Genomic DNA, 133668 nt, shown 5'->3' with positions numbered 1-133668 from the left:
AAACCAAGTATCTAATCCCTTCTAATATAAATAGATATGCTATTACCCCAAAAAAATATTATTTTTTATTAGATTCCGCCTGCAAAGTGTGGCGGATTGAAAATGACGAATTTACTGTTTAAAAGCACTGTTGTCGAATTTACAAACTTCAATTGAATATACTTTTGTTGAATTGCCGCATTTGTACCATTGCAGAAAAGTCGAATTTGTCAAATGTCGAATTTTAAAAAGTCGAATTTTGAAAGGATGCAAGAATAGGCCCCGCCCCCTTCTTCACATCAGCCGTCCCCTTCTACCCCTGTACCTTGCTCTCTCCTGTCTGTGCTCTCTCCCGTCTGTAGGACTAGGCCCCACCCCCTTCTTACCCTCCAGTGACTGCTCTCTCCTGACAAGTGGACCAGGCCTGCCCCCTACACGCTGCTGGTGTCTTCATTGTTACTTGGTCTGGAGCTCCGTTGGGGAGAGAACTCACGTGAGCTCATTAAGAATGAGGAACTGGGATGTTTTAATTTTATTGTGAGTAGTGTAGTGTGGTGATGTAGTATGTTGTATGGGGGGTATAGTGTAACTATGAAGTGCAGCATATGGGAGGGCTATAGCATAGTGATGTAGTGTGGCATATGGGGGGTGGTAGCGCATAGGCGTGCGTACAGGGGGTGCCTGGTGCGCACAGGCACTCCCTAATGTCCATCACCGCTGCACGCCACGCTTGCTGTGGCACAGTGATCGCTGAGTGTGTGATCGGTGGAGCCTAGCCTGTAGCTCATTTCCGTACCTCCCACCACCGCTGCGCCCGCCCCCCCTCTGCCTGCTGCTAATACTATGCTGAGTGCATTCGTCGGCGGCCTCACTGGGGGGACTGGTGTCACCTTGCAATGTGACGTGGTGATGTCCGCCTATGCTCTCCTCCCGCCCACCCGTGCTTTCCTCCCGCTGCGGTCTCTCAGTCCTAGTGTGCCGCGGCTGCCACACCACTAGCAGTGTTCCTCTAGGGGGGACTGGGAGCCACCGGCAGACACATTCTGCTGAGACTTACTTGTCAGTGCGGGTTCCGGATGGCAGGCGGCGGGTGGGAGGGCAGACGGGGAGCAGGTGTCACAAGGAGTGTGTGGGTAACTAATTCACAATACTTCCGCTCAACGTGGCACTGCTGGTCCTTCATCTCCCATGTCTCTTCACCAGGTGGCGGGCGGCCCGGAAATTAAGTGATGTGTTGTGCAGCAGTCCGTGTGAAGTGACTGTGAGTAACACTGATGGTGCTGATGATGCTGCTGCAGAATCGGGAAGCAATTAATTCATAAATATAATGTACTCTATCAGTGTATTATACATACATAAACATGTACATACGTGTATTTGTGTATACATGTATATACATGAGTGTGTGTGCATGCATATATATATATATATATATATATATACAGCCAGTTCCCAGGAACAAAAGTCCTCCCCCGCTTCCGCTAAGTCCACAGCATGACGCTGGGGCTCCACTGGTGGAGCCAGGTGCGGTGGGGGCCCGTCTCAAGTGCTTCAGCAATCAGTGGGCTTGCTCACAGGTGGATCCCTGGATTCTACAAGTAGTGTCTCAGGGATTCAAGCTGGAATTCGAGACGTCTCCCCCTCGCCGTTTCCTAAAATCTGCCTTGCCAACATCTCCCTTGGACAGGGAGGCTGTGATAGAGGCAAATTCACAAGCTGTATTTGCAGCAGGTGATAGTCAAGGTACCCCTCCTTCAACAAGGAAGGGGTTACTATTCCACAATGTTTGTGGTACCGAAACCGGACGGTTCGGTGAGACCCATTTTAAATTTTAAATCTTTGAACACGTATATAAAACGGTTCAAGTTCAAGATGGAATCGCTCAGGGCGGTTATCTCAAGCCTGGAGGAAGGGGATTACATGGTATCACTGGACATCAAGGATGCTTACCTGCATGTCCCCATTTACTCTCCTCACCAGGAGTACCTCAGATTTGTGGTAAAGGACTGTCATTCTGCGGCGGGACTGCCGCATTCTAGATCAGTAAAAGCCCATTCCACGAGGAAGGTGGGCTCTTCTTGGGCGGCTGCCCGAGGGGTCTCTGCTTTACAACTTTGCCGAGCTGCTACTTGGTCGGGGTCAAACACATTTGCAAGATTTTACAAGTTTGACACCCTGGCTGAGGAGGACCTGGAGTTCGCTCATTCGGTGCTGCAGAGTCATCCGCACTCTCCCTCCCATTTGGGAGCTTTGATATAATCCCCATGGTCCTTACGGAGTCCCAGCATCCACTTAGGACGTCCGAGAAAATAAGATTTTACTCACCGGTAAATCTATTTCTCGTAGTCCGTAGTGGATGCTGGGCGCCCATCCCAAGTACTTGTACATAGTTATTGTTAACAAAAGGGTTATTGTTGAGAGCCATCTGTGCAGAGGCTCCGTTGTTGTCATACTGTTAACTGGGTATAATATCACGAGTTGTACGGTGTGATTGGTGTGGCTGGTATGAGTCTTACCCGGGATTCAAAATCCTTCCTTAGTGTCAGCTCTTCCGGGCACAGTATCCTAACTGAGGTCTGGAGGAGGGTCATAGGGGGAGGAGCCAGTGCACACCAGGTAGTCCTAAAGCTCTCTTTAGTTGTGCCAAGTCTCCTGCGGAGCCGCTATTCCCCATGGTCCTTACGGAGTCCCAGCATCCACTACGGACTACGAGAAATAGATTTACCGGTGAGTAAAATCTTATTATATATATATATATATATATATATATATGACTTGGGGTTTGTTTTATTAGATAGAGCATGTCCCTGTGAAGTGCCTTTTGGGGTTGTGGTTTTTCAGAAAGTTACAGGTTTTTTTTAATTAAGAGAAATATGCCCCATTATAGAGATCGGGCATTTCAATTTGTTGCGCCTGCGCAGTGGCCGCCAGCAGGGGGTGTACTAGAGTGCCTTCTCTTGAGAGCCGCAATATGGCCGCCTTCTCCCCGGTTATTCTGTAAATAGGAAAATAACCTCACAGGTTCACATAGAGCAGAGTTGCCACTACTAGTGCAGGGCTGTAACTTACAGTACTAAGGAAAAGCCATATACTAAAGCGGCACGGTGACCTCACCCCTCTCAGAGACACCAGGGCGCAGCACATTGGTACACACACCTGTTAGCTCAGGGCAGCACTATAGGACCCTCCTGTAATGCTGTGCTGGCGGCGTGTAGTGATCAGGGCACTGGGAGACTGGCTGGCTGGTCTCCGTCTCTGCTGCCTATAGAACTTCCACCTCTGTTATATATCAGGGCTGCTCTCCTGTTATGATTCCAATACTCTGGTCTGGGGATATCTTATAGCAAGGACCTGAGTACTGGAACGTAATGCTTGGAAAGGGAGTGGGAACGGGAATAGCCCCTGGCGCCCTATCTCCGTTGTCTCGCCCGTGCTGTCAGAAATCTCTTGCGAGACTATGGTTGCTTGGGCCCATGGCAGCCGCGTTTGAAGGGCGGATTAGGTCTGCCCAACTCTGATGCCCCCTCAGGTCTTAATGGGAGACAAAGAGAAATCCGAGACAGGGTGATAACAAGGGGCCCTCTACTAAACAACAAAGCCAGGGGCTCAAAATAACTTTAAACTAGAGTATGTGCGGAAAACCGCCAGGGAAAAGGACAACCAAAATACCCACTTGTCCACTCTTCTACCCGGCACCGGCGAGTTCCGGAGAGGAGTGTGGGAGCCTAAACCTCCGCAAATGCACCAACACAGAATACAAAATAAATTGTGCTTCCTAGCTGTTTTTATAAAATCACTGAATCAAATCTAACTCTGATTACATCAGAGAAGGCCAGGTACCCTACACCATAACAGGGGGTTTGAAATTTTGACTTGTCTACTTAAAGATCACCAAAATCTGATAACAAGGTCAATTAGGTCCCTGGGTGGGATTGAACCACCAACCTTTTGGTTAATAGCCGTACATACTAACTGATTGCGCCACAGAGACACTTTGCAAAAGTCCATACTGACAAAGGCTAATAAGCATTCATCTAAAACGTTTCCTAGAAAAACTTTAAAAAGTCAATAATCTGGAGAGTTTTTGTAAGATGTTTCTTCCATCAACCAACGAAGAAACACATTAGTACTTTCCCATGATGAGTGAGTGCTTCAGGATCTCTTGCACTTACATGTGCAGCAGAGTACTGCAATGGAAGCATGCTGGGCCCATAACCCAGAGGTAGGCAGATTGAAACTATCCTCTGCTATATGCATTTTTTTTTGTTAATTAAAGTAATCCAAAACTGGGATTGATATTTTGTCTCTTTATTTTTACTTAAAGTACAATAACTTTTACCATTTTAATTTGTTTTAATAGTATATTGACAGTATTGTTTTCTTTCAAAAATCCACTTCATTTTCTTTACCCTATTATTAAAATGGTAATTGACAAAAACAAACTACATTGTCACCAGAAGAGCAATACAAAATGTACAAGTGATATATTAAAATCATCTTTCCAGCTTGAATTTCAATGATGCATTGGGTCAACAAATTTGTGAGAAACATCTTCACCCTTAAATAAAGATTTTCTTAATTCCTTACCTGTGTGCTAATTAGATATCACCTTGTTTTCACATTAAACAGACTTCCACATGAGAAAGCAGCAAGGAAGCAGTGGCGTTAATGTTTCCTGGTGTCAACTTGTATTATTTCAGTAGACATTGAAATGAGGATGCATCTTGCTGCCTTTCCAATGAAGCAAGTTTAATTTAGTAATAGGTGAAAAACCATCCTTACAAAGGTGTTAATCAGAGACTTGGCTTTGTGGACACTTTTCAGAGAACAAATTTGTTAGCATAAAAATAAAGCCAGAAAATGAAGACCTGTTTAATCACTCGATTGGATTTTTCTGCCAGCATATTTTTTTTCTCTGCAACCCACTGCTAAATTGTGCTTCCTAGCTGTTTTTTATAAAATCACTGAATCAAATCTAACTCTGATTACATCAGAGAAGGCCATGTACCCTACACCATAAGAGGGGGTTTGAAATTTTGACTTGTCTACTTAAATATCACCAAAATCTGATCACAAGTTTAATTACGTCCCTGGGTGGGATTGAACCACCAACCTTTTGGTTAATAGCCGAACACACTAACCGATTGCGCCACAGAGACACTTTGCAAAAAGTGCATACTGACAAAGGCTAATAAGCATACATCTAGAACGTTTCCTAGAAAAACATTAAAAAATCAATAATCTGGAGAGTTTTTGTAAGATGTTTCTTCCATCAACCAACGAATAAACACATTGGTACTTTCCCATGATGAGTGAGTGCTTCAGGATCTCTTGCACTTACATGTGCAGCAGAGTACTGCAATGGAAGCATGCTGGACCCATAACCCAGAGGTAGGCAGATTGAAACTATCCTTTGCTATATGCATTTTTTTTGTTAATTTAAGTAATCAAAACTGGGATTGATATTTTTGCTCTTTTATTTTTACTTAAAGTACAATAACTTTTACCATTTTAATTTGTTTTAATAGTATATTGACAGTATAGTTTTCTTTCAAAAATCCACTTAATTTTCTTTACCCTGTTATTAAAATGGTAATTGACAAAAAAAACTACATTGTCACCAGAAGAGCAATACAAAATGTACAAGTGATATATTAAAATCATCTTTCCAGCTTGAATTTCAATGATGCATTGGGGCAACAATTTTGTGAGAAACATCTTCACCCTTAAATAAAGATTTTCGTAATTCCTTACCTGTGTGCTAATTAGATATCACCTTGTTTTCACATTAAACAGACTTCCACATGAGAAAGCAGCAAGGATGCAGTGGCGTTAATGTTTCCTGGTGTCAACCTGTATTATTTCAGTAGACATTGAAATGAGGATGCATCTTGCTGCCTTTCCAATGAAGCAAGTTTAATTTAGTAATAGGTGAAAAACCATCCCTACAAAGGTGTTAATCAGAGACTTGGCTTTGTGGACACTTTTCAGAGAACAAATTTGTTAGCATAAAAATAAAGCAAGAAAATTAAGAGCTGTTAAATCACACAATTCGATTATTTTGCCAGCATATTTCTTTTTCTCTGCAACCCACTGCTAAATTGTGCTTCCTAGATGTTTTTATAAAATCACTGAATCAAATCTAACTCTGATTACAGATGTGTCCACTATTACCTTTCTGAAAAAAGTATCATGGCCTGCCGTTCATGGCCCGAGATAAGCTTTCCTCTTAAGATATACACGGCAAGCCATGTGTATCTCCTCTGAAATATAGTGCAGTACCACTTTTCAGACAGCAGGTGGCATTTTCAGAAACTGAGCAAGCAGAAAGTCTGATAAAGAGATTCTAGAGGGAGTAGTTCAGACCTGATTCTAGCAGCATTTTATTTGCAAATGGGCAAAACCATGGGGGTCATTCCGAAATGATCGCACGCTAGGTTGTTTTGCAGCGGTGCGATCAGGTCGAAACTGCACATGCGTATGCACCTCAATGCGCATGTGCGTCGTACGGGTACAAAGCGGATCATTGCTGAGCAATGGATTTAACGAAGAATCGATTCGCACAGCAGATCGCAAGGAGATTGACAGGAAGAGGGCATTTGTGGGTGGCAACTGAACGCTTTCTGGGAGTGTTTGGAAAAACGCAGGCGTGTCCAAGCGTTTGCTGGGCAGGTGTCTGACATCAATTCCGGACACGAACAGGCTAAAGTGTTTGCCCCGAATTTACATCAGACACCCACCCTGCAAACGCATTGACACACCTGCGTTTTTCCAAACACTCCCAGAAAATGGTCAGTTGACATCCACAAATGTTTTCTTCCAGTCAATCTCCTTGCGATTGTCTGTGTGAATGGATTCTTCATTAAATCCATTGCTCAGCAACGATCCACTTTGTACCTGTGCGACGCGCCTGCGTATTGCGGGGCACACACATGCGCAGTTATGTCCTGATCGCAGCTCAGCAAAACAACCTAGCGTGCAATCAGGCCTGCATGACCCCCATGGTTTTGCCCATCTGCTAACAAAATTGCAGCTATGGGGTGTCATTCCGAGTTGATCGTAACCCTGCAAAATTTTGCAGGGCTACGATCAGGAACAGAGACATGCGGGGGATGCCCAGCACAGGGCTAGTCCACCCCGCAGGTCAGTTACGCCCCCCCCCTGCAGAAGTGCAAAAGTATTGCACAGCGGCGATGCTTTTGTACTTCAGGAGTAGCTCCCGGCCAGCGCAGCTTTAGCGTGCTGGCCGGGAGCTTCTCATTACTACACGACCCGCAGCGGCTGGTCAGCAGCAGCGATCGGGTCAGAATGACCCCCATGAGCCGTGTGTGCAGGGCAATTTATCGATCATGCACATGGGAATATCAGCTGCAGCAGCTAATTGTGAAGTATTAATATTTTTCCAATACATCTCTCATACTAACTTCCAACATGTACCTGGCTCAATGTTGCCTATATGTTTAAAAAAATCTTTTTCCTTGTGATTGATAATGTGCTGATGAAGAGTTCATACAAACTCCACACAGAGATTCGATATAGAAATTATGATACTAACTAAAAGGCACTATTGATACTTGTCATTTTTTGCAATTGTTTGGTGGTTAAGGTGTGAGTAGAGAGAATTTTTGGTATTTCAATACCACATATATTTCACTGGGATCCGGTCTGAAGATCGACAGTGTCTGCCATACAAGTGGGTGCTGCGTCTGTCTGCCACAAATCGGTCCAGCGCTGAGGCTGTGTTGCCATAATAAGTCACTGGGTGCTCTGTGTGCCATACACGTGGGTGCTGCACCTGTCTGCCACAAATCAGTCCAGTGCTGGGGCTGTGCTGCCTTAATAAGTCACTGGGTGCTCTGTCTGCCATACAAGTGGGTGCTGCGCCTGTCTGCCACAAATCAGTCCAGTGCTGGGGCTGGCTGTGCTCCATAATAAGTCATTCAGTGCTCTGTCTGCCATACAAGCGGGTGAAGAAACATGAGACCCGGGGCCTGAGCAGCCATAAGGCTGCAGCCTGGATGGCTGAGTCCTGGGGGGGGGGGGCAGCACCGGTCCAATAGACGCTTAGGCTCTACCTACTACTGGAAGCTGCAGATTCAATGCAGACAGCATGGAAGACGGCCCTTTAAAATGGCAGCTGCCTTCTAGGAGACAGATGCTAGAGGTATTACTAGACCATTACCCAGCGCTACCCAGAATGAGCATGTAACCCCCTGGCACTGAGCATGTAACCCCCTGGCACTAAACATGTAACCCCTATGGCAACAAGCATATGTAACCCCTGGCAGCGAGCATATAACCCCTGGCAACGAGCATGTGACCGGGTCCAACTTCCGGTCAGCAGAATCATGGATGCTGGTGGCTTCTCCTCCCACCTCTAGCCACCAACAGCACCGTGGGCAGCAACATGGACATCTGTATGTGCAGGGCAATTTATCCATCAGGCACACAGGAATATTAGCAGCGGCAGCTAATTGTGTAGTATTAATATATCTCCAATACATCTCTCATATTACAGTAACTTCCATATAGGTACCTGGCTCTCTCATCCCAGCAGCCGGGCAGACTTCACACAGATATTTGATATGGAAATTATGATACTAATTAAAAGGCACTATTGATACTTGTCATTTTTTGCAATTGTTTGGTGGTTAAGGTGTGAGTATAGAGAAGCCAATTCTCTCAAAGTATTGTAACGAGGTAATACACCTCTGAGAGATTTTTGGGTATTTCAATACCGCATACTGCATATTTCACTATAATAATACATTGGATTACTGTATCAAAAAGTTTATGATTACAATTTTTACATGTCGCCATGTCGCTTTGTGAGATGATCTTTTTTAATTGTGAATATTAAAAGTTATATTTTATTAATCATTTTTGACAAGTGTGCCCCAGGACAGACTTAAAGTCTCCTTTTGTCTTTACCTCCTATGTAAAGATTTTCCATTTATACAGTTTATTGTACTATTTTTTCTGGGAGCACCACCAACCAGGTGCCAGGAGTATTTGACCCTTTACAGTGCATGTGCTACTTTGTGAGTAAGAGACTGAACAAAAGTCTCAATACAACATCAATTAGCATTAACATAAGGCAGGGGGGAGGGCAAATGGAAATCTAATTAGTTGTCTGTCTTGGGACAGTGCACTGGGCCTGATGTACTAAGCTTAAAGTTTATTGAACTATTTTTTCTGGGAGCACCACCAACCAAGTGCCAGGAGTAATTGACCCTTTATTGCCTTTATGTTGGTTTTTTGAATTTCTAACTAATCATAGTGTGAACCAAACACAGGTCCTGTGCAGTTTTAAAAACCTCTCTTTTTACCTGTCTAATTAATATGCATGTGACCTGAGCATTGTGTCGCAATAAAGAACACTACAAACACACCATTGTACACTCATTATAATGTGTGGAGTTTGTATATTCTCCCCGTACTTGAGTGGGCTTCCTCCGGGTACTCCAGTTTCCTCCCACAATCCCAAAATATAGTGATAGGTTAATTGGTTCCTAACAAAATTAACCCTTGTGCAAATGTGTGTGTGTACATGTGGTAGGGAATATAGATTGTAAGCTCCACTGGGGTAGGGACTGATGTGAATGGCTGAATATTCTCTGTAAAGCGCTGCGGAATATGTGTGCGCTATATAAATTACTGGTAATAATGTAAGACACATACACCTAGACATCAGGTGAGCGCAGATATCACCACCCCTGAAACTACATAATACTACCATGAGCCTGGACAGCTCATTATATACCGACTGCTCCCAAATTAGGAAACAACTACTCACAGCAGCAAATGGTCGACATGGAAATGGTTAAAACACACATATGGTCAACACAAGGTTTTGGGAATGTTTTCATATTTTTTTTACTTTTTCCATCCTTGTCTATCCATGTCACAAATCATAACCTTTAGTATCCTTGTAGTGAGCAAAGCATTTAATGCAGGTCTGAGCACCAAGCATTGGGGGTCATTCTAAGTTGATCACTCGCTGGCCAATTGTAGCAGCCGTGCAAATGCTATGCCGCCGCCCACTGGGGAGTGTATGTTAGCTTAGCAGAAGTGCGAACGCATGTGCAGCCGAGCTCTGCAAAAACAGTTTGTGCAGTTTCTGAGTAGCTCTAAACCTACTCAGTGCTTGCGATCACTTCAGCCTATTCGTGTCCAGATTTGACATCACACATCCACCCAGCGAATGCCCGGCCACGCCTGCATTTTTTCAGACACGCCTGCGTTTTTCCAAACATTCCCTGAAAACGGTCAGTTGACACTCAGAAACGCCCCCTTCCTGTCAATCTTCTAGCGGGCGCCAGTGTGAAGGAAAACTTTGCTAGAATCTGTGCAAAACCACAAAGGGCTATGTACCCGTACGTCGCGCATGCGCATTGCGGGACATATGCATGCACAGAAATGCAGATTTTAAGCCTGATCGCTGTGCTGCGAACAACGGCAGCTAGCGATCAACTTGGAATGACCCCCTTTATGCAGCTCTGTGTGTTCTCCCCTCCCCCAACAGAATGACAACAATCAGGCACAGTGCACACAGCTCAAGCAAGTCCCATCCCCCACGCTGCCCGATCACAGCAGTGGCAGCTCTGTGTGATAGCAATTACTTTACACAGTCACAGTGCACACAAAATAACTAATATTTTTTAAATGGACGAATGGGAAAGAATTATGCTGCGCTATGTAAGAAACTGTAAATAAATAGTTATGATGCTATATTTCTTAAACTGGAACCAGACTTCAACAGTGATTATGTGGCTGATAGGTACTGTATATCCCAAGTACATAGATGTTCAGTTGTCGCAATGGTGCAGCGATTAAGATCCTGCATGCAGGATAAATCTAGTCAGATCGCCTCTCAGGGCCAGTGTTCACTGGCCCTGACAGATCGCTCAGCACACATCGTTGACACATTGTTGTGCAGCGCTGTGTGCTGAGCAATCTTGCTGAGTGATCTAGCATCGCTCAGATCGCTCAGCACAGTCACCCCATGTGTACTGTGTAGGCCCTTTTATACAGTAGATGCTGTGATGCCCACTCCCTACTCTCCTCTAAGGAATGGCACAGGCTCCCCTCACAGACAAGAGTGCATTTCCTGAGCATTTTACATTATTTGACCAGTTATGAAGGAAGTTGAATCAATTATATTTTTTAATACCATATTTGTTTATTGCAAGGAACAAGAAATGTATAAAAAATCTTTTGATATTGTAGCTGCATAGACTAAAGTTAGAAGCTGAAAACACTTAAATTGGAATTGAATTATTCATTTCAAATCCCAGGCCATCCCCCAGACAGGATATATGCTATCTATACTCTCCAAGGAATCTACTACAAAGGCCTCACACACTGAGATTTTCACACCTACTGTAAACAATTAGGAATTGGACTCTAATGCTATGGCATGATTGCTACTTTCCTGTGTTCAATTGGCCACTCACTGTAGTCTGTAAACAGATCTTTATTAATATGGGGTAATATGCTCTTTATTGTACAGCTCCTTTATGGAGAATGATTTTTAGCTTGTGTTTTGCTGTGTGGCTGCTAACATTACAATAAACTATAGTCAGATGGAGAGAGAAAGTGAGACAGTCATGTGAGAGAGATAAAGTCTAGGAGAAAGAAAATTAGAGGGTGGTAGACAATGAGAGACAGAGTTAGGGGAGTGCAATAGAGTCAGGAGGAGAGAGCGACAAAGTCATGGGACAGAGACACAGAGAGATAGTTTAGGGGAAAGAGATAGAGTCAAGAAGAGAGCAATAGAGTTAGAGGGAGAAAGACAAAGTTTGATAGAGAGACAAAGTGAGAGAGTCATGTGAGATAGATAGTCAGAGGGAGAGAGATAAAGTCTAGGATAAAGAAAATTAGAGGGTGGTAGACACTGAGAGACAGTCAGGGGGTGAGCGATAGAGTCGGGAGGAGTGAGCGACAAATTCAGGGGTCAGAGACACAGAGAGATAGTTAAAGGGAGAGAGATAGAGTCAAGGAGAGAGAGAGTGATGGAGTTAGAGGGAGAGAGACAAAGTTTGACGGAGAGACAAAGTGAGACAGAGTCATTTGAGAGAGATTGTCAGAGGGAGAGAGATAAAGTCTAGGAGAAAGAAAATCAAAGGGTGGGAGACACTGAGAGACAGAGTTAGGGGAAGAGCGAAAGAGTTAGGAGGAGGGAGTGACAAATTCAGGGGACAGAGACATAGAGAGATAGTTAAGGGGAGAGAGATAGAGTCAAGGAGAGAGAGTGATAGAGTAATAGGGAGAGAGACAAAGTTTGATGGAGATAAAGAGTCATATGAGAAATAGTCAGGGAGAGAGAGATAAAGTCTAGAAGAAAGTAAATCAGAGGGTGGGAGACACTGAGAGACAGAGTCTGGGGGAGAGCGATAGAGTCAGGAGGAGATAGCGACAAATTCAGGGGACAGAGACACAGATAGTTAAGGGGAGAGAGATAGAGTAAAGGAGGGAGAGAGATAGAGTAAAGGAGAGAGAGTGATAGAGTTAGAGGGAGAGATATAGTCAGATGGAGAGAGACACTGAGACAGTCATGTGAGAGAGACAGAGTCAGAGGGAAGGCGATAAAGTCTAGGAGAAAGAAAATCAGAGGGTGGGAGACACAGAGACAGAGTTAGGGGGAGAGCGATAGAGTCAGGAGTAGAGAGTGACAAAGTCAGGGGACAGACACAGAGAGAAAATTAAGGGGAGAGAGATAGAGTTAGAGGGAGAGAGAAAGTCAGATGGAGAGAGAAAGTGAAACAGAGTCATGTGAGAGAGATAAAGTCAGGGGAGAGAGATAAAGTCTACTTGAAAGACAAAATCAGAGGTTGGGAGGTACAGAGACAGAGTCAGGGGGAGAGCGATAGAGTCAGGAGGAGAGAGCGACAAAGTAATGGGACAGAGAGACAGTAAAGAGGAGAGAGATAGAGTCAAGGAGAGAGAGAGAGTTAGATGGAGAGAGACAAAGTGAGACAGAGTCATGTGAGAGAGATAAAGTCAGAGGGAGAGAGATAAAGTCTAGGAAAAAGAAAATTAGAAGGTGGTAGACACTGAGAGACAGAGTCAGGGGCAGAGCGATAGAGTCAGGAGGAGAGATCAAAAAAATTCAGGGGACAGAGATAGTTAAAGGGAGAGAGATAGAGTCAAAGAGAGAGAGCGACAGAGTTAGAGGGAGAGAGACAAAGTTTGATGGAGAGACAAAGTGAGATAGTCATGTGAGAGAGATAGTCAGAGGGAGAGAGATAAAGTCTAGGAGAAAGAAAATCAAAGGGTGAGAGACAGAGTCAGGCGGAGAGCGATAAAGTTAGGAGAAGAGAGTGACAAATTCAGGGGACAGAGACATAGAGAGAAAGTTAAGGGGAGAGAGAGAGAGTCAAGGAGAGATAGTGATAGAGTTATAGGGAGAGAGACAAACTTTGATGGAGATAGTCGGGGGGAGAGAGATAAAGTCTAGGAGAAAGAAAATGAGAGGGTGGGAGACACTGAGAGACAGAGTCAGGGGGAGAGCGATAGAGTCAGGAGGAGATAGCAACAAATTCAGGGGACAGAGACACAGAGATAGTGAAGGGGAGAGATAGATTAAAGGAGAGAGAGCGATAGAGTTAGAGGGAGAGAGACAGTCAGATGGCGAGAGACACTGAGACAGTCATGTAAGAGAGAGTCATGGGGAAGGAGATAAAGTCTAGGAGAAAGAAAATCAGAGGGTGGGAGACACAGAGACAGCAGATCGCAAGGAGATTGACAGGAAGAGGGCATTTGTGGGTGGCAACTGAACATTTTCTGGGAGTGTTTGGAAAAACGCAGGCATGTCCAAGCTTTTGCAGGGCAGGTGTCTGACGTCAATTCCGGACACGAACAGCCTAAAGTGATTGCCCCGAATTTACGTCAGACACCCACCCTGCAAATGCATGGACACACCTGCGTTTTACCAAACACTCCCAGAAAACGTTCCGTTGACATCCACAAATGTTTTCTTCCAGTCAATCTCCTTGCAATTGTCTGTGCGAATGGATTCTTCATTAAATCCATTGCTCAGCAACGATCCACTTTGTACCCGTGCAACGCGCCTGCGTATTGCGGTGCACGCGCAGTTATGACCTGATCGCAGCGCAGCGAAAAAACCTAGCGTGCGATCAGGTCTGCATGACCCCCATGGTTTTGCCCATCTGCTAACAAAATTGCGGCTATGGGGGGGGTCATTCTAAGTTGATCGTAGCCCTGCAAAATTTTGCAAGGCTACGATCAGGAACTGAGACATGCATGGGGATGCCCAGCACAGGGCTAGTCCGCCCCGCAGGTCAATTCCGTCCCCCTTTCCCCCGCAGAAGTACAAAAGCATTGCACAGCGGCAATGCTTTTGTACTTCAGGAGTAGCTCCCGGCCAGCGCAGCTTTAGCGTGCTGGCCGGGAGCTAATCATCGCTACACGCCCCGCAGCGGCTGGTCAGCAGCAGCGTTCGGGTCAGAATGACCCCCATGAACCATATGTGCAGGCCAATTTATCCATCATGCACACGGGAATATCAGCTGTAGCAGCTAATTGTGAAGTATTAATATTTTTCCAATACATCTCTCATACTAACTTCCAACATGTACCTGGCTCAATGTTGCCTATATGTTTGAAAAAATCTTTTCCCTTATGATTGATAATGTGCTGATGAAGAGTTCATACAAACTCCACACAGAGATTCGATATGGAAATTATGATACTAACTAAAAGGCACTATTGATACTTGTCATTTTTTGCAATTGTTTGGTGGTTAAGGTGTGAGTAGAGAGAATTTTTGGTATTTCAATACCGCATATATTTCACTGGGATCCGGTCTGAAGATCGGCAGTGTCTGCCATACAAGTGGGTGCTGCATCTGTCTGCCACAAATCGGTCCAGTGCTGAGGCTGTGTTGCCATAATAAGTAACCGGGTGCTCTGTCTGCCATACAAGTGGGTGCTGTGCCTGTCTGCCACAAATCAGTCCAGTGCTTGGGCTGTGCTGCCATAATAAGTAACCGGGTGCTCTGTCTGCCATACAAGTGGGTGCTGTGCCTGTCTGCCACAAATCAGTCCAGTGCTTGGGCTGTGCTCCATAATAAGTCACTGGGTGCTCTGCCTGCCATACAAGTAGGTGAAGAAACATGAGACCCAGGGCCTCATCAGCCATAAGGCTGCAGCCTGGATGGCTGAGTCCTGGGGCTGGGGGGGGGCGCAGCAGCGGCACAATAGATGCTTAGGATCTACCTACTACTGGAAGCTGCAGATTCCATGCAGACAGCATGGAAGACGGCCCTTCTAGGAGACAGATGCCAGGGGTATTACTAGACCAGAGGTTCTCAAACTCGGTCCTCAGGACCCCACACGGTGCATGTTTTGCAGGTAACCCAGCAGGTGCACAGGTGTATTAATTACTCACCGACACATTTTACAAAGTCCACAGGTGGAGCTAATTATTTCACTTGGGATTCTGTGAGGAGACCTGCAAAACATGCACCGTGTGGGGTACTGAGGACCGAGTTTGAGAACCTGTGTACTAGACCATTACCCAGCGCTACCCAGAATGAGCATGTAACCTCCTGGTACTAAGCATGTAACCCCTATGGCAACAAGCATATGTAACCCCTGGCAACGAGCATGTAACCCCTGGCAACGAGCAAGTGACCGGGTCCGACTTCCGGTCATCAGAATCACAGATGCCGGTGGCTTCTCCTCCCACCTCTAGCCACCAACAGCACCGTGGGCAGCAACATGGACATCCATATGTGCAGGGCAATTTATCCATCAGGCACACGGGAGTATCAGCAGCGGCAGCTAATTGTGAAGTATTAATATATCTCCAATACATGTGGGAGTGCCAGTAGTGTCTTCGGTGCAGAGGTGCAGGTGGTGTAATCAGTGCAGGAGTGCTGGCAGTATCCCCAGCGCAGGGGTGCCAGCAGTGTCAGCAGTCAGGGGTGCCGGCAGTGTGGGAGTGCCGGAAGTGTCCTCGGTGCAGAAGTGCTGGCAGTGTCGGCAGTGTAGGAGGTGTCCTCAGTGCAGGAGTGCTGGCAGTATCCCCAGTGCAGTTGTGCCGGCAGTGTCCTCAGTGCAGGAGTGTCGACAGTGTGGGAGTGCCAGAAGTGTCCTCGGTGCAGGGGTGTCGGCAGTGCCGGCAGTATGCTCAGTGCAGGGGTGCCGGTGACTTACTTACCTGCTGCAATGTTTTCAACCTGTTCGGTCCTAGCTCTGACGTCAAACACTCGCCCTGGACACACTTGCGTTTCTCTCACCATGCCTGCGTTTTTCTTACCACTCCCCGAAAACGGCTGCAAACGGTGAGTTGCCCAGGAACGCCCTCCGCCTGTCAATCTTCGTGCGATTGGTGCTGCGATCGCTTTTTTCGGTCCCAGCGTCGTTGCCCTGCGATGGCCATGCGTGCACATAGCAGCCGCCGCACATGCGCAGCACGGACCCGATTGCAGCTGTGCGAACGACGACATGCTGCGATCGAGTCGTAATGACCCCCTAAGTCCAGACCTACTTAGAAAATGCACAACATTTTTTACCATAGCAGGCCTGCACAAGCGATTGCAGCTTTGCTATGGGAAAAAACCAACCCTCATAGGTGGAGATTAGATGATTGCACGGGCTGCAAAAAGCAGCTTCGTGCGATCAACTCGTAATGAGGCCCTTTATTTGGAAATATTTTATCATTGCAAAATCTTATATGTTCTTTTACTCTCTAGCACTAAGGTTTTTCTTAACTTATTATTTAATTTCACTTTAGACTTCATTCACCTCTGTGCTATGAGCAACATATAGTAACATCCCCCAGCCAGGATAAAATCTGTACCCCCCAAGGAGTCTACTTCAAAGGCCTCTCACACTGTGATTTTCACACCTACACAATTAGCAATTACACTCTAAAGTTGGCCATACATCACAACGACCTGATTACAGTGTCTATTTAACAGCAATGTTGGTGGAAAGCTACGTTACGTGATGCACTGGACACCCAGTGGTGAAACTATGAATTGTCATGAATTGTCACAGCACAACATGATGGCCCAACAACAAAAGGAATTCATGTCATGCCAAATTTACTGCCATGGCACTCTTTTCAGAAAGGTAATAGTGGACACATCTGTACATCAGAGAAGGCCAGGTACCCTACACCATAACAGGGGGTATGAAATTTGACTTGTCTACTTAAAGATCACCAAAATCTGATAACAAGGTCAATTACGTCCCTGGGTGGGATTGAACCAACAACCTTTTGGTTAATAGCCGTACACACTAACTGATTGCGCCACAGAGACACTTTGCAAACGTACATACTGACAAAGGCTAATAAGCATTCATCTAAAACGTTTCCTAGAAAAACTTAATAAAGTCAATAATCTGGAGAGTTTTTGTAAGATGTTTCTTCCATCAACCAACGAAGAAACACATTGGTACTTTCCCATGATGAGTGAGTGCTTCAGGATCTCTTGCACTTACATGTGCAGCAGAGTACTGCAATGGAAGCATGCTGGGCCCATAACCCAGAGGTAGGCAGATTGAAACTATCCTCTGCTATATGCATTTTTTTTTTGTTAATTAAAGTAATCCAAAACTGGGATTGATATTTTGTCTCTTTTATTTTTACTTAAAGTACAATAACTTTTACCATTTTAATTTGTTTTAATAGTATATTGACAGTATTGTTTTCTTTCAAAAATCCACTTCATTTTCTTTACCCTATTATTAAAATGGTAATTGACAAAAACAAACTACATTGTCACCAGAAGAGCAATACAAAATGTACAAGTGATATATTAAATTCATCTTTCCAGCTTGAATTTCAATGATGCATTGGGTCAACAATTTTGTGAGAAACATCTTCACCCTTAAATAAAGATTTTCTTAATTCCTTACCTGTGTGCTAATTAGATATCACCTTGTTTTCACATTAAACAGACTTCCACATGAGAAAGCAGCAAGGATGCAGTGGCGTTAATGTTTCCTGGTGTCAACTTGTATTATTTCAGTAGACATTGAAATGAGGATGCATCTTGCTGCCTTTCCAATGAAGCAAGTTTAATTTAGTAATAGGTGAAAAACCATCCTTACAAAGGTGTTAATCAGAGACTTGGCTTTGTGGACACTTTTCAGAGAACAAATTTGTTAGCATAAAAATAAAGCCAGAAAATGAAGAGCTGTTTAATCACTCAATTGGATTTTTCTGCCAGCATATTTTTTTTCTCTGCAACCCACTGCTAAATTGTGCTTCCTAGCTGTTTTTTATAAAATCACTGAATCAAATCTAACTCTGATTACATCAGAGAAGGCCAGGTACCCTACACAATAAGAGGGGGTTTGAAATTTTGACTTGTCTACTTAAATATCACCAAAATCTGATCACAAGGTCAATTACGTCCCTGGGTGGGATTGAACCACCAACCTTTTGGTTAATAGTCGTACACACTAACCGATTGCGCCACAGAGACACTTTGCAAAAAGTACATACTGACAAAGGCTAATAAGCATACATCTAGAACGTTTCCTAGAAAAACATTAAAAAAATCAATAATCTGGAGAGTTTTTGTAAGATGTTTCTTCTATCAACCAACGAAGAAACACATTGGTACTTTTTCATGATGAGTGAGTGCTTCAGGATCTCTTGCACTTACATGTGCAGCAGAGTACAGCAATGGAAGCATGCTGGGCCCATAACCCAGAGGTAGGCAGATTGAAACTATCCTCTGCTATATGCATTTTTTTTTTTGTTAATTAAAGTAATCCAAAACTGGGATTGATATTTTGGCTCTTTTATTTTTACTTAAAGTACAATAACTTTTACCATTTTAATTTGTTTTAATAGTATATTGACAGTATTGTTTTCTTTCAAAAATCCACTTCATTTTCTTTACCCTATTATTAAAATGGTAATTGACAAAAACAAACTACATTGTCACCAGAAGAGCAATACAAAATGTACAAGTGATATATTAAAATCATCTTTCCAGCTTGAATTTCAATGATGCATTGGGGCAACGATTTTGTGAGAAACATCTTCACCCTTAAATAAAGATTTTCTTAATTCCTTACCTGTGTGCTAATTAGATATCACCTTGTTTTCACATTAAACAGACTTCCACATGAGAAAGCAGCAAGGATGCAGTGGCGTTAATGTTTCCTGGTGTCAACTTGTATTATTTCAGTAGACATTGAAATGAGGATGCATCTTGCTGCCTTTCCAATGAAGCAAGTTTAATTTAGTAATAGGTGAAAAACCATCCTTACAAAGGTGTTAATCAGAGACTTTGCTTTGTGGACACTTTTCAGAGAACAAATTTGTTAGCATAAAAATAAAGCCAGAAAATGAAGAGCTGTTTAATCACTCAATTGGATTTTTCTGCCAGCATATTTCTTTTTCTCTGCAACCCACTGCTAAATTGTGCTTCCTAGCTGTTTTTATAAAATCACTGAATCAAATCTAACTCTGATTACATCAGAGAAGGCCAGGTACCCTACACCATAACAGGGGGTTTGAAATTTTAACTTGTCTACTTAAAGATCACCAAAATCTGATAACAAGATCAATTACATCCCTGGGTGGGATTGAACCACCAACCTTTTAATTAATAGCCGTGCACACTAACTGATTACGCCACAGAGACACTTTGCGAAAGGGCATACTGACAAAGGCTAATAAGCATTCATCTAAAACGTTTCCTAGAAAAACTTTAAAAAGTCAATAATCTGGAGAGTTTTTGTAAGATGTTTCTTCCATCAACCAACGAAGAAACACATTGGTACTTTCCCATGATGAGTGAGTGCTACAGGATCTCTTGCACTTACATGTGCAGCAGAGTACAGCAATGGAAGCATGCTGGGCTCATAACCCAGAGGTAGGCAGATTGAAACTATCCTCTGCTGACTGCTTTTTTTTTTTAATTAAAGTAATCCAAAACTGAGATTGATATTTTGGCTCTTTTATTTTTACTTAAAGTACAATAACTTTTACCATTTTAATTTGTTTTAATAGTATATTGACTGTATTGTTTTCTTTCAAAAATCCACTTAATTTTCTTTACCCTATTATTAAAATGGTAATTGACAAAAACAAACTACATTGTCACCAGAAGAGCAATACAAAATGTACAAGTGATATATTAAAATCATCTTTCCAGCTTGAATTTCAATGATGCATTGGGGCAACGATTTTGTGAGAAACATCTTCACCCTTAAATAAAGATTTTCTTAATTCCTTACCTGTGTGCTAATTAGATATCACCTTGTTTTCGCATTAAACAGACTTCCACATGAGAAAGCAGCAAGGATGCAGTGGCGTTAATGTTTCCAGGTGTCAACTTGTATTATTTCAGTAGACATTGAAATGAGGATGCATCTTGCTGCCTTTCCAATGAAGCAAGTTTAATTTAGTAATAGGTGAAAAACCATCCCTACAAAGGTGTTAATCAGAGACTTGGCTTTGTGGACACTTTTCAGAGAACAAATTTGTTAGCATAAAAATAAACCGGAAAATGAAGAGCTGTTTAATCACTCAATTGGATTTTTTTGCCAGCATATTTTTTTTCTCTGTAACCCACTGCTAAATTGTGCTTCCTAGCTGTTTTTTATAAAATCACTGAATCAAATCTAACTCTGATAACATCAGAGAAGGCCAGGTACCCTACACAATAAAAGGGGGTTTGAAATTTTGACTTGTCTACTTAAATATCACCAAAATCTGATCACAAGGTCAATTACGTCCCTGGGTGGGATTGAACCACCAACCTTTTGGTTAATAGCTTTACACACTAACCAATTGCGCCACAGAGACACTTTGCAAAAGTACATACTGACAAAGGCTAATAAGCATTCATCTAGAACGTTTCCTAGAAAAACTTTAAAAAGTCAATAATCTGGAGAGTTTTTGTAAGATGTTTCTTCCATCAACCAATGAAGAAACACATTGGTACTTTCCCATGATGAGTGAGTGCTTCAGGATCTCTTGTACTTACATGTGCAGCAGAGTACTGCAATGGAAGCATGCTGGGCCCATAACCCAGAGGTAGGCAGATTGAAACTATCCTTTGCTATATGCATTTTTTTTTGTTAATTAAAGTAATCCAAAACTGGAATTGATATTTTTGCTCTTTTATTTTTACTTAAAGTACAATAACTTTTACCATTTTAATTTGTTTTGATAGTATATTGACAGTATTGTTTTCTTTCAAAAATCCACTTAATTTTCTTTACCCTATTATTAAAATGGTAATTGACAAAAACAAACTACATTGTCACCAGAAGAGCAATACAAAATGTACAAGTGATATATTAAAATCATCTTTCCAGCTTGAATTTCAATGATGCATTGGGGCAACGATTTTGTGAGAAACATCTTCACCCTTAAATAAAGATTTTCTTAATTCCTTACCTGTGTGCTAATTAGATATCACCTTGTTTTCACATTAAACAGACTTCCACATGAGAAAGCAGCAAGGATGCAGTGGCGTTAATGTTTCCTGGTGTCAACCTGTATTATTTCAGTAGACATTGAAATGAGGATGCATCTTGTTGCCTTTCCAATGAAGCAAGTTTAATTTAGTAATAGGTGAAAAACCATCCCTACAAAGGTGTTAATCAGAGACTTGGCTTTGTGGACACATTTCAGAGAACAAATTTGTTAGCATAAAAATAAAGCCAGAAAATGAAGAGCTGTTTAATCACTCAATTGTATTTTTTTGCCAGCATATTTTTTTTATCTGCAACCCACTGCTAAATTGTGCTTCCTAGCTGTTTTTTATAAAATCACTGAATCAAATCTAACTCTGATTACATCAGAGAAGGCCAGGTACCCTACACAATAAGAGGGGGTTTGAAATTTTGACTTGTCTACTTAAATATCACCAAAATCTTATCACAAGGTCAATTACATTCCTGGGTGGGATTGAACCACCAACCTTTTGGTTAATAGCCTTACACACTAACCAATTGCACCACAGAGACACTTTGCAAAAGTACATACTGACAAAGGCTAATAAGCATTCATCTAGAACGTTTCCTAGAAAAACTTTAAAAAGGTAATAATCTGGAGAGTTTTTGTAAGATGTTTCTTCCATCAACCAACGAAGAAACACATTGGTACTTTCCCATGATGAGTGAGTGCTTCAGGATCTCATGCACTTACATGTGCAGCAGAGTACAGCAATGGAAGCATGCTGAGCCCATAACCCAGAGGTAGGCAGATTGAAACTATCCTCTGCTATATGCATTTTTTTTTGTTAATTAAAGTAATCCAAAACTGGGATTGATATTTTGCCTCTTTTATTTTTACTTAAAGTACAATAACTTTTACCAATTAATTTGTTTTAATAGTATATTGACAGTATTGTTTTCTTTCAAAAATCCACTTAATTTTCTTTACCCTATTATTAAAATGGTAATTGACAAAAACAAACTACATTGTCACCAGAAGAGCAATACAAAATGTACAAGTGATATATTAAAATCATCTTTCCAGCTTGAATTTCAATGATGCATTGGGGCAACGATTTTGTGAGAAACATCTTCACCCTTAAATAAAGATTTTCTTAATTCCTTACCTGTGTGCTAATTACATATCACCTTGTTTTCACATTAAACAGACTTCCACATGAGAAAGCAGCAAGGATGCAGTGGCGTTAATGTTTCCTGGTGTCAACCTGTATTATTTCAGTAGACATTGAAATGAGGATGCATCTTGCTGCCTTTCCAATGAAGCAAGTTTAATTTAGTAATAGGTGAAAAACCATCCTTACAAAGGTGTTAATCAGAGACTTGGCTTTGTGGACACTTTTCAGAGAACAAATTTGTTAGCATAAAAATAAAGCCAGAAAATGAAGAGCTGTTTAATCACTCAATTGGATTTTTCTGCCAGCATATTTTTTTTCTCTGCAACCTACTGCTAAATTGTGCTTCCTAGCTGTTTTTATAAAATCACTGAATCAAATCTAACTCTGATTACATCAGGGAAGGCCAGGTACCCACACCATAACAAGGGGTTTGAAATTTTGACTTGTCTACTTAAATATCACCAAAATCTGATCACAAGGTCAATTACATCCCTGGGTGGGATTGAACCACCAACCTTTTGGTTAATAGCCGAACACACTAACTGATTGCGCCACAGAGACACTTTGCAAAAAGTTCATACTGACAAAGGCTAATAAGCATTCATCTAGAACGTTTCCTAGAAAAACTTTAAAAAGTCAATAATCTGGAGAGTTTTTGTAAGATGTTTCTTCCATCAACCAACGAAGAAACACATTGGTACTTTCCCATGATGAGTGAGTGCTTCAGGATCTCTTGCACTTACATGTGCAGCAGAGTACTGCAATGGAAGCATGCTGGGCCGATAACCCAGAGGTAGGCAGATTGAAACTATCCTCTGCTATATGCATTTTTTTTTAATTAAAGTAATCCAAAATTGGGATTGATATTTTAGCTCTTTTATTTTTACTTAAAGTACAATAACTTTTACCATTTTAATTTGTTTAATAGTATATTGACAGTATTGTTTTCTTTCAAAAATCCACTTAATTTTCTTTACCCTATTATTAAAATGGTAATTGACAAAAACAAACTACATTGTCACCAGAAGAGCAATACAAAATGTACAAGTGATATATTAAAATCATCTTTCCAGCTTGAATTTCAATGATGCATTGGGGCAACGATTTTGTGAGAAACATCTTCACCCTTAAATAAAGATTTTCTTAATTCCTTACCTGTGTGCTAATTACATATCACCTTGTTTTCACATTAAACAGACTTCCACATGAGAAAGCAGCAAGGATGCAGTGGCGTTAATGTTTCCTGGTGTCAACCTGTATTATTTCAGTAGATATTGAAATGACGATGCATCTTGCTGCCTTTCCAATAAAGCAAGTTTAATTTAGTAATAGGTGAAAAACCATCCCTACAAAGGTGTTAATCAGATACTTGGCTTTGTGGACACTTTTCAGAGAACAAATTTGTTAGCATAAAAATAAAGCCAGAAAATGAAGAGCTGTTTAATCACTCAATTGGATTTTTTTGCCAGCATTTTTCTTTTTCTCTGCAACCCACTGCTAAATTGTGCTTCCTAGCTATTTTTTTTATAAAATCACTGAATCAAATCTAACTCTGATTACATCAGAGAAGGCCAGGTACCCTACACCACAAGAGGGGGTTTGAAATTTTGACTTGTCTACTTAAAGATCACCAAAATCTGATAACAAGGTAAATTACGTCCCTGGGTGGGATTGAACCACCAACCTTTTGGATAATAACCGAACACGCTAACTGATTGCGCCACAGTGACACTTTGCAAACGTACATTCTGACAAACGCTAATAAGCATTCATCTAGAACGTTTCCTAGAAAAACTTTAAAAAGTCAATAATCTGGAGAGTTTTTGTAAGATGTTTCTTCCATCAATCAACAAAGAACATTCAAGCTGATTTCTTGCAGCAGCTGGGCACTGTAACAGCTCCAGAGCTGCTCTGTAAGGCAACTAAAAGGGTGTGGGCCCTGCAGCACTACCTGTAGTTCGCATTGTGCGTTGGAAGGCACAAAGTAAGCAGACGGGAGAAGTCAGGATAGTGCGCAAGGGCATAGAAGGGAGCGGCTCAAGAAAAGAGAAGTGGAAACAGACAGCAAACTAGGCTGGAGAGAGACCTGAGACAAAGAGATCTGAATTATATGAGAGCCGACCAGGGGAAACACAAATTATGCAGTCAAGTTTCCCACATTTGGGGAAATCAAAGGGGCAGCACACCCAGAGTGCAATGGGTGAGCCTTGCCCTGGGAGAAGCACCTACATGATCATAGTATCTCACCTGGCAGGTAAGTAGGAGTTGGGCTAGAGCTGGGGAGGGTCGCTGCTCGGGCACCCCCCTGTCAAGTGGAGGAGATCCAACTGAGGCAGCACAAGGGAACTCTCGAAAGAAGAACAAGGCTAGAGGAAGATCTGAGACAAAGAAATCTGACTTTTACCAGAGCTGACCAGAGGAAAGCACAAACACAGTCCCCCACTACCACAAATAATGCAGTCGAGTTTCCCACATTTGGGGAAATCACAGGGGTCATCATACCCAGAATGCAATGAATGAACCTCACCCTGGGAGAACAATCTTCATGACCATGATATCTCCTATGCAAAATAAGTATGATTTGGGATAGGGCTGGGGAGTGCCGCTGCTCAGGCACATCTCTGTCAAGTAAAGGCGATTCAACTGAGGCAGCACAAGGGAACTCTCATCTGGGGACAACAACTGCAGGGAGAACACATATTTTCAGATGAACATGGGAGGGCAGAAGGCTGCCTAATACTGAAGCACCCCCAAACAACAAACCAAATGCAACAACTAGTGCAAGCATTCCTGGGGGAAGGCCTGCAGCAGATGGATTTGCATATGGTGATGTCATCCAAGCAGTGGGTCAAAGTTGGCTTCAACCCTCGTCTGCATATGAAAAGAGAAAAGGGGCGTGCAGGGCATGGCGGCCTTTTGCGGCGCTTGGGTGACCCTTAGTTCGCATTAAACACCCCCACCCTCCTTCGGTGTGGGGCTCATGTTGGCAATGCCCCAGCCCCTGAAGCATTCAAGCTGATTTCTTGCAGCAGCTGGGTACTGTAACAGCTCCAGAGCTGCTCTGTGAGGCAAGTAAAAGGGTGTGGGCCCTGCAGCACTACCTGTAGTTTGCATTGTGTGTTGGAAGGCACAAAGTAAGCAGACGGGAGAAGTCAGGATAGTGCGCAAGGGCATAGAAGGGAGCGGCTCAAGAAAAGAGAAGTGGAAACAGACAGCAAACTAGGCTGGAGAGAGACCTGAGACAAAGAGATCTGAATTATACGAGAGACGACCAGGGGAAACACAAATTATGCAGTCAAGTTTCCCACATTTGGGGAAATCACAGGGGCAGCACACCCAGAGTGCAATGGGTGAGCCTTGCCCTGGGAGAAGCACCTACATGATCATAGTATCTCACCTGGCAGGTAAGTAGGAGTTGGGCTAGAGCTGGGGAGGGTCGCTGCTCGGGTACCCCCCTGTCAAGTGAAGGAGATCCAACTGAGGCAGCACAAGGGAACTCTCGAAAGAGGAACAAGGCTAGAGGAAGATCTGAGACAAAGAAATCTGATTTTTACCAGAGTTGACCAGAAGAAAGCACAAACACAGTCCCCCACTACCACAAATAATGCAGTCGAGTTTCCCACATTTGGGGAAATCACAGGGGTCAGCATACCCAGAATGCAATGAATGAACCTCACCCTGGGAGAACAATCTTCATGACCATGGTATCTCCTATGCAAAATAAGTATGATTTGGGATAGGGCTGGGGAGGGCCGCTGCTCAGGCACATCTCTGTCAAGTAAAGGAGATTCAACTGAGGCAGCACAAGGGAACTCTCATCTGGGGACACCAACTGCAGGGAGAACACATATTTTCAGATGAACATGGGAGGGCAGAAGGCTGCCTAATACTGAAGCACCCCCAAACAACAAACCAAATGCAACAACTAGTGCAAGCATTCCTGGGGGAAGGCCTGCAGCAGATGGATTTGCATATGGTGATGTCATCCAAGCAGTGGGTCAAAGTTGGCTTCAACCCTCGTCTGCATATGAAAAGAAAAAAGGGATGTGCAGGGCATGGTGTCCTTTTGTGGCGCTTGGATGACCCCTCCTTCGGTGTGGGGCTCATGTTGGCTATGCCCCAGCCCCTGAAGCATTCAAGATGACTTCTTGCAGCAGCTGGGCACTGTAACAGCTCCAGAGCTGTTCTGTAAAGCATGTAAAAGGGTGTGGGCCCTGCAGCACTACCTGTAGTATGCATTGTGCGTTGGAAGGCACAAAGTAAGCAGACGGGAGAGGTCAGGATAGTGCGCAAGGGCATAGAAGGGAGCGGCTCAAGAAAAGAGAAGTGGAAACAGACAGCAAACTAGGCTGGAGAAAGACCTGAGACAAAGAGATCTGAATTATACGAGAGCCGACCAGAGGAAACACAAATTATGCAGTCAAGTTTCCCACATTTGGGGAAATCGCAGGAGCAGCACACCCAGAGTGCAATGGGTGAGCCTTGCCCTGGGAGAAGCACCTTCCTGATCATAGTATCTCACCTGGCAGGTAAGTAGGAGTTGGGCTAGAGCTGGGGAGGGTCGCTGCTCGGGCACCCCCCTGTCAAGTGGAGGAGATCCAACTGAGGCAGCACAAGGGAACTCTCGAAAGAAGAACAAGGCTAGAGGAAGATCTGAGACAAAGAAATCTGACTTTTACCAGAGCTGACCAGAGGAAAGCACAAACACAGTCCCCCACTACCACAAATAATGCAGTCGAGTTTCCCACATTTGGGGAAATCACAGGGGTCATCATACCCAGAATGCAATGAATGAACCTCACCCTGGGAGAACAATCTTCATGACCATGATATCTCCTATGCAAAATAAGTATGATTTGGGATAGGGCTGGGGAGTGCCGCTGCTCAGGCACATCTCTGTCAAGTAAAGGCGATTCAACTGAGGCAGCACAAGGGAACTCTCATCTGGGGACAACAACTGCAGGGAGAACACATATTTTCAGATGAACATGGGAGGGCAGAAGGCTGCCTAATACTGAAGCACCCCCAAACAACAAACCAAATGCAACAACTAGTGCAAGCATTCCTGGGGGAAGGCCTGCAGCAGATGGATTTGCATATGGTGATGTCATCCAAGCAGTGGGTCAAAGTTGGCTTCAACCCTCGTCTGCATATGAAAAGAGAAAAGGGGCATGCAGGGCATGGCGGCCTTTTGCGGCGCTTGGGTGACCCTTAGTTCGCATTAAACACCCCCACCCTCCTTCGGTGTGGGGCTCATGTTGGCAATGCCCCAGCCCCTGAAGCATTCAAGCTGATTTCTTGCAGCAGCTGGGTACTGTAACAGCTCCAGAGCTGCTCTGTGAGGCAAGTAAAAGGGTGTGGGCCCTGCAGCACTACCTGTAGTTTGCATTGTGTGTTGGAAGGCACAAAGTAAGCAGACGGGAGAAGTCAGGATAGTGCGCAAGGGCATAGAAGGGAGCGGCTCAAGAAAAGAGAAGTGGAAACAGACAGCAAACTAGGCTGGAGAGAGACCTGAGACAAAGAGATCTGAATTATACGAGAGACGACCAGGGGAAACACAAATTATGCAGTCAAGTTTCCCACATTTGGGGAAATCACAGGGGCAGCACACCCAGAGTGCAATGGGTGAGCCTTGCCCTGGGAGAAGCACCTACATGATCATAGTATCTCACCTGGCAGGTAAGTAGGAGTTGGGCTAGAGCTGGGGAGGGTCGCTGCTCGGGTACCCCCCTGTCAAGTGAAGGAGATCCAACTGAGGCAGCACAAGGGAACTCTCGAAAGAGGAACAAGGCTAGAGGAAGATCTGAGACAAAGAAATCTGATTTTTACCAGAGTTGACCAGAAGAAAGCACAAACACAGTCCCCCACTACCACAAATAATGCAGTCGAGTTTCCCACATTTGGGGAAATCACAGGGGTCAGCATACCCAGAATGCAATGAATGAACCTCACCCTGGGAGAACAATCTTCATGACCATGGTATCTCCTATGCAAAATAAGTATGATTTGGGATAGGGCTGGGGAGGGCCGCTGCTCAGGCACATCTCTGTCAAGTAAAGGAGATTCAACTGAGGCAGCACAAGGGAACTCTCATCTGGGGACAACAACTGCAGGGAGAACACATATTTTCAGATGAACATGGGAGGGCAGAAGGCTGCCTAATACTGAAGCACCCCCAAACAACAAACCAAATGCAACAACTAGTGCAAGCATTCCTGGGGGAAGGCCTGCAGCAGATGGATTTGCATATGGTGATGTCATCCAAGCAGTGGGTCAAAGTTGGCTTCAACCCTCGTCTGCATATGAAAAGAAAAAAGGGATGTGCAGGGCATGGTGTCCTTTTGTGGCGCTTGGATGACCCCTCCTTCGGTGTGGGGCTCATGTTGGCTATGCCCCAGCCCCTGAAGCATTCAAGATGATTTCTTGCAGCAGCTGGGCACTGTAACAGCTCCAGAGCTGTTCTGTAAAGCATGTAAAAGGGTGTGGGCCCTGCAGCACTACCTGTAGTATGCATTGTGCGTTGGAAGGCACAAAGTAAGCAGACGGGAGAGGTCAGGATAGTGCGCAAGGGCATAGAAGGGAGCGGCTCAAGAAAAGAGAAGTGGAAACAGACAGCAAACTAGGCTGGAGAAAGACCTGAGACAAAGAGATCTGAATTATACGAGAGCCGACCAGAGGAAACACAAATTATGCAGTCAAGTTTCCCACATTTGGGGAAATCGCAGGAGCAGCACACCCAGAGTGCAATGGGTGAGCCTTGCCCTGGGAGAAGCACCTTCCTGATCATAGTATCTCACCTGGCAGGTAAGTAGGAGTTGGGCTAGAGCTGGGGAGGGTCGCTGCTCGGGCACCCCCCTGTCAAGTGGAGGAGATCCAACTGAGGCAGCACAAGGGAACTCTCGAAAGAAGAACAAGGCTAGAGGAAGATCTGAGACAAAGAAATCTGACTTTTACCAGAGCTGACCAGAGGAAAGCACAAACACAGTCCCCCACTACCACAAATAATGCAGTCGAGTTTCCCACATTTGGGGAAATCACAGGGGTCATCATACCCAGAATGCAATGAATGAACCTCACCCTGGGAGAACAATCTTCATGACCATGATATCTCCTATGCAAAATAAGTATGATTTGGGATAGGGCTGGGGAGTGCCGCTGCTCAGGCACATCTCTGTCAAGTAAAGGCGATTCAACTGAGGCAGCACAAGGGAACTCTCATCTGGGGACAACAACTGCAGGGAGAACACATATTTTCAGATGAACATGGGAGGGCAGAAGGCTGCCTAATACTGAAGCACCCCCAAACAACAAACCAAATGCAACAACTAGTGCAAGCATTCCTGGGGGAAGGCCTGCAGCAGATGGATTTGCATATGGTGATGTCATCCAAGCAGTGGGTCAAAGTTGGCTTCAACCCTCGTCTGCATATGAAAAGAGAAAAGGGGCATGCAGGGCATGGCGGCCTTTTGCGGCGCTTGGGTGACCTTTAGTTCGCATTAAACACCCCCACCCTCCTTCGGTGTGGGGCTCATGTTGGCAATGCCCCAGCCCCTGAAGCATTCAAGCTGATTTCTTGCAGCAGCTGGGTACTGTAACAGCTCCAGAGCTGCTCTGTGAGGCAAGTAAAAGGGTGTGGGCCCTGCAGCACTACCTGTAGTTTGCATTGTGTGTTGGAAGGCACAAAGTAAGCAGACGGGAGAAGTCAGGATAGTGCGCAAGGGCATAGAAGGGAGCGGCTCAAGAAAAGAGAAGTGGAAACAGACAGCAAACTAGGCTGGAGAGAGACCTGAGACAAAGAGATCTGAATTATACGAGAGCCGACCAGGGGAAACACAAATTATGCAGTCAAGTTTCCCACATTTGGGGAAATCACAGGGGCAGCACACCCAGAGTGCAATGGGTGAGCCTTGCCCTGGGAGAAGCACCTACATGATCATAGTATCTCACCTGGCAGGTAAGTAGGAGTTGGGCTAGAGCTGGGGAGGGTCGCTGCTCGGGTACCCCCCTGTCAAGTGAAGGAGATCCAACTGAGGCAGCACAAGGGAACTCTCGAAAGAGGAACAAGGCTAGAGGAAGATCTGAGACAAAGAAATCTGATTTTTACCAGAGTTGACCAGAAGAAAGCACAAACACAGTCCCCCACTACCACAAATAATGCAGTCGAGTTTCCCACATTTGGGGAAATCACAGGGGTCAGCATACCCAGAATGCAATGAATGAACCTCACCCTGGGAGAACAATCTTCATGACCATGGTATCTCCTATGCAAAATAAGTATGATTTGGGATAGGGCTGGGGAGGGCCGCTGCTCAGGCACATCTCTGTCAAGTAAAGGAGATTCAACTGAGGCAGCACAAGGGAACTCTCATCTGGGGACAACAACTGCAGGGAGAACACATATTTTCAGATGAACATGGGAGGGCAGAAGGCTGCCTAATACTGAAGCACCCCCAAACAACAAACCAAATGCAACAACTAGTGCAAGCATTCCTGGGGGAAGGCCTGCAGCAGATGGATTTGCATATGGTGATGTCATCCAAGCAGTGGGTCAAAGTTGGCTTCAACCCTCGTCTGCATATGAAAAGAAAAAAGGGATGTGCAGGGCATGGTGTCCTTTTGTGGCGCTTGGATGACCCCTCCTTCGGTGTGGGGCTCATGTTGGCTATGCCCCAGCCCCTGAAGCATTCAAGATGATTTCTTGCAGCAGCTGGGCACTGTAACAGCTCCAGAGCTGTTCTGTAAAGCATGTATAAGGGTGTGGGCCCTGCAGCACTACATGTAGTATGCATTGTGCGTTGGAAGGCACAAAGTAAGCAGACGGGAGAGGTCAGGATAGTGCGCAAGGGCATAGAAGGGAGCGGCTCAAGAAAAGAGAAGTGGAAACAGACAGCAAACTAGGCTGGAGAAAGACCTGAGACAAAGAGATCTGAATTATACGAGAGCCGACCAGAGGAAACACAAATTATGCAGTCAAGTTTCCCACATTTGGGGAAATCGCAGGAGCAGCACACCCAGAGTGCAATGGGTGAGCCTTGCCCTGGGAGAAGCACCTTCCTGATCATAGTATCTCACCTGGCAGGTAAGTAGGAGTTGGGCTAGAGCTGGGGAGGTTCGCTGCTCGGGCACCCCCCTGTCAAGTGGAGGAGATCCAACTGAGGCAGCACAAGGGAACTCTCGAAAGAAGAACAAGGCTAGAGGAAGATCTGAGACAAAGAAATCTGACTTTTACCAGAGCTGACCAGAGGAAAGCACAAACACAGTCCCCCACTACCACAAATAATGCAGTCGAGTTTCCCACATTTGGGGAAATCACAGGGGTCATCATACCCAGAATGCAATGAATGAACCTCACCCTGGGAGAACAATCTTCATGACCATGATATCTCCTATGCAAAATAAGTATGATTTGGGATAGGGCTGGGGAGTGCCGCTGCTCAGGCACATCTCTGTCAAGTAAAGGCGATTCAACTGAGGCAGCACAAGGGAACTCTCATCTGGGGACAACAACTGCAGGGAGAACACATATTTTCAGATGAACATGGGAGGGCAGAAGGCTGCCTAATACTGAAGCACCCCCAAACAACAAACCAAATGCAACAACTAGTGCAAGCATTCCTGGGGGAAGGCCTGCAGCAGATGGATTTGCATATGGTGATGTCATCCAAGCAGTGGGTCAAAGTTGGCTTCAACCCTCGTCTGCATATGAAAAGAGAAAAGGGGCATGCAGGGCATGGCGGCCTTTTGCGGCGCTTGGGTGACCTTTAGTTCGCATTAAACACCCCCACCCTCCTTCGGTGTGGGGCTCATGTTGGCAATGCCCCAGCCCCTGAAGCATTCAAGCTGATTTCTTGCAGCAGCTGGGTACTGTAACAGCTCCAGAGCTGCTCTGTGAGGCAAGTAAAAGGGTGTGGGCCCTGCAGCACTACCTGTAGTTTGCATTGTGTGTTGGAAGGCACAAAGTAAGCAGACGGGAGAAGTCAGGATAGTGCGCAAGGGCATAGAAGGGAGCGGCTCAAGAAAAGAGAAGTGGAAACAGACAGCAAACTAGGCTGGAGAGAGACCTGAGACAAAGAGATCTGAATTATACGAGAGACGACCAGGGGAAACACAAATTATGCAGTCAAGTTTCCCACATTTGGGGAAATCACAGGGGCAGCACACCCAGAGTGCAATGGGTGAGCCTTGCCCTGGGAGAAGCACCTACATGATCATAGTATCTCACCTGGCAGGTAAGTAGGAGTTGGGCTAGAGCTGGGGAGGGTCGCTGCTCGGGTACCCCCCTGTCAAGTGAAGGAGATCCAACTGAGGCAGCACAAGGGAACTCTCGAAAGAGGAACAAGGCTAGAGGAAGATCTGAGACAAAGAAATCTGATTTTTACCAGAGTTGACCAGAAGAAAGCACAAACACAGTCCCCCACTACCACAAATAATGCAGTTGAGTTTCCCACATTTGGGGAAATCACAGGGGTCAGCATACCCAGAATGCAATGAATGAACCTCACCCTGGGAGAACAATCTTCATGACCATGGTATCTCCTATGCAAAATAAGTATGATTTGGGATAGGGCTGGGGAGGGCCGCTGCTGAGGCACATCTCTGTCAAGTAAAGGAGATTCAACTGAGGCAGCACAAGGGAACTCTCATCTGGGGACAACAACTGCAGGGAGAACACATATTTTCAGATGAACATGGGAGGGCAGAAGGCTGCCTAATACTGAAGCACCCCCAAACAACAAACCAAATGCAACAACTAGTGCAAGCATTCCTGGGGGAAGGCCTGCAGCAGATGGATTTGCATATGGTGATGTCATCCAAGCAGTGGGTCAAAGTTGGCTTCAACCCTCGTCTGCATATGAAAAGAAAAAAGGGATGTGCAGGGCATGGTGTCCTTTTGTGGCGCTTGGATGACCCCTCCTTCGGTGTGGGGCTCATGTTGGCTATGCCCCAGCCCCTGAAGCATTCAAGATGATTTCTTGCAGCAGCTGGGCACTGTAACAGCTCCAGAGCTGTTCTGTAAAGCATGTAAAAGGGTGTGGGCCCTGCAGCACTACCTGTAGTATGCATTGTGCGTTGGAAGGCACAAAGTAAGCAGACGGGAGAGGTCAGGATAGTGCGCAAGGGCATAGAAGGGAGCGGCTCAAGAAAAGAGAAGTGGAAACAGACAGCAAACTAGGCTGGAGAAAGACCTGAGACAAAGAGATCTGAATTATACGAGAGCCGACCAGAGGAAACACAAATTATGCAGTCAAGTTTCCCACATTTGGGGAAATCGCAGGAGCAGCACACCCAGAGTGCAATGGGTGAGCCTTGCCCTGGGAGAAGCACCTTCCTGATCATAGTATCTCACCTGGCAGGTAAGTAGGAGTTGGGCTAGAGCTGGGGAGGGTCGCTGCTCGGGCACCCCCCTGTCAAGTGAAGGAGATCCAACTGAGGCAGCACAAGGGAACTCTCGAAAGAAGAACAAGGCTAGAGGAAGTTCTGAGACAAAGAAATCTGACTTTTACCAGAGCTGACCAGAGGAAAGCACAAACACAGTCCCCCACTACCACAAATAATGCAGTCGAGTTTCCCACATTTGGGGAAATCACAGGGGTCAGCATACCCAGAATGCAATGAATGAACCTCACCCTGGGAGAACAATCTTCATGACCATGGTATCTCCTATGCAAAATAAGTATGATTTGGGATAGGGCTGGGGAGGGCCGCTGCTCAGGCACATCTCTGTCAAGTAAAGGCGATTCAACTGAGGCAGCACAAGGGAACTCTCATCTGGGGACAACAACTGCAGGGAGAACACATATTTTCAGATGAACATGGGAGGGCAGAAGGCTGCCTAATACTGAAGCACCCCCAAACAACAAACCAAATGCAACAACTAGTGCAAGCATTCCTGGGGGAAGGCCTGCAGCAGATGGATTTGCATATGGTGATGTCATCCAAGCAGTGGGTCAAAGTTGGCTTCAACCCTCGTCTGCATATGAAAAGAAAAAAGGGATGTGCAGGGCATGGCGGCCTTTTGCGGCGCTTGCATGACCCCTAATTCGCATTAAACACCTCCACCCTCCTTCGGTGTGGGGCTCATGTTGGCTATGCCCCAGCACCTGAAGCATTCAAGCTGATTTCTTGCAGCAGCTGGGCACTGTAACAGCTCCAGAGCTGCTCTGTAAGGCAACTAAAAGGGTGTGGGCCCTGCAGCACTACCTGTAGTTCGCATTGTGCGTTGGAAGGCACAAAGTAAGCAGACGGGAGAAGTCAGGATAGTGCGCAAGGGCATAGAAGGGAGCGGTTCAAGAAAAGAGAAGTGGAAACAGACAGCAAACTAGGCTGGAGAGAGACCTGAGACAAAGAGATCTGAATTATACGAGAGCCGACCAGAGGAAACACAAATTATGCAGTCAAGTGTCCCACATTTGGGGAAATCGCAGGAGCAGCACACCCAGAGTGCAATGGGTGAGCCTTGCCCTGGGAGAAGCACCTTCCTGATCATAGTATCTCACCTGGCAGGTAAGTAGGAGTTGGGCTAGAGCTGGGTAGGGTCGCTGCTCGGGCACCCCCCTGTCAAGTGAAGGAGATCCAACTGAGGCAGCACAAGGGAACTCTCCAAAGAAGAACAAGGCTAGAGGAAGATCTGAGACAAAGAAATCTGACTTTTACCAGAGCTGACCAGAGGAAAGCACAAACACAGTCCCCCTCTACCACAAATAATGCAGTCGAGTTTTCCACATTTGGGGAAATCACAGGGGTCATCATACCCAGAATGCAATGAATGAACCTCACCCTGGGAGAACAATCTTCATGACCATGATATCTCCTATGCAAAATAAGTATGATTTGGGATAGGGCTGGGGAGGGCCGCTGCTCAGGCACATCTCTGTCAAGTAAAGGCGATTCAACTGAGGCAGCACAAGGGAACTCTCATCTGGGGACAACAACTGCAGGGAGAACACATATTTTCAGATGAACATGGGAGGGCAGAAGGCTGCCTAATACTGAAGCACCCCCAAACAACAAACCAAATGCAACAACTAGTACAAGCATTCCTGGGGGAAGGCCTGCAGCAGATGGATTTGCATATGGTGATGTCATCCAAGCAGTGGGTCAAAGTTGGCTTCAACCCTCGTCTGCATATGAAAAGAAAAAAGGGATGTGCAGGGCATGGCGTCCTTTTGTGGCGCTTGGATGACCCTTAATTCGCATTAAACATCTCCACCCTCCTTCGGTGTGGGGCTCATGTTGGCTATGCCCCAGCCCCTGAAGCATTCAAGATGATTTCTTGCAGCAGCTGGGCACTGTAACAGCTCCAGAGCTGTTCTGTAAAGCATGTAAAAGGGTGTGGGCCCTGCAGCACTACCTGTAGTATGCATTGTGCGTTGGAAGGCACAAAGTAAGCAGACGGGAGAGGTCAGGATAGTGCGCAAGGGCATAGAAGGGAGCGGCTCAAGAAAAGAGAAGTGGAAACAGACAGCACACTAGGCTGGAGAAAGACCTGAGACAAAGAGATCTGAATTATACGAGAGCCGACCAGAGGAAACACAAATTATGCAGTCAAGTTTCCCACATTTGGGGAAATCGCAGGAGCAGCACACCCAGAGTGCAATGGGTGAGCCTTGCCCTGGGAGAAGCACCTTCCTGATCATAGTATCTCACCTGGCAGGTAAGTAGGAGTTGGGCTAGAGCAGGGGAGGGTCGCTGCTCGGGCACCCCCCTGTCAAGTGAAGGAGATCCAACTGAGGCAGCACAAGGGAACTCTCGAAAGAAGAACAAGGCTAGAGGAAGATCTGAGACAAAGAAATCTGATTTTTACCAGAGCTGAGCAGAGGAAAGCACAAACACAGTCCCCCACTACCACAAATAATGCAGTCGAGTTTCCCACATTTGGGGAAATCACAGGGGTCAGCATACCCAGAATGCAATGAATGAACCTCACCCTGGGAGAACAATCTTCATGACCATGGTATCTCCTATGCAAAATAAGTATGATTTGGGATAGGGCTGGGGAGGGCCGCTGCTCAGGCACATCTCTGTCAAGTAAAGGAGATTCAACTGAGGCAGCACAAGGGAACTCTCATCTGGGGACAACAACTGCAGGGAGAACACATATTTTCAGATGAACATGGGAGGGCAGAAGGCTGCCTAATACTGAAGCACCCCCAAACAACAAACCAAATGCAACAACTAGTGCAAGCATTCCTGGGGGAAGGCCTGCAGCAGATTGATTTGCATATGGTAATGCCATCCAAGCAGTGGGTCAAAGTTGGCTTCAACCCTCGTCTGCATATGAAAAGAGAAAAGGGGCGTGCAGGGCATGGCGGCCTTTTGCGGCGCTTGGGTGACCCTTAGTTCGCATTAAACACCCCCACCCTCCTTCGGTGTGGGGCTCATGTTAGCAATGCCCCAGCCCCTGAAGCATTCAAGCTGATTTCTTGCAGCAGCTGGGTACTGTAACAGCTCCAGAGCTGCTCTGTGAGGCAAGTAAAAGGGTGTGGGCCCTGCAGCACTACCTGTAGTTTGCATTGTGTGTTGGAAGGCACAAAGTAAGCAGACGGGAGAAGTCAGGATAGTGCGCAAGGGCATAGAAGGGAGCGGCTCAAGAAAAGAGAAGTGGAAACAGACAGCAAACTAGGCTGGAGAGAGACCTGAGACAAAGAGATCTGAATTATACGAGAGACGACCAGGGGAAACACAAATTATGCAGTCAAGTTTCCCACATTTGGGGAAATCACAGGGGCAGCACACCCAGAGTGCAATGGGTGAGCCTTGCCCTGGGAGAAGCACCTACATGATCATAGTATCTCGCCTGGCAGGTAAGTAGGAGTTGGGCTAGAGCTGGGGAGGGTCGCTGCTCGGGTACCCCCCTGTCAAGTGAAGGAGATCCAACTGAGGCAGCACAAGGGAACTCTCGAAAGAGGAACAAGGCTAGAGGAAGATCTGAGACAAAGAAATCTGATTTTTACCAGAGTTGACCAGAAGAAAGCACAAACACAGTCCCCCACTACCACAAATAATGCAGTCGAGTTTCCCACATTTGGGGAAATCACAGGGGTCAGCATACCCAGAATGCAATGAATGAACCTCACCCTGGGAGAACAATCTTCATGACCATGGTATCTCCTATGCAAAATAAGTATGATTTGGGATAGGGCTGGGGAGGGCCGCTGCTCAGGCACATCTCTGTCAAGTAAAGGAGATTCAACTGAGGCAGCACAAGGGAACTCTCATCTGGGGACAACAACTGCAGGGAGAACACATATTTTCAGATGAACATGGGAGGGCAGAAGGCTGCCTAATACTGAAGCACCCCCAAACAACAAACCAAATGCAACAACTAGTGCAAGCATTCCTGGGGGAAGGCCTGCAGCAGATGGATTTGCATATGGTGATGTCATCCAAGCAGTGGGTCAAAGTTGGCTTCAACCCTCGTCTGCATATGAAAAGAAAAAAGGGATGTGCAGGGCATGGTGTCCTTTTGTGGCGCTTGGATGACCCCTCCTTCGGTGTGGGGCTCATGTTGGCTATGCCCCAGCCCCTGAAGCATTCAAGATGATTTCTTGCAGCAGCTGGGCACTGTAACAGCTCCAGAGCTGTTCTGTAAAGCATGTAAAAGGGTGTGGGCCCTGCAGCACTACCTGTAGTATGCATTGTGCGTTGGAAGGCACAAAGTAAGCAGACGGGAGAGGTCAGGATAGTGCGCAAGGGCATAGAAGGGAGCGGCTCAAGAAAAGAGAAGTGGAAACAGACAGCAAACTAGGCTGGAGAAAGACCTGAGACAAAGAGATCTGAATTATACGAGAGCCGACCAGAGGAAACACAAATTATGCAGTCAAGTTTCCCACATTTGGGGAAATCGCAGGAGCAGCACACCCAGAGTGCAATGGGTGAGCCTTGCCCTGGGAGAAGCACCTTCCTGATCATAGTATCTCACCTGGCAGGTAAGTAGGAGTTGGGCTAGAGCTGGGGAGGGTCGCTGCTCGGGCACCCCCCTGTCAAGTGAAGGAGATCCAACTGAGGCAGCACAAGGGAACTCTCGAAAGAAGAACAAGGCTAGAGGAAGATCTGAGACAAAGAAATCTGACTTTTACCAGAGCTGACCAGAGGAAAGCACAAACACAGTCCCCCACTACCACAAATAATGCAGTCGAGTTTCCCACATTTGGGGAAATCACAGGGGTCAGCATACCCAGAATGCAATGAATGAACCTCACCCTGGGAGAACAATCTTCATGACCATGGTATCTCCTATGCAAAATAAGTATGATTTGGGATAGGGCTGGGGAGGGCCGCTGCTCAGGCACATCTCTGTCAAGTAAAGGCGATTCAACTGAGGCAGCACAAGGGAACTCTCATCTGGGGACAACAACTGCAGGGAGAACACATATTTTCAGATGAACATGGGAGGGCAGAAGGCTGCCTAATACTGAAGCACCCCCAAACAACAAACCAAATGCAACAACTAGTGCAAGCATTCCTGGGGGAAGGCCTGCAGCAGATGGATTTGCATATGGTGATGTCATCCAAGCAGTGGGTCAAAGTTGGCTTCAACCCTCGTCTGCATATGAAAAGAAAAAAGGGATGTGCAGGGCATGGTGGCCTTTTGCGGCGCTTGCATGACCCCTAATTCGCATTAAACACCTCCACCCTCCTTCGGTGTGGGGCTCATGTTGGCTATGCCCCAGCACCTGAAGCATTCAAGCTGATTTCTTGCAGCAGCTGGGCACTGTAACAGCTCCAGAGCTGCTCTGTAAGGCAACTAAAAGGGTGTGGGCCCTGCAGCACTACCTGTAGTTCGCATTGTGCGTTGGAAGGCACAAAGTAAGCAGACGGGAGAAGTCAGGATAGTGCGCAAGGGCATAGAAGGGAGCGGTTCAAGAAAAGAGAAGTGGAAACAGACAGCAAACTAGGCTGGAGAGAGACCTGAGACAAAGAGATCTGAATTATACGAGAGCCGACCAGAGGAAACACAAATTATGCAGTCAAGTGTCCCACATTTGGGGAAATCGCAGGAGCAGCACACCCAGAGTGCAATGGGTGAGCCTTGCCCTGGGAGAAGCACCTTCCTGATCATAGTATCTCACCTGGCAGGTAAGTAGGAGTTGGGCTAGAGCTGGGGAGGGTCGCTGCTCGGGCACCCCCCTGTCAAGTGAAGGAGATCCAACTGAGGCAGCACAAGGGAACTCTCGAAAGAAGAACAAGGCTAGAGGAAGATCTGAGACAAAGAAATCTGACTTTTACCAGAGCTGACCAGAGGAAAGCACAAACACAGTCCCCCTCTACCACAAATAATGCAGTCGAGTTTTCCACATTTGGGGAAATCACAGGGGTCATCATACCCAGAATGCAATGAATGAACCTCACCCTGGGAGAACAATCTTCATGACCATGATATCTCCTATGCAAAATAAGTATGATTTGGGATAGGGCTGGGGAGGGCCGCTGCTCAGGCACATCTCTGTCAAGTAAAGGCGATTCAACTGAGGCAGCACAAGGGAACTCTCATCTGGGGACAACAACTGCAGGGAGAACACATATTTTCAGATGAACATGGGAGGGCAGAAGGCTGCCTAATACTGAAGCACCCCCAAACAACAAACCAAATGCAACAACTAGTACAAGCATTCCTGGGGGAAGGCCTGCAGCAGATGGATTTGCATATGGTGATGTCATCCAAGCAGTGGGTCAAAGTTGGCTTCAACCCTCGTCTGCATATGAAAAGAAAAAAGGGATGTGCAGGGCATGGCGTCCTTTTGTGGCGCTTGGATGACCCTTAATTCGCATTAAACATCTCCACCCTCCTTCGGTGTGGGGCTCATGTTGGCTATGCCCCAGCCCCTGAAGCATTCAAGATGATTTCTTGCAGCAGCTGGGCACTGTAACAGCTCCAGAGCTGTTCTGTAAAGCATGTAAAAGGGTGTGGGCCCTGCAGCACTACCTGTAGTATGCATTGTGCGTTGGAAGGCACAAAGTAAGCAGATGGGAGAGGTCAGGATAGTGCGCAAGGGCATAGAAGGGAGCGGCTCAAAAAAAGAGAAGTGGAAACAGACAGCAAACTAGGCTGGAGAAAGACCTGAGACAAAGAGATCTGAATTATACGAGAGCCGACCAGAGGAAACACAAATTATGCAGTCAAGTTTCCCACATTTGGGGAAATCGCAGGAGCAGCACACCCAGAGTGCAATGGGTGAGCCTTGCCCTGGGAGAAGCACCTTCCTGATCATAGTATCTCACCTGGCAGGTAAGTAGGAGTTGGGCTAGAGCTGGGGAGGGTCGCTGCTCGGGCACCCCCTTGTCAAGTGAAGGAGATCCAACTGAGGCAGCACAAGGGAACTCTCGAAAGAAGAACAAGGCTAGAGGAAGATCTGAGACAAAGAAATCTGACTTTTACCAGAGCTGAGCAGAGGAAAGCACAAACACAGTCCCCCTCTACCACAAATAATGCAGTCGAGTTTCCCACATTTGGGGAAATCACAGGGGTCAGCATACCCAGAATGCAATGAATGAACCTCACCCTGGGAGAACAATCTTCATGACCATGGTATCTCCTATGCAAAATAAGTATGATTTGGGATAGGGCTGGGGAGGGCCGCTGCTCAGGCACATCTCTGTCAAGTAAAGGAGATTCAACTGAGGCAGCACAAGGGAACTCTCATCTGGGGACAACAACTGCAGGGAGAACACATATTTTCAGATGAACATGGGAGGGCAGAAGGCTGCCTAATACTGAAGCACCCCCAAACAACAAACCAAATGCAACAACTAGTGCAAGCATTCCTGGGGGAAGGCCTGCAGCAGATGGATTTGCATATGGTGATGTCATCCAAGCAGTGGGTCAAAGTTGGCTTCAACCCTCGTCTGCATATGAAAAGAAAAAAGGGATGTGCAGGGCATGGTGTCCTTTTGTGGCGCTTGGATGACCCCTCCTTCGGTGTGGGGCTCATGTTGGCTATGCCCCAGCCCCTGAAGCATTCAAGATGATTTCTTGCAGCAGCTGGGCACTGTAACAGCTCCAGAGCTGTTCTGTAAAGCATGTAAAAGGGTGTGGGCCCTGCAGCACTACCTGTAGTATGCATTGTGCGTTGGAAGGCACAAAGTAAGCAGACGGGAGAGGTCAGGATAGTGCGCAAGGGCATAGAAGGGAGCGGCTCAAGAAAAGAGAAGTGGAAACAGACAGCAAACTAGGCTGGAGAAAGACCTGAGACAAAGAGATCTGAATTATACGAGAGCCGACCAGAGGAAACACAAATTATGCAGTCAAGTTTCCCACATTTGGGGAAATCGCAGGAGCAGCACACCCAGAGTGCAATGGGTGAGCCTTGCCCTGGGAGAAGCACCTTCCTGATCATAGTATCTCACCTGGCAGGTAAGTAGGAGTTGGGCTAGAGCTGGGGAGGGTCGCTGCTCGGGCACCCCCCTGTCAAGTGAAGGAGATCCAACTGAGGCAGCACAAGGGAACTCTCGAAAGAAGAACAAGGCTAGAGGAAGATCTGAGACAAAGAAATCTGACTTTTACCAGAGCTGACCAGAGGAAAGCACAAACACAGTCCCCCACTACCACAAATAATGCAGTCGAGTTTCCCACATTTGGGGAAATCACAGGGGTCAGCATACCCAGAATGCAATGAATGAACCTCACCCTGGGAGAACAATCTTCATGACCATGGTATCTCCTATGCAAAATAAGTATGATTTGGGATAGGGCTGGGGAGGGCCGCTGCTCAGGCACATCTCTGTCAAGTAAAGGCGATTCAACTGAGGCAGCACAAGGGAACTCTCATCTGGGGACAACAACTGCAGGGAGAACACATATTTTCAGATGAACATGGGAGGGCAGAAGGCTGCCTAATACTGAAGCACCCCCAAACAACAAACCAAATGCAACAACTAGTGCAAGCATTCCTGGGGGAAGGCCTGCAGCAGATGGATTTGCATATGGTGATGTCATCCAAGCAGTGGGTCAAAGTTGGCTTCAACCCTCGTCTGCATATGAAAAGAAAAAAGGGATGTGCAGGGCATGGCGGCCTTTTGCGGCGCTTGCATGACCCCTAATTCGCATTAAACACCTCCACCCTCCTTCGGTGTGGGGCTCATGTTGGCTATGCCCCAGCACCTGAAGCATTCAAGCAGATTTCTTGCAGCAGCTGGGCACTGTAACAGCTCCAGAGCTGCTCTGTAAGGCAACTAAAAGGGTGTGGGCCCTGCAGCACTACCTGTAGTTCGCATTGTGCGTTGGAAGGCACAAAGTAAGCAGACGGGAGAAGTCAGGATAGTGCGCAAGGGCATAGAAGGGAGCGGTTCAAGAAAAGAGAAGTGGAAACAGACAGCAAACTAGGCTGGAGAGAGACCTGAGACAAAGAGATCTGAATTATACGAGAGCCGACCAGAGGAAACACAAATTATGCAGTCAAGTGTCCCACATTTGGGGAAATCGCAGGAGCAGCACACCCAGAGTGCAATGGGTGAGCCTTGCCCTGGGAGAAGCACCTTCCTGATCATAGTATCTCACCTGGCAGGTAAGTAGGAGTTGGGCTAGAGCTGGGGAGGGTCGCTGCTCGGGCACCCCCCTGTCAAGTGAAGGAGATCCAACTGAGGCAGCACAAGGGAACTCTCGAAAGAAGAACAAGGCTAGAGGAAGATCTGAGACAAAGAAATCTGACTTTTACCAGAGCTGACCAGAGGAAAGCACAAACACAGTCCCCCTCTACCACAAATAATGCAGTCGAGTTTTCCACATTTGGGGAAATCACAGGGGTCATCATACCCAGAATGCAATGAATGAACCTCACCCTGGGAGAACAATCTTCATGACCATGATATCTCCTATGCAAAATAAGTATGATTTGGGATAGGGCTGGGGAGGGCCGCTGCTCAGGCACATCTCTGTCAAGTAAAGGCGATTCAACTGAGGCAGCACAAGGGAACTCTCATCTGGGGACAACAACTGCAGGGAGAACACATATTTTCAGATGAACATGGGAGGGCAGAAGGCTGCCTAATACTGAAGCACCCCCAAACAACAAACCAAATGCAACAACTAGTACAAGCATTCCTGGGGGAAGGCCTGCAGCAGATGGATTTGCATATGGTGATGTCATCCAAGCAGTGGGTCAAAGTTGGCTTCAACCCTCGTCTGCATATGAAAAGAAAAAAGGGATGTGCAGGGCATGGCGTCCTTTTGTGGCGCTTGGATGACCCTTAATTCGCATTAAACATCTCCACCCTCCTTCGGTGTGGGGCTCATGTTGGCTATGCCCCAGCCCCTGAAGCATTCAAGATGATTTCTTGCAGCAGCTGGGCACTGTAACAGCTCCAGAGCTGTTCTGTAAAGCATGTAAAAGGGTGTGGGCCCTGCAGCACTACCTGTAGTATGCATTGTGCGTTGGAAGGCACAAAGTAAGCAGATGGGAGAGGTCAGGATAGTGCGCAAGGGCATAGAAGGGAGCGGCTCAAAAAAAGAGAAGTGGAAACAGACAGCAAACTAGGCTGGAGAAAGACCTGAGACAAAGAGATCTGAATTATACGAGAGCCGACCAGAGGAAACACAAATTATGCAGTCAAGTTTCCCACATTTGGGGAAATCGCAGGAGCAGCACACCCAGAGTGCAATGGGTGAGCCTTGCCCTGGGAGAAGCACCTTCCTGATCATAGTATCTCACCTGGCAGGTAAGTAGGAGTTGGGCTAGAGCTGGGGAGGGTCGCTGCTCGGGCACCCCCTTGTCAAGTGAAGGAGATCCAACTGAGGCAGCACAAGGGAACTCTCGAAAGAAGAACAAGGCTAGAGGAAGATCTGAGACAAAGAAATCTGACTTTTACCAGAGCTGAGCAGAGGAAAGCACAAACACAGTCCCCCTCTACCACAAATAATGCAGTCGAGTTTCCCACATTTGGGGAAATCACAGGGGTCAGCATACCCAGAATGCAATGAATGAACCTCACCCTGGGAGAACAATCTTCATGACCATGGTATCTCCTATGCAAAATAAGTATGATTTGGGATAGGGCTGGGGAGGGCCGCTGCTCAGGCACATCTCTGTCAAGTAAAGGAGATTCAACTGAGGCAGCACAAGGGAACTCTCATCTGGGGACAACAACTGCAGGGAGAACACATATTTTCAGATGAACATGGGAGGGCAGAAGGCTGCCTAATACTGAAGCACCCCCAAACAACAAACCAAATGCAACAACTAGTGCAAGCATTCCTGGGGGAAGGCCTGCAGCAGATGGATTTGCATATGGTGATGTCATCCAAGCAGTGGGTCAAAGTTGGCTTCAACCCTCGTCTGCATATGAAAAGAAAAAAGGGATGTGCAGGGCATGGTGTCCTTTTGTGGCGCTTGGATGACCCCTCCTTCGGTGTGGGGCTCATGTTGGCTATGCCCCAGCCCCTGAAGCATTCAAGATGATTTCTTGCAGCAGCTGGGCACTGTAACAGCTCCAGAGCTGTTCTGTAAAGCATGTAAAAGGGTGTGGGCCCTGCAGCACTACCTGTAGTATGCATTGTGCGTTGGAAGGCACAAAGTAAGCAGACGGGAGAGGTCAGGATAGTGCGCAAGGGCATAGAAGGGAGCGGCTCAAGAAAAGAGAAGTGGAAACAGACAGCAAACTAGGCTGGAGAAAGACCTGAGACAAAGAGATCTGAATTATACGAGAGCCGACCAGAGGAAACACAAATTATGCAGTCAAGTTTCCCACATTTGGGGAAATCGCAGGAGCAGCACACCCAGAGTGCAATGGGTGAGCCTTGCCCTGGGAGAAGCACCTTCCTGATCATAGTATCTCACCTGGCAGGTAAGTAGGAGTTGGGCTAGAGCTGGGGAGGGTCGCTGCTCGGGCACCCCCCTGTCAAGTGAAGGAGATCCAACTGAGGCAGCACAAGGGAACTCTCGAAAGAAGAACAAGGCTAGAGGAAGATCTGAGACAAAGAAATCTGACTTTTACCAGAGCTGACCAGAGGAAAGCACAAACACAGTCCCCCACTACCACAAATAATGCAGTCGAGTTTCCCACATTTGGGGAAATCACAGGGGTCAGCATACCCAGAATGCAATGAATGAACCTCACCCTGGGAGAACAATCTTCATGACCATGGTATCTCCTATGCAAAATAAGTATGATTTGGGATAGGGCTGGGGAGGGCCGCTGCTCAGGCACATCTCTGTCAAGTAAAGGCGATTCAACTGAGGCAGCACAAGGGAACTCTCATCTGGGGACAACAACTGCAGGGAGAACACATATTTTCAGATGAACATGGGAGGGCAGAAGGCTGCCTAATACTGAAGCACCCCCAAACAACAAACCAAATGCAACAACTAGTGCAAGCATTCCTGGGGGAAGGCCTGCAGCAGATGGATTTGCATATGGTGATGTCATCCAAGCAGTGGGTCAAAGTTGGCTTCAACCCTCGTCTGCATATGAAAAGAAAAAAGGGATGTGCAGGGCATGGCGGCCTTTTGCGGCGCTTGCATGACCCCTAATTCGCATTAAACACCTCCACCCTCCTTCGGTGTGGGGCTCATGTTGGCTATGCCCCAGCACCTGAAGCATTCAAGCTGATTTCTTGCAGCAGCTGGGCACTGTAACAGCTCCAGAGCTGCTCTGTAAGGCAACTAAAAGGGTGTGGGCCCTGCAGCACTACCTGTAGTTCGCATTGTGCGTTGGAAGGCACAAAGTAAGCAGACGGGAGAAGTCAGGATAGTGCGCAAGGGCATAGAAGGGAGCGGTTCAAGAAAAGAGAAGTGGAAACAGACAGCAAACTAGGCTGGAGAGAGACCTGAGACAAAGAGATCTGAATTATACGAGAGCCGACCAGAGGAAACACAAATTATGCAGTCAAGTGTCCCACATTTGGGGAAATCGCAGGAGCAGCACACCCAGAGTGCAATGGGTGAGCCTTGCCCTGGGAGAAGCACCTTCCTGATCATAGTATCTCACCTGGCAGGTAAGTAGGAGTTGGGCTAGAGCTGGGGAGGGTCGCTGCTCGGGCACCCCCCTGTCAAGTGAAGGAGATCCAACTGAGGCAGCACAAGGGAACTCTCGAAAGAAGAACAAGGCTAGAGGAAGATCTGAGACAAAGAAATCTGACTTTTACCAGAGCTGACCAGAGGAAAGCACAAACACAGTCCCCCTCTACCACAAATAATGCAGTCGAGTTTTCCACATTTGGGGAAATCACAGGGGTCATCATACCCAGAATGCAATGAATGAACCTCACCCTGGGAGAACAATCTTCATGACCATGATATCTCCTATGCAAAATAAGTATGATTTGGGATAGGGCTGGGGAGGGCCGCTGCTCAGGCACATCTCTGTCAAGTAAAGGCGATTCAACTGAGGCAGCACAAGGGAACTCTCATCTGGGGACAACAACTGCAGGGAGAACACATATTTTCAGATGAACATGGGAGGGCAGAAGGCTGCCTAATACTGAAGCACCCCCAAACAACAAACCAAATGCAACAACTAGTACAAGCATTCCTGGGGGAAGGCCTGCAGCAGATGGATTTGCATATGGTGATGTCATCCAAGCAGTGGGTCAAAGTTGGCTTCAACCCTCGTCTGCATATGAAAAGAAAAAAGGGATGTGCAGGGCATGGCGTCCTTTTGTGGCGCTTGGATGACCCTTAATTCGCATTAAACATCTCCACCCTCCTTCGGTGTGGGGCTCATGTTGGCTATGCCCCAGCCCCTGAAGCATTCAAGATGATTTCTTGCAGCAGCTGGGCACTGTAACAGCTCCAGAGCTGTTCTGTAAAGCATGTAAAAGGGTGTGGGCCCTGCAGCACTACCTGTAGTATGCATTGTGCGTTGGAAGGCACAAAGTAAGCAGATGGGAGAGGTCAGGATAGTGCGCAAGGGCATAGAAGGGAGCGGCTCAAAAAAAGAGAAGTGGAAACAGACAGCAAACTAGGCTGGAGAAAGACCTGAGACAAAGAGATCTGAATTATACGAGAGCCGACCAGAGGAAACACAAATTATGCAGTCAAGTTTCCCACATTTGGGGAAATCGCAGGAGCAGCACACCCAGAGTGCAATGGGTGAGCCTTGCCCTGGGAGAAGCACCTTCCTGATCATAGTATCTCACCTGGCAGGTAAGTAGGAGTTGGGCTAGAGCTGGGGAGGGTCGCTGCTCGGGCACCCCCTTGTCAAGTGAAGGAGATCCAACTGAGGCAGCACAAGGGAACTCTCGAAAGAAGAACAAGGCTAGAGGAAGATCTGAGACAAAGAAATCTGACTTTTACCAGAGCTGAGCAGAGGAAAGCACAAACACAGTCCCCCTCTACCACAAATAATGCAGTCGAGTTTCCCACATTTGGGGAAATCACAGGGGTCAGCATACCCAGAATGCAATGAATGAACCTCACCCTGGGAGAACAATCTTCATGACCATGGTATCTCCTATGCAAAATAAGTATGATTTGGGATAGGGCTGGGGAGGGCCGCTGCTCAGGCACATCTCTGTCAAGTAAAGGAGATTCAACTGAGGCAGCACAAGGGAACTCTCATCTGGGGACAACAACTGCAGGGAGAACACATATTTTCAGATGAACATGGGAGGGCAGAAGGCTGCCTAATACTGAAGCACCCCCAAACAACAAACCAAATGCAACAACTAGTGCAAGCATTCCTGGGGGAAGGCCTGCAGCAGATTGATTTGCATATGGTAATGCCATCCAAGCAGTGGGTCAAAGTTGGCTTCAGCCCTCGTCTGCATATGAAAAGAGAAAAGGGGCGTGCAGGGCATGGCGGCCTTTTGCGGCGCTTGGGTGACCCTTAGTTCGCATTAAACACCCCCACCCTCCTTCGGTGTGGGGCTCATGTTGGCAATGCCCCAGCCCCTGAAGCATTCAAGCTGATTTCTTGCAGCAGCTGGGTACTGTAACAGCTCCAGAGCTGCTCTGTGAGGCAAGTAAAAGGGTGTGGGCCCTGCAGCACTACCTGTAGTTTGCATTGTGTGTTGGAAGGCACAAAGTAAGCAGACGGGAGAAGTCAGGATAGTGCGCAAGGGCATAGAAGGGAGCGGCTCAAGAAAAGAGAAGTGGAAACAGACAGCAAACTAGGCTGGAGAGAGACCTGAGACAAAGAGATCTGAATTATACGAGAGACGACCAGGGGAAACACAAATTATGCAGTCAAGTTTCCCACATTTGGGGAAATCACAGGGGCAGCACACCCAGAGTGCAATGGGTGAGCCTTGCCCTGGGAGAAGCACCTACATGATCATAGTATCTCACCTGGCAGGTAAGTAGGAGTTGGGCTAGAGCTGGGGAGGGTCGCTGCTCGGGTACCCCCCTGTCAAGTGAAGGAGATCCAACTGAGGCAGCACAAGGGAACTCTCGAAAGAGGAACAAGGCTAGAGGAAGATCTGAGACAAAGAAATCTGATTTTTACCAGAGTTGACCAGAAGAAAGCACAAACACAGTCCCCCACTACCACAAATAATGCAGTCGAGTTTCCCACATTTGGGGAAATCACAGGGGTCAGCATACCCAGAATGCAATGAATGAACCTCACCCTGGGAGAACAATCTTCATGACCATGGTATCTCCTATGCAAAATAAGTATGATTTGGGATAGGGCTGGGGAGGGCCGCTGCTCAGGCACATCTCTGTCAAGTAAAGGAGATTCAACTGAGGCAGCACAAGGGAACTCTCATCTGGGGACAACAACTGCTGGGAGAACACATATTTTCAGATGAACATGGGAGGGCAGAAGGCTGCCTAATACTGAAGCACCCCCAAACAACAAACCAAATGCAACAACTAGTGCAAGCATTCCTGGGGGAAGGCCTGCAGCAGATGGATTTGCATATGGTGATGTCATCCAAGCAGTGGGTCAAAGTTGGCTTCAACCCTCGTCTGCATATGAAAAGAAAAAAGGGATGTGCAGGGCATGGTGTCCTTTTGTGGCGCTTGGATGACCCCTCCTTCGGTGTGGGGCTCATGTTGGCTATGCCCCAGCCCCTGAAGCATTCAAGATGATTTCTTGCAGCAGCTGGGCACTGTAACAGCTCCAGAGTTGCTCTGTAAAGCATGTAAAAGGGTGTGGGCCCTGCAGCACTACCTGTAGTATGCATTGTGCGTTGGAAGGCACAAAGTAAGCAGACGGGAGAGGTCAGGATAGTGCGCAACTGCATAGAAGGGAGCGGCTCAAGAAAAGAGAAGTGGAAACAGACAGCAAACTAGGCTGGAGAAAGACCTGAGACAAAGAGATCTGAATTATATGAGAGCCGACCAGAGGAAACACAAATTATGCAGTCAAGTGTCCCACATTTGGGGAAATCGCAGGAGCAGCACACCCAGAGTGCAATGGGTGAGCCTTGCCCTGGGAGAAGCACCTTCCTGATCATAGTATCTCACCTGGCAGGTAAATAGGAGTTGGGCTAGAGCTGGGGAGGGTCGCTGCTCGTGCACCCCCCTGTCAAGTGAAGGAGATCCAACTGAGGCAGCACAAGGGAACTCTCGAAAGAAGAACAAGGCTAGAGGAAGATCTGAGACAAAGAAATCTGACTTTTACCAGAGCTGACCAGAGGAAAGCACAAACACAGTCCCCCACTACCACAAATAATGCAGTCGAGTTTCCCACATTTGGGGAAATCACAGGGGTCAGCATACCCAGAATGCAATGAATGAACCTCACCCTGGGAGAACAATCTTCATGACCATGGTATCTCCTATGCAAAATAAGTATGATTTGAGATAGGGCTGGGGAGGGCCGCTGCTCAGGCACATCTCTGTCAAGTAAAGGAGATTCAACTGAGGCAGCACAAGGGAACTCTCATCTGGGGACAACAACTGCAGGGAGAACACATATTTTCAGATGAACATGGGAGGGCAGAAGGCTGCCTAATACTGAAGCACCCCCAAACAACAAACCAAATGCAACAACTAGTGCAAGCATTCCTGGGGGAAGGCCTGCAGCAGATGGATTTGCATATGGTGATGTCATCCAAGCAGTGGGTCAAAGTTGGCTTCAACCCTCGTCTGCATATGAAAAGAAAAAAGGGATGTGCAGGGCATGGCGGCCTTTTGCGGCGCTTGCATGACCCCTAATTCGCATTAAACACCTCCACCCTCCTTCGGTGTGGGGCTCATGTTGGCTATGCCCCAGCACCTGAAGCATTCAAGCTGATTTCTTGCAGCAGCTGGGCACTGTAACAGCTCCAGAGCTGCTCTGTAAGGCAACTAAAAGGGTGTGGGCCCTGCAGCACTACCTGTAGTTCGCATTGTGCGTTGGAAGGCACAAAGTAAGCAGACGGGAGAAGTCAGGATAGTGCGCAAGGGCATAGAAGGGAGCGGTTCAAGAAAAGAGAAGTGGAAACAGACAGCAAACTAGGCTGGAGAGAGACCTGAGACAAAGAGATCTGAATTATACGAGAGCCGACCAGAGGAAACACAAATTATGCAGTCAAGTGTCCCACATTTGGGGAAATCGCAGGAGCAGCACACCCAGAGTGCAATGGGTGAGCCTTGCCCTGGGAGAAGCACCTTCCTGATCATAGTATCTCACCTGGCAGGTAAGTAGGAGTTGGGCTAGAGCTGGGGAGGGTCGCTGCTCGGGCACCCCCCTGTCAAGTGAAGGAGATCCAACTGAGGCAGCACAAGGGAACTCTCGAAAGAAGAACAAGGCTAGAGGAAGATCTGAGACAAAGAAATCTGACTTTTACCAGAGCTGACCAGAGGAAAGCACAAACACAGTCCCCCTCTACCACAAATAATGCAGTCGAGTTTTCCACATTTGGGGAAATCACAGGGGTCATCATACCCAGAATGCAATGAATGAACCTCACCCTGGGAGAACAATCTTCATGACCATGATATCTCCTATGCAAAATAAGTATGATTTGGGATAGGGCTGGGGAGGGCCGCTGCTCAGGCACATCTCTGTCAAGTAAAGGCGATTCAACTGAGGCAGCACAAGGGAACTCTCATCTGGGGACAACAACTGCAGGGAGAACACATATTTTCAGATGAACATGGGAGGGCAGAAGGCTGCCTAATACTGAAGCACCCCCAAACAACAAACCAAATGCAACAACTAGTACAAGCATTCCTGGGGGAAGGCCTGCAGCAGATGGATTTGCATATGGTGATGTCATCCAAGCAGTGGGTCAAAGTTGGCTTCAACCCTCGTCTGCATATGAAAAGAAAAAAGGGATGTGCAGGGCATGGCATCCTTTTGTGGCGCTTGGATGACCCTTAATTCGCATTAAACATCTCCACCCTCCTTCGGTGTGGGGCTCATGTTGGCTATGCCCCAGCCCCTGAAGCATTCAAGATGATTTCTTGCAGCAGCTGGGCACTGTAACAGCTCCAGAGCTGTTATGTAAAGCATGTAAAAGGGTGTGGGCCCTGCAGCACTACCTGTAGTATGCATTGTGCGTTGGAAGGCACAAAGTAAGCAGATGGGAGAGGTCAGGATAGTGCGCAAGGGCATAGAAGGGAGCGGCTCAAAAAAAGAGAAGTGGAAACAGACAGCAAACTAGGCTGGAGAAAGACCTGAGACAAAGAGATCTGAATTATACGAGAGCCGACCAGAGGAAACACAAATTATGCAGTCAAGTTTCCCACATTTGGGGAAATCGCAGGAGCAGCACACCCAGAGTGCAATGGGTGAGCCTTGCCCTGGGAGAAGCACCTTCCTGATCATAGTATCTCACCTGGCAGGTAAGTAGGAGTTGGGCTAGAGCTGGGGAGGGTCGCTGCTCGGGCACCCCCTTGTCAAGTGAAGGAGATCCAACTGAGGCAGCACAAGGGAACTCTCGAAAGAAGAACAAGGCTAGAGGAAGATCTGAGACAAAGAAATCTGACTTTTACCAGAGCTGAGCAGAGGAAAGCACAAACACAGTCCCCCTCTACCACAAATAATGCAGTCGAGTTTCCCACATTTGGGGAAATCACAGGGGTCAGCATACCCAGAATGCAATGAATGAACCTCACCCTGGGAGAACAATCTTCATGACCATGGTATCTCCTATGCAAAATAAGTATGATTTGGGATAGGGCTGGGGAGGGCCGCTGCTCAGGCACATCTCTGTCAAGTAAAGGAGATTCAACTGAGGCAGCACAAGGGAACTCTCATCTGGGGACAACAACTGCAGGGAGAACACATATTTTCAGATGAACATGGGAGGGCAGAAGGCTGCCTAATACTGAAGCACCCCCAAACAACAAACCAAATGCAACAACTAGTGCAAGCATTCCTGGGGGAAGGCCTGCAGCAGATGGATTTGCATATGGTGATGTCATCCAAGCAGTGGGTCAAAGTTGGCTTCAACCCTCGTCTGCATATGAAAAGAAAAAAGGGATGTGCAGGGCATGGTGTCCTTTTGTGGCGCTTGGATGACCCCTCCTTCGGTGTGGGGCTCATGTTGGCTATGCCCCAGCCCCTGAAGCATTCAAGATGATTTCTTGCAGCAGCTGGGCACTGTAACAGCTCCAGAGCTGTTCTGTAAAGCATGTAAAAGGGTGTGGGCCCTGCAGCACTACCTGTAGTATGCATTGTGCGTTGGAAGGCACAAAGTAAGCAGACGGGAGAGGTCAGGATAGTGCGCAAGGGCATAGAAGGGAGCGGCTCAAGAAAAGAGAAGTGGAAACAGACAGCAAACTAGGCTGGAGAAAGACCTGAGACAAAGAGATCTGAATTATACGAGAGCCGACCAGAGGAAACACAAATTATGCAGTCAAGTTTCCCACATTTGGGGAAATCGCAGGAGCAGCACACCCAGAGTGCAATGGGTGAGCCTTGCCCTGGGAGAAGCACCTTCCTGATCATAGTATCTCACCTGGCAGGTAAGTAGGAGTTGGGCTAGAGCTGGGGAGGGTCGCTGCTCGGGCACCCCCCTGTCAAGTGAAGGAGATCCAACTGAGGCAGCACAAGGGAACTCTCGAAAGAAGAACAAGGCTAGAGGAAGATCTGAGACAAAGAAATCTGACTTTTACCAGAGCTGACCAGAGGAAAGCAAAAACACAGTCCCCCACTACCACAAATAATGCAGTCGAGTTTCCCACATTTGGGGAAATCACAGGGGTCAGCATACCCAGAATGCAATGAATGAACCTCACCCTGGGAGAACAATCTTCATGACCATGGTATCTCCTATGCAAAATAAGTATGATTTGGGATAGGGCTGTGGAGGGCCGCTACTCAGGCACATCTCTGTCAAGTAAAGGCGATTCAACTGAGGCAGCACAAGGGAACTCTCATCTGGGGACAACAACTGCAGGGAGAACACATATTTTCAGATGAACATGGGAGGGCAGAAGGCTGCCTAATACTGAAGCACCCCCAAACAACAAACCAAATGCAACAACTAGTGCAAGCATTCCTGGGGGAAGGCCTGCAGCAGATGGATTTGCATATGGTGATGTCATCCAAGCAGTGGGTCAAAGTTGGCTTCAACCCTCGTCTGCATATGAAAAGAAAAAAGGGATGTGCAGGGCATGGCGGCCTTTTGCGGCGCTTGCATGACCCCTAATTCGCATTAAACACCTCCACCCTCCTTCGGTGTGGGGCTCATGTTGGCTATGCCCCAGCACCTGAAGCATTCAAGCTGATTTCTTGCAGCAGCTGGGCACTGTAACAGCTCCAGAGCTGCTCTGTAAGGCAACTAAAAGGGTGTGGGCCCTGCAGCACTACCTGTAGTTCGCATTGTGCGTTGGAAGGCACAAAGTAAGCAGACGGGAGAAGTCAGGATAGTGCGCAAGGGCATAGAAGGGAGCGGTTCAAGAAAAGAGAAGTGGAAACAGACAGCAAACTAGGCTGGAGAGAGACCTGAGACAAAGAGATCTGAATTATACGAGAGCCGACCAGAGGAAACACAAATTATGCAGTCAAGTGTCCCACATTTGGGGAAATCGCAGGAGCAGCACACCCAGAGTGCAATGGGTGAGCCTTGCCCTGGGAGAAGCACCTTCCTGATCATAGTATCTCACCTGGCAGGTAAGTAGGAGTTGGGCTAGAGCTGGGGAGGGTCGCTGCTCGGGCACCCCCCTGTCAAGTGAAGGAGATCCAACTGAGGCAGCACAAGGGAACTCTCGAAAGAAGAACAAGGCTAGAGGAAGATCTGAGACAAAGAAATCTGACTTTTACCAGAGCTGACCAGAGGAAAGCACAAACACAGTCCCCCTCTACCACAAATAATGCAGTCGAGTTTTCCACATTTGGGGAAATCACAGGGGTCATCATACCCAGAATGCAATGAATGAACCTCACCCTGGGAGAACAATCTTCATGACCATGATATCTCCTATGCAAAATAAGTATGATTTGGGATAGGGCTGGGGAGGGCCGCTGCTCAGGCACATCTCTGTCAAGTAAAGGCGATTCAACTGAGGCAGCACAAGGGAACTCTCATCTGGGGACAACAACTGCAGGGAGAACACATATTTTCAGATGAACATGGGAGGGCAGAAGGCTGCCTAATACTGAAGCACCCCCAAACAACAAACCAAATGCAACAACTAGTACAAGCATTCCTGGGGGAAGGCCTGCAGCAGATGGATTTGCATATGGTGATGTCATCCAAGCAGTGGGTCAAAGTTGGCTTCAACCCTCGTCTGCATATGAAAAGAAAAAAGGGATGTGCAGGGCATGGCGTCCTTTTGTGGCGCTTGGATGACCCTTAATTCGCATTAAACATCTCCACCCTCCTTCGGTGTGGGGCTCATGTTGGCTATGCCCCAGCCCCTGAAGCATTCAAGATGATTTCTTGCAGCAGCTGGGCACTGTAACAGCTCCAGAGCTGTTCTGTAAAGCATGTAAAAGGGTGTGGGCCCTGCAGCACTACCTGTAGTATGCATTGTGCGTTGGAAGGCACAAAGTAAGCAGATGGGAGAGGTCAGGATAGTGCGCAAGGGCATAGAAGGGAGCGGCTCAAAAAAAGAGAAGTGGAAACAGACAGCAAACTAGGCTGGAGAAAGACCTGAGACAAAGAGATCTGAATTATACGAGAGCCGACCAGAGGAAACACAAATTATGCAGTCAAGTTTCCCACATTTGGGGAAATCGCAGGAGCAGCACACCCAGAGTGCAATGGGTGAGCCTTGCCCTGGGAGAAGCACCTTCCTGATCATAGTATCTCACCTGGCAGGTAAGTAGGAGTTGGGCTAGAGCTGGGGAGGGTCGCTGCTCGGGCACCCCCTTGTCAAGTGAAGGAGATCCAACTGAGGCAGCACAAGGGAACTCTCGAAAGAAGAACAAGGCTAGAGGAAGATCTGAGACAAAGAAATCTGACTTTTACCAGAGCTGAGCAGAGGAAAGCACAAACACAGTCCCCCTCTACCACAAATAATGCAGTCGAGTTTCCCACATTTGGGGAAATCACAGGGGTCAGCATACCCAGAATGCAATGAATGAACCTCACCCTGGGAGAACAATCTTCATGACCATGGTATCTCCTATGCAAAATAAGTATGATTTGGGATAGGGCTGGGGAGGGCCGCTGCTCAGGCACATCTCTGTCAAGTAAAGGAGATTCAACTGAGGCAGCACAAGGGAACTCTCATCTGGGGACAACAACTGCAGGGAGAACACATATTTTCAGATGAACATGGGAGGGCAGAAGGCTGCCTAATACTGAAGCACCCCCAAACAACAAACCAAATGCAACAACTAGTGCAAGCATTCCTGGGGGAAGGCCTGCAGCAGATTGATTTGCATATGGTAATGCCATCCAAGCAGTGGGTCAAAGTTGGCTTCAGCCCTCGTCTGCATATGAAAAGAGAAAAGGGGCGTGCAGGGCATGGCGGCCTTTTGCGGCGCTTGGGTGACCCTTAGTTCGCATTAAACACCCCCACCCTCCTTCGGTGTGGGGCTCATGTTGGCAATGCCCCAGCCCCTGAAGCATTCAAGCTGATTTCTTGCAGCAGCTGGGTACTGTAACAGCTCCAGAGCTGCTCTGTGAGGCAAGTAAAAGGGTGTGGGCCCTGCAGCACTACCTGTAGTTTGCATTGTGTGTTGGAAGGCACAAAGTAAGCAGACGGGAGAAGTCAGGATAGTGCGCAAGGGCATAGAAGGGAGCGGCTCAAGAAAAGAGAAGTGGAAACAGACAGCAAACTAGGCTGGAGAGAGACCTGAGACAAAGAGATCTGAATTATACGAGAGACGACCAGGGGAAACACAAATTATGCAGTCAAGTTTCCCACATTTGGGGAAATCACAGGGGCAGCACACCCAGAGTGCAATGGGTGAGCCTTGCCCTGGGAGAAGCACCTACATGATCATAGTATCTCACCTGGCAGGTAAGTAGGAGTTGGGCTAGAGCTGGGGAGGGTCGCTGCTCGGGTACCCCCCTGTCAAGTGAAGGAGATCCAACTGAGGCAGCACAAGGGAACTCTCGAAAGAGGAACAAGGCTAGAGGAAGATCTGAGACAAAGAAATCTGATTTTTACCAGAGTTGACCAGAAGAAAGCACAAACACAGTCCCCCACTACCACAAATAATGCAGTCGAGTTTCCCACATTTGGGGAAATCACAGGGGTCAGCATACCCAGAATGCAATGAATGAACCTCACCCTGGGAGAACAATCTTCATGACCATGGTATCTCCTATGCAAAATAAGTATGATTTGGGATAGGGCTGGGGAGGGCCGCTGCTCAGGCACATCTCTGTCAAGTAAAGGAGATTCAACTGAGGCAGCACAAGGGAACTCTCATCTGGGGACAACAACTGCTGGGAGAACACATATTTTCAGATGAACATGGGAGGGCAGAAGGCTGCCTAATACTGAAGCACCCCCAAACAACAAACCAAATGCAACAACTAGTGCAAGCATTCCTGGGGGAAGGCCTGCAGCAGATGGATTTGCATATGGTGATGTCATCCAAGCAGTGGGTCAAAGTTGGCTTCAACCCTCGTCTGCATATGAAAAGAAAAAAGGGATGTGCAGGGCATGGTGTCCTTTTGTGGCGCTTGGATGACCCCTCCTTCGGTGTGGGGCTCATGTTGGCTATGCCCCAGCCCCTGAAGCATTCAAGATGATTTCTTGCAGCAGCTGGGCACTGTAACAGCTCCAGAGTTGCTCTGTAAAGCATGTAAAAGGGTGTGGGCCCTGCAGCACTACCTGTAGTATGCATTGTGCGTTGGAAGGCACAAAGTAAGCAGACGGGAGAGGTCAGGATAGTGCGCAACTGCATAGAAGGGAGCGGCTCAAGAAAAGAGAAGTGGAAACAGACAGCAAACTAGGCTGGAGAAAGACCTGAGACAAAGAGATCTGAATTATATGAGAGCCGACCAGAGGAAACACAAATTATGCAGTCAAGTGTCCCACATTTGGGGAAATCGCAGGAGCAGCACACCCAGAGTGCAATGGGTGAGCCTTGCCCTGGGAGAAGCACCTTCCTGATCATAGTATCTCACCTGGCAGGTAAATAGGAGTTGGGCTAGAGCTGGGGAGGGTCGCTGCTCGTGCACCCCCCTGTCAAGTGAAGGAGATCCAACTGAGGCAGCACAAGGGAACTCTCGAAAGAAGAACAAGGCTAGAGGAAGATCTGAGACAAAGAAATCTGACTTTTACCAGAGCTGACCAGAGGAAAGCACAAACACAGTCCCCCACTACCACAAATAATGCAGTCGAGTTTCCCACATTTGGGGAAATCACAGGGGTCAGCATACCCAGAATGCAATGAATGAACCTCACCCTGGGAGAACAATCTTCATGACCATGGTATCTCCTATGCAAAATAAGTATGATTTGAGATAGGGCTGGGGAGGGCCGCTGCTCAGGCACATCTCTGTCAAGTAAAGGAGATTTAACTGAGGCAGCACAAGGGAACTCTCATCTGGGGACAACAACTGCAGGGAGAACACATATTTTCAGATGAACATGGGAGGGCAGAAGGCTGCCTAATACTGAAGCACCCCCAAACAACAAACCAAATGCAACAACTAGTGCAAGCATTCCTGGGGGAAGGCCTGCAGCAGATGGATTTGCATATGGTGATGTCATCCAAGCAGTGGGTCAAAGTTGGCTTCAACCCTCGTCTGCATATGAAAAGAAAAAAGGGATGTGCAGGGCATGGCGGCCTTTTGCGGCGCTTGCATGACCCCTAATTCGCATTAAACACCTCCACCCTCCTTCGGTGTGGGGCTCATGTTGGCTATGCCCCAGCACCTGAAGCATTCAAGCTGATTTCTTGCAGCAGCTGGGCACTGTAACAGCTCCAGAGCTGCTCTGTAAGGCAACTAAAAGGGTGTGGGCCCTGCAGCACTACCTGTAGTTCGCATTGTGCGTTGGAAGGCACAAAGTAAGCAGACGGGAGAAGTCAGGATAGTGCGCAAGGGCATAGAAGGGAGCGGTTCAAGAAAAGAGAAGTGGAAACAGACAGCAAACTAGGCTGGAGAGAGACCTGAGACAAAGAGATCTGAATTATACGAGAGCCGACCAGAGGAAACACAAATTATGCAGTCAAGTGTCCCACATTTGGGGAAATCGCAGGAGCAGCACACCCAGAGTGCAATGGGTGAGCCTTGCCCTGGGAGAAGCACCTTCCTGATCATAGTATCTCACCTGGCAGGTAAGTAGGAGTTGGGCTAGAGCTGGGGAGGGTCGCTGCTCGGGCACCCCCCTGTCAAGTGAAGGAGATCCAACTGAGGCAGCACAAGGGAACTCTCGAAAGAAGAACAAGGCTAGAGGAAGATCTGAGACAAAGAAATCTGACTTTTACCAGAGCTGACCAGAGGAAAGCACAAACACAGTCCCCCTCTACCACAAATAATGCAGTCGAGTTTTCCACATTTGGGGAAATCACAGGGGTCATCATACCCAGAATGCAATGAATGAACCTCACCCTGGGAGAACAATCTTCATGACCATGATATCTCCTATGCAAAATAAGTATGATTTGGGATAGGGCTGGGGAGGGCCGCTGCTCAGGCACATCTCTGTCAAGTAAAGGCGATTCAACTGAGGCAGCACAAGGGAACTCTCATCTGGGGACAACAACTGCAGGGAGAACACATATTTTCAGATGAACATGGGAGGGCAGAAGGCTGCCTAATACTGAAGCACCCCCAAACAACAAACCAAATGCAACAACTAGTACAAGCATTCCTGGGGGAAGGCCTGCAGCAGATGGATTTGCATATGGTGATGTCATCCAAGCAGTGGGTCAAAGTTGGCTTCAACCCTCGTCTGCATATGAAAAGAAAAAAGGGATGTGCAGGGCATGGCATCCTTTTGTGGCGCTTGGATGACCCTTAATTCGCATTAAACATCTCCACCCTCCTTCGGTGTGGGGCTCATGTTGGCTATGCCCCAGCCCCTGAAGCATTCAAGATGATTTCTTGCAGCAGCTGGGCACTGTAACAGCTCCAGAGCTGTTCTGTAAAGCATGTAAAAGGGTGTGGGCCCTGCAGCACTACCTGTAGTATGCATTGTGCGTTGGAAGGCACAAAGTAAGCAGATGGGAGAGGTCAGGATAGTGCGCAAGGGCATAGAAGGGAGCGGCTCAAAAAAAGAGAAGTGGAAACAGACAGCAAACTAGGCTGGAGAAAGACCTGAGACAAAGAGATCTGAATTATACGAGAGCCGACCAGAGGAAACACAAATTATGCAGTCAAGTTTCCCACATTTGGGGAAATCGCAGGAGCAGCACACCCAGAGTGCAATGGGTGAGCCTTGCCCTGGGAGAAGCACCTTCCTGATCATAGTATCTCACCTGGCAGGTAAGTAGGAGTTGGGCTAGAGCTGGGGAGGGTCGCTGCTCGGGCACCCCCTTGTCAAGTGAAGGAGATCCAACTGAGGCAGCACAAGGGAACTCTCGAAAGAAGAACAAGGCTAGAGGAAGATCTGAGACAAAGAAATCTGACTTTTACCAGAGCTGAGCAGAGGAAAGCACAAACACAGTCCCCCTCTACCACAAATAATGCAGTCGAGTTTCCCACATTTGGGGAAATCACAGGGGTCAGCATACCCAGAATGCAATGAATGAACCTCACCCTGGGAGAACAATCTTCATGACCATGGTATCTCCTATGCAAAATAAGTATGATTTGGGATAGGGCTGGGGAGGGCCGCTGCTCAGGCACATCTCTGTCAAGTAAAGGAGATTCAACTGAGGCAGCACAAGGGAACTCTCATCTGGGGACAACAACTGCAGGGAGAACACATATTTTCAGATGAACATGGGAGGGCAGAAGGCTGCCTAATACTGAAGCACCCCCAAACAACAAACCAAATGCAACAACTAGTGCAAGCATTCCTGGGGGAAGGCCTGCAGCAGATTGATTTGCATATGGTAATGCCATCCAAGCAGTGGGTCAAAGTTGGCTTCAGCCCTCGTCTGCATATGAAAAGTGAAAAGGGGCGTGCAGGGCATGGCGGCCTTTTGCGGCGCTTGGGTGACCCTTAGTTCGCATTAAACACCCCCACCCTCCTTCGGTGTGGGGCTCATGTTGGCAATGCCCCAGCCCCTGAAGCATTCAAGCTGATTTCTTGCAGCAGCTGGGTACTGTAACAGCTCCAGAGCTGCTCTGTGAGGCAAGTAAAAGGGTGTGGGCCCTGCAGCACTACCTGTAGTTTGCATTGTGTGTTGGAAGGCACAAAGTAAGCAGACGGGAGAAGTCAGGATAGTGCGCAAGGGCATAGAAGGGAGCGGCTCAAGAAAAGAGAAGTGGAAACAGACAGCAAACTAGGCTGGAGAGAGACCTGAGACAAAGAGATCTGAATTATACGAGAGACGACCAGGGGAAACACAAATTATGCAGTCAAGTTTCCCACATTTGGGGAAATCACAGGGGCAGCACACCCAGAGTGCAATGGGTGAGCCTTGCCCTGGGAGAAGCACCTACATGATCATAGTATCTCACCTGGCAGGTAAGTAGGAGTTGGGCTAGAGCTGGGGAGGGTCGCTGCTCGGGTACCCCCCTGTCAAGTGAAGGAGATCCAACTGAGGCAGCACAAGGGAACTCTCAAAAGAGGAACAAGGCTAGAGGAAGATCTGAGACAAAGAAATCTGATTTTTACCAGAGTTGACCAGAAGAAAGCACAAACACAGTCCCCCACTACCACAAATAATGCAGTCGAGTTTCCCACATTTGGGGAAATCACAGGGGTCAGCATACCCAGAATGCAATGAATGAACCTCACCCTGGGAGAACAATCTTCATGACCATGGTATCTCCTATGCAAAATAAGTATGATTTGGGATAGGGCTGGGGAGGGCCGCTGCTCAGGCACATCTCTGTCAAGTAAAGGAGATTCAACTGAGGCAGCACAAGGGAACTCTCATCTGGGGACAACAACTGCTGGGAGAACACATATTTTCAGATGAACATGGGAGGGCAGAAGGCTGCCTAATACTGAAGCACCCCCAAACAACAAACCAAATGCAACAACTAGTGCAAGCATTCCTGGGGGAAGGCCTGCAGCAGATGGATTTGCATATGGTGATGTCATCCAAGCAGTGGGTCAAAGTTGGCTTCAACCCTCGTCTGCATATGAAAAGAAAAAAGGGATGTGCAGGGCATGGTGTCCTTTTGTGGCGCTTGGATGACCCCTCCTTCGGTGTGGGGCTCATGTTGGCTATGCCCCAGCCCCTGAAGCATTCAAGATGATTTCTTGCAGCAGCTGGGCACTGTAACAGCTCCAGAGTTGCTCTGTAAAGCATGTAAAAGGGTGTGGGCCCTGCAGCACTACCTGTAGTATGCATTGTGCGTTGGAAGGCACAAAGTAAGCAGACGGGAGAGGTCAGGATAGTGCGCAACTGCATAGAAGGGAGCGGCTCAAGAAAAGAGAAGTGGAAACAGACAGCAAACTAGGCTGGAGAAAGACCTGAGACAAAGAGATCTGAATTATATGAGAGCCGACCAGAGGAAACACAAATTATGCAGTCAAGTGTCCCACATTTGGGGAAATCGCAGGAGCAGCACACCCAGAGTGCAATGGGTGAGCCTTGCCCTGGGAGAAGCACCTTCCTGATCATAGTATCTCACCTGGCAGGTAAGTAGGAGTTGGGCTAGAGCTGGGGAGGGTCGCTGCTCGGGCACCCCCTTGTCAAGTGAAGGAGATCCAACTGAGGCAGCACAAGGGAACTCTCGAAAGAAGAACAAGGCTAGAGGAAGATCTGAGACAAAGAAATCTGACTTTTACCAGAGCTGAGCAGAGGAAAGCACAAACACAGTCCCCCTCTACCACAAATAATGCAGTCGAGTTTCCCACATTTGGGGAAATCACAGGGGTCAGCATACCCAGAATGCAATGAATGAACCTCACCCTGGGAGAACAATCTTCATGACCATGGTATCTCCTATGCAAAATAAGTATGATTTGGGATAGGGCTGGGGAGGGCCGCTGCTCAGGCACATCTCTGTCAAGTAAAGGAGATTCAACTGAGGCAGCACAAGGGAACTCTCATCTGGGGACAACAACTGCAGGGAGAACACATATTTTCAGATGAACATGGGAGGGCAGAAGGCTGCCTAATACTGAAGCACCCCCAAACAACAAACCAAATGCAACAACTAGTGCAAGCATTCCTGGGGGAAGGCCTGCAGCAGATTGATTTGCATATGGTAATGCCATCCAAGCAGTGGGTCAAAGTTGGCTTCAGCCCTCGTCTGCATATGAAAAGTGAAAAGGGGCGTGCAGGGCATGGCGGCCTTTTGCGGCGCTTGGGTGACCCTTAGTTCGCATTAAACACCCCCACCCTCCTTCGGTGTGGGGCTCATGTTGGCAATGCCCCAGCCCCTGAAGCATTCAAGCTGATTTCTTGCAGCAGCTGGGTACTGTAACAGCTCCAGAGCTGCTCTGTGAGGCAAGTAAAAGGGTGTGGGCCCTGCAGCACTACCTGTAGTTTGCATTGTGTGTTGGAAGGCACAAAGTAAGCAGACGGGAGAAGTCAGGATAGTGCGCAAGGGCATAGAAGGGAGCGGCTCAAGAAAAGAGAAGTGGAAACAGACAGCAAACTAGGCTGGAGAGAGACCTGAGACAAAGAGATCTGAATTATACGAGAGACGACCAGGGGAAACACAAATTATGCAGTCAAGTTTCCCACATTTGGGGAAATCACAGGGGCAGCACACCCAGAGTGCAATGGGTGAGCCTTGCCCTGGGAGAAGCACCTACATGATCATAGTATCTCACCTGGCAGGTAAGTAGGAGTTGGGCTAGAGCTGGGGAGGGTCGCTGCTCGGGTACCCCCCTGTCAAGTGAAGGAGATCCAACTGAGGCAGCACAAGGGAACTCTCAAAAGAGGAACAAGGCTAGAGGAAGATCTGAGACAAAGAAATCTGATTTTTACCAGAGTTGACCAGAAGAAAGCACAAACACAGTCCCCCACTACCACAAATAATGCAGTCGAGTTTCCCACATTTGGGGAAATCACAGGGGTCAGCATACCCAGAATGCAATGAATGAACCTCACCCTGGGAGAACAATCTTCATGACCATGGTATCTCCTATGCAAAATAAGTATGATTTGGGATAGGGCTGGGGAGGGCCGCTGCTCAGGCACATCTCTGTCAAGTAAAGGAGATTCAACTGAGGCAGCACAAGGGAACTCTCATCTGGGGACAACAACTGCTGGGAGAACACATATTTTCAGATGAACATGGGAGGGCAGAAGGCTGCCTAATACTGAAGCACCCCCAAACAACAAACCAAATGCAACAACTAGTGCAAGCATTCCTGGGGGAAGGCCTGCAGCAGATGGATTTGCATATGGTGATGTCATCCAAGCAGTGGGTCAAAGTTGGCTTCAACCCTCGTCTGCATATGAAAAGAAAAAAGGGATGTGCAGGGCATGGTGTCCTTTTGTGGCGCTTGGATGACCCCTCCTTCGGTGTGGGGCTCATGTTGGCTATGCCCCAGCCCCTGAAGCATTCAAGATGATTTCTTGCAGCAGCTGGGCACTGTAACAGCTCCAGAGTTGCTCTGTAAAGCATGTAAAAGGGTGTGGGCCCTGCAGCACTACCTGTAGTATGCATTGTGCGTTGGAAGGCACAAAGTAAGCAGACGGGAGAGGTCAGGATAGTGCGCAACTGCATAGAAGGGAGCGGCTCAAGAAAAGAGAAGTGGAAACAGACAGCAAACTAGGCTGGAGAAAGACCTGAGACAAAGAGATCTGAATTATATGAGAGCCGACCAGAGGAAACACAAATTATGCAGTCAAGTGTCCCACATTTGGGGAAATCGCAGGAGCAGCACACCCAGAGTGCAATGGGTGAGCCTTGCCCTGGGAGAAGCACCTTCCTGATCATAGTATCTCACCTGGCAGGTAAGTAGGAGTTGGGCTAGAGCTGGGGAGGGTCGCTGCTCGTGCACCCCCCTGTCAAGTGAAGGAGATCCAACTGAGGCAGCACAAGGGAACTCTCGAAAGAAGAACAAGGCTAGAGGAAGATCTGAGACAAAGAAATCTGACTTTTACCAGAGCTGACCAGAGGAAAGCACAAACACAGTCCCCCACTACCACAAATAATGCAGTCGAGTTTCCCACATTTGGGGAAATCACAGGGGTCAGCATACCCAGAATGCAATGAATGAACCTCACCCTGGGAGAACAATCTTCATGACCATGGTATCTCCTATGCAAAATAAGTATGATTTGAGATAGGGCTGGGGAGGGCCGCTGCTCAGGCACATCTCTGTCAAGTAAAGGAGATTCAACTGAGGCAGCACAAGGGAACTCTCATCTGGGGACAACAACTGCAGGGAGAACACATATTTTCAGATGAACATGGGAGGGCAGAAGGCTGCCTAATACTGAAGCACCCCCAAACAACAAACCAAATGCAACAACTAGTGCAAGCATTCCTGGGGGAAGGCCTGCAGCAGATTGATTTGCATATGGTAATGCCATCCAAGCAGTGGGTCAAAGTTGGCTTCAACCCTCGTCTGCATATGAAAAGAGAAAAGGGGCGTGCAGGGCATGGCGGCCTTTTGCGGCGCTTGGATGACCCCTAGTTCGCATTAAACACCTCCACCCTCCTTCGGTGTGGGGCTCATGTTGGCTATGCCCCAGCCCCTGAAGCATTCAAGCTGATTTCTTGCAGCAGCTGGGCACTGTAACAGCCTCAGAGCTGCTCTGTAAGGCAAGTAAAAGGGTGTGGGCCCAGAAGTACTACCTGTAGTTTGCATTGTGCATTGGAAAGCACAAAGTAAGCAGACGGGAGAAGTCAGGATAGTGCGCAAGGGCATAGAAGGGAGCGGCTCAAGAAAAGAGAAGTGGAAACAGACAGCAAACTAGGCTGGAGAGAGACCTGAGACAAAGAAATCTGAATTATACGAGAGCCGACCAGGGGAAACACAAATTATGCAGTCAAGTTTCCCACATTTGGGGAAATCGCAGGAGCAGCACACCCAGAGTGCAATGGGTGAGCTTTGCCCTGGGAGAAGCACCTTCATGATCATAGTATCTCACCTGGCAGGTAAGTAGGAGTTGGGCTAGAGCTGGGGAGGGTTGCTGCTCGGGTACCCCCCTGTCAAGTGAAGGAGATCCAACTGAGGCAGCGCAAGGGAACTCTAAAAAAAAGAACAAGGCTAGAGGAAGATCTGAGACAAAGAAATCTGACTTTTACCAGAGCTGACCAGAGGAAAGCACAAACACAGTCCCCCACTACCACAAATAATGCAGTCGAGTTTCCCACATTTGGGGAAATCATAGGGGTCAGCATACCCAGAATGCAATGAATGAACCTCACCCTGGGAGAACAATCTTCATGACCATGGTATCTCCTATGCAAAATAAGTATGATTTGGGATAGAGCTGGGGAGGGCCGCTGCTCAGGCACATCTCTGTCAAGTAAAGGAGATTCAACTGAGGCAGCACAAGGGAACTCTCATCTGGGGACAACAACTGCAGGGAGAACACATATTTTCAGATGAACATGGGAGGGCAGAAGGCTGCCTAATACTGAAGCACCCCCAAACAACAAACCAAATGCAACAACTAGTGCAAGCATTCCTGGGGTAAGGCCTGCAGCAGATGGATTTGCATATGGTGATGTCATCCAAGCAGTGGGTCAAAGTTGGCTTCAACCCTCGTCTGCATATGAAAAGAGAAAAGGGGCGTGCAGGGCATGGCGGCCTTTTGCGGCGCTTGGATGACCCCTAGTTCGCATTAAACACCTCCACCCTCCTTCGGTGTGGGGCTCATGTTGGCTATGCCCCAGCCCCTTAAGCATTCAAGCTGATTTCTTGCAGCAGCTGGGCACTGTAACAGCTCCAGAGCTGCTCTGTAAGGCAAGTAAAAGGGTCTCTGTGGCGCAATCAGTTAGTATGTACGGCTATTAACCAAAAGGTTGGTGGTTCAATCCCACCCAGGGACCTGATTGACCTTGTGATCAGATTTTGGTGATATTTAAGTAGACAAGTCAAAATTTCAAACCCCCTCTTATTGTGTAGGGTACCTGGCCTTCTCTGATGTAATCAGAGTTAGATTTGATTCAGTGATTTTATAAAAAACAGCTAGGAAGCACAATTTAGCAGTGGGTTGCAGAGAAAAAAAATATGCTGGCAGAAAAATCCAATTGAGTGATTAAACAGCTCTTCATTTTCTGGCTTTATTTTTATGCTAACAAATTTGTTCTCTGAAAAGTGTCCACAAAGCCAAGTCTCTGATTAACACCTTTGTAAGGATGGTTTTTCACCTATTACTAAATTAAACTTGCTTCATTGGAAAGGCAGCAAGATGCATCCTCATTTCAATGTCTACTGAAATAATACAAGTTGACACCAGGAAACATTAACGCCACTGCATCCTTGCTGCTTTCTCATGTGGAAGTCTGTTTAATGTGAAAACAAGGTGATATCTAATTAGCACACAGGTAAGGAATTAAGAAAATCTTTATTTAAGGGTGAAGATGTTTCTCACAAAATTGTTGACCCAATGCATCATTGAAATTCAAGCTGGAAAGATGAATTTGATATATCACTTGTACATTTTGTATTGCTCTTCTGGTGACAATGTAGTTTGTTTTTGTCAATTACCATTTTAATAATAGGGTAAAGAAAATGAAGTGGATTTTTGAAAGAAAACAATACTGTCAATATACTATTAAAACAAATTAAAATGGTAAAAGTTATTGTACTTTAAGTAAAAATAAAAGAGACAAAATATCAATCCCAGTTTTGGATTACTTTAATTAACAAAAAAAAATGCATATAGCAGAGGATAGTTTCAATCTGCCTACCTCTGGGTTATGGGCCCAGCATGCTTCCATTGCAGTACTCTGCTGCACATGTAAGTGCAAGAGATCCTGAAGCACTCACTCATCATGGGAAAGTACCAATGTGTTTCTTCGTTGGTTGATGGAAGAAACATCTTACAAAAACTCTCCAGATTATTGACTTTTTAAAGTTTTGCTAGGAAACGTTTTAGATGAATGCTTATTAGCCTTTGTCAGTATGGACTTTTGCAAAGTGTCTCTGTGGCGCAATCAGTTAGTATGTATGGGTATTAACCAAAAGGTTGGTGGTTCAATCTTACTCAGGGACCTAATTGACCTTGTTATCAGATTTTGGTGATCTTTAAGTAGACAAGTCAAATTTCATACCCCCTGTTATGGTGTAGGGTACCTGGCCTTCTCTGATGTAATCAGAGTTAGATTTGATTCAGTGATTTTATAAAAACATCTAGGAAGCACAATTTAGCAGTGGGTTGCAGAGAAAAAGAAATATGCTTGCAAAAAAATCAAATTGCGTGATTAAACAGCTCTTCATTTTCTGGCTTTATTTTTATGCTAACAAATTTGTTCTCTGAAAAGTGTCCACAAAGCCAAGTCTCTGATTAACACCTTTGTAAGGATGGTTTTTCACCTATTACTAAATTAAACTTGCTTCATTGGAAAGGCAGCAAGATGCATCCTCATTTCAATGTCTACTGAAATAATACAGGTTGACACCAGGAAACATTAACGCCACTGCATCCTTGCTGCTTTCTCATGTGGAAGTCTGTTTAATGTGAAAACAAGGTGATATCTAATTAGCACACAGGTAAGAAATTACGAAAATCTTTATTTAAGGGTGAAGATGTTTCTCACAAAATTGTTGCCCCAATGCATCATTGAAATTCAAGCTGGAAATATGATTTTAATATATCACTTGTACATTTTGTATTGCTCTTCTGGAGACAATGTAGTTTTTTTTGTCAATTACCATTTTAATAATAGGGTAAAGAAAATTAAGTGGATTTTTGAAAGAAAACTATACTGTCAATATACTATTAAAACAAATTAAAATGGTAAAAGTTATTGTACTTTAAGTAAAAATAAAAGAGCAAAAATATCAATCCCAGTTTTGATTACTTAAATTAACAAAAAAAAATGCATATAGCAAAGGACAGTTTCAATCTGCCTACCTCTGGGTTATGGGTCCAGCATGCTTCCATTGCAGTACTCTGCTGCACATGTAAGTGCAAGAGATCCTGAAGCACTCACTCATCATGGGAAAGTACCAATGTGTTTATTCGTTGGTTGATGGAAGAAACATCTTACAAAAACTCTCCAGATTATTGATTTTTTTATGTTTTTCTAGGAAACGTTCTAGATGTATGCTTATTAGCCTTTGTCAGTATGGACTCTGTGGCGCAATCGGTTAGTGTGTTTGGCTATTAACCAAAAGGTTGGTGGTTCAATCCCACCCAGGGATGTAATTAACCTTGTGATCAGATTTTGGTGATATTTAAGTAGACAAGTCAAAATTTCAAACATCCTCTTATGGTGTAGGGTACATGGCCTTCTCTGATGTAATCAGAGTTAGATTTGATTCAGTGATTTTATAAAAAACAGCTAGGAAGCACAATTTAGCAGTGGGTTGCAGAGAAAAAAAATATGCTGGCAGAAAAATCCAATCGAGTGATTAAACAGCTCTTCATTTTCTGGCTTTATTTTTATGCTAACAAATTTGTTCTCTGAAAAGTGTCCACAAAGCCAAGTCTCTGATTAACACCTTTGTAAGGATGGTTTTTCACCTATTACTAAATTAAACTTGCTTCATTGGAAAGGCAGCAAGATGCATCCTCATTTCAATGTCTACTGAAATAATACAAGTTGACACCAGGAAACATTAACGCCACTGCATCCTTGCTGCTTTCTCATGTGGAAGTCTGTTTAATGTGAAAACAAGGTGATATCTAATTAGCACACAGGTAAGGAATTAAGAAAATCTTTATTTAAGGGTGAAGATGTTTCTCACAAAATTGTTGACCCAATGCATCATTGAAATTCAAGCTGGAAAGATGATTTTAATATATCACTTGTACATTTTGTATTGCTCTTCTGGTGACAATGTAGTTTGTTTTTGTCAATTACCATTTTAATAATAGGGTAAAGAAAATTAAGTGGATTTTTGAAAGAAAACAATACTGTCAATATACTATTAAAACAAATTAAAATGGTAAAAGTTATTGTACTTTAAGTAAAAATAAAAGAGCCAAAATATCAATCCCTGTTTTGGATTACTTAAATTAACAAACAAAAAAATGCATATAGCAGAGGATAGTTTCAATCTGCCTACCTCTGGGTTATGGGCCCAGCATGCTTCCATTGCTGTACTCTGCTGCACATGTAAGTGCAAGAGATCCTGAAGCACTCACTCATCATGGGAAAGTACCAATGTGTTTCTTCGTTGGTTGATTAGAAGAAACATCTTACAAAAACTCTCCAGATTATTGACTTTTTTAAGTTTTTCTAGGAAACGTTTTAGATGAATGCTTATTAGCCTTTGTCAGTATGAACTTTTGCAAAGTGTCTCTGTGGCGCAATCAGTTAGTATGTACGGCTATTAACCAAAAGGTTGGTGGTTCAATCCCACCCAGGGACCTAATTGACCTTGTTATCAGATTTTGGTGATCTTTAAGTAGACAAGTCAAATTTCATACCCCCTGTTATGGTGTAGGGTACCTGGCCTTCTCTGATGTAATCAGAGTTAGATTTGATTCAGTGATTTTATAAAAACATCTAGGAAGCACAATTTAGCAGTGGGTTGCAGAGAAAAAGAAATATGCTGGCAAAAAAATCAAATTGCGTGATTAAACAGCTCAATTTCTGGCTTTATTTTTATGCTAACAAATTTGTTCTCTGAAAAGTGTCCACAAAGCCAAGTCTCTGATTAACACCTTTGTAAGGATGGTTTTTCACCTATTACTAAATTAAACTTGCTTCATTGGAAAGGCAGCAAGATGCATCCTCATTTCAATGTCTACTGAAATAATACAAGTTGACACCAGGAAACATTAACGCCACTGCATCCTTGCTGCTTTCTCATGTGGAAGTCTGTTTAATGTGAATACAAGGTGATATCTAATTAGCACACAGGTAAGGAATTAAGAAAATCTTTATTTAAGGGTGAAGATGTTTCTCACAAAATCGTTGCCCCAATGCATCATTGAAATTCAAGCTGGAAAGATGATTTTAATATATCACTTGTACATTTTGTATTGCTCTTCTGGTGACAATGTAGTTTGTTTTTGTCAATTACCATTTTAATAATAGGGTAAAGAAAATTAAGTGGATTTTTGAAAGAAAACAATACTGTCAATATACTATTAAAACAAATTAAAATGGTAAAAGTTATTGTACTTTAAGTAAAAATAAAAGAGCCAAAATATCAATCCCAGTTTTGGATTACTTTAATTAACAAAAAAAAAAAGCATACAGCAGAGGATAGTTTCAATCTGCCTACCTCTGGGTTATGGGTCCAGCATGCTTCCATTGCTGTACTCTGCTGCACATGTAAGTGCAAGAGATCCTGAAGCACTCACTCATCATGGGAAAGTACCAATGTGTTTCTTCGTTGGTTGATGGAAGAAACATCTTACAAAAACTCTCCAGATTATTGACTTTTTAAAGTTTTGCTAGGAAACGTTTTAGATGAATGCTTATTAGCCTTTGTCATTATGGACTTTTGCAAAGTGTCTCTGTGGCGCAATCAGTTAGTATGTACGGCTATTAACCAAAAGGTTGGTGGTTCAATCCCACCTAGGGACCTAATTGACCTTGTTATCAGATTTTGGTGATCTTTAAGTAGACAAGTCAAAATTTCAAACCCCCTGTTATGGTGTAGGGTACTTGGCCTTCTCTGATGTAATCAGAGTTAGATTTGATTCAGTGATTTTATAAAAACAGCTAGGAAGCACAATTTAGCAGTGGGTTGCAGAGAAAAAGAAATATGCTGGGCAAAAAAATCAAATTGCGTGATTAAACAGCTCTTCATTTTCTGGCTTTATTTTTATGCTAACAAATTTGTTCTCTGAAAAATGTCCACAAAGCCAAGTCTCTGATTAACACCTTTGTAGGGATGGTTTTTCACCTATTACTAAATTAAACTTGCTTCATTGGAAAGGCAGCAAGATGCATCCTCATTTCAATGTCTACTGAAATAATACAGGTTGACACCAGGAAACATTAACGCCACTGCATCCTTGCTGCTTTCTCATGTGGAAGTCTGTTTAATATGAAAACAAGGTGATATCTAATTAGCACACAGGTAAGGAATTAAGAAAATCTTTATTTAAGGGTGAAGATGTTTCTCACAAAATCGTTGCCCCAATGCATCATTGAAATTCAAGCTGGAAAGATGATTTTAATATATCACTTGTACATTTTGTATTGCTCTTCTGGTGACAATGTAGTTTGTTTTTGTCAATTACCATTTTAATAATAGGGTAAAGAAAATGAAGTGGATTTTTGAAAGAAAACAATACTGTCAATATACTATTAAAACAAATTAAAATGGTAAAAGTTATTGTACTTTAAGTAAAAATAAAAGAGCCAAAATATCAATCCCAGTTTTGGATTACTTTAATTAACAAAAAAAAATGCATATAGCAGAGGATAGTTTCAATCTGCCTACCTCTGGGTTATGGGCCCAGCATGCTTCCATTGCAGTACTCTGCTGCACATGTAAGTGCAAGAGATCCTGAAGCACTCACTCATCATGGGAAAGTACCAATGTGTTTCTTCGTTGGTTGATGGAAGAAACATCTTACAAAAACTCTCCAGATTATTGACTTTTTAAAGTTTTTCTAGGAAACGTTTTAGATGAATGCTTATTAGCCTTTGTCAGTATAAACTTTTGCAAAGTGTCTCTGTGGCGCAATCAGTTAGTATGTACGGCTATTAACCAAAAGGTTGGTGGTTCAATCCCACCCAGGGACCTAATTGACCTTGTTATCAGATTTTGGTGATCTTTAAGTAGACAAGTCAAATTTCATACCCCCTGTTATGGTGTAGGGTACCTGGCCTTCTCTGATGTAATCAGAGTTAGATTTGATTCAGTGATTTTATAAAAACATCTAGGAAGCACAATTTAGCAGTGGGTTGCAGAGAAAAAGAAATATGCTGGCAAAAAAATCAAATTGCGTGATTAAACAGCTCTTCATTTTCTGGCTTTATTTTTATGCTAACAAATTTGTTCTCTGAAAAGTGTCCACAAAGCCAAGTCTCTGATTAACACCTTTGTAGGGATGGTTTTTCACCTATTACTAAATTAAACTTGCTTCATTGGAAAGGCAGAGAGATGCATCCTCATTTCAATGTCTACTGAAATAATACAGGTTGACACCAGGAAACGTTAACGCCACTGCATCCTTGCTGCTTTCTCATGTGGAAGTCTGTTTAATGTGAAAACAAGGTGATATCTAATTAGCACACAGGTAAGGAATTAAGAAAATCTTTATTTAAGGGTGAAGATGTTTCTCACAAAATTGTTGCCCCAATGCATCATTGAAATTCAAGCTGGAAAGATGATTTTAATATATCACTTGTACATTTTGTATTGCTCTTCTGGTGACAATGTAGTTTTTTTTGTCAATTACCATTTTAATAATAGGGTAAAGAAAATTAAGTGGATTTTTGAAAGAAAACTATACTGTCAATATACTATTAAAACAAATTAAAATGGTAAAAGTTATTGTACTTTAAGTAAAAATAAAAGAGCAAAAATATCAATCCCAGTTTTGATTACTTAAATTAACAAAAAAAATGCATATAGCAAAGGATAGTTTCAATCTGCCTACCTCTGGGTTATGGGTCCAGCATGCTTCCATTGCAGTACTCTGCTGCACATGTAAGTGCAAGAGATCCTGAAGCACTCACTCATCATGGGAAAGTACCAATGTGTTTATTCATTGGTTGATGGAAGAAACATCTTACAAAAACTCTCCAGATTATTGATTTTTTAATGTTTTTCTAGGAAACGTTCTAGATGTATGCTTATTAGCCTTTGTCAGTAAGTACTGTTTGCAAAGTGTCTCGGTGGCGCAATCGGTTAGTGTGTTCGGCTATTAACCAAAAGGTTGGTGGTTCAATCCCACCCAGGGACGTAATTGACCTTGTGATCAGATTTTGGTGATATTAAAGTAGACAAGTCAAAATTTCAAACCCCCTCTTATTGTGTAGGGTACCTGGCCTTCTCTGATGTAATCAGAGTTAGATTTGATTCAGTGATTTTATAAAAAACAGCTAGGAAGCACAATTTAGCAGTGGGTTGCAGAGAAAAAAAATATGCTGGCAGAAAAATCCAATTGAGTGATTAAACAGCTCTTCATTTTCTGGCTTTATTTTTATGCTAACAAATTTGTTCTCTGAAAAGTGTCCACAAAGCCAAGTCTCTGATTAACACCTTTGTAAGGATGGTTTTTCACCTATTACTAAATTAAACTTGCTTCATTGGAAAGGCAGCAAGATGCATCCTCATTTCAATGTCTACTGAAATAATACAGGTTGACACCAGGAAACATTAACGCCACTGCATCCTTGCTGCTTTCTCATGTGGAAGTCTGTTTAATGTGAAAACAAGGTGATATCTAATTAGCACACAGGTAAGGAATTACGAAAATCTTTATTTAAGGGTGAAGATGTTTCTCACAAAATTGTTGACCCAATGCATCATTGAAATTCAAGCTGGAAAGATGATTTTAATATATCACTTGTACATTTTGTATTGCTCTTCTGGTGACAATGTAGTTTGTTTTTGTCAATTACCATTTTAATAATAGGGTAAAGAAAATGAAGTGGATTTTTGAAAGAAAACAATACTGTCAATATACTATTAAAACAAATTAAAATGGTAAAAGTTATTGTACTTTAAGTAAAAATAAAAGAGACAAAATATCAATCCCAGTTTTGGATTACTTTAATTAACAAAAAAAAAATGCATATAGCAGAGGATAGTTTCAATCTGCCTACCTCTGGGTTATGGGCCCAGCATGCTTCCATTGCAGTACTCTGCTGCACATGTAAGTGCAAGAGATCCTGAAGCACTCACTCATCATGGGAAAGTACCAATGTGTTTCTTCGTTGGTTGATGGAAGAAACATCTTACAAAAACTCTCCAGATTATCGACTTTTTAAAGTTTTTCTAGGAAACGTTTTAGATGAATGCTTATTAGCCTTTGTCAGTATAGACTTTTGCAAAGTGTCTCTGTGGCGCAATCAGTTAGTATGTACGGCTATTAACCAAAAGGTTGGTGGTTCAATCCCACCCAGGGACCTAATTGACCTTGTTATCAGATTTTGGTGATCTTTAAGTAGACAAGTCAAAATTTCAAACCCCCTGTTATGGTGTAGGGTACCTGGCCTTCTCTGATGTAATCAGAGTTAGATTTGATTCAGTGATTTTATAAAAACAGCTAGGAAGCACAATTTAGCAGTGGGTTGCAGAGAAAAAAAATATGCTGGCAGAAAAATCCAATTGAGTGATTAAACAGCTCTTTATTTTCTGGCTTTATTTTTATGCTAACAAATTTGTTCTCTGAAAAGTGTCCACAAAGCCAAGTCTCTGATTAACACCTTTGTAAGGATGGTTTTTCACCTATTACTAAATTAAACTTGCTTCATTGGAAAGGCAGCAAGATGCATCCTCATTTCAATGTCTACTGAAATAATACAGGTTGACACCAGGAAACATTAACGCCACTGCATCCTTGCTGCTTTCTCATGTGGAAGTCTGTTTAATGTGAAAACAAGGTGATATCTAATTAGCACACAGGTAAGGAATTAAGAAAATCTTTATTTAAGGGTGAAGATGTTTCTCACAAAATCGTTGCACCAATGCATCATTGAAATTCAAGCTGGAAAGATGATTTTAATATATCACTTGTACATTTTGTATTGCTCTTCTGGTGACAATGTAGTTTGTTTTTGTCAATTACCATTTTAATAATAGGGTAAAGAAAATTAAGTGGATTTTTGAAAGAAAACAATACTGTCAATATACTATTAAAACAAATTAAAATGGTAAAAGTTATTGTACTTTAAGTAAAAATAAAAGAGCCAAAATATCAATCCCAGTTTTGGATTACTTTAATTAACAAACAAAAAAATGCATATAGCAGAGGATAGTTTCAATCTGCCTACCTCTGGGTTATGGGCCCAGCATTCTTCCATTGCTGTACTCTGCTGCACATGTAAGTGCAAGAGATCCTGAAGCACTCACTCATCATGGGAAAGTACCAATGTGTTTCTTCGTTGGTTGATAGAAGAAACATCTTACAAAAACTCTCCAGATTATTGACTTTTTAAAGTTTTGCTAGGAAACGTTTTAGATGAATGCTTATTAGCCTTTGTCAGTATGGACTTTTGCAAAGTGTCTCTGTGGCGCAATCAGTTAGTATGTATGGCTATTAACCAAAAGGTTGGTGGTTCAATCCCACCCAGGGACCTAATTGACCTTGTTATCAGATTTTGGTGATCTTTAAGTAGACAAGTCAAATTTCATACCCCCTGTTATGGTGTAGGGTACCTGGCCTTCTCTGATGTAATCAGAGTTAGATTTGATTCAGTGATTTTATAAAAACATCTAGGAAGCACAATTTAGCAGTGGGTTGCAGAGAAAAAGAAATATGCTGGCAAAAAAATCAAATTGCGTGATTAAACAGCTCTTCATTTTCTGGCTTTATTTTTATGCTAACAAATTTGTTCTCTGAAAAGTGTCCACAAAGCCAAGTCTCTGATTAACACCTTTGTAGGGATGGTTTTTCACCTATTACTAAATTAAACTTGCTTCATTGGAAAGGCAGAGAGATGCATCCTCATTTCAATGTCTACTGAAATAATACAGGTTGACACCAGGAAACATTAACGCCACTGCATTCTTGCTGCTTTCTCATGTGGAAGTCTGTTTAATGTGAAAACAAGGTGATATCTAATTAGCACACAGGTAAGGAATTAAGAAAATCTTTATTTAAGGGTGAAGATGTTTCTCACAAAATTGTTGCCCCAATGCATCATTGAAATTCAAGCTGGAAAGATGATTTTAATATATCACTTGTACATTTTGTATTGCTCTTCTGGTGACAATGTAGTTTTTTTTGTCAATTACCATTTTAATAATAGGGTAAAGAAAATTAAGTGGATTTTTGAAAGAAAACTATACTGTCAATATACTATTAAAACAAATTAAAATGGTAAAAGTTATTGTACTTTAAGTAAAAATAAAAGAGCAAAAATATCAATCCCAGTTTTGATTACTTAAATTAACAAAAAAAATGCATATAGCAAAGGATAGTTTCAATCTGCCTACCTCTGGGTTATGGGTCCAGCATGCTTCCAGTGCAGTACTCTGCTGCACATGTAAGTGCAAGAGATCCTGAAGCACTCACTCATCATGGGAAAGTACCAATGTGTTTATTCATTGGTTGATGGAAGAAACATCTTACAAAAACTCTCCAGATTATTGATTTTTTAATGTTTTTCTAGGAAACGTTCTAGATGTATGCTTATTAGCCTTTGTCACTTGTACATTTTGTATTGCTCTTCTGGTGACAATGTAGTTTGTTTTTGTCAATTACCATTTTAATAATAGGGTAAAGAAAATTAAGTGGATTTTTGAAAGAAAACAATACTGTCAATATACTATTAAAACAAATTAAAATGGTAAAAGTTATTGTACTTTAAGTAAAAATAAAAGAGTCAAAATATCAATCCCAGTTTTGGATTACTTTAATTAACAAAAAAAAATGCATATAGCAGAGGATAGTTTCAATCTGCCTACCGCTGGGTTATGGGCACAGCATGCTTCCATTGCTGTACTCTGCTGCACATGTAAGTGCAAGAGATCCTGAAGCACTCACTCATCATGGGAAAGTACCAATGTGTTTCTTCGTTGGTTGATGGAAGAAACATCTTACAAAAACTCTCCAGATTATTGACTTTTTAAAGTTTTTCTAGGAAACGTTTTAGATGAATGCTTATTAGCCTTTGTCAGTATTTACTTCTGCAAAGTGTCTCTGTGGCGCAATCAGTTAGTGTGTACGGCTACTAACCAAAATGTTGGTGGTTCAATCACACCCAGGGACGTAATTGACCTTGTGATCAGATTTTGGTGATCTTTAAGTAGACAAGTCAAAATTTCAAACCCCCTGTTATGGTGTAGGGTACCTGGCCTTCTCTGATGTAATCAGAGTTAGATTTGATTCAGTGATTTTATAAAAACAGCTAGGAAGCACAATTTAGCAGTGGGTTGCAGAGAAAAAGAAATATGCTGGCAAAAAAATCCAATTGAGTGATTAAACAGCTCTTCATTTTCTGGCTTTATTTTTATGCTAACAAATTTGTTCTCTGAAAAGTGTCCACAAAGCCAAGTCTCTGATTAACACCTTTGTAGGGATGGTTTTTCACCTATTACTAAATTAAACTTGCTTCATTGGAAAGGCAGCAAGATGCATCCTCATTTCAATGTCTACTGAAATAATACAGGTTGACACCAGGAAACATTAACGCCACTGCATCCTTGCTGCTTTCTCATGTGGAAGTCTGTTTAATGTGAAAACAAGGTGATATCTAATTAGCACACAAGTAAGGAATTAAGAAAATCTTTATTTAAGGGTGAAGATGTTTCTCACAAAATCGTTGCCCCAATGCATCATTGAAATTCAAGCTGGAAAGATGATTTTAATATATCACTTGTACATTTTGTATTGCTCTTCTGGTGACAATGTAGTTTGTTTTTGTCAATTACCATTTTAATAATAGGGTAAAGAAAATTAAGTGGATTTTTGAAAGAAAACAATACTGTCAATATACTATTAAAACAAATTAAAATGGTAAAAGTTATTGTACTTTAAGTAAAAATAAAAGAGCCAAAATATCAATCCCAGTTTTGGATTACTTTAATTAACAAAAAAAAATGCATATAGTAGAGGATAGTTTCAATCTGCCTACCTCTGGGTTATGGGCCCAGCATGCTTCCATTGCTGTACTCTGCTGCACATGTAAGTGCAAGAGATCCTGAAGCACTCACTCATCATGGGAAAGTACCAATGTGTTTCTTCGTTGGTTGATGGAAGAAACATCTTACAAAAACTCTCCAGATTATTGACTTTTTAAAGTTTTTCTAGGAAACGTTTTAGATGAATGCTTATTAGCCTTTGTCAGTATTTACTTCTGCAAAGTGTCTCTGTGGCGCAATCAGTTAGTGTGTATGGCTACTAACCAAAAGGTTAGTGGTTCAATCACACCCAGGGACGTAATTGACCTTGTGATCAGATTTTGGTGATCTTTAAGTAGACAAGTCAAAATTTCAAACCCCCTGTTATGGTGTAGGGTACCTGGCCTTCTCTGATGTAATCAGAGTTAGATTTGATTCAGTGATTTTATAAAAACAGCTAGGAAGCACAATTTAGCAGTGGGTTGCAGAGAAAAAGAAATATGCTGGCAAAAAAATCCAATTGAGTGATTAAACAGCTCTTCATTTTCTGGCTTTATTTTTATGCTAACAAATTTGTTCTCTGAAAAGTGTCCACAAAGCCAAGTCTCTGATTAACACCTTTGTAGGGATGGTTTTTCACCTATTACTAAATTAAACTTGCTTCATTGGAAAGGCAGCAAGATGCATCCTCATTTCAATGTCTACTGAAATAATACAGGTTGACACCAGGAAACATTAACGCCACTGCATCCTTGCTGCTTTCTCATGTGGAAGTCTGTTTAATGTGAAAACAAGGTGATATCTAATTAGCACACAGGTAAGGAATTAAGAAAATCTTTATTTAAGGGTGAAGATGTTTCTCATAAAATCGTTGCCCCAATGCATCATTGAAATTCAAGCTGGAAAGATGATTTTAATATATCACTTGTACATTTTGTATTGCTCTTCTGGCAGTTGTTGTCCCCAGATGAGAGTTCCCTTGTGCTGCCTCAGTTGAATCTCCTTTACTTGACAGAGATGTGCCTGAGCAGCGGCCCTCCCCAGCCCTATCCCAAATCATACTTATTTTGCATAGGAGATACCATGGTCATGAAGATTGTTCTCCCAGGGTGAGATTCATTCATTGCATTCTGGGTATGCTGACCCCTGTGATTTCCCCAAATGTGGGAAACTCAACTGCTTTATTTGTGGTAGTGGGGGACTGTGTTTGTGCTTTCTTCTGGTCAACTCTGGTAAAAATCAGATTTCTTTGTCTCAGATCTTTCTCTAGCCTTGTTCCTCTTTCGAGAGTTCCCTTGTGCTGCCTCAGTTGGATCTCCTTCACTTGACAGGGGGGTACCCGAGCAGCGACCCTTCGCAGCTCTAGCCCAACTCCTACTTACCTGCCAGGTGAGATACTATGATCATGTAGGTGCTTCTCCCAGGGCAAGGCTCACCCATTGCACTCTGGGTGTGCTGCCCCTGTGATTTCCCCAAATGAGGGAAACTTGACTGCATAATTTGTGTTTCCCCTGGTCGGCTCTCATATAATTCAGATCTCTTTGTCTCAGGTCTCTCTCCAGCCTAGTTTGCTGTCTGTTTCCACTTCTCTTTTCTTGAGCCGCTCCCTTCTATGCCCTTGCGCACTATCCTGACTTCTCCCGTCTGTTTACTTTGTGCCTTCCAACACACAATGCAAACTACAGGTAGTGCTGCAGGGCCCACACCCTTTTACTTGCCTCACAGAGCAGCTCTGGAGCTGTTACAGTGCCCAGCTGCTGCAAGAAATCAGCTTGAATGCTTCAGGGGCTGGGGCATTGCCAACATGAGCCCCACACCGAAGGAGGGTGGGGGTGTTTAATGCGAACTAAGGGTCACCCAAGCGCCGCAAAAGGCCGCCATGCCCTGCACGCCCCTTTTCTCTTTTCATATGCAGACGAGGGTTGAAGCCAACTTTGACCCACTGCTTGGATGGCATTACCATATGCAAATCAATCTGCTGCAGGCCTTCCCCCAGGAATGCTTGCACTAGTTGTTGCATTTGGTTTGTTGTTTGGGGGTGCTTCAGTATTAGGCAGCCTTCTGCCCTCCCATGTTCATCTGAAAATATGTGTTCTCCCTGCAGTTGTTGTCCCCAGATGAGAGTTCCCTTGTGCTGCCTCAGTTGAATCTCCTTTACTTGACAGAGATGTGCCTGAGCAGCGGCCCTCCCCAGCCCTATCCCAAATCATACTTATTTTGCATAGGAGATACCATGGTCATGAAGATTGTTCTCCCAGGGTGAGGTTCATTCATTGCATTCTGGGTATGCTGACTCCTATGATTTCCCCAAATGTGGGAAACTCAACTGCATTATTTGTGGTAGTGGGGGACTATGTTTGTGCTTTCCTCTGGTCAGCTCTGGTAAAAGTCAGATTTATTTGTCTCAGATCTTCCTCTAGCCTTGTTCTTCTTTCGAGAGTTCCCTTGTGCTGCCTCAGTTGGATCTCCTTCACTTGACAGGGGGGTGCCCGAGCATCGACCCTCCCCAGCTCAAGCCCAACTCCTACTTACCTGCCAGGTGAGATACTATGATCATGAAGGTGCTTCTCCCAGGGCAAGGCTCACCCATTGCACTCTGGGTGTGCTGCTCCTGTGATTTCCCCAAATGTGGGAAACTTGACTGCATAATTTGTGTTTCCCCTGGTCAGCTCTCGTATAATTCAGATCTGTTTGTCTCAGGTCTCTCTCCAGCCTAGTTTGCTGTCTGTTTCAACTTCTCTTTTCTTGAGCCGCTCCCTTCTATGCCCTTGCGCACTATCTTGACTTCTCCCATCTGCTTACTTTGTGCCTTCCAACGCACAATGCGAACTACAGGTAGTGCTGCAGGGCCCACACCTTTTTACTTGCCTTACAGAGCAGCTCTGGAGCTATTACAGTGCCCAGCTGCTGCAAGTAATCAGCTTGAATGCTTCAGGGGCTGGGGCATAGCCAACAAGAGCCCCACACCGAAGTAGGGTGGAGGTGTTTAATGCGAACTAGGGGTCATCCAAGCGCCGCAAAAGGCCGCCATGCCCTGCACGCCCCTTTTCTCTTTTCATATGCAGACGAGGGTTGAAGCCAACTTTGACCCACTGCTTGGATGACATCACCATATGCAAATCCATCTGCTGCAGGCCTTCCCCCAGGAATGCTTGTACTAGTTATTGCATTTGGTTTGTTGTTTGGGTGTGCTTCAGTATTAGGCAGCCTTCTGCCCTCCCATGTTCATCTGAAAATATGTGTTCTCCCTGCAGTTGTTGTCCCCAGATGAGAGTTCCCTTGTGCTGCCTCAGTTGAATCTCCTTTACTTGACAGAGATGTGCCTGAGCAGCGGCCCTCCCCAGCCCTATCCCAAATCATACTTATTTTGCATAGGAGATACCATGGTCATGAAGATTGTTCTCCCAGGGTGAGGTTCATTCATTGCATTCTGGGTATGCTGACCCCTGTGATTTCCCCAAATGTGGGAAACTCGACTGCATTATTTGTGGTAGTGGGGGACTGTGTTTGTGCTTTCCTCTGGTCAGCTCTGGTAAAAGCCAGATTTCTGTGTCTCAGATCTTCCTCTAGCCTTGTTCTTCTTTCGAGAGTTCTCTTGTGCTGCCTCAGTTGGATCTCCTTCACTTGACAGGGGGGTGCCCGAGCAGCGACCCTCCTCAGCTCTTGCCCAACTCCTACTTACCTGCCAGGTGAGATACTATGATCATGAAGGTGCTTCTCCCAGGGCAAGGCTCACCCATTGCACTCTGTGTGTGCTGCTCCAGCGATTTCCCCAAATGTGGGAAACTCGACTGCATAATTTGTGTTTCCCCTGGTCGGCTCTCATATAATTCAGATCTCTTTGTCTCAGGTCTCTCTCCAGCCTAGTTTGCTGTCTGTTTCCACTTCTCTTTTCTTGAGCCGCTCCCTTCTATGCCCTTGCGCACTATCTTGACTTCTCCCGTCTGCTTACTTTGTGCCTTCCAACGCACAATGCGAACTACAGGTAGTGCTGCAGGGCCCACACCCTTTTAGTTGCCTTACAGAGCAGCTCTGGAGCTGTTACAGTGCCCAGCTGCTGCAAGAAATCAGCTTGAATGTTCTTCGTTGATTGATGGAAGAAACATCTTACAAAAACTCTCCAGATTATTGACTTTTTAAAGTTTTTCTAGGAAACGTTCTAGATGAATGCTTATTAGCGTTTGTCAGAATGTACGTTTGCAAAGTGTCACTGTGGCGCAATCAGTTAGCGTGTTCGGTTATTATCCAAAAGGTTGGTGGTTCAATCCCACCCAGGGACGTAATTTACCTTGTTATCTGATTTTGGTGATATTAAAGTAGACAAGTCAACATTTCAAACCCCCTCTTATTGTGTAGGGTACCTGGCCTTCTCTGATGTAATCAGAGTTAGATTTGATTCAGTGATTTTATAAAAAACAGCTAGGAAGCACAATTTAGCAGTGGGTTGCAGAGAAAAAAAATATGCTGGCAGTAAAAATCCAATTGAGTGATTAAACAGCTCTTCATTTTCTGGCTTTATTTTTATGCTAACAAATTTGTTCTCTGAAAAGTGTCCACAAAGCCAAGTCTCTGATTAACACCTTTGTAAGGATGGTTTTTCACCTATTACTAAATTAAACTTGCTTCATTGGAAAGGCAGCAAGATGCATCCTCATTTCAATGTCTACTGAAATAATACAGGTTGACACCAGGAAACATTAACGCCACTGCATCCTTGCTGCTTTCTCATGTGGAAGTCTGTTTAATGTGAAAACAAGGTGATATCTAATTAGCACACAGGTAAGGAATTACGAAAATCTTTATTTAAGGGTGAAGATGTTTCTCACAAAATTGTTGCCCCAATGCATCATTGAAATTCAAGCTGGAAAGATGATTTTAATATATCACTTGTACATTTTGTATTGCTCTTCTGGTGACAATGTAGTTTTTTTTGTCAATTACCATTTTAATAACAGGGTAAAGAAAATTAAGTGGATTTTTGAAAGAAAACTATACTGTCAATATACTATTAAAACAAATTAAAATGGTAAAAGTTATTGTACTTTAAGTAAAAATAAAAGAGCAAAAATATCAATCCCAGTTTTGATTACTTAAATTAAAAAAAAAATGCATATAGCAAAGGATAGTTTCAATCTGCCTACCTCTGGGTTATGGGTCCAGCATGCTTCCATTGCAGTACTCTGCTGCCCATGTAAGTGCAAGAGATCCTGAAGCACTCACTCATCATGGGAAAGTACCAATGTGTTTATTCGTTGGTTGATGGAAGAAACATCTTACAAAAACTCTCCAGATTATTGATTTTTTAATGTTTTTCTAGGAAACGTTCTAGATGTATGCTTATTAGCCTTTGTCAGTATGTACTTTTTGCAAAGTGTCTCTGTGGCGCAATCGGTTAGTGTGTTTGGCTATTAACCAAAAGGTTGGTGGTTCAATCCCACCCAGGGACGTAATTAACCTTGTGATCAGATTTTGGTGATATTTAAGTAGACAAATCAAAATTTCAAACCTCCTCTTATGGTGTAGGGTACATGGCCTTCTCTGATGTAATCAGAGTTAGATTTGATTCAGTGATTTTATAAAAAACAGCTAGGAAGCACAATCTAGCAGTGGGTTGCAGAGAAAAAAAATATGCTGGCAGAAAAATCCAATCGAGTGATTAAACAGCTCTTCATTTTCTGGCTTTATTTTTATGCTAACAAATTTGTTCTCTGAAAAGTGTCCACAAAGCCAAGTCTCTGATTAACACCTTTGTAAGGATGGTTTTTCACCTATTACTAAATTAAACTTGCTTCATTGGAAAGGCAGCAAGATGCATCCTCATTTCAATGTCTACTGAAATAATACAAGTTGACACCAGGAAACATTAACGCCACTGCATCCTTGCTGCTTTCTCATGTGGAAGTCTGTTTAATGTGAAAACAAGGTGATATCTAATTAGCACACAGGTAAGGAATTACGAACATCTTTATTTAAGGGTTAAGATGTTTCTCACAAAATTGTTGACCCAATGCATCATTGAAATTCAAGCTGGAAAGATGATTTTAATATATCACTTGTACATTTTGTATTGCTCTTCTGGTGACAATGTAGTTTGTTTTTGTCAATTACCATTTTAATAATAGGGTAAAGAAAATGAAGTGGATTTTTGAAAGAAAACAATACTGTCAATATACTATTAAAACAAATTAAAATGGTAAAAGTTATTGTACTTTAAGTAAATTTAAAAGAGACAAAATATCAATCCCAGTTTTGGATTACTTTAATTAACAAACAAAAAAATGCATATAGCAGAGGATAGTTTCAATCTGCCTACCTCTGGGTTATGGGCCCAGCATGCTTCCATTGCAGTACTCTGCTGCACATGTAAGTGCAAGAGATCCTGAAGCACTCACTCATCATGGGAAAGTACCAATGTGTATCTTCGTTGGTTGATGGAAGAAACATCTTACAAAAACTCTCCAGATTATTGACTTTTTAAAGTTTTTCTAGGAAACGTTTTAGATGAATGCTTATTAGCCTTTGTCAGTATGAACTTTTGCAAAGTGTCTCTGTGGCGCAATCAGTTAGTATGTACGGCTATTAACCAAAAGGTTGGTGGTTCAATCCCACCCAGGGACCTAATTGACCTTGTTATCAGATTTTGGTGATCTTTAAGTAGACAAGTCAAAATTTCAAACCCCCTGTTATGGTGTAGGGTACCTGGCCTTCTCTGATGTAATCAGAGTTAGATTTGATTCAGTGATTTTATAAAAACAGCTAGGAAGCACAATTTAGCAGTGGGTTGCAGAGAAAAAGAAATATGCTGGCAAAAAAATCAAATTGCGTGATTAAACAGCTCTTCATTTTCTGGCTTTATTTTTATGCTAACAAATTTGTTCTCTGAAAAGTGTCCACAAAGCCAAGTCTCTGATTAACACCTTTGTAGGGATGGTTTTTCACCTATTACTAAATTAAACTTGCTTCATTGGAAAGGCAGCAAGATGTATCCTCATTTCAATGTCTACTGAAATAATACAGGTTGACACCAGGAAACATTAACGCCACTGCATCCTTGCTGCTTTCTCATGTGGAAGTCTGTTTAATGTGAAAACAAGGTGATATCTAATTAGCACACAGGTAAGGAATTAATAAAATCTTTATTTAAGGGTGAAGATGTTTCTCACAAAATTATTGACCCAATGCATCATTGAAATTCAAGCTGGAAAGATGATTTTAATATATCACTTGTACATTTTGTATTGCTCTTCTGGTGACAATGTAGTTTGTTTTTGTCAATTACCATTTTAATAATAGGGTAAAGAAAATGAAGTGGATTTTTGAAAGAAAACAATACTGTCAATATACTATTAAAACAAATTAAAATGGTAAAAGTTATTGTACTTTAAGTAAAAATAAAAGAGACAAAATATCAATCCCAGTTTTGGATTACTTTAATTAACAAAAAAAATGAATATAGCAGAGGATAGTTTCAATCTGCCTACCTCTGGGTTATGGGCCCAGCATGCTTGCATTGCAGTACTCTGCTGCACATGTAAGTGCAAGAGATCCTGAAGCACTCACTCATCATGGGAAAGTACCAATGTGTTTCTTCGTTGGTTGATGGAAGAAACATCTTACAAAAACTCTCCAGATTATTGACTTTTTAAAGTTTTTCTAGGAAACGTTTTAGATGAATGCTTATTAGCCTTTGTCAGTATGGACTTTTGCAAAGTGTCTCTGTGGCGCAATCAGTTAGTATGTACGGCTATTAACCAAAAGGTTGGTGGTTCAATCCCACCCAGGGACCTAATTGACCTTGTTATCAGATTTTGGTGATCTTTAAGTAGACAAGTCAAAATTTCAAACCCCCTGTTATGGTGTAGGGTACCTGGCCTTCTCTGATGTAATCAGAGTTAGATTTGATTCAGTGATTTTATAAAAACAGCTAGGAAGCACAATTTAGCAGTGGGTTGCAGAGAAAAAAAATATGCTGGCAGAAAAATCCAATTGAGTGATTAAACAGCTCTTTATTTTCTGGCTTTATTTTTATGCTAACAAATTTGTTCTCTGAAAAGTGTCCACAAAGCCAAGTCTCTGATTAACACCTTTGTAAGGATGGTTTTTCACCTATTACTAAATTAAACTTGCTTCATTGGAAAGGCAGCAAGATGCATCCTCATTTCAATGTCTACTGAAATAATACAGGTTGACACCAGGAAACATTAACGCCACTGCATCCTTGCTGCTTTCTCATGTGGAAGTCTGTTTAATGTGAAAACAAGGTGATATCTAATTAGCACGAAGGTAAGGAATTAAGAAAATCTTTATTTAAGGGTGAAGATGTTTCTCACAAAATCGTTGCCCCAATGCATCATTGAAATTCAAGCTGGAAAGATGATTTTAATATATCACTTGTACATTTTGTATTGCTCTTCTGGTGACAATGTAGTTTGTTTTTGTCAATTACCATTTTAATAATAGGGTAAAGAAAATGAAGTGGATTTTTGAAAGAAAACAATACTGTCAATATACTATTAAAACAAATTAAAATGGTAAAAGTTATTGTACTTTAAGTAAAAATAAAAGAGCCAAAATATCAATCCCAGTTTTGGATTACTTTAATTAACAAAAAAAAAATGCATATAGCAGAGGATAGTTTCAATCTGCCTACCTCTGGGTTATGGGCCCAGCATGCTTCCATTGCAGTACTCTGCTGCACATGTAAGTGCAAGAGATCCTGAAGCACTCACTCATCATGGGAAAGTACCAATGTGTTTCTTCGTTGGTTGATGGAAGAAACATCTTACAAAAACTCTCCAGATTATTGACTTTTTAAAGTTTTTCTAGGAAACGTTTTAGATGAATGCTTATTAGCCTTTGTCAGTATGAACTTTTGCAAAGTGTCTCTGTGGCGCAATCAGTTAGTATGTACGGCTATTAACCAAAAGGTTGGTGGTTCAATCCCACCCAGGGACCTAATTGACCTTGTTATCAGATTTTGGTGATCTTTAAATAGACAAGTCAAAATTTCAAACCCCCTGTTATGGTGTAGGGTACCTGGCCTTCTCTGATGTAATCAGAGTTAGATTTGATTCAGTGATTTTATAAAAACAGCTAGGAAGCACAATTTAGCAGTGGGTTGCAGAGAAAAAAAATATGCTGGCAGAAAAATCCAATTGAGTGATTAAACAGCTCTTTATTTTCTGGCTTTATTTTTATGCTAACAAATTTGTTCTCTGAAAAGTGTCCACAAAGCCAAGTCTCTGATTAACACCTTTGTAAGGATGGTTTTTCACCTATTACTAAATTAAACTTGCTTCATTGGAAAGGCAGCAAGATGCATCCTCATTTCAATGTCTACTGAAATAATACAGGTTGACACCAGGAAACATTAACGCCACTGCATCCTTGCTGCTTTCTCATGTGGAAGTATGTTTAATGTGAAAACAAGGTGATATCTAATTAGCACACAGGTAAGGAATTAAGAAAATCTTTATTTAAGGGTGAAGATGTTTCTCACAAAATCGTTGCCCCAATGCATCATTGAAATTCAAGCTGGAAAGATGATTTTAATATATCACTTGTACATTTTGTATTGCTCTTCTGGTGACAATGTAGTTTGTTTTTGTCAATTACCATTTTAATAATAGGGTAAAGAAAATTACGTGGATTTTTGAAAGAAAACAATACTGTCAATATACTATTAAAACAAATTAAAATGGTAAAAGTTATTGTACTTTAAGTAAAAATAAAAGAGCCAAAATATCAATCCCAGTTTTGGATTACTTTAATTAACAAACAAAAAAATGCATATAGCAGAGGATAGTTTCAATCTGCCTACCTCTGGGTTATGGGCCCAGCATTCTTCCATTGCTGTACTCTGCTGCACATGTAAGTGCAAGAGATCCTGAAGCACTCACTCATCATGGGAAAGTACCAATGTGTTTCTTCGTTGGTTGATAGAAGAAACATCTTACAAAAACTCTCCAGATTATTGACTTTTTTAAGTTTTTCTAGGAAACGTTTTAGATGAATGCTTATTAGCATTTGTCAGTATGTACTTTTGCAAAGTGTCTCTGTGGTGCAATCAGTTAGTGTGTACGGCTATTAACCAAAAGGTTGGTGGTTCAATCCGACCCAGGGACGTAATTGACCTTGTTTTCAGATTTTGGTGATCTTTAAGTAAACAAGTCAAATTTCATACCCCCTGTTATGGTGTAGGGTACCTGGCCTTCTCTGATGTAATCAGAGTTAGATTTGATTCAGTGATTTTATAAAAACATCTAGGAAGCACAATTTAGCAGTGGGTTGCAGAGAAAAAGAAATATGCTGGCAAAAAAATCAAATTGCGTGATTAAACAGCTCTTCATTTTCTGGCTTTATTTTTATGCTAACAAATTTGTTCTCTGAAAAGTGTCCACAAAGCCAAGTCTCTGATTAACACCTTTGTAGGGATGGTTTTTCACCTATTACTAAATTAAACTTGCTTCATTGGAAAGGCAGCAAGATGTATCCTCATTTCAATGTCTACTGAAATAATACAGGTTGACACCAGGAAACATTAACGCCACTGCATCCTTGCTGCTTTCTCATGTGGAAGTCTGTTTAATGTGAAAACAAGGTGATATCTAATTAGCACACAGGTAAGGAATTAAGAAAATCTTTATTTAAGGGTGAAGATGTTTCTCACAAAATCGTTGCCCCAATGCATCATTGAAATTCAAGCTGGAAAGATGATTTTAATATATCACTTGTACATTTTGTATTGCTCTTCTGGTGACAATGTAGTTTGTTTTTGTCAATTACCATTTTAATAATAGGGTAAAGAAAATGAAGTGGATTTTTGAAAGAAAACAATACTGTCAATATACTATTAAAACAAATTAAAATGGTAAAAGTTATTGTACTTTAAGTAAAAATAAAAGAGACAAAATATCAATCCCAGTTTTGGATTACTTTAATTAACAAAAAAAATGCATATAGCAGAGGATAGTTTCAATCTGCCTACCTCTGGGTTATGGGCCCAGCATGCTTCCATTGCAGTACTCTGCTGCACATGTAAGTGCAAGAGATCCTGAAGCACTCACTCATCATGGGAAAGTACCAATGTGTTTCTTCGTTGGTTGATGGAAGAAACATCTTACAAAAACTCTCCAGATTATTGACTTTTTAAAGTTTTTCTAGGAAACGTTTTAGATGAATGCTTATTAGCCTTTGTCAGTATGGACTTTTGCAAAGTGTCTCTGTGGCGCAATCAGTTAGTATGTACGGCTATTAACCAAAAGGTTGGTGGTTCAATCCCACCCAGGGACCTAATTGACCTTGTTATCAGATTTTGGTGATCTTTAAGTAGACAAGTCAAAATTTCAAACCCCCTGTTATGGTGTAGGGTACCTGGCCTTCTCTGATGTAATCAGAGTTAGATTTGATTCAGTGATTTTATAAAAACAGCTAGGAAGCACAATTTAGCAGTGGGTTGCAGAGAAAAAAAATATGCTGGCAGAAAAATCCAATTGAGTGATTAAACAGCTCTTTATTTTCTGGCTTTATTTTTATGCTAACAAATTTGTTCTCTGAAAAGTGTCCACAAAGCCAAGTCTCTGATTAACACCTTTGTAAGGATGGTTTTTCACCTATTACTAAATTAAACTTGCTTCATTGGAAAGGCAGCAAGATGCATCCTCATTTCAATGTCTACTGAAATAATACAGGTTGACACCAGGAAACATTAACGCCACTGCATCCTTGCTGCTTTCTCATGTGGAAGTCTGTTTAATGTGAAAACAAGGTGATATCTAATTAGCACACAGGTAAGGAATTAAGAAAATCTTTATTTAAGGGTGAAGATGTTTCTCACAAAATCGTTGCCCCAATGCATCATTGAAATTCAAGCTGGAAAGATGATTTTAATATATCACTTGTACATTTTGTATTGCTCTTCTGGTGACAATGTAGTTTGTTTTTGTCAATTACCATTTTAATAATAGGGTAAAGAAAATTAAGTGGATTTTTGAAAGAAAACAATACTGTCAATATACTATTAAAACAAATTAAAATGGTAAAAGTTATTGTACTTTAAGTAAAAATAAAAGAGCCAAAATATCAATCCCAGTTTTGGATTACTTTAATTAACAAACAAAAAAATGCATATAGCAGAGGATAGTTTCAATCTGCCTACCTCTGGGTTATGGGCCCAGCATTCTTCCATTGCTGTACTCTGCTGCACATGTAAGTGCAAGAGATCCTGAAGCACTCACTCATCATGGGAAAGTACCAATGTGTTTCTTCGTTGGTTGATAGAAGAAACATCTTACAAAAACTCTCCAGATTATTGACTTTTTTAAGTTTTTCTAGGAAACGTTTTAGATGAATGCTTATTAGCATTTGTCAGTATGTACTTTTGCAAAGTGTCTCTGTGGTGCAATCAGTTAGTGTGTACGGCTATTAACCAAAAGGTTGGTGGTTCAATCCCACCCAGGGACGTAATTGACCTTGTTATCAGATTTTGGTGATCTTTAAGTAGACAAGTCAAATTTCATACCCCCTGTTATGGTGTAGGGTACCTGGCCTTCTCTGATGTAATCAGAGTTAGATTTGATTCAGTGATTTTATAAAAACATCTAGGAAGCACAATTTAGCAGTGGGTTGCAGAGAAAAAGAAATATGCTGGCAAAAAAATCAAATTGCGTGATTAAACAGCTCTTCATTTTCTGGCTTTATTTTTATGCTAACAAATTTGTTCTCTGAAAAGTGTCCACAAAGCCAAGTCTCTGATTAACACCTTTGTAGGGATGGTTTTTCACCTATTACTAAATTAAACTTGCTTCATTGGAAAGGCAGCAAGATGTATCCTCATTTCAATGTCTACTGAAATAATACAGGTTGACACCAGGAAACATTAACGCCACTGCATCCTTGCTGCTTTCTCATGTGGAAGTCTGTTTAATGTGAAAACAAGGTGATATCTAATTAGCACACAGGTAAGGAATTAAGAAAATCTTTATTTAAGGGTGAAGATGTTTCTCACAAAATCGTTGCCCCAATGCATCATTGAAATTCAAGCTGGAAAGATGATTTTAATATATCACTTGTACATTTTGTATTGCTCTTCTGGTGACAATGTAGTTTGTTTTTGTCAATTACCATTTTAATAATAGGGTAAAGAAAATGAAGTGGATTTTTGAAAGAAAACAATACTGTCAATATACTATTAAAACAAATTAAAATGGTAAAAGTTATTGTACTTTAAGTAAAAATAAAAGAGACAAAATATCAATCCCAGTTTTGGATTACTTTAATTAACAAAAAAAATGCATATAGCAGAGGATAGTTTCAATCTGCCTACCTCTGGGTTATGGGCCCAGCATGCTTCCATTGCAGTACTCTGCTGCACATGTAAGTGCAAGAGATCCTGAAGCACTCACTCATCATGGGAAAGTACCAATGTGTTTCTTCGTTGGTTGATGGAAGAAACATCTTACAAAAACTCTCCAGATTATTGACTTTTTAAAGTTTTTCTAGGAAACGTTTTAGATGAATGCTTATTAGCCTTTGTCAGTATGGACTTTTGCAAAGTGTCTCTGTGGCGCAATCAGTTAGTATGTACGGCTATTAACCAAAAGGTTGGTGGTTCAATCCCACCCAGGGACCTAATTGACCTTGTTATCAGATTTTGGTGATCTTTAAGTAGACAAGTCAAAATTTCAAACCCCCTGTTATGGTGTAGGGTACCTGGCCTTCTCTGATGTAATCAGAGTTAGATTTGATTCAGTGATTTTATAAAAACAGCTAGGAAGCACAATTTAGCAGTGGGTTGCAGAGAAAAAAAATATGCTGGCAGAAAAATCCAATTGAGTGATTAAACAGCTCTTTATTTTCTGGCTTTATTTTTATGCTAACAAATTTGTTCTCTGAAAAGTGTCCACAAAGCCAAGTCTCTGATTAACACCTTTGTAAGGATGGTTTTTCACCTATTACTAAATTAAACTTGCTTCATTGGAAAGGCAGCAAGATGCATCCTCATTTCAATGTCTACTGAAATAATACAGGTTGACACCAGGAAACATTAACGCCACTGCATCCTTGCTGCTTTCTCATGTGGAAGTCTGTTTAATGTGAAAACAAGGTGATATCTAATTAGCACACAGGTAAGGAATTAAGAAAATCTTTATTTAAGGGTGAAGATGTTTCTCACAAAATCGTTGCCCCAATGCATCATTGAAATTCAAGCTGGAAAGATGATTTTAATATATCACTTGTACATTTTGTATTGCTCTTCTGGTGACAATGTAGTTTGTTTTTGTCAATTACCATTTTAATAATAGGGTAAAGAAAATTAAGTGGATTTTTGAAAGAAAACAATACTGTCAATATACTATTAAAACAAATTAAAATGGTAAAAGTTATTGTACTTTAAGTAAAAATAAAAGAGCCAAAATATCAATCCCAGTTTTGGATTACTTTAATTAACAAACAAAAAAATGCATATAGCAGAGGATAGTTTCAATCTGCCTACCTCTGGGTTATGGGCCCAGCATTCTTCCATTGCTGTACTCTGCTGCACATGTAAGTGCAAGAGATCCTGAAGCACTCACTCATCATGGGAAAGTACCAATGTGTTTCTTCGTTGGTTGATAGAAGAAACATCTTACAAAAACTCTCCAGATTATTGACTTTTTTAAGTTTTTCTAGGAAACGTTTTAGATGAATGCTTATTAGCATTTGTCAGTATGTACTTTTGCAAAGTGTCTCTGTGGTGCAATCAGTTAGTGTGTACGGCTATTAACCAAAAGGTTGGTGGTTCAATCCCACCCAGGGACGTAATTGACCTTGTTATCAGATTTTGGTGATCTTTAAGTAGACAAGTCAAATTTCATACCCCCTGTTATGGTGTAGGGTACCTGGCCTTCTCTGATGTAATCAGAGTTAGATTTGATTCAGTGATTTTATAAAAACATCTAGGAAGCACAATTTAGCAGTGGGTTGCAGAGAAAAAGAAATATGCTGGCAAAAAAATCAAATTGCGTGATTAAACAGCTCTTCATTTTCTGGCTTTATTTTTATGCTAACAAATTTGTTCTCTGAAAAGTGTCCACAAAGCCAAGTCTCTGATTAACACCTTTGTAGGGATGGTTTTTCACCTATTACTAAATTAAACTTGCTTCATTGGAAAGGCAGCAAGATGTATCCTCATTTCAATGTCTACTGAAATAATACAGGTTGACACCAGGAAACATTAACGCCACTGCATCCTTGCTGCTTTCTCATGTGGAAGTCTGTTTAATGTGAAAACAAGGTGATATCTAATTAGCACACAGGTAAGGAATTAAGAAAATCTTTATTTAAGGGTGAAGATGTTTCTCACAAAATTATTGACCCAATGCATCATTGAAATTCAAGCTGGAAAGATGATTTTAATATATCACTTGTACATTTTGTATTGCTCTTCTGGTGACAATGTAGTTTGTTTTTGTCAATTACCATTTTAATAATAGGGTAAAGAAAATGAAGTGGATTTTTGAAAGAAAACAATAATGTCAATATACTATTAAAACAAATTAAAATGGTAAAAGTTATTGTACTTTAAGTAAAAATAAAAGAGCCAAAATATCAATCCCAGTTTTGGATTACTTTAATTAACAAAAAAAAATGCATATAGCAGAGGATAGTTTCAATCTGCTTACCTCTGGGTTATGGGCCCAGCATGCTTCCATTGCAGTACTCTGCTGCACATGTAAGTGCAAGAGATCCTGAAGCACTCACTCATCATGGGAAAGTACCAATGTGTTTCTTCGTTGGTTGATGGAAGAAACATCTTACAAAAACTCTCCAGATTATTGACTTTTTAAAGTTTTTCTAGGAAACGTTATAGATGAATGCTTATTAGCCTTTGTCAGTATGACCTTTTGCAAAGTGTCTCTGTGGCGCAATCAGTTAGTGTGTACGGCTATTAACCAAAAGGTTGGTGGTTCAATCCCACATAGGGACCTAATTGACCTTGTTATCAGATTTTGGTGATCTTTAAGTAGACAAGTCAAATTTCATACCCCCTCTTATGGTGTAGGGTACCTGGCCTTCTCTGATGTAATCAGAGTTAGATTTGATTCAGTGATTTTATAAAAACATCTAGGAAGCACAATTTAGCAGTGGGTTGCAGAGAAAAAGAAATATGCTGGCAAAAAAATCAAATTGCGTGATTAAACAGCTCTTTATTTTCTGGCTTTATTTTTATGCTAACAAATTTGTTCTCTGAAAAGTGTCCACAAAGCCAAGTCTCTGATTAACACCTTTGTAGGGATTGTTTTTCACCTATTACTAAATTAAACTTGCTTCATTGGAAAGGCAGCAAGATGCATCCTCATTTCAATGTCTACTGAAATAATACAGGTTGACACCAGGAAACATTAACGCCACTGCATCCTTGCTGCTTTCTCATGTGGAAGTCTGTTTAATGTGAAAACAAGGTGATATCTAATTAGCACACAGGTAAGGAATTACGAAAATCTTTATTTAAGGGTGAAGATGTTTCTCACAAAATTGTTGCCCCAATGCATCATTGAAATTCAAGCTGGAAAGATGATTTAAATATATCACTTGTACATTTTGTATTGCTCTTCTGGTGACAATGTAGTTTTTTTGTCAATTACCATTTTAATAACAGGGTAAAGAAAATTAAGTGGATTTTTGAAAGAAAACTATACTGTCAATATACTATTAAAACAAATTAAAATGGTAAAAGTTATTGTACTTTAAGTAAAAATAAAAGAGCAAAAATATCAATCCCAGTTTTGATTACTTAAATTAACAAAAAAAATGCATATAGCAAAGGATAGTTTCAATCTGCCTACCTCTGGGTTATGGGTCCAGCATGCTTCCATTGCAGTACTCTGCTGCCCATGTAAGTGCAAGAGATCCTGAAGCACTCACTCATCATGGGAAAGTACCAATGTGTTTATTCGTTGGTTGATGGAAGAAACATCTTACAAAAACTCTCCAGATTATTGATTTTTTAATGTTTTCTAGGAAACGTTCTAGATGTATGCTTATTAGCCTTTGTCAGTATGTACTTTTTGCAAAGTGTCTCTGTGGCGCAATCGGTTAGTGTGTTTGGCTATTAACCAAAAGGTTGGTGGTTCAATCCCACCCAGGGACGTAATTAACCTTGTGATCAGATTTTGGTGATATTTAAGTAGACAAGTCAAAATTTCAAACCTCCTCTTATGGTGTAGGGTACATGGCCTTCTCTGATGTAATCAGAGTTAGATTTGATTCAGTGATTTTATAAAAAACAGCTAGGAAGCACAATTTAGCAGTGGGTTGCAGAGAAAAAAAATATGCTGGCAGAAAAATCCAATCGAGTGATTAAACAGCTCTTCATTTTCTGGCTTTATTTTTATGCTAACAAATTTGTTCTCTGAAAAGTGTCCACAAAGCCAAGTCTCTGATTAACACCTTTGTAAGGATGGTTTTTCACCTATTACTAAATTAAACTTGCTTCATTGGAAAGGCAGCAAGATGCATCCTCATTTCAATGTCTACTGAAATAATACAAGTTGACACCAGGAAATATTAACGCCACTGCATCCTTGCTGCTTTCTCATGTGGAAGTCTGTTTAATGTGAAAACAAGGTGATATCTAATTAGCACACAGGTAAGGAATTAAGAAAATCTTTATTTAAGGGTGAAGATGTTTCTCACAAAATCGTTGCCCCAATGCATCATTGAAATTCAAGCTGGAAAGATGATTTTAATATATCACTTGTACATTTTGTATTGCTCTTCTGGTGACAATGTAGTTTGTTTTTGTCAATTACCATTTTAATAATAGGGTAAAGAAAATTACGTGGATTTTTGAAAGAAAACAATACTGTCAATATACTATTAAAACAAATTAAAATGGTAAAAGTTATTGTACTTTAAGTAAAAATAAAAGAGCCAAAATATCAATCCCAGTTTTGGATTACTTTAATTAACAAACAAAAAAATGCATATAGCAGAGGATAGTTTCAATCTGCCTACCTCTGGGTTATGGGCCCAGCATGCTTCCATTGCAGTACTCTGCTGCACATGTAAGTGCAAGAGATCCTGAAGCACTCACTCATCATGGGAAAGTACCAATGTGTTTCTTCGTTGGTTGATGGAAGAAACATCTTACAAAAACTCTCCAGATTATTGACTTTTTAAAGTTTTTCTAGGAAACGTTTTAGATGAATGCTTATTAGCCTTTGTCAGTATGGACTTTTGCAAAGTGTCTCTGTGGCGCAATCAGTTAGTATGTACGGCTATTAACCAAAAGGTTGGTGGTTCAATCCCACCCAGGGACCTAATTGACCTTGTTATCAGATTTTGGTGATCTTTAAGTAGACAAGTCAAAATTTCAAACCCCCTGTTATGGTGTAGGGTACCTGGCCTTCTCTGATGTAATCAGAGTTAGATTTGATTCAGTGATTTTATAAAAACAGCTAGGAAGCACAATTTAGCAGTGGGTTGCAGAGAAAAAAAATATGCTGGCAGAAAAATCCAATTGAGTGATTAAACAGCTCTTTATTTTCTGGCTTTATTTTTATGCTAACAAATTTGTTCTCTGAAAAGTGTCCACAAAGCCAAGTCTCTGATTAACACCTTTGTAAGGATGGTTTTTCACCTATTACTAAATTAAACTTGCTTCATTGGAAAGGCAGCAAGATGCATCCTCATTTCAATGTCTACTGAAATAATACAGGTTGACACCAGGAAACATTAACGCCACTGCATCCTTGCTGCTTTCTCATGTGGAAGTCTGTTTAATGTGAAAACAAGGTGATATCTAATTAGCACACAGGTAAGGAATTAAGAAAATCTTTATTTAAGGGTGAAGATGTTTCTCACAAAATCGTTGCCCCAATGCATCATTGAAATTCAAGCTGGAAAGATGATTTTAATATATCACTTGTACATTTTGTATTGCTCTTCTGGTGACAATGTAGTTTGTTTTTGTCAATTACCATTTTAATAATAGGGTAAAGAAAATTAAGTGGATTTTTGAAAGAAAACAATACTGTCAATATACTATTAAAACAAATTAAAATGGTAAAAGTTATTGTACTTTAAGTAAAAATAAAAGAGCCAAAATATCAATCCCAGTTTTGGATTACTTTAATTAACAAACAAAAAAATGCATATAGCAGAGGATAGTTTCAATCTGCCTACCTCTGGGTTATGGGCCCAGCATTCTTCCATTGCTGTACTCTGCTGCACATGTAAGTGCAAGAGATCCTGAAGCACTCACTCATCATGGGAAAGTACCAATGTGTTTCTTCGTTGGTTGATAGAAGAAACATCTTACAAAAACTCTCCAGATTATTGACTTTTTTAAGTTTTTCTAGGAAACGTTTTAGATGAATGCTTATTAGCATTTGTCAGTATGTACTTTTGCAAAGTGTCTCTGTGGTGCAATCAGTTAGTGTGTACGGCTGTTAACCAAAAGGTTGGTGGTTCAATCCCACCCAGGGACGTAATTGACCTTGTTATCAGATTTTGGTGATCTTTAAGTAGACAAGTCAAATTTCATACCCCCTGTTATGGTGTAGGGTACCTGGCCTTCTCTGATGTAATCAGAGTTAGATTTGATTCAGTGATTTTATAAAAACATCTAGGAAGCACAATTTAGCAGTGGGTTGCAGAGAAAAAGAAATATGCTGGCAAAAAAATCAAATTGCGTGATTAAACAGCTCTTCATTTTCTGGCTTTATTTTTATGCTAACAAATTTGTTCTCTGAAAAGTGTCCACAAAGCCAAGTCTCTGATTAACACCTTTGTAGGGATGGTTTTTCACCTATTACTAAATTAAACTTGCTTCATTGGAAAGGCAGCAAGATGTATCCTCATTTCAATGTCTACTGAAATAATACAGGTTGACACCAGGAAACATTAACGCCACTGCATCCTTGCTGCTTTCTCATGTGGAAGTCTGTTTAATGTGAAAACAAGGTGATATCTAATTAGCACACAGGTAAGGAATTAAGAAAATCTTTATTTAAGGGTGAAGATGTTTCTCACAAAATTATTGACCCAATGCATCATTGAAATTCAAGCTGGAAAGATGATTTTAATATATCACTTGTACATTTTGTATTGCTCTTCTGGTGACAATGTAGTTTGTTTTTGTCAATTACCATTTTAATAATAGGGTAAAGAAAATGAAGTGGATTTTTGAAAGAAAACAATAATGTCAATATACTATTAAAACAAATTAAAATGGTAAAAGTTATTGTACTTTAAGTAAAAATAAAAGAGCCAAAATATCAATCCCAGTTTTGGATTACTTTAATTAACAAAAAAAAATGCATATAGCAGAGGATAGTTTCAATCTGCTTACCTCTGGGTTATGGGCCCAGCATGCTTCCATTGCAGTACTCTGCTGCACATGTAAGTGCAAGAGATCCTGAAGCACTCACTCATCATGGGAAAGTACCAATGTGTTTCTTCGTTGGTTGATGGAAGAAACATCTTACAAAAACTCTCCAGATTATTGACTTTTTAAAGTTTTTCTAGGAAACGTTATAGATGAATGCTTATTAGCCTTTGTCAGTATGACCTTTTGCAAAGTGTCTCTGTGGCGCAATCAGTTAGTGTGTACGGCTATTAACCAAAAGGTTGGTGGTTCAATCCCACATAGGGACCTAATTGACCTTGTTATCAGATTTTGGTGATCTTTAAGTAGACAAGTCAAATTTCATACCCCCTCTTATGGTGTAGGGTACCTGGCCTTCTCTGATGTAATCAGAGTTAGATTTGATTCAGTGATTTTATAAAAACATCTAGGAAGCACAATTTAGCAGTGGGTTGCAGAGAAAAAGAAATATGCTGGCAAAAAAATCAAATTGCGTGATTAAACAGCTCTTTATTTTCTGGCTTTATTTTTATGCTAACAAATTTGTTCTCTGAAAAGTGTCCACAAAGCCAAGTCTCTGATTAACACCTTTGTAGGGATTGTTTTTCACCTATTACTAAATTAAACTTGCTTCATTGGAAAGGCAGCAAGATGCATCCTCATTTCAATGTCTACTGAAATAATACAGGTTGACACCAGGAAACATTAACGCCACTGCATCCTTGCTGCTTTCTCATGTGGAAGTCTGTTTAATGTGAAAACAAGGTGATATCTAATTAGCACACAGGTAAGGAATTACGAAAATCTTTATTTAAGGGTGAAGATGTTTCTCACAAAATTGTTGCCCCAATGCATCATTGAAATTCAAGCTGGAAAGATGATTTAAATATATCACTTGTACATTTTGTATTGCTCTTCTGGTGACAATGTAGTTTTTTTGTCAATTACCATTTTAATAACAGGGTAAAGAAAATTAAGTGGATTTTTGAAAGAAAACTATACTGTCAATATACTATTAAAACAAATTAAAATGGTAAAAGTTATTGTACTTTAAGTAAAAATAAAAGAGCAAAAATATCAATCCCAGTTTTGATTACTTAAATTAACAAAAAAAATGCATATAGCAAAGGATAGTTTCAATCTGCCTACCTCTGGGTTATGGGTCCAGCATGCTTCCATTGCAGTACTCTGCTGCCCATGTAAGTGCAAGAGATCCTGAAGCACTCACTCATCATGGGAAAGTACCAATGTGTTTATTCGTTGGTTGATGGAAGAAACATCTTACAAAAACTCTCCAGATTATTGATTTTTTAATGTTTTCTAGGAAACGTTCTAGATGTATGCTTATTAGCCTTTGTCAGTATGTACTTTTTGCAAAGTGTCTCTGTGGCGCAATCGGTTAGTGTGTTTGGCTATTAACCAAAAGGTTGGTGGTTCAATCCCACCCAGGGACGTAATTAACCTTGTGATCAGATTTTGGTGATATTTAAGTAGACAAGTCAAAATTTCAAACCTCCTCTTATGGTGTAGGGTACATGGCCTTCTCTGATGTAATCAGAGTTAGATTTGATTCAGTGATTTTATAAAAAACAGCTAGGAAGCACAATTTAGCAGTGGGTTGCAGAGAAAAAAAATATGCTGGCAGAAAAATCCAATCGAGTGATTAAACAGCTCTTCATTTTCTGGCTTTATTTTTATGCTAACAAATTTGTTCTCTGAAAAGTGTCCACAAAGCCAAGTCTCTGATTAACACCTTTGTAAGGATGGTTTTTCACCTATTACTAAATTAAACTTGCTTCATTGGAAAGGCAGCAAGATGCATCCTCATTTCAATGTCTACTGAAATAATACAAGTTGACACCAGGAAATATTAACGCCACTGCATCCTTGCTGCTTTCTCATGTGGAAGTCTGTTTAATGTGAAAACAAGGTGATATCTAATTAGCACACAGGTAAGGAATTAAGAAAATCTTTATTTAAGGGTGAAGATGTTTCTCACAAAATCGTTGCCCCAATGCATCATTGAAATTCAAGCTGGAAAGATGATTTTAATATATCACTTGTACATTTTGTATTGCTCTTCTGGTGACAATGTAGTTTGTTTTTGTCAATTACCATTTTAATAATAGGGTAAAGAAAATTACGTGGATTTTTGAAAGAAAACAATACTGTCAATATACTATTAAAACAAATTAAAATGGTAAAAGTTATTGTACTTTAAGTAAAAATAAAAGAGCCAAAATATCAATCCCAGTTTTGGATTACTTTAATTAACAAACAAAAAAATGCATATAGCAGAGGATAGTTTCAATCTGCCTACCTCTGGGTTATGGGCCCAGCATGCTTCCATTGCAGTACTCTGCTGCACATGTAAGTGCAAGAGATCCTGAAGCACTCACTCATCATGGGAAAGTACCAATGTGTTTCTTCGTTGGTTGATGGAAGAAACATCTTACAAAAACTCTCCAGATTATTGACTTTTTAAAGTTTTTCTAGGAAACGTTTTAGATGAATGCTTATTAGCCTTTGTCAGTATGGACTTTTGCAAAGTGTCTCTGTGGCGCAATCAGTTAGTATGTACGGCTATTAACCAAAAGGTTGGTGGTTCAATCCCACCCAGGGACCTAATTGACCTTGTTATCAGATTTTGGTGATCTTTAAGTAGACAAGTCAAAATTTCAAACCCCCTGTTATGGTGTAGGGTACCTGGCCTTCTCTGATGTAATCAGAGTTAGATTTGATTCAGTGATTTTATAAAAACAGCTAGGAAGCACAATTTAGCAGTGGGTTGCAGAGAAAAAAAATATGCTGGCAGAAAAATCCAATTGAGTGATTAAACAGCTCTTTATTTTCTGGCTTTATTTTTATGCTAACAAATTTGTTCTCTGAAAAGTGTCCACAAAGCCAAGTCTCTGATTAACACCTTTGTAAGGATGGTTTTTCACCTATTACTAAATTAAACTTGCTTCATTGGAAAGGCAGCAAGATGCATCCTCATTTCAATGTCTACTGAAATAATACAGGTTGACACCAGGAAACATTAACGCCACTGCATCCTTGCTGCTTTCTCATGTGGAAGTCTGTTTAATGTGAAAACAAGGTGATATCTAATTAGCACACAGGTAAGGAATTAAGAAAATCTTTATTTAAGGGTGAAGATGTTTCTCACAAAATCGTTGCCCCAATGCATCATTGAAATTCAAGCTGGAAAGATGATTTTAATATATCACTTGTACATTTTGTATTGCTCTTCTGGTGACAATGTAGTTTGTTTTTGTCAATTACCATTTTAATAATAGGGTAAAGAAAATTAAGTGGATTTTTGAAAGAAAACAATACTGTCAATATACTATTAAAACAAATTAAAATGGTAAAAGTTATTGTACTTTAAGTAAAAATAAAAGAGCCAAAATATCAATCCCAGTTTTGGATTACTTTAATTAACAAACAAAAAAATGCATATAGCAGAGGATAGTTTCAATCTGCCTACCTCTGGGTTATGGGCCCAGCATTCTTCCATTGCTGTACTCTGCTGCACATGTAAGTGCAAGAGATCCTGAAGCACTCACTCATCATGGGAAAGTACCAATGTGTTTCTTCGTTGGTTGATAGAAGAAACATCTTACAAAAACTCTCCAGATTATTGACTTTTTTAAGTTTTTCTAGGAAACGTTTTAGATGAATGCTTATTAGCATTTGTCAGTATGTACTTTTGCAAAGTGTCTCTGTGGTGCAATCAGTTAGTGTGTACGGCTGTTAACCAAAAGGTTGGTGGTTCAATCCCACCCAGGGACGTAATTGACCTTGTTATCAGATTTTGGTGATCTTTAAGTAGACAAGTCAAATTTCATACCCCCTGTTATGGTGTAGGGTACCTGGCCTTCTCTGATGTAATCAGAGTTAGATTTGATTCAGTGATTTTATAAAAACATCTAGGAAGCACAATTTAGCAGTGGGTTGCAGAGAAAAAGAAATATGCTGGCAAAAAAATCAAATTGCGTGATTAAACAGCTCTTCATTTTCTGGCTTTATTTTTATGCTAACAAATTTGTTCTCTGAAAAGTGTCCACAAAGCCAAGTCTCTGATTAACACCTTTGTAGGGATGGTTTTTCACCTATTACTAAATTAAACTTGCTTCATTGGAAAGGCAGCAAGATGTATCCTCATTTCAATGTCTACTGAAATAATACAGGTTGACACCAGGAAACATTAACGCCACTGCATCCTTGCTGCTTTCTCATGTGGAAGTCTGTTTAATGTGAAAACAAGGTGATATCTAATTAGCACACAGGTAAGGAATTAAGAAAATCTTTATTTAAGGGTGAAGATGTTTCTCACAAAATTATTGACCCAATGCATCATTGAAATTCAAGCTGGAAAGATGATTTTAATATATCACTTGTACATTTTGTATTGCTCTTCTGGTGACAATGTAGTTTGTTTTTGTCAATTACCATTTTAATAATAGGGTAAAGAAAATGAAGTGGATTTTTGAAAGAAAACAATAATGTCAATATACTATTAAAACAAATTAAAATGGTAAAAGTTATTGTACTTTAAGTAAAAATAAAAGAGCCAAAATATCAATCCCAGTTTTGGATTACTTTAATTAACAAAAAAAAATGCATATAGCAGAGGATAGTTTCAATCTGCTTACCTCTGGGTTATGGGCCCAGCATGCTTCCATTGCAGTACTCTGCTGCACATGTAAGTGCAAGAGATCCTGAAGCACTCACTCATCATGGGAAAGTACCAATGTGTTTCTTCGTTGGTTGATGGAAGAAACATCTTACAAAAACTCTCCAGATTATTGACTTTTTAAAGTTTTTCTAGGAAACGTTATAGATGAATGCTTATTAGCCTTTGTCAGTATGACCTTTTGCAAAGTGTCTCTGTGGCGCAATCAGTTAGTGTGTACGGCTATTAACCAAAAGGTTGGTGGTTCAATCCCACCCAGGGACCTAATTGACCTTGTTATCAGATTTTGGTGATCTTTAAGTAGACAAGTCAAATTTCATACCCCCTCTTATGGTGTAGGGTACCTGGCCTTCTCTGATGTAATCAGAGTTAGATTTGATTCAGTGATTTTATAAAAACATCTAGGAAGCACAATTTAGCAGTGGGTTGCAGAGAAAAAGAAATATGCTGGCAAAAAAATCAAATTGCGTGATTAAACAGCTCTTTATTTTCTGGCTTTATTTTTATGCTAACAAATTTGTTCTCTGAAAAGTGTCCACAAAGCCAAGTCTCTGATTAACACCTTTGTAGGGATTGTTTTTCACCTATTACTAAATTAAACTTGCTTCATTGGAAAGGCAGCAAGATGCATCCTCATTTCAATGTCTACTGAAATAATACAGGTTGACACCAGGAAACATTAACGCCACTGCATCCTTGCTGCTTTCTCATGTGGAAGTCTGTTTAATGTGAAAACAAGGTGATATCTAATTAGCACACAGGTAAGGAATTACGAAAATCTTTATTTAAGGGTGAAGATGTTTCTCACAAAATTGTTGCCCCAATGCATCATTGAAATTCAAGCTGGAAAGATGATTTAAATATATCACTTGTACATTTTGTATTGCTCTTCTGGTGACAATGTAGTTTTTTTGTCAATTACCATTTTAATAACAGGGTAAAGAAAATTAAGTGGATTTTTGAAAGAAAACTATACTGTCAATATACTATTAAAACAAATTAAAATGGTAAAAGTTATTGTACTTTAAGTAAAAATAAAAGAGCAAAAATATCAATCCCAGTTTTGATTACTTAAATTAACAAAAAAAATGCATATAGCAAAGGATAGTTTCAATCTGCCTACCTCTGGGTTATGGGTCCAGCATGCTTCCATTGCAGTACTCTGCTGCCCATGTAAGTGCAAGAGATCCTGAAGCACTCACTCATCATGGGAAAGTACCAATGTGTTTATTCGTTGGTTGATGGAAGAAACATCTTACAAAAACTCTCCAGATTATTGATTTTTTAATGTTTTCTAGGAAACGTTCTAGATGTATGCTTATTAGCCTTTGTCAGTATGTACTTTTTGCAAAGTGTCTCTGTGGCGCAATCGGTTAGTGTGTTTGGCTATTAACCAAAAGGTTGGTGGTTCAATCCCACCCAGGGACCTAATTGACCTTGTTATCAGATTTTGGTGATCTTTAAGTAGACAAGTCAAAATTTCAAACCCCCTGTTATGGTGTAGGGTACCTGGCCTTCTCTGATGTAATCAGAGTTAGATTTGATTCAGTGATTTTATAAAAACAGCTAGGAAGCACAATTTAGCAGTGGGTTGCAGAGAAAAAAAATATGCTGGCAGAAAAATCCAATTGAGTGATTAAACAGCTCTTTATTTTCTGGCTTTATTTTTATGCTAACAAATTTGTTCTCTGAAAAGTGTCCACAAAGCCAAGTCTCTGATTAACACCTTTGTAAGGATGGTTTTTCACCTATTACTAAATTAAACTTGCTTCATTGGAAAGGCAGCAAGATGCATCCTCATTTCAATGTCTACTGAAATAATACAGGTTGACACCAGGAAACATTAACGCCACTGCATCCTTGCTGCTTTCTCATGTGGAAGTCTGTTTAATGTGAAAACAAGGTGATATCTAATTAGCACACAGGTAAGGAATTAAGAAAATCTTTATTTAAGGGTGAAGATGTTTCTCACAAAATCGTTGCCCCAATGCATCATTGAAATTCAAGCTGGAAAGATGATTTTAATATATCACTTGTACATTTTGTATTGCTCTTCTGGTGACAATGTAGTTTGTTTTTGTCAATTACCATTTTAATAATAGGGTAAAGAAAATGAAGTGGATTTTTGAAAGAAAACAATACTGTCAATATACTATTAAAACAAATTAAAATGGTAAAAGTTATTGTACTTTAAGTAAAAATAAAAGAGCCAAAATATCAATCCCAGTTTTGGATTACTTTAATTAACAAACAAAAAAATGCATATAGGAGAGGATAGTTTCAATCTGCCTACCTCTGGGTTATGGGCCCAGCATGCTTCCATTGCTGTACTCTGCTGCACATGTAAGTGCAAGAGATCCTGAAGCACTCACTCATCATGGGAAAGTACCAATGTGTTTCTTCGTTGGTTGATAGAAGAAACATCTTACAAAAACTCTCCAGATTATTGACTTTTTAAAGTTTTTCTAGGAAACGTTTTAGATGAATGCTTATTAGCCTTTGTCAGGATGTACTTTTGCAAAGTGTCTCTGTGGCGCAATCAGTTAGTGTGTACGGCTATTAACCAAAAGGTTGGTGGTTCAATCCCACCCAGGGACGTAATTGACCTTGTTATCAGATTTTGGTGATCTTTAAGTAGACAAGTCAAATTTCATACCCCCTGTTATGGTGTAGGGTACCTGGCCTTCTCTGATGTAATCAGAGTTAGATTTGATTCAGTGATTTTATAAAAACATCTAGGAAGCACAATTTAGCAGTGGGTTGCAGAGAAAAAGAAATATGCTGGCAAAAAAATCAAATTGCGTGATTAAACAGCTCTTCATTTTCTGGCTTTATTTTTATGCTAACAAATTTGTTCTCTGAAAAGTGTCCACAAAGCCAAGTCTCTGATTAACACCTTTGTAGGGATGGTTTTTCACCTATTACTAAATTAAACTTGCTTCATTGGAAAGGCAGCAAGATGTATCCTCATTTCAATGTCTACTGAAATAATACAGGTTGACACCAGGAAACATTAACGCCACTGCATCCTTGCTGCTTTCTAATGTGGAAGTCTGTTTAATGTTAAAACAAGGTGATATCTAATTAGCACACAGGTAAGGAATTAAGAAAATCTTTATTTAAGGGTGAAGATGTTTCTCACAAAATTGTTGACCCAATGCATCATTGAAATTCAAGCTGGAAAGATGATTTTAATATATCACTTGTACATTTTGTATTGCTCTTCTGGTGACAATGTAGTTTGTTTTTGTCAATTACCATTTTAATAATAGGGTAAAGAAAATGAAGTGGATTTTTGAAAGAAAACAATACTGTCAATATACTATTAAAACAAATTAAAATGGTAAAAGTTATTGTACTTTAAGTAAAAATAAAAGAGACAAAATATCAATCCCAGTTTTGGATTACTTTAATTAACAAAAAAAATGCATATAGCAGAGGATAGTTTCAATCTGCCTACCTCTGGGTTATGGGCCCAGCATGCTTCCATTGCAGTACTCTGCTGCACATGTAAGTGCAAGAGATCCTGAAGCACTCACTCATCATGGGAAAGTACCAATGTGTTTCTTCGTTGGTTGATGGAAGAAACATCTTACAAAAACTCTCCAGATTATTGACTTTTTAAAGTTTTTCTAGGAAACGTTTTAGATGAATGCTTATTAGCCTTTGTCAGTATGGACTTTTGCAAAGTGTCTCTGTGGCGCAATCGGTTAGTGTGTTTGGCTATTAACCAAAAGGTTGGTGGTTCAATCCCACCCAGGGACGTAATTAACCTTGTGATCAGATTTTGGTGATATTTAAGTAGACAAGTCAAAATTTCAAACCTCCTCTTATGGTGTAGGGTACATGGCCTTCTCTGATGTAATCAGAGTTAGATTTGATTCAGTGATTTTATAAAAAACAGCTAGGAAGCACAATTTAGCAGTGGGTTGCAGAGAAAAAAAATATGCTGGCAGAAAAATCCAATCGAGTGATTAAACAGCTCTTCATTTTCTGGCTTTATTTTTATGCTAACAAATTTGTTCTCTGAAAAGTGTCCACAAAGCCAAGTCTCTGATTAACACCTTTGTAAGGATGGTTTTTCACCTATTACTAAATTAAACTTGCTTCATTGGAAAGGCAGCAAGATGCATCCTCATTTCAATGTCTACTGAAATAATACAAGTTGACACCAGGAAACATTAACGCCACTGCATCCTTGCTGCTTTCTCATGTGGAAGTCTGTTTAATGTGAAAACAAGGTGATATCTAATTAGCACACAGGTAAGGAATTAAGAAAATCTTTATTTAAGGGTGAAGATGTTTCTCACAAAATTGTTGACCCAATGCAACATTGAAATTCAAGCTGGAAAGATGATTTTAATATATCACTTGTACATTTTGTATTGCTCTTCTGGTGACAATGTAGTTTGTTTTTGTCAATTACCATTTTAATAATAGGGTAAAGAAAATGAAGTGGATTTTTGAAAGAAAACAATACTGTCAATATACTATTAAAACAAATTAAAATGGTAAAAGTTATAGTACTTTAAGTAAAAATAAAAGAGACAAAATATCAATCCCAGTTTTGGATTACTTTAATTAACAAAAAAAAATGCATATAGCAGAGGATAGTTTCAATCTGCCTACCTCTGGGTTATGGGCCCAGCATGCTTCCATTGCAGTACTCTGCTGCACATGTAAGTTCAAGAGATCCTGAAGCACTCACTCATCATGGGAAAGTACCAATGTGTTTCTTTGTTGGTTGATGGAAGAAACATCTTACAAAAACTCTCCAGATTATTGACTTTTTTAAGTTTTTCTAGGAAACGTTTTAGATGAATGCTTATTAGCCTTTGTCAGTATATACTTTTGCAAAGTGTCTCTGTGGCGCAATCAGTTAGTGTGTACGGCTATTAACCAAAAGGTTGGTGGTTCAATCCCACCCAGGGACGTAATTGACCTTGTTATCAGATTTTGGTGATCTTTAAGTAGACAAGTCAAATTTCATACCCCCTGTTATGGTGTAGGGTACCTGGCCTTCTCTGATGTAATCAGAGTTAGATTTGATTCAGTGATTTTATAAAAACATCTAGGAAGCACAATTTAGCAGTGGGTTGCAGAGAAAAAGAAATATGCTGGCAAAAAAATCAAATTGCGTGATTAAACAGCTCTTCATTTTCTGGCTTTATTTTTATGCTAACAAATTTGTTCTCTGAAAAGTGTCCACAAAGCCAAGTCTCTGATTAACACCTTTGTAGGGATGGTTTTTCACCTATTACTAAATTAAACTTGCTTCATTGGAAAGGCAGCAAGATGTATCCTCATTTCAATGTCTACTGAAATAATACAGGTTGACACCAGGAAACATTAACGCCACTGCATCCTTGCTGCTTTCTCATGTGGAAGTCTGTTTAATGTGAAAACAAGGTGATATCTAATTAGCACACAGGTAAGGAATTAAGAAAATCTTTAAGGGTGAAGATGTTTCTCACAAAATTATTGACCCAATGCATCATTGAAATTCAAGCTGGAAAGATGATTTTAATATATCACTTGTACATTTTGTATTGCTCTTCTGGTGACAATGTAGTTTGTTTTTGTCAATTACCATTTTAATAATAGGGTAAAGAAAATGAAGTGGATTTTTGAAAGAAAACAATACTGTCAATATACTATTAAAACAAATTAAAATGGTAAAAGTTATTGTACTTTAAGTAAAAATAAAAGAGACAAAATATCAATCCCAGTTTTGGATTACTTTAATTAACAAAAAAAATGCATATAGCAGAGGATAGTTTCAATCTGCCTACCTCTGGGTTATGGGCCCAGCATGCTTCCTTTGCAGTACTCTGCTGCACATGTAAGTGCAAGAGATCCTGAAGCACTCACTCATCATGGGAAAGTACCAATGTGTTTCTTCGTTGGTTGATGGAAGAAACATCTTACAAAAACTCTCCAGATTATTGACTTTTTAAACTTTTTCTAGGAAACGTTTTAGATGAATGCTTATTAGCCTTTGTCAGTATGGACTTTTGCAAAGTGTCTCTGTGGTGCAATCGGTTAGTGTGTTTGGCTATTAACCAAAAGGTTGGTGGTTCAATTCCACCCAGGGACGTAATTAACCTTGTGATCAGATTTTGGTGATCTTTAAGTAGACAAGTCAAAATTTCAAACCCCCTGTTATGGTGTAGGGTACCTGGCCTTCTCTGATGTAATCAGAGTTAGATTTGATTCAGTGATTTTATAAAAACAGCTAGGAAGCACAATTTAGCAGTGGGTTGCAGAGAAAAAAAATATGCTGGCAGAAAAATCCAATTGAGTGATTAAACAGCTCTTTATTTTCTGGCTTTATTTTTATGCTAACAAATTTGTTCTCTGAAAAGTGTCCACAAAGCCAAGTCTCTGATTAACACCTTTGTAAGGATGGTTTTTCACCTATTACTAAATTAAACTTGCTTCATTGGAAAGGCAGCAAGATGCATCCTCATTTCAATGTCTACTGAAATAATACAAGTTGACACCAGGAAACATTAACGCCACTGCATCCTTGCTGCTTTCTCATGTGGAAGTCTGTTTAATATGAAAACAAGGTGATATCTAATTAGCACACAGGTAAGGAATTAAGAAAATCTTTATTTAAGGGTGAAGATGTTTCTCACAAAATTGTTGACCCAATGCATCATTGAAATTCAAGCAGGAAAGATGATTTTAATATATCACTTGTACATTTTGTATTGCTCTTCTGGTGACAATGTAGTTTGTTTTTGTCAATTACCATTTTAATAATAGGGTAAAGAAAATGAAGTGGATTTTTGAAAGAAAACAATAATGTCAATATACTATTAAAACAAATTAAAATGGTAAAAGTTATTATACTTTAAGTAAAAATAAAAGAGACAAAATATCAATCCCAGTTTTGGATTACTTTAATTAACAAAAAAAAAATGCATATAGCAGAGGATAGTTTCAATCTGCTTACCTCTGGGTTATGGGCCCAGCATGCTTCCATTGCAATACTCTGCTGCACATGTAAGTTCAAGAGATCCTGAAGCACTCACTCATCATGGGAAAGTACCAATGTGTTTCTTCGTTGGTTGATGGAAGAAACATCTTACAAAAACTCTCCAGATTATTGACTTTTTAAAGTTTTTCTAGGAAACGTTTTAGATGAATGCTTATTAGCCTTTGTCAGTATGGACTTTTGCAAGGTGTTTCTGTGGCGCAATCAGTTAGTATGTACGGCTTTTAACCAAAAGGTTGGTGGTTCAATCCCACCCAGGGACCTAATTGACCTTGTTATCAGATTTTGGTGATCTTTAAGTAGACAAGTCAAAATTTCAAACCCCCTGTTATGGTGTAGGGTACCTGGCCTTCTCTGATGTAATCAGAGTTAGATTTGATTCAGTGATTTTATAAAAACAGCTAGGAAGCACAATTTAGCAGTGGGTTGCAGAGAAAAAAAATATGCTGGCAGAAAAATCCAATTGAGTGATTAAACAGCTCTTTATTTTCTGGCTTTATTTTTATGCTAACAAATTTGTTCTCTGAAAAGTGTCCACAAAGCCAAGTCTCTGATTAACACCTTTGTAAGGATGGTTTTTCACCTATTACTAAATTAAACTTGCTTCATTGGAAAGGCAGCAAGATGCATCCTCATTTCAATGTCTACTGAAATAATACAGGTTGACACCAGGAAACATTAACGCCACTGCATCCTTGCTGCTTTCTCATGTGGAAGTCTGTTTAATGTGAAAACAAGGTGATATCTAATTAGCACACAGGTAAGGAATTAAGAAAATCTTTATTTAAGGGTGAAGATGTTTCTCACAAAATCGTTGCCCCAATGCATCATTGAAATTCAAGCTGGAAAGATGATTTTAATATATCACTTGTACATTTTGTATTGCTCTTCTGGTGACAATGTAGTTTGTTTTTGTCAATTACCATTTTAATAATAGGGTAAAGAAAATGAAGTGGATTTTTGAAAGAAAACAATACTGTCAATATACTATTAAAACAAATTAAAATGGTAAAAGTTATTGTACTTTAAGTAAAAATAAAAGAGCCAAAATATCAATCCCAGTTTTGGATTACTTTAATTAACAAACAAAAAAATGCATATAGGAGAGGATAGTTTCAATCTGCCTACCTCTGGGTTATGGGCCCAGCATGCTTCCATTGCTGTACTCTGCTGCACATGTAAGTGCAAGAGATCCTGAAGCACTCACTCATCATGGGAAAGTACCAATGTGTTTCTTCGTTGGTTGATAGAAGAAACATCTTACAAAAACTCTCCAGATTATTGACTTTTTTAAGTTTTTCTAGGAAACGTTTTAGATGAATGCTTATTAGCCTTTGTCAGTATGTACTTTTGCAAAGTGTCTCTGTGGCGCAATCAGTTAGTGTGTATGGCTATTAACCAAAAGGTTGGTGGTTCAATCCCACCCAGGGACGTAATTGACCTTGTTATCAGATTTTGGTGATCTTTAAGTAGACAAGTCAAATTTCATACCCCCTGTTATGGTGTAGGGTACCTGGCCTTCTCTGATGTAATCAGAGTTAGATTTGATTCAGTGATTTTATAAAAACATCTAGGAAGCACAATTTAGCAGTGGGTTGCAGAGAAAAAGAAATATGCTGGCAAAAAAATCAAATTGCGTTATTAAACAGCTCTTCATTTTCTGGCTTTATTTTTATGCTAACAAATTTGTTCTCTGAAAAGTGTCCACAAAGCCAAGTCTCTGATTAACACCTTTGTAGGGATGGTTTTTCACCTATTACTAAATTAAACTTGCTTCATTGGAAAGGCAGCAAGATGTATCCTCATTTCAATGTCTACTGAAATAATACAGGTTGACACCAGGAAACATTAACGCCACTGCATCCTTGCTGCTTTCTCATGTGGAAGTCTGTTTAATGTTAAAACAAGGTGATATCTAATTAGCACACAGGTAAGGAATTAAGAAAATCTTTATTTAAGGGTGAAGATGTTTCTCACAAAATTGTTGACCCAATGCATCATTGAAATTCAAGCTGGAAAGATGATTTTAATATATCACTTGTACATTTTGTATTGCTCTTCTGGTGACAATGTAGTTTGTTTTTGTCAATTACCATTTTAATAATAGGGTAAAGAAAATGAAGTGGATTTTTGAAAGAAAACAATACTGTCAATATACTATTAAAACAAATTAAAATGGTAAAAGTTATTGTACTTTAAGTAAAAATAAAAGAGACAAAATATCAATCCCAGTTTTGGATTACTTTAATTAACAAAAAAAATGCATATAGCAGAGGATAGTTTCAATCTGCCTACCTCTGGGTTATGGGCCCAGCATGCTTCCATTGCAGTACTCTGCTGCACATGTAAGTGCAAGAGATCCTGAAGCACTCACTCATCATGGGAAAGTACCAATGTGTTTCTTCGTTGGTTGATGGAAGAAACATCTTACAAAAACTCTCCAGATTATTGACTTTTTAAAGTTTTTCTAGGAAACGTTTTAGATGAATGCTTATTAGCCTTTGTCAGTATGGACTTTTGCAAAGTGTCTCTGTGGCGCAATCGGTTAGTGTGTTTGGCTATTAACCAAAAGGTTGGTGGTTCAATCCCACCCAGGGACGTAATTAACCTTGTGATCAGATTTTGGTGATCTTTAAGTAGACAAGTCAAAATTTCAAACCCCCTGTTATGGTGTAGGGTACCTGGCCTTCTCTGATGTAATCAGAGTTAGATTTATTTCAGTGATTTTATAAAAACAGTTAGGAAGCACAATTTAGCAGTGGGTTGCAGAGAAAAAAAATATGCTGGCAGAAAAATCCAATTGAGTGATTAAACAGCTCTTTATTTTCTGGCTTTATTTTTATGCTAACAAATTTGTTCTCTGAAAAGTGTCCACAAAGCCAAGTCTCTGATTAACACCTTTGTAAGGATGGTTTTTCACCTATTACTAAATTAAACTTGCTTCATTGGAAAGGCAGCAAGATGCATCCTCATTTCAATGTCTACTGAAATAATACAAGTTGACACCAGGAAACATTAACGCCACTGCATCCTTGCTGCTTTCTCATGTGGAAGTCTGTTTAATATGAAAACAAGGTGATATCTAATTAGCACACAGGTAAGGAATTAAGAAAATCTTTATTTAAGGGTGAAGATGTTTCTCACAAAATCGTTGCCCCAATGCATCATTGAAATTCAAGCTGGAAAGATGATTTTAATATATCACTTGTACATTTTGTATTGCTCTTCTGGTGACAATGTAGTTTGTTTTTGTCAATTACCATATTAATAATAGGGTAAAGAAAATTACGTGGATTTTTGAAAGAAAACAATACTGTCAATATACTATTAAAACAAATTAAAATGGTAAAAGTTATTGTACTTTAAGTAAAAATAAAAGAGACAAAATATCAATCCCAGTTTTGGATTACTTTAATTAACAAAAAAATTCATATAGCAGAGGATAGTTTCAATCTGCCTACCTCTGGGTTATGGGCCCAGCATGCTTCCATTGCAGTACTCTGCTGCACATGTAAGTGCAAGAGATCCTGAAGCACTCACTCATCATGGGAAAGTACCAATGTGTTTCTTCGTTGGTTGATGGAAGAAACATCTTACAAAAACTCTCCAGATTATTGACTTTTTAAAGTTTTTCTAGGAAACGTTTTAGATGAATGCTTATTAGCCTTTGTCAGTATGGACTTTTGCAAAGTGTCTCTGTGGCGCAATCGGTTAGTGTGTTTGGCTATTAACCAAAAGGTTGGTGGTTCAATCCCACCCAGGGACGTAATTAACCTTGTGATCAGATTTTGGTGATATTTAAGTAGACAAGTCAAAATTTCAAACCTCCTCTTATGGTGTAGGGTACATGGCCTTCTCTGATGTAATCAGAGTTAGATTTGGTTCAGTGATTTTATAAAAAACAGCTAGGAAGCACAATTTAGCAGTGGGTTGCAGAGAAAAAAAATATGCTGGCAGAAAAATCCAATCGAGTGATTAAACAGCTCTTCATTTTCTGGCTTTATTTTTATGCTAACAAATTTGTTCTCTGAAAAGTGTCCACAAAGCCAAGTCTCTGATTAACACCTTTGTAAGGATGGTTTTTCACCTATTACTAAATTAAACTTGCTTCATTGGAAAGGCAGCAAGATGCATCCTCATTTCAATGTCTACTGAAATAATACAAGTTGACACCAGGAAACATTAACGCCACTGCATCCTTGCTGCTTTCTCATGTGGAAGTCTGTTTAATGTGAAAACAAGGTGATATCTAATTAGCACACAGGTAAGGAATTAAGAAAATCTTTATTTAAGGGTGAAGATGTTTCTCACAAAATTGTTGACCCAATGCAACATTGAAATTCAAGCTGGAAAGATGATTTTAATATATCACTTGTACATTTTGTATTGCTCTTCTGGTGACAATGTAGTTTGTTTTTGTCAATTACCATTTTAATAATAGGGTAAAGAAAATGAAGTGGATTTTTGAAAGAAAACAATACTGTCAATATACTATTAAAACAAATTAAAATGGTAAAAGTTATAGTACTTTAAGTAAAAATAAAAGAGACAAAATATCAATCCCAGTTTTGGATTACTTTAATTAACAAAAAAAAACGCATATAGCAGAGGATAGTTTCAATCTGCCTACCTCTGGGTTATGGGCCCAGCATGCTTCCATTGCAGTACTCTGCTGCACATGTAAGTTCAAGAGATCCTGAAGCACTCACTCATCATGGGAAAGTACCAATGTGTTTCTTCGTTGGTTGATGGAAGAAACATCTTACAAAAACTCTCCAGATTATTGACTTTTTTAAGTTTTTCTAGGAAACGTTTTAGATGAATGCTTATTAGCCTTTGTCAGTATGTACTTTTGCAAAGTGTCTCTGTGGCGCAATCAGTTAGTGTGTACGGCTATTAACCAAAAGGTTGGTGGTTCAATCCCACCCAGGGACGTAATTGACCTTGTTATCAGATTTTGGTGATCTTTAAGTAGACAAGTCAAATTTCATACCCCCTGTTATGGTGTAGGGTACCTGGCCTTCTCTGATGTAATCAGAGTTAGATTTGATTCAGTGATTTTATAAAAACATCTAGGAAGCACAATTTAGCAGTGGGTTGCAGAGAAAAAGAAATATGCTGGCAAAAAAATCAAATTGCGTGATTAAACAGCTCTTCATTTTCTGGCTTTATTTTTATGCTAACAAATTTGTTCTCTGAAAAGTGTCCACAAAGCCAAGTCTCTGATTAACACCTTTGTAGGGATGGTTTTTCACCTATTACTAAATTAAACTTGCTTCATTGGAAAGGCAGCAAGATGTATCCTCATTTCAATGTCTACTGAAATAATACAGGTTGACACCAGGAAACATTAACGCCACTGCATCCTTGCTGCTTTCTCATGTGGAAGTCTGTTTAATGTGAAAACAAGGTGATATCTAATTAGCACACAGGTAAGGAATTAAGAAAATCTTTATTTAAGGGTGAAGATGTTTCTCACAAAATTATTGACCCAATGCATCATTGAAATTCAAGCTGGAAAGATGATTTTAATATATCACTTGTACATTTTGTATTGCTCTTCTGGTGACAATGTAGTTTGTTTTTGTCAATTACCATTTTAATAATAGGGTAAAGAAAATGAAGTGGATTTTTGAAAGAAAACAATACTGTCAATATACTATTAAAACAAATTAAAATGGTAAAAGTTATTGTACTTTAAGTAAAAATAAAAGAGACAAAATATCAATCCCAGTTTTGGATTACTTTAATTAACAAAAAAAATGCATATAGCAGAGGATAGTTTCAATCTGCCTACCTCTGGGTTATGGGCCCAGCATGCTTCCATTGCAGTACTCTGCTGCACATGTAAGTGCAAGAGATCCTGAAGCACTCACTCATCATGGGAAAGTACCAATGTGTTTCTTCGTTGGTTGATGGAAGAAACATCTTACAAAAACTCTCCAGATTATTGACTTTTTAAACTTTTTCTAGGAAACGTTTTAGATGAATGCTTATTAGCCTTTGTCAGTATGGACTTTTGCAAAGTGTCTCTGTGGTGCAATCGGTTAGTGTGTTTGGCTATTAACCAAAAGGTTGGTGGTTCAATCCCACCCAGGGACGTAATTAACCTTGTGATCAGATTTTGGTGATCTTTAAGTAGACAAGTCAAATTTCATACCCCCTGTTATGGTGTAGGGTACCTGGCCTTCTCTGATGTAATCAGAGTTAGATTTGATTCAGTGATTTTATAAAAACAGCTAGGAAGCACAATTTAGCAGTGGGTTGCAGAGAAAAAAAATATGCTGGCAGAAAAATCCAATTGAGTGATTAAACAGCTCTTTATTTTCTGGCTTTATTTTTATGCTAACAAATTTGTTCTCTGAAAAGTGTCCACAAAGCCAAGTCTCTGATTAACACCTTTGTAAGGATGGTTTTTCACCTATTACTAAATTAAACTTGCTTCATTGGAAAGGCAGCAAGATGCATCCTCATTTCAATGTCTACTGAAATAATACAAGTTGACACCAGGAAACATTAACGCCACTGCATCCTTGCTGCTTTCTCATGTGGAAGTCTGTTTAATATGAAAACAAGGTGATATCTAATTAGCACACAGGTAAGGAATTAAGAAAATCTTTATTTAAGGGTGAAGATGTTTCTCACAAAATTGTTGACCCAATGCATCATTGAAATTCAAGCAGGAAAGATGATTTTAATATATCACTTGTACATTTTGTATTGCTCTTCTGGTGACAATGTAGTTTGTTTTTGTCAATTACCATTTTAATAATAGGGTAAAGAAAATGAAGTGGATTTTTGAAAGAAAACAATAATGTCAATATACTATTAAAACAAATTAAAATGGTAAAAGTTATTATACTTTAAGTAAAAATAAAAGAGACAAAATATCAATCCCAGTTTTGGATTACTTTAATTAACAAAAAAAAAATGCATATAGCAGAGGATAGTTTCAATCTGCTTACCTCTGGGTTATGGGCCCAGCATGCTTCCATTGCAATACTCTGCTGCACATGTAAGTTCAAGAGATCCTGAAGCACTCACTCATCATGGGAAAGTACCAATGTGTTTCTTCGTTGGTTGATGGAAGAAACATCTTACAAAAACTCTCCAGATTATTGACTTTTTAAAGTTTTTCTAGGAAACGTTTTAGATGAATGCTTATTAGCCTTTGTCAGTATGGACTTTTGCAAGGTGTTTCTGTGGCGCAATCAGTTAGTATGTACGGCTTTTAACCAAAAGGTTGGTGGTTCAATCCCACCCAGGGACCTAATTGACCTTGTTATCAGATTTTGGTGATCTTTAAGTAGACAAGTCAAAATTTCAAACCCCCTGTTATGGTGTAGGGTACCTGGCCTTCTCTGATGTAATCAGAGTTAGATTTGATTCAGTGATTTTATAAAAACAGCTAGGAAGCACAATTTAGCAGTGGGTTGCAGAGAAAAAAAATATGCTGGCAGAAAAATCCAATTGAGTGATTAAACAGCTCTTTATTTTCTGGCTTTATTTTTATGCTAACAAATTTGTTCTCTGAAAAGTGTCCACAAAGCCAAGTCTCTGATTAACACCTTTGTAAGGATGGTTTTTCACCTATTACTAAATTAAACTTGCTTCATTGGAAAGGCAGCAAGATGCATCCTCATTTCAATGTCTACTGAAATAATACAGGTTGACACCAGGAAACATTAACGCCACTGCATCCTTGCTGCTTTCTCATGTGGAAGTCTGTTTAATGTGAAAACAAGGTGATATCTAATTAGCACACAGGTAAGGAATTAAGAAAATCTTTATTTAAGGGTGAAGATGTTTCTCACAAAATCGTTGCCCCAATGCATCATTGAAATTCAAGCTGGAAAGATGATTTTAATATATCACTTGTACATTTTGTATTGCTCTTCTGGTGACAATGTAGTTTGTTTTTGTCAATTACCATTTTAATAATAGGGTAAAGAAAATTAAGTGGATTTTTGAAAGAAAACAATACTGTCAATATACTATTAAAACAAATTAAAATGGTAAAAGTTATTGTACTTTAAGTAAAAATAAAAGAGCCAAAATATCAATCCCAGTTTTGGATTACTTTAATTAACAAACAAAAAAATGCATATAGGAGAGGATAGTTTCAATCTGCCTACCTCTGGGTTATGGGCCCAGCATGCTTCCATTGCTGTACTCTGCTGCACATGTAAGTGCAAGAGATCCTGAAGCACTCACTCATCATGGGAAAGTACCAATGTGTTTCTTCGTTGGTTGATAGAAGAAACATCTTACAAAAACTCTCCAGATTATTGACTTTTTTAAGTTTTTCTAGGAAACGTTTTAGATGAATGCTTATTAGCCTTTGTCAGTATGTACTTTTGCAAAGTGTCTCTGTGGCGCAATCAGTTAGTGTGTATGGCTATTAACCAAAAGGTTGGTGGTTCAATCCCACCCAGGGACGTAATTGACCTTGTTATCAGATTTTGGTGATCTTTAAGTAGACAAGTCAAATTTCATACCCCCTGTTATGGTGTAGGGTACCTGGCCTTCTCTGATGTAATCAGAGTTAGATTTGATTCAGTGATTTTATAAAAACATCTAGGAAGCACAATTTAGCAGTGGGTTGCAGAGAAAAAGAAATATGCTGGCAAAAAAATCAAATTGCGTTATTAAACAGCTCTTCATTTTCTGGCTTTATTTTTATGCTAACAAATTTGTTCTCTGAAAAGTGTCCACAAAGCCAAGTCTCTGATTAACACCTTTGTAGGGATGGTTTTTCACCTATTACTAAATTAAACTTGCTTCATTGGAAAGGCAGCAAGATGTATCCTCATTTCAATGTCTACTGAAATAATACAGGTTGACACCAGGAAACATTAACGCCACTGCATCCTTGCTGCTTTCTCATGTGGAAGTCTGTTTAATGTTAAAACAAGGTGATATCTAATTAGCACACAGGTAAGGAATTAAGAAAATCTTTATTTAAGGGTGAAGATGTTTCTCACAAAATTGTTGACCCAATGCATCATTGAAATTCAAGCTGGAAAGATGATTTTAATATATCACTTGTACATTTTGTATTGCTCTTCTGGTGACAATGTAGTTTGTTTTTGTCAATTACCATTTTAATAATAGGGTAAAGAAAATGAAGTGGATTTTTGAAAGAAAACAATACTGTCAATATACTATTAAAACAAATTAAAATGGTAAAAGTTATTGTAATTTAAGTAAAAATAAAAGAGACAAAATATCAATCCCAGTTTTGGATTACTTTAATTAACAAAAAAAATGCATATAGCAGAGGATAGTTTCAATCTGCCTACCTCTGGGTTATGGGCCCAGCATGCTTCCATTGCAGTACTCTGCTGCACATGTAAGTGCAAGAGATCCTGAAGCACTCACTCATCATGGGAAAGTACCAATGTGTTTCTTCGTTGGTTGATGGAAGAAACATCTTACAAAAACTCTCCAGATTATTGACTTTTTAAACTTTTTCTAGGAAACGTTTTAGATGAATGCTTATTAGCCTTTGTCAGTATGGACTTTTGCAAAGTGTCTCTGTGGCGCAATCGGTTAGTGTGTTTGGCTATTAACCAAAAGGTTGGTGGTTCAATCCCACCCAGGGACGTAATTAACCTTGTGATCAGATTTTGGTGATCTTTAAGTAGACAAGTCAAAATTTCAAACCCCCTGTTATGGTGTAGGGTACCTGGCCTTCTCTGATGTAATCAGAGTTAGATTTGATTCAGTGATTTTATAAAAACAGTTAGGAAGCACAATTTAGCAGTGGGTTGCAGAGAAAAAAAATATGCTGGCAGAAAAATCCAATTGAGTGATTAAACAGCTCTTTATTTTCTGGCTTTATTTTTATGCTAACAAATTTGTTCTCTGAAAAGTGTCCACAAAGCCAAGTCTCTGATTAACACCTTTGTAAGGATGGTTTTTCACCTATTACTAAATTAAACTTGCTTCATTGGAAAGGCAGCAAGATGCATCCTCATTTCAATGTCTACTGAAATAATACAAGTTGACACCAGGAAACATTAACGCCACTGCATCCTTGCTGCTTTCTCATGTGGAAGTCTGTTTAATATGAAAACAAGGTGATATCTAATTAGCACACAGGTAAGGAATTAAGAAAATCTTTATTTAAGGGTGAAGATGTTTCTCACAAAATCGTTGCCCCAATGCATCATTGAAATTCAAGCTGGAAAGATGATTTTAATATATCACTTGTACATTTTGTATTGCTCTTCTGGTGACAATGTAGTTTGTTTTTGTCAATTACCATATTAATAATAGGGTAAAGAAAATGAAGTGGATTTTTGAAAGAAAACAATACTGTCAATATACTATTAAAACAAATTAAAATGGTAAAAGTTATTGTACTTTAAGTAAAAATAAAAGAGACAAAATATCAATCCCAGTTTTGGATTACTTTAATTAACAAAAAAATTCATATAGCAGAGGATAGTTTCAATCTGCCTACCTCTGGGTTATGGGCCCAGCATGCTTCCATTGCAGTACTCTGCTGCACATGTAAGTGCAAGAGATCCTGAAGCACTCACTCATCATGGGAAAGTACCAATGTGTTTCTTCGTTGGTTGATGGAAGAAACATCTTACAAAAACTCTCCAGATTATTGACTTTTTAAAGTTTTTCTAGGAAACGTTTTAGATGAATGCTTATTAGCCTTTGTCAGTATGGACTTTTGCAAAGTGTCTCTGTGGCGCAATCGGTTAGTGTGTTTGGCTATTAACCAAAAGGTTGGTGGTTCAATCCCACCCAGGGACGTAATTAACCTTGTGATCAGATTTTGGTGATATTTAAGTAGACAAGTCAAAATTTCAAACCTCCTCTTATGGTGTAGGGTACATGGCCTTCTCTGATGTAATCAGAGTTAGATTTGATTCAGTGATTTTATAAAAAACAGCTAGGAAGCACAATTTAGCAGTGGGTTGCAGAGAAAAAAAATATGCTGGCAGAAAAATCCAATCGAGTGATTAAACAGCTCTTCATTTTCTGGCTTTATTTTTATGCTAACAAATTTGTTCTCTGAAAAGTGTCCACAAAGCCAAGTCTCTGATTAACACCTTTGTAAGGATGGTTTTTCACCTATTACTAAATTAAACTTGCTTTATTGGAAAGGCAGCAAGATGCATCCTCATTTCAATGTCTACTGAAATAATACAAGTTGACACCAGGAAACATTAACGCCACTGCATCCTTGCTGCTTTCTCATGTGGAAGTCTGTTTAATGTGAAAACAAGGTGATATCTAATTAGCACACAGGTAAGGAATTAAGAAAATCTTTATTTAAGGGTGAAGATGTTTCTCACAAAATTGTTGACCCAATGCAACATTGAAATTCAAGCTGGAAAGATGATTTTAATATATCACTTGTACATTTTGTATTGCTCTTCTGGTGACAATGTAGTTTGTTTTTGTCAATTACCATTTTAATAATAGGGTAAAGAAAATGAAGTGGATTTTTGAAAGAAAACAATACTGTCAATATACTATTAAAACAAATTAAAATGGTAAAAGTTATAGTACTTTAAGTAAAAATAAAAGAGACAAAATATCAATCCCAGTTTTGGATTACTTTAATTAACAAAAAAAAATGCATATAGCAGAGGATAGTTTCAATCTGCCTACCTCTGGGTTATGGGCCCAGCATGCTTCCATTGCAGTACTCTGCTGCACATGTAAGTTCAAGAGATCCTGAAGCACTCACTCATCATGGGAAAGTACCAATGTGTTTCTTCGTTGGTTGATGGAAGAAACATCTTACAAAAACTCTCCAGATTATTGACTTTTTTAAGTTTTTCTAGGAAACGTTTTAGATGAATGCTTATTAGCCTTTGTCAGTATGTACTTTTGCAAAGTGTCTCTGTGGCGCAATCAGTTAGTGTGTACGGCTATTAACCAGAAGGTTGGTGGTTCAATCCCACCCAGGGACGTAATTGACCTTGTTATCAGATTTTGGTGATCTTTAAGTAGACAAGTCAAATTTCATACCCCCTGTTATGGTGTAGGGTACCTGGCCTTCTCTGATGTAATCAGAGTTAGATTTGATTCAGTGATTTTATAAAAACATCTAGGAAGCACAATTTAGCAGTGGGTTGCAGAGAAAAAGAAATATGCTGGCAAAAAAATCAAATTGCGTGATTAAACAGCTCTTCATTTTCTGGCTTTATTTTTATGCTAACAAATTTGTTCTCTGAAAAGTGTCCACAAAGCCAAGTCTCTGATTAACACCTTTGTAGGGATGGTTTTTCACCTATTACTAAATTAAACTTGCTTCATTGGAAAGGCAGCAAGATGTATCCTCATTTCAATGTCTACTGAAATAATACAGGTTGACACCAGGAAACATTAACGCCACTGCATCCTTGCTGCTTTCTCATGTGGAAGTCTGTTTAATGTTAAAACAAGGTGATATCTAATTAGCACACAGGTAAGGAATTAAGAAAATCTTTATTTAAGGGTGAAGATGTTTCTCACAAAATTGTTGACCCAATGCATCATTGAAATTCAAGCTGGAAAGATGATTTTAATATATCACTTGTACATTTTGTATTGCTCTTCTGGTGACAATGTAGTTTGTTTTTGTCAATTACCATTTTAATAATAGGGTAAAGAAAATGAAGTGGATTTTTGAAAGAAAACAATACTGTCAATATACTATTAAAACAAATTAAAATGGTAAAAGTTATTGTACTTTAAGTAAAAATAAAAGAGACAAAATATCAATCCCAGTTTTGGATTACTTTAATTAACAAAAAAAATGCATATAGCAGAGGATAGTTTCAATCTGCCTACCTCTGGGTTATGGGCCCAGCATGCTTCCATTGCAGTACTCTGCTGCACATGTAAGTGCAAGAGATCCTGAAGCACTCACTCATCATGGGAAAGTACCAATGTGTTTCTTCGTTGGTTGATGGAAGAAACATCTTACAAAAACTCTCCAGATTATTGACTTTTTAAACTTTTTCTAGGAAACGTTTTAGATGAATGCTTATTAGCCTTTGTCAGTATGGACTTTTGCAAAGTGTCTCTGTGGCGCAATCGGTTAGTGTGTTTGGCTATTAACCAAAAGGTTGGTGGTTCAATCCCACCCAGGGACGTAATTAACCTTGTGATCAGATTTTGGTGATCTTTAAGTAGACAAGTCAAAATTTCAAACCCCCTGTTATGGTGTAGGGTACCTGGCCTTCTCTGATGTAATCAGAGTTAGATTTGATTCAGTGATTTTATAAAAACAGCTAGGAAGCACAATTTAGCAGTGGGTTGCAGAGAAAAAAAATATGCTGGCAGAAAAATCCAATTGAGTGATTAAACAGCTCTTTATTTTCTGGCTTTATTTTTATGCTAACAAATTTGTTCTCTGAAAAGTGTCCACAAAGCCAAGTCTCTGATTAACACCTTTGTAAGGATGGTTTTTCACCTATTACTAAATTAAACTTGCTTCATTGGAAAGGCAGCAAGATGCATCCTCATTTCAATGTCTACTGAAATAATACAAGTTGACACCAGGAAACATTAACGCCACTGCATCCTTGCTGCTTTCTCATGTGGAAGTCTGTTTAATATGAAAACAAGGTGATATCTAATTAGCACACAGGTAAGGAATTAAGAAAATCTTTATTTAAGGGTGAAGATGTTTCTCACAAAATCGTTGCCCCAATGCATCATTGAAATTCAAGCTGGAAAGATGATTTTAATATATCACTTGTACATTTTGTATTGCTCTTCTGGTGACAATGTAGTTTGTTTTTGTCAATTACCATATTAATAATAGGGTAAAGAAAATGAAGTGGATTTTTGAAAGAAAACAATACTGTCAATATACTATTAAAACAAATTAAAATGGTAAAAGTTATTGTACTTTAAGTAAAAATAAAAGAGACAAAATATCAATCCCAGTTTTGGATTACTTTAATTAACAAAAAAAATGCATATAGCAGAGGATAGTTTCAATCTGCCTACCTCTGGGTTATGGGCCCAGCATGCTTCCATTGCAGTACTCTGCTGCACATGTAAGTGCAAGAGATCCTGAAGCACTCACTCATCATGGGAAAGTACCAATGTGTTTCTTCGTTGGTTGATGGAAGAAACATCTTACAAAAACTCTCCAGATTATTGACTTTTTAAAGTTTTTCTAGGAAACGTTTTAGATGAATGCTTATTAGCCTTTGTCAGTATGGACTTTTGCAAAGTGTCTCTGTGGCGCAATCGGTTAGTGTGTTTGGCTATTAACCAAAAGGTTGGTGGTTCAATCCCACCCAGGGACGTAATTAACCTTGTGATCAGATTTTGGTGATATTTAAGTAGACAAGTCAAAATTTCAAACCTCCTCTTATGGTGTAGGGTACATGGCCTTCTCTGATGTAATCAGAGTTAGATTTGATTCAGTGATTTTATAAAAAACAGCTAGGAAGCACAATTTAGCAGTGGGTTGCAGAGAAAAAAAATATGCTGGCAGAAAAATCCAATCGAGTGATTAAACAGCTCTTCATTTTCTGGCTTTATTTTTATGCTAACAAATTTGTTCTCTGAAAAGTGTCCACAAAGCCAAGTCTCTGATTAACACCTTTGTAGGGATGGTTTTTCACCTATTACTAAATTAAACTTGCTTCATTGGAAAGGCAGCAAGATGTATCCTCATTTCAATGTCTACTGAAATAATACAGGTTGACACCAGGAAACATTAACGCCACTGCATCTTTGCTGCTTTCTAATGTGGAAGTCTGTTTAATGTGAAAACAAGGTGATATCTAATTAGCACACAGGTAAGGAATTAAGAAAATCTTTATTTAAGGGTGAAGATGTTTCTCACAAAATCGTTGCCCCAATGCATCATTGAAATTCAAGCTGGAAAGATGATTTTAATATATCACTTGTACATTTTGTATTGCTCTTCTGGTGACAATGTAGTTTGTTTTTGTCAATTACCATTTTAATAATAGGGTAAAGAAAATGAAGTGGATTTTTGAAAGAAAACAATACTGTCAATATACTATTAAAACAAATTAAAATGGTAAAAGTTATAGTACTTTAAGTAAAAATAAAAGAGACAAAATATCAATCCCAGTTTTGGATTACTTTAATTAACAAAAAAAAAAATGCATATAGCAGAGGATAGTTTCAATCTGCCTACCTCTGGGTTATGGGCCCAGCATGCTTCCATTGCAGTACTCTGCTGCACATGTAAGTTCAAGAGATCCTGAAGCACTCACTCATCATGGGAAAGTACCAATGTGTTTCTTCGTTGGTTGATAGAAGAAACATCTTACAAAAACTCTCCAGATTATTGACTTTTTTAAGTTTTTCTAGGAAACGTTTTAGATGAATGCTTATTAGCATTTGTCAGTATGTACTTTTAGCAAAGTGTCTCTGTGGCGCAATCAGTTAGTGTGTACGGCTATTAACCAAAAGGTTGGTGGTTCAATCCCACCAGGGACGTAATTGACCTTGTTATCAGATTTTGGTGATCTTTAAGTAGACAAGTCAAATTTCATACCCCCTGTTATGGTGTAGGGTACCTGGCCTTCTCTGATGTAATCAGAGTTAGATTTGATTCAGTGATTTTATAAAAACATCTAGGAAGCACAATTTAGCAGTGGGTTTCAGAGAAAAAGAAATATGCTGGCAAAAAAACCAAATTGCGTGATTAAACAGCTCTTCATTTTCTGGCTTTATTTTTATGCTAACAAATTTGTTCTCTGAAAAGTGTCCACAAAGCCAAGTCTCTGATTAACACCTTTGTAGGGATGGTTTTTCACCTATTACTAAATTAAACTTGCTTCATTGGAAAGGCAGCAAGATGTATCCTCATTTCAATCTCTACTGAAATAATACAGGTTGACACCAGGAAACATTAACGCCACTGCATCCTTGCTGCTTTCTCATGTGGAAGTCTGTTTAATGTGAAAACAAGGTGATATCTTATTAGCACACAGGTAAGGAATTAAGAAAATCTTTATTTAAGGGTGAAGATGTTTCTCACAAAATCGTTGCCCCAATGCATCATTGAAATTCAAGCTGGAAAGATGATTTTAATATATCACTTGTACATTTTGTATTGCTCTTCTGGTGACAATGTAGTTTGTTTTTGTCAATTACCATATTAATAATAGGGTAAAGAAAATGAAGTGGATTTTTGAAAGAAAACAATACTGTCAATATACTATTAAAACAAATTAAAATGGTAAAAGTTATTGTACTTTAAGTAAAAATAAAAGAGACAAAATATCAATCCCAGTTTTGGATTACTTTAATTAACAAAAAAAATGCATATAGCAGAGGATAGTTTCAATCTGCCTACCTCTGGGTTATGGGCCCAGCATGCTTCCATTGCAGTACTCTGCTGCACATGTAAGTGCAAGAGATCCTGAAGCACTCACTCATCATGGGAAAGTACCAATGTGTTTCTTCGTTGGTTGATGGAAGAAACATCTTACAAAAACTCTCCAGATTATTGACTTTTTAAAGTTTTTCTAGGAAACGTTTTAGATGAATGCTTATTAGCCTTTGTCAGTATGGACTTTTGCAAAGTGTCTCTGTGGTGCAATCGGTTAGTGTGTTTGGCTATTAACCAAAAGGTTGGTGGTTCAATCCCACCCAGGGACGTAATTAACCTTGTGATCAGATTTTGGTGATATTTAAGTAGACAAGTCAAAATTTCAAACCTCCTCTTATGGTGTAGGGTACATGGCCTTCTCTGATGTAATCAGAGTTAGATTTGATTCAGTGATTTTATAAAAAACAGCTAGGAAGCACAATTTAGCAGTGGGTTGCAGAGAAAAAAAATATGCTGGCAGAAAAATCCAATCGAGTGATTAAACAGCTCTTCATTTTCTGGCTTTATTTTTATGCTAACAAATTTGTTCTCTGAAAAGTGTCCACAAAGCCAAGTCTCTGATTAACACCTTTGTAGGGATGGTTTTTCACCTATTACTAAATTAAACTTGCTTCATTGGAAAGGCAGCAAGATGTATCCTCATTTCAATGTCTACTGAAATAATACAGGTTGACACCAGGAAACATTAACGCCACTGCATCTTTGCTGCTTTCTAATGTGGAAGTCTGTTTAATGTGAAAACAAGGTGATATCTAATTAGCACACAGGTAAGGAATTAAGAAAATCTTTATTTAAGGGTGAAGATGTTTCTCACAAAATCGTTGCCCCAATGCATCATTGAAATTCAAGCTGGAAAGATGATTTTAATATATCACTTGTACATTTTGTATTGCTCTTCTGGTGACAATGTAGTTTGTTTTTGTCAATTACCATTTTAATAATAGGGTAAAGAAAATGAAGTGGATTTTTGAAAGAAAACAATACTGTCAATATACTATTAAAACAAATTAAAATGGTAAAAGTTATAGTACTTTAAGTAAAAATAAAAGAGACAAAATATCAATCCCAGTTTTGGATTACTTTAATTAACAAAAAAAAAAATGCATATAGCAGAGGATAGTTTCAATCTGCCTACCTCTGGGTTATGGGCCCAGCATGCTTCCATTGCAGTACTCTGCTGCACATGTAAGTTCAAGAGATCCTGAAGCACTCACTCATCATGGGAAAGTACCAATGTGTTTCTTCGTTGGTTGATAGAAGAAACATCTTACAAAAACTCTCCAGATTATTGACTTTTTTAAGTTTTTCTAGGAAACGTTTTAGATGAATGCTTATTAGCATTTGTCAGTATGTACTTTTAGCAAAGTGTCTCTGTGGCGCAATCAGTTAGTGTGTACGGCTATTAACCAAAAGGTTGGTGGTTCAATCCCACCAGGGACGTAATTGACCTTGTTATCAGATTTTGGTGATCTTTAAGTAGACAAGTCAAATTTCATACCCCCTGTTATGGTGTAGGGTACCTGGCCTTCTCTGATGTAATCAGAGTTAGATTTGATTCAGTGATTTTATAAAAACATCTAGGAAGCACAATTTAGCAGTGGGTTTCAGAGAAAAAGAAATATGCTGGCAAAAAAACCAAATTGCGTGATTAAACAGCTCTTCATTTTCTGGCTTTATTTTTATGCTAACAAATTTGTTCTCTGAAAAGTGTCCACAAAGCCAAGTCTCTGATTAACACCTTTGTAGGGATGGTTTTTCACCTATTACTAAATTAAACTTGCTTCATTGGAAAGGCAGCAAGATGTATCCTCATTTCAATCTCTACTGAAATAATACAGGTTGACACCAGGAAACATTAACGCCACTGCATCCTTGCTGCTTTCTCATGTGGAAGTCTGTTTAATGTGAAAACAAGGTGATATCTTATTAGCACACAGGTAAGGAATTAAGAAAATCTTTATTTAAGGGTGAAGATGTTTCTCACAAAATCGTTGCCCCAATGCATCATTGAAATTCAAGCTGGAAAGATGATTTTAATATATCACTTGTACATTTTGTATTGCTCTTCTGGTGACAATGTAGTTTGTTTTTGTCAATTACCATTTTAATAATAGGGTAAAGAAAATGAAGTGGATTTTTGAAAGAAAACAATACTGTCAATATACTATTAAAACAAATTAAAATGGTAAAAGTTATTGTACTTTAAGTAAAAATAAAAGAGCCAAAATATCAATCCCAGTTTTGGATTACTTTAATTAACAAAAAAAAATGCATATAGCAGAGGATAGTTTCAATCTGCCTACCTCTGGGTTATGGGCCCAGCATGCTTCCATTGCAGTACTCTGCTGCACATGTAAGTGCAAGAGATCCTGAAGCACTCACTCATCATGGGAAAGTACCAATGTGTTTCTTCGTTGGTTGATGGAAGAAACATCTTACAAAAACTCTCCAGATTATTGACTTTTTAAAGTTTTTCTAGGAAACGTTTTAGATGAATGCTTATTAGCCTTTGTCAGTATGGACTTTTGCAAAGTGTCTCTGAGGCGCAATCAGTTAGTATGTACGGCTATTAACCATAAGGTTGGTGGTTCAATCCCACCCAGGGATCTAATAGACCTTGTTATCAGATTTTGGTGATCTTTAAGTAGACAAGTCAAAATTTAAAACCCCCTGTTATGGTGTAGGGTACCTGGCCTTCTCTGATGTAATCAGAGTTAGATTTGATTCAGTGATTTTATAAAAACATCTAGGAAGCACAATTTAGCAGTGGGTTGCAGAGAAAAAGAAATATGCTGGCAAAAAAATCAAATTGCGTGATTAAACAGCTCTTCATTTTCTGGCTTTATTTTTATGCTAACAAATTTGTTCTCTGAAAAGTGTCCACAAAGCCAAGTCTCTGATTAACACCTTTGTAAGGATGGTTTTTCACCTATTACTAAATTAAACTTGCTTAATTGGAAAGGCAGCAAGATGCATCCTCATTTCAATGTCTACTGAAATAATACAGGTTGACACCAGGAAACATTAACGCCACTGCATCCTTGCTGCTTTCTCATGTGGAAGTCTGTTTAATGTGAAAACAAGGTGATATCTAATTAGCACACAGGTAAGGAATTGAGAAAATCTTTATTTAAGGGTGAAGATGTTTCTCACAAAATCGTTGCCCCAATGCATCATTGAAATTCAAGCTGGAAAGATGATTTTAATATATCACTTGTACATTTTGTATTGCTCTTCTGGTGACAATGTAGTTTGTTTTTGTCAATTACCATTTTAATAATAGGGTAAAGAAAATTAAGTGGATTTTTGAAAGAAAACAATACTGTCAATATACTATTAAAACAAATTAAAATGGTAAAAGTTATTGTACTTTAAGTAAAAATAAAAGAGACAAAATATCAATCCCAGTTTTGGATTACTTTAATTAACAAACAAAAAAATGCATATAGCAGAGAATAGTTTCAATCTGCCTACCTCTGGGTTATGGGCCCAGCATGCTTCCATTGCAGTACTCTGCTGCACATGTAAGTGCAAGAGATCCTGAAGCACTCACTCATCATGGGAAAGTACCAATGTGTTTCTTCGTTGGTTGATAGAAGAAACATCTTACAAAAACTCTCCAGATTATTGACTTTTTTAAGTTTTTCTAGGAAACGTTTTAGATGAATGCTTATTAGCATTTGTCAGTATGTACTTTTAGCAAAGTGTCTCTGTGGCGCAATCAGTTAGTGTGTACAGCTATTAACCAAAAGGTTGGTGGTTCAATCCCACCCAGGGACGTAATTGACCTTGTTATCAGATTTTGGTGATCTTTAAGTAGACAAGTCAAATTTCATACCCCCTGTTATGGTGTAGGGTACCTGGCCTTCTCTGATGTAATCAGAGTTAGATTTGATTCAGTGATTTTATAAAAACATCTAGGAAGCACAATTTAGCAGTGGGTTGCAGAGAAAAAGAAATATGCTGGCAAAAAAATCAAATTGCGTGATTAAACAGCTCTTCATTTTCTGGCTTTATTTTTATGCTAACAAATTTGTTCTCTGAAAAGTGTCCACAAAGCCAAGTCTCTGAATAACACCTTTGTAAGGATGGTTTTTCACCTATTACTAAATTAAACTTGCTTCATTGGAAAGGCAGCAAGATGCATCCTCATTTCAATGTCTACTGAAATAATACAGGTTGACACCAGGAAACATTAACGCCACTGCATCCTTGCTGCTTTCTCATGTGGAAGTCTGTTTAATGTGAAAACAAGGTGATATCTAATTAGCACACAGGTAAGGAATTAAGAAAATCTTTATTTAAGGGTGAAGATGTTTCTCACAAAATTATTGACCCAATGCATTATTGAAATTCAAGCTGGAAAGATGATTTTAATATATCACTTGTACATTTTGTATTGCTCTTCTGGTGACAATGTAGTTTGTTTTTGTCAATTACCATTTTAATAATAGGGTAAAGAAAATGAAGTGGATTTTTGAAAGAAAACAATACTGTCAATATACTATTAAAACAAATTAAAATGGTAAAAGTTATTGTACTTTTAGTAAAAATAAAAGAGACAAAATATCAATCCCAGTTTTGGATTACTTTAATTAACAAAAAAAATGCATATAGCAGAGGATAGTTTCAATCTGCCTACCTCTGGGTTATGGGCCAAGCATGCTTCCATTGCAGTACTCTGCTGCACATGTAAGTGCAAGAGATCCTGAAGCACTCACTCATCATGGGAAAGTACCAATGTGTTTCTTCGTTGGTTGATGGAAGAAACATCTTACAAAAACTCTCCAGATTATTGACTTTTTTAAGTTTTTCTAGGAAACGTTTTAGATGAATGCTTATTAGCATTTGTCAGTATGTACTTTTAGCAAAGTGTCTCTGTGGCGCAATCAGTTAGTGTGTACGGCTATTAACCAAAAGGTTGGTGGTTCAATCCCACCAGGGACGTAATTGACCTTGTTATCAGATTTTGGTGATCTTTAAGTAGACAAGTCAAATTTCATACCCCCTGTTATGGTGTAGGGTACCTGGCCTTCTCTGATGTAATCAGAGTTAGATTTGATTCAGTGATTTTATAAAAACATCTAGGAAGCACAATTTAGCAGTGGGTTTCAGAGAAAAAGAAATATGCTGGCAAAAAAACCAAATTGCGTGATTAAACAGCTCTTCATTTTCTGGCTTTATTTTTATGCTAACAAATTTGTTCTCTGAAAAGTGTCCACAAAGCCAAGTCTCTGATTAACACCTTTGTAGGGATGGTTTTTCACCTATTACTAAATTAAACTTGCTTCATTGGAAAGGCAGCAAGATGTATCCTCATTTCAATCTCTACTGAAATAATACAGGTTGACACCAGGAAACATTAACGCCACTGCATCCTTGCTGCTTTCTCATGTGGAAGTCTGTTTAATGTGAAAACAAGGTGATATCTTATTAGCACACAGGTAAGGAATTAAGAAAATCTTTATTTAAGGGTGAAGATGTTTCTCACAAAATCGTTGCCCCAATGCATCATTGAAATTCAAGCTGGAAAGATGATTTTAATATATCACTTGTACATTTTGTATTGCTCTTCTGGTGACAATGTAGTTTGTTTTTGTCAATTACCATTTTAATAATAGGGTAAAGAAAATGAAGTGGATTTTTGAAAGAAAACAATACTGTCAATATACTATTAAAACAAATTAAAATGGTAAAAGTTATTGTACTTTAAGTAAAAATAAAAGAGCCAAAATATCAATCCCAGTTTTGGATTACTTTAATTAACAAAAAAAAATGCATATAGCAGAGGATAGTTTCAATCTGCCTACCTCTGGGTTATGGGCCCAGCATGCTTCCATTGCAGTACTCTGCTGCACATGTAAGTGCAAGAGATCCTGAAGCACTCACTCATCATGGGAAAGTACCAATGTGTTTCTTCGTTGGTTGATGGAAGAAACATCTTACAAAAACTCTCCAGATTATTGACTTTTTAAAGTTTTTCTAGGAAACGTTTTAGATGAATGCTTATTAGCCTTTGTCAGTATGGACTTTTGCAAAGTGTCTCTGTGGCGCAATCAGTTAGTATGTACGGCTATTAACCATAAGGTTGGTGGTTCAATCCCACCCAGGGATCTAATAGACCTTGTTATCAGATTTTGGTGATCTTTAAGTAGACAAGTCAAAATTTAAAACCCCCTGTTATGGTGTAGGGTACCTGGCCTTCTCTGATGTAATCAGAGTTAGATTTGATTCAGTGATTTTATAAAAACATCTAGGAAGCACAATTTAGCAGTGGGTTGCAGAGAAAAAGAAATATGCTGGCAAAAAAATCAAATTGCGTGATTAAACAGCTCTTCATTTTCTGGCTTTATTTTTATGCTAACAAATTTGTTCTCTGAAAAGTGTCCACAAAGCCAAGTCTCTGATTAACACCTTTGTAAGGATGGTTTTTCACCTATTACTAAATTAAACTTGCTTAATTGGAAAGGCAGCAAGATGCATCCTCATTTCAATGTCTACTGAAATAATACAGGTTGACACCAGGAAACATTAACGCCACTGCATCCTTGCTGCTTTCTCATGTGGAAGTCTGTTTAATGTGAAAACAAGGTGATATCTAATTAGCACACAGGTAAGGAATTGAGAAAATCTTTATTTAA

General features: G+C 41.4%; 89 non-coding genes and 3 pseudogenes across 89 annotated transcripts; 18 read left to right on the top strand and 74 right to left on the bottom strand.

Annotated features, from left to right (window-relative positions):
* Positions 1–24675: 24675 nt before the first annotated feature.
* Positions 24676–24817, bottom strand: LOC135018177 (U1 spliceosomal RNA; annotated as a pseudogene).
* A 152-nt stretch (positions 24818–24969) lies between these two features.
* On the bottom strand, positions 24970–25133 carry LOC135018111 (U1 spliceosomal RNA). The gene has a single exon (XR_010215866.1). It is a non-coding gene; the product is annotated as a U1 spliceosomal RNA (small nuclear RNA).
* A 671-nt stretch (positions 25134–25804) lies between these two features.
* On the bottom strand, positions 25805–25967 carry LOC135018173 (U1 spliceosomal RNA). Its single transcript, XR_010215925.1, has one exon. It is a non-coding gene; the product is annotated as a U1 spliceosomal RNA (small nuclear RNA).
* A 152-nt stretch (positions 25968–26119) lies between these two features.
* LOC135018100 (U1 spliceosomal RNA) lies at positions 26120–26283 on the bottom strand. Its single transcript, XR_010215855.1, has one exon. It is a non-coding gene; the product is annotated as a U1 spliceosomal RNA (small nuclear RNA).
* Positions 26284–26929: 646 nt separating this feature from the next.
* LOC135018141 (U1 spliceosomal RNA) lies at positions 26930–27092 on the bottom strand. Its single transcript, XR_010215895.1, has one exon. It is a non-coding gene; the product is annotated as a U1 spliceosomal RNA (small nuclear RNA).
* A 152-nt stretch (positions 27093–27244) lies between these two features.
* On the bottom strand, positions 27245–27408 carry LOC135018110 (U1 spliceosomal RNA). The gene has a single exon (XR_010215865.1). It is a non-coding gene; the product is annotated as a U1 spliceosomal RNA (small nuclear RNA).
* A 671-nt stretch (positions 27409–28079) lies between these two features.
* On the bottom strand, positions 28080–28242 carry LOC135018172 (U1 spliceosomal RNA). The gene has a single exon (XR_010215924.1). It is a non-coding gene; the product is annotated as a U1 spliceosomal RNA (small nuclear RNA).
* Positions 28243–28394: 152 nt separating this feature from the next.
* On the bottom strand, positions 28395–28558 carry LOC135018099 (U1 spliceosomal RNA). The gene has a single exon (XR_010215854.1). It is a non-coding gene; the product is annotated as a U1 spliceosomal RNA (small nuclear RNA).
* A 646-nt stretch (positions 28559–29204) lies between these two features.
* On the bottom strand, positions 29205–29367 carry LOC135018140 (U1 spliceosomal RNA). Its single transcript, XR_010215894.1, has one exon. It is a non-coding gene; the product is annotated as a U1 spliceosomal RNA (small nuclear RNA).
* A 152-nt stretch (positions 29368–29519) lies between these two features.
* LOC135018109 (U1 spliceosomal RNA) lies at positions 29520–29683 on the bottom strand. The gene has a single exon (XR_010215864.1). It is a non-coding gene; the product is annotated as a U1 spliceosomal RNA (small nuclear RNA).
* A 671-nt stretch (positions 29684–30354) lies between these two features.
* Positions 30355–30517, bottom strand: LOC135018164 (U1 spliceosomal RNA). The gene has a single exon (XR_010215917.1). It is a non-coding gene; the product is annotated as a U1 spliceosomal RNA (small nuclear RNA).
* Positions 30518–30669: 152 nt separating this feature from the next.
* LOC135018215 (U1 spliceosomal RNA) lies at positions 30670–30833 on the bottom strand. Its single transcript, XR_010215963.1, has one exon. It is a non-coding gene; the product is annotated as a U1 spliceosomal RNA (small nuclear RNA).
* Positions 30834–31479: 646 nt separating this feature from the next.
* Positions 31480–31642, bottom strand: LOC135018139 (U1 spliceosomal RNA). Its single transcript, XR_010215893.1, has one exon. It is a non-coding gene; the product is annotated as a U1 spliceosomal RNA (small nuclear RNA).
* A 152-nt stretch (positions 31643–31794) lies between these two features.
* Positions 31795–31958, bottom strand: LOC135018108 (U1 spliceosomal RNA). Its single transcript, XR_010215863.1, has one exon. It is a non-coding gene; the product is annotated as a U1 spliceosomal RNA (small nuclear RNA).
* Positions 31959–32629: 671 nt separating this feature from the next.
* Positions 32630–32792, bottom strand: LOC135018171 (U1 spliceosomal RNA). The gene has a single exon (XR_010215923.1). It is a non-coding gene; the product is annotated as a U1 spliceosomal RNA (small nuclear RNA).
* Positions 32793–32944: 152 nt separating this feature from the next.
* LOC135018206 (U1 spliceosomal RNA) lies at positions 32945–33108 on the bottom strand. Its single transcript, XR_010215954.1, has one exon. It is a non-coding gene; the product is annotated as a U1 spliceosomal RNA (small nuclear RNA).
* Positions 33109–33754: 646 nt separating this feature from the next.
* LOC135018138 (U1 spliceosomal RNA) lies at positions 33755–33917 on the bottom strand. Its single transcript, XR_010215892.1, has one exon. It is a non-coding gene; the product is annotated as a U1 spliceosomal RNA (small nuclear RNA).
* A 152-nt stretch (positions 33918–34069) lies between these two features.
* LOC135018195 (U1 spliceosomal RNA) lies at positions 34070–34233 on the bottom strand. The gene has a single exon (XR_010215944.1). It is a non-coding gene; the product is annotated as a U1 spliceosomal RNA (small nuclear RNA).
* A 671-nt stretch (positions 34234–34904) lies between these two features.
* LOC135018148 (U1 spliceosomal RNA) lies at positions 34905–35067 on the bottom strand. The gene has a single exon (XR_010215902.1). It is a non-coding gene; the product is annotated as a U1 spliceosomal RNA (small nuclear RNA).
* Positions 35068–35219: 152 nt separating this feature from the next.
* LOC135018121 (U1 spliceosomal RNA) lies at positions 35220–35383 on the bottom strand. Its single transcript, XR_010215875.1, has one exon. It is a non-coding gene; the product is annotated as a U1 spliceosomal RNA (small nuclear RNA).
* Positions 35384–36054: 671 nt separating this feature from the next.
* LOC135018137 (U1 spliceosomal RNA) lies at positions 36055–36217 on the bottom strand. The gene has a single exon (XR_010215891.1). It is a non-coding gene; the product is annotated as a U1 spliceosomal RNA (small nuclear RNA).
* A 152-nt stretch (positions 36218–36369) lies between these two features.
* On the bottom strand, positions 36370–36533 carry LOC135018194 (U1 spliceosomal RNA). The gene has a single exon (XR_010215943.1). It is a non-coding gene; the product is annotated as a U1 spliceosomal RNA (small nuclear RNA).
* A 671-nt stretch (positions 36534–37204) lies between these two features.
* On the bottom strand, positions 37205–37367 carry LOC135018174 (U1 spliceosomal RNA). The gene has a single exon (XR_010215926.1). It is a non-coding gene; the product is annotated as a U1 spliceosomal RNA (small nuclear RNA).
* Positions 37368–37519: 152 nt separating this feature from the next.
* On the bottom strand, positions 37520–37683 carry LOC135018214 (U1 spliceosomal RNA). The gene has a single exon (XR_010215962.1). It is a non-coding gene; the product is annotated as a U1 spliceosomal RNA (small nuclear RNA).
* Positions 37684–38329: 646 nt separating this feature from the next.
* Positions 38330–38492, bottom strand: LOC135018136 (U1 spliceosomal RNA). The gene has a single exon (XR_010215890.1). It is a non-coding gene; the product is annotated as a U1 spliceosomal RNA (small nuclear RNA).
* Positions 38493–38644: 152 nt separating this feature from the next.
* On the bottom strand, positions 38645–38808 carry LOC135018193 (U1 spliceosomal RNA). The gene has a single exon (XR_010215942.1). It is a non-coding gene; the product is annotated as a U1 spliceosomal RNA (small nuclear RNA).
* A 671-nt stretch (positions 38809–39479) lies between these two features.
* Positions 39480–39642, bottom strand: LOC135018147 (U1 spliceosomal RNA). Its single transcript, XR_010215901.1, has one exon. It is a non-coding gene; the product is annotated as a U1 spliceosomal RNA (small nuclear RNA).
* Positions 39643–39794: 152 nt separating this feature from the next.
* On the bottom strand, positions 39795–39958 carry LOC135018120 (U1 spliceosomal RNA). Its single transcript, XR_010215874.1, has one exon. It is a non-coding gene; the product is annotated as a U1 spliceosomal RNA (small nuclear RNA).
* A 671-nt stretch (positions 39959–40629) lies between these two features.
* Positions 40630–40792, bottom strand: LOC135018135 (U1 spliceosomal RNA). Its single transcript, XR_010215889.1, has one exon. It is a non-coding gene; the product is annotated as a U1 spliceosomal RNA (small nuclear RNA).
* A 152-nt stretch (positions 40793–40944) lies between these two features.
* LOC135018203 (U1 spliceosomal RNA) lies at positions 40945–41108 on the bottom strand. Its single transcript, XR_010215951.1, has one exon. It is a non-coding gene; the product is annotated as a U1 spliceosomal RNA (small nuclear RNA).
* Positions 41109–41754: 646 nt separating this feature from the next.
* Positions 41755–41917, bottom strand: LOC135018134 (U1 spliceosomal RNA). Its single transcript, XR_010215888.1, has one exon. It is a non-coding gene; the product is annotated as a U1 spliceosomal RNA (small nuclear RNA).
* Positions 41918–42069: 152 nt separating this feature from the next.
* LOC135018192 (U1 spliceosomal RNA) lies at positions 42070–42233 on the bottom strand. The gene has a single exon (XR_010215941.1). It is a non-coding gene; the product is annotated as a U1 spliceosomal RNA (small nuclear RNA).
* A 671-nt stretch (positions 42234–42904) lies between these two features.
* Positions 42905–43067, bottom strand: LOC135018146 (U1 spliceosomal RNA). Its single transcript, XR_010215900.1, has one exon. It is a non-coding gene; the product is annotated as a U1 spliceosomal RNA (small nuclear RNA).
* Positions 43068–43219: 152 nt separating this feature from the next.
* Positions 43220–43383, bottom strand: LOC135018119 (U1 spliceosomal RNA). The gene has a single exon (XR_010215873.1). It is a non-coding gene; the product is annotated as a U1 spliceosomal RNA (small nuclear RNA).
* Positions 43384–44054: 671 nt separating this feature from the next.
* Positions 44055–44217, bottom strand: LOC135018133 (U1 spliceosomal RNA). Its single transcript, XR_010215887.1, has one exon. It is a non-coding gene; the product is annotated as a U1 spliceosomal RNA (small nuclear RNA).
* A 152-nt stretch (positions 44218–44369) lies between these two features.
* LOC135018202 (U1 spliceosomal RNA) lies at positions 44370–44533 on the bottom strand. Its single transcript, XR_010215950.1, has one exon. It is a non-coding gene; the product is annotated as a U1 spliceosomal RNA (small nuclear RNA).
* Positions 44534–45179: 646 nt separating this feature from the next.
* Positions 45180–45342, bottom strand: LOC135018132 (U1 spliceosomal RNA). The gene has a single exon (XR_010215886.1). It is a non-coding gene; the product is annotated as a U1 spliceosomal RNA (small nuclear RNA).
* Positions 45343–45494: 152 nt separating this feature from the next.
* LOC135018191 (U1 spliceosomal RNA) lies at positions 45495–45658 on the bottom strand. Its single transcript, XR_010215940.1, has one exon. It is a non-coding gene; the product is annotated as a U1 spliceosomal RNA (small nuclear RNA).
* Positions 45659–46329: 671 nt separating this feature from the next.
* LOC135018145 (U1 spliceosomal RNA) lies at positions 46330–46492 on the bottom strand. The gene has a single exon (XR_010215899.1). It is a non-coding gene; the product is annotated as a U1 spliceosomal RNA (small nuclear RNA).
* A 152-nt stretch (positions 46493–46644) lies between these two features.
* Positions 46645–46808, bottom strand: LOC135018118 (U1 spliceosomal RNA). Its single transcript, XR_010215872.1, has one exon. It is a non-coding gene; the product is annotated as a U1 spliceosomal RNA (small nuclear RNA).
* A 671-nt stretch (positions 46809–47479) lies between these two features.
* LOC135018131 (U1 spliceosomal RNA) lies at positions 47480–47642 on the bottom strand. Its single transcript, XR_010215885.1, has one exon. It is a non-coding gene; the product is annotated as a U1 spliceosomal RNA (small nuclear RNA).
* Positions 47643–47794: 152 nt separating this feature from the next.
* LOC135018200 (U1 spliceosomal RNA) lies at positions 47795–47958 on the bottom strand. Its single transcript, XR_010215949.1, has one exon. It is a non-coding gene; the product is annotated as a U1 spliceosomal RNA (small nuclear RNA).
* A 671-nt stretch (positions 47959–48629) lies between these two features.
* LOC135018170 (U1 spliceosomal RNA) lies at positions 48630–48792 on the bottom strand. Its single transcript, XR_010215922.1, has one exon. It is a non-coding gene; the product is annotated as a U1 spliceosomal RNA (small nuclear RNA).
* A 152-nt stretch (positions 48793–48944) lies between these two features.
* Positions 48945–49108, bottom strand: LOC135018213 (U1 spliceosomal RNA). The gene has a single exon (XR_010215961.1). It is a non-coding gene; the product is annotated as a U1 spliceosomal RNA (small nuclear RNA).
* Positions 49109–49754: 646 nt separating this feature from the next.
* Positions 49755–49917, bottom strand: LOC135018162 (U1 spliceosomal RNA). The gene has a single exon (XR_010215915.1). It is a non-coding gene; the product is annotated as a U1 spliceosomal RNA (small nuclear RNA).
* Positions 49918–50069: 152 nt separating this feature from the next.
* LOC135018190 (U1 spliceosomal RNA) lies at positions 50070–50233 on the bottom strand. The gene has a single exon (XR_010215939.1). It is a non-coding gene; the product is annotated as a U1 spliceosomal RNA (small nuclear RNA).
* Positions 50234–50904: 671 nt separating this feature from the next.
* On the bottom strand, positions 50905–51067 carry LOC135018144 (U1 spliceosomal RNA). Its single transcript, XR_010215898.1, has one exon. It is a non-coding gene; the product is annotated as a U1 spliceosomal RNA (small nuclear RNA).
* A 152-nt stretch (positions 51068–51219) lies between these two features.
* LOC135018117 (U1 spliceosomal RNA) lies at positions 51220–51383 on the bottom strand. The gene has a single exon (XR_010215871.1). It is a non-coding gene; the product is annotated as a U1 spliceosomal RNA (small nuclear RNA).
* Positions 51384–52054: 671 nt separating this feature from the next.
* Positions 52055–52217, bottom strand: LOC135018130 (U1 spliceosomal RNA). Its single transcript, XR_010215884.1, has one exon. It is a non-coding gene; the product is annotated as a U1 spliceosomal RNA (small nuclear RNA).
* A 152-nt stretch (positions 52218–52369) lies between these two features.
* Positions 52370–52533, bottom strand: LOC135018199 (U1 spliceosomal RNA). The gene has a single exon (XR_010215948.1). It is a non-coding gene; the product is annotated as a U1 spliceosomal RNA (small nuclear RNA).
* A 646-nt stretch (positions 52534–53179) lies between these two features.
* LOC135018129 (U1 spliceosomal RNA) lies at positions 53180–53342 on the bottom strand. The gene has a single exon (XR_010215883.1). It is a non-coding gene; the product is annotated as a U1 spliceosomal RNA (small nuclear RNA).
* A 152-nt stretch (positions 53343–53494) lies between these two features.
* On the bottom strand, positions 53495–53658 carry LOC135018103 (U1 spliceosomal RNA). The gene has a single exon (XR_010215857.1). It is a non-coding gene; the product is annotated as a U1 spliceosomal RNA (small nuclear RNA).
* Positions 53659–54329: 671 nt separating this feature from the next.
* LOC135018143 (U1 spliceosomal RNA) lies at positions 54330–54492 on the bottom strand. The gene has a single exon (XR_010215897.1). It is a non-coding gene; the product is annotated as a U1 spliceosomal RNA (small nuclear RNA).
* A 152-nt stretch (positions 54493–54644) lies between these two features.
* Positions 54645–54808, bottom strand: LOC135018116 (U1 spliceosomal RNA). The gene has a single exon (XR_010215870.1). It is a non-coding gene; the product is annotated as a U1 spliceosomal RNA (small nuclear RNA).
* Positions 54809–55479: 671 nt separating this feature from the next.
* Positions 55480–55642, bottom strand: LOC135018128 (U1 spliceosomal RNA). The gene has a single exon (XR_010215882.1). It is a non-coding gene; the product is annotated as a U1 spliceosomal RNA (small nuclear RNA).
* A 152-nt stretch (positions 55643–55794) lies between these two features.
* On the bottom strand, positions 55795–55958 carry LOC135018198 (U1 spliceosomal RNA). The gene has a single exon (XR_010215947.1). It is a non-coding gene; the product is annotated as a U1 spliceosomal RNA (small nuclear RNA).
* A 671-nt stretch (positions 55959–56629) lies between these two features.
* Positions 56630–56792, bottom strand: LOC135018169 (U1 spliceosomal RNA). The gene has a single exon (XR_010215921.1). It is a non-coding gene; the product is annotated as a U1 spliceosomal RNA (small nuclear RNA).
* A 152-nt stretch (positions 56793–56944) lies between these two features.
* LOC135018212 (U1 spliceosomal RNA) lies at positions 56945–57108 on the bottom strand. The gene has a single exon (XR_010215960.1). It is a non-coding gene; the product is annotated as a U1 spliceosomal RNA (small nuclear RNA).
* Positions 57109–57754: 646 nt separating this feature from the next.
* LOC135018161 (U1 spliceosomal RNA) lies at positions 57755–57917 on the bottom strand. The gene has a single exon (XR_010215914.1). It is a non-coding gene; the product is annotated as a U1 spliceosomal RNA (small nuclear RNA).
* Positions 57918–58069: 152 nt separating this feature from the next.
* Positions 58070–58233, bottom strand: LOC135018189 (U1 spliceosomal RNA). The gene has a single exon (XR_010215938.1). It is a non-coding gene; the product is annotated as a U1 spliceosomal RNA (small nuclear RNA).
* Positions 58234–58904: 671 nt separating this feature from the next.
* Positions 58905–59067, bottom strand: LOC135018142 (U1 spliceosomal RNA). Its single transcript, XR_010215896.1, has one exon. It is a non-coding gene; the product is annotated as a U1 spliceosomal RNA (small nuclear RNA).
* Positions 59068–59219: 152 nt separating this feature from the next.
* On the bottom strand, positions 59220–59383 carry LOC135018115 (U1 spliceosomal RNA). Its single transcript, XR_010215869.1, has one exon. It is a non-coding gene; the product is annotated as a U1 spliceosomal RNA (small nuclear RNA).
* Positions 59384–60054: 671 nt separating this feature from the next.
* Positions 60055–60217, bottom strand: LOC135018127 (U1 spliceosomal RNA). The gene has a single exon (XR_010215881.1). It is a non-coding gene; the product is annotated as a U1 spliceosomal RNA (small nuclear RNA).
* A 152-nt stretch (positions 60218–60369) lies between these two features.
* LOC135018197 (U1 spliceosomal RNA) lies at positions 60370–60533 on the bottom strand. The gene has a single exon (XR_010215946.1). It is a non-coding gene; the product is annotated as a U1 spliceosomal RNA (small nuclear RNA).
* A 671-nt stretch (positions 60534–61204) lies between these two features.
* Positions 61205–61367, bottom strand: LOC135018168 (U1 spliceosomal RNA). The gene has a single exon (XR_010215920.1). It is a non-coding gene; the product is annotated as a U1 spliceosomal RNA (small nuclear RNA).
* Positions 61368–61519: 152 nt separating this feature from the next.
* Positions 61520–61683, bottom strand: LOC135018211 (U1 spliceosomal RNA). The gene has a single exon (XR_010215959.1). It is a non-coding gene; the product is annotated as a U1 spliceosomal RNA (small nuclear RNA).
* A 646-nt stretch (positions 61684–62329) lies between these two features.
* LOC135018154 (U1 spliceosomal RNA) lies at positions 62330–62492 on the bottom strand. Its single transcript, XR_010215907.1, has one exon. It is a non-coding gene; the product is annotated as a U1 spliceosomal RNA (small nuclear RNA).
* Positions 62493–62644: 152 nt separating this feature from the next.
* LOC135018196 (U1 spliceosomal RNA) lies at positions 62645–62808 on the bottom strand. Its single transcript, XR_010215945.1, has one exon. It is a non-coding gene; the product is annotated as a U1 spliceosomal RNA (small nuclear RNA).
* Positions 62809–63479: 671 nt separating this feature from the next.
* Positions 63480–63642, bottom strand: LOC135018167 (U1 spliceosomal RNA). The gene has a single exon (XR_010215919.1). It is a non-coding gene; the product is annotated as a U1 spliceosomal RNA (small nuclear RNA).
* A 152-nt stretch (positions 63643–63794) lies between these two features.
* LOC135018210 (U1 spliceosomal RNA) lies at positions 63795–63958 on the bottom strand. The gene has a single exon (XR_010215958.1). It is a non-coding gene; the product is annotated as a U1 spliceosomal RNA (small nuclear RNA).
* Positions 63959–64604: 646 nt separating this feature from the next.
* On the bottom strand, positions 64605–64767 carry LOC135018153 (U1 spliceosomal RNA). Its single transcript, XR_010215906.1, has one exon. It is a non-coding gene; the product is annotated as a U1 spliceosomal RNA (small nuclear RNA).
* A 152-nt stretch (positions 64768–64919) lies between these two features.
* On the bottom strand, positions 64920–65083 carry LOC135018188 (U1 spliceosomal RNA). The gene has a single exon (XR_010215937.1). It is a non-coding gene; the product is annotated as a U1 spliceosomal RNA (small nuclear RNA).
* Positions 65084–65754: 671 nt separating this feature from the next.
* LOC135018150 (U1 spliceosomal RNA) lies at positions 65755–65917 on the bottom strand. Its single transcript, XR_010215903.1, has one exon. It is a non-coding gene; the product is annotated as a U1 spliceosomal RNA (small nuclear RNA).
* Positions 65918–66069: 152 nt separating this feature from the next.
* Positions 66070–66233, bottom strand: LOC135018207 (U1 spliceosomal RNA). Its single transcript, XR_010215955.1, has one exon. It is a non-coding gene; the product is annotated as a U1 spliceosomal RNA (small nuclear RNA).
* Positions 66234–79688: 13455 nt separating this feature from the next.
* On the top strand, positions 79689–79852 carry LOC135018122 (U1 spliceosomal RNA). Its single transcript, XR_010215876.1, has one exon. It is a non-coding gene; the product is annotated as a U1 spliceosomal RNA (small nuclear RNA).
* A 152-nt stretch (positions 79853–80004) lies between these two features.
* Positions 80005–80146, top strand: LOC135018178 (U1 spliceosomal RNA; annotated as a pseudogene).
* A 692-nt stretch (positions 80147–80838) lies between these two features.
* LOC135018123 (U1 spliceosomal RNA) lies at positions 80839–81002 on the top strand. Its single transcript, XR_010215877.1, has one exon. It is a non-coding gene; the product is annotated as a U1 spliceosomal RNA (small nuclear RNA).
* Positions 81003–81154: 152 nt separating this feature from the next.
* Positions 81155–81317, top strand: LOC135018152 (U1 spliceosomal RNA). Its single transcript, XR_010215905.1, has one exon. It is a non-coding gene; the product is annotated as a U1 spliceosomal RNA (small nuclear RNA).
* Positions 81318–81988: 671 nt separating this feature from the next.
* On the top strand, positions 81989–82152 carry LOC135018187 (U1 spliceosomal RNA). The gene has a single exon (XR_010215936.1). It is a non-coding gene; the product is annotated as a U1 spliceosomal RNA (small nuclear RNA).
* Positions 82153–82304: 152 nt separating this feature from the next.
* LOC135018165 (U1 spliceosomal RNA) lies at positions 82305–82446 on the top strand (annotated as a pseudogene).
* A 1557-nt stretch (positions 82447–84003) lies between these two features.
* On the top strand, positions 84004–84077 carry TRNAN-AUU (transfer RNA asparagine (anticodon AUU)). The gene has a single exon. It is a non-coding gene; the product is annotated as a tRNA-Asn (tRNA).
* An 11610-nt stretch (positions 84078–95687) lies between these two features.
* On the top strand, positions 95688–95761 carry TRNAN-AUU (transfer RNA asparagine (anticodon AUU)). Its single transcript has one exon. It is a non-coding gene; the product is annotated as a tRNA-Asn (tRNA).
* Positions 95762–100360: 4599 nt separating this feature from the next.
* Positions 100361–100434, top strand: TRNAN-AUU (transfer RNA asparagine (anticodon AUU)). Its single transcript has one exon. It is a non-coding gene; the product is annotated as a tRNA-Asn (tRNA).
* A 4599-nt stretch (positions 100435–105033) lies between these two features.
* On the top strand, positions 105034–105107 carry TRNAN-AUU (transfer RNA asparagine (anticodon AUU)). The gene has a single exon. It is a non-coding gene; the product is annotated as a tRNA-Asn (tRNA).
* A 2263-nt stretch (positions 105108–107370) lies between these two features.
* TRNAN-AUU (transfer RNA asparagine (anticodon AUU)) lies at positions 107371–107444 on the top strand. The gene has a single exon. It is a non-coding gene; the product is annotated as a tRNA-Asn (tRNA).
* A 2258-nt stretch (positions 107445–109702) lies between these two features.
* On the top strand, positions 109703–109776 carry TRNAN-AUU (transfer RNA asparagine (anticodon AUU)). The gene has a single exon. It is a non-coding gene; the product is annotated as a tRNA-Asn (tRNA).
* Positions 109777–113208: 3432 nt separating this feature from the next.
* Positions 113209–113282, top strand: TRNAN-AUU (transfer RNA asparagine (anticodon AUU)). Its single transcript has one exon. It is a non-coding gene; the product is annotated as a tRNA-Asn (tRNA).
* Positions 113283–114374: 1092 nt separating this feature from the next.
* Positions 114375–114448, top strand: TRNAN-AUU (transfer RNA asparagine (anticodon AUU)). Its single transcript has one exon. It is a non-coding gene; the product is annotated as a tRNA-Asn (tRNA).
* A 5767-nt stretch (positions 114449–120215) lies between these two features.
* On the top strand, positions 120216–120289 carry TRNAN-AUU (transfer RNA asparagine (anticodon AUU)). Its single transcript has one exon. It is a non-coding gene; the product is annotated as a tRNA-Asn (tRNA).
* Positions 120290–121381: 1092 nt separating this feature from the next.
* On the top strand, positions 121382–121455 carry TRNAN-AUU (transfer RNA asparagine (anticodon AUU)). The gene has a single exon. It is a non-coding gene; the product is annotated as a tRNA-Asn (tRNA).
* A 2262-nt stretch (positions 121456–123717) lies between these two features.
* TRNAN-AUU (transfer RNA asparagine (anticodon AUU)) lies at positions 123718–123791 on the top strand. Its single transcript has one exon. It is a non-coding gene; the product is annotated as a tRNA-Asn (tRNA).
* Positions 123792–124884: 1093 nt separating this feature from the next.
* Positions 124885–124958, top strand: TRNAN-AUU (transfer RNA asparagine (anticodon AUU)). Its single transcript has one exon. It is a non-coding gene; the product is annotated as a tRNA-Asn (tRNA).
* The last annotated feature ends 8710 nt before the right edge of the window (positions 124959–133668 follow it).

The sequence above is a fragment of the Pseudophryne corroboree genome, unplaced genomic scaffold, assembly GCF_028390025.1.
Source record: "Pseudophryne corroboree isolate aPseCor3 unplaced genomic scaffold, aPseCor3.hap2 scaffold_321, whole genome shotgun sequence".
Lineage (NCBI taxonomy): Eukaryota > Metazoa > Chordata > Amphibia > Anura > Myobatrachidae > Pseudophryne > Pseudophryne corroboree.
This window is presented reverse-complemented; position numbering and strand designations above follow the sequence as displayed.